We start from the raw sequence: 144,179 nt of genomic DNA on the forward strand, positions 1-144,179 counted from the left end.
CCTAGTTTCTGTAAGTGCCTTATAATAATAATAATAAATATATGCAAATGCCTAATGCTTGCCCCCAAAGCATACAGGCAGGGACAAATAATTGTTTCTTTATGTCTGGTATTGTTAGCCCTATGCGTGGGTATCTACATGCAATTATATATATATATTTTTTGAACCCTTGAAGCTAATAAACAGTATTCTGTGTAATTATATTTGTAGTACAAATGCCACCATTGCTTATATCACAATGATGTAATACCCAAATCAAAGATATGAGGTGATTGCTAATTCTCAGTAATGAGCATGCACCAGTGAGAGCAGTGACAGCAATGAGAGCCTGGTGCCTCTTGCAAATAAACCAACTGATTTGAGAATGCTCTGGGTTAGATTCAAAACATACTAATGACATTGCAGTAAAACGCTCTGAGAACTTATAGCCTTTTTTGTATGTGAATGTTACTGGACAAGGAGGATGTGTATTTCCCTGATGTAAATGTTGTTGTACATTTAAAACCATAATTGCAGCAAGGTTTTTTTTTAAAATTATTATTATTATTTATTTATTTTGCGTAAATTGCGTAAATATAGAGTTAACTGCATCGTGTAGGCACAAAAACAGTGTCCTCTAAAAAAGTTGCGTGTTCCTAGTTTTGAAACTAATATTCATCTTTTCCTTTTTCAAAAGCGAGGCGAAATCTAAGCAAATGTAGTGTGTCCATTACACATTTAACATCATTCACAGTGAAAATGACTACCAGTGGACATTGCTCCAAAAAGCGGATCATGGTACTACAACCATGTACTGTACTTCTAATAAGCAGCTCCTCTCTGGCTAAGTTGCATCAAATTTAGCACCAACATGCAGTTTTGATTTTTCTTCCACCTGTTTCTGTTGTTAGGGGGAGTGACTGAGACGTTGTATGCCCTGCTCTAACTGCCCTATCAGAAGCGCTGTGTGGTGTCACATGTAAAGGGGAGAGGAGTTAGCAGAGAGAGACGGCGTTTCTGAGTTTTCACTGGGAGCCGAGTGGTACGTACTTACTGTGTATAAACGAATACATACACTACGTATGGGATTTTATGTGAAAAATAGACGTTTGTTGTGTTTCATACAGTGCAATGGTACGGGATTATAAACCAGGTGAGTATCATTTCAAGTATATATATATATATATTTGTAATTGAACCTGCTGTGGGTAAATCAGACTGTAGACTATAACTATATGGGCTGCAGTGATCAAGGCATTTTGTCTGGATAATAACTACAGTGCATGAGTGGGAATGTTTTGAAAAAAAACTTTTTTTGTGTTTTTTGGGAAGAAATAGTGTGTTTTTTTTTTTTTTTTAGTTTGAAGGCATCAAAACAATCATGTAAACACATTGATTTATGATCTCAAACGAGATCGATTTCACAAGAATGGATTTAAAGGGTCTTTTTAATTTAAGTACACAACCCACGGAGCCAAATTACAACATTTTGAATGATAATGACTCTGTTATCCCCGTTCCCAATAATCACATGTTGCCTAGTTTAATAGATTTGTGATCATGACATGAACAATTGTGGATTTGTGACTTGATGATCTCTAAGCAAATGTTAGTGGTCGGATTGTTTGTTAATTTCTTATTGTATCACCGTTAAAGCGGTTTTCATATTCTGGTGAAATCTCACTAGGAATTAATAGTAAACTGTCAGTATATTACTTATTTAAAGTTTTTTTTTTAATGGACATCATAACTAGACAAGTGCCATCTCTTAACTGCAGAGAATACACGTGTATGAATAATTTGTTAAAATGAATGAATGCGGTGCATTTTAATACAGTACTAGCGATAAGTCTAAATCTCATTCCCCCAAAACAATTGTGAAATGCCTGCTTGAGTTCTAACATATCTTTAGTGGTTGCACGTGCAAAACGCATCAGCCAAAAAAAAAAAAAAAAAATAGCCATGATGATTAATGAATTTGAATGGAATTTGATCGTATAGCGGGGGGGTCGGGGGTGGGGGGTTGCTGTTCTGCTGTATTTTTTAGTAATAAATGAATCTGATCGAACAAGATCGGTGATATCCATGGGGGTAAAAAATATTTTGACAAACTGATAGTATTGACTATGGTAAGATACAATACAGAACGATACAAAATCTCGTCAACTGTTTTCTGACATAAGGGATGATGTGTTGTGGAAAAAGCATTGTAACTAAACGGGTGTGTATGCATTTTTATTTTTTTGCACTGTGGTAATGACTTGCTGTACAGAAATGTCTCTGCATAATAACATTAGGGACGTTTTTGTCAAACTAAAGATGAATGAATGAAGTGCTAATTTAATGTTCAAAGTATATCTCTTAAGCCCTGTGTCCCAAACACTGTAGACAGTTTGCCAAGGAATTTTAATGTGATTACCCTATTATTAGACTACAAAACACATACACGATCTTCACAATAATAATTTTAGGTCTGCAGGTGAGACATTGTATAGTATTTAAAGAGCACCACTTTCTATAACTTGTTCACCAACTCTATTACCACCATTTGCAGTATGTAGACCTACTGCTAAGTAATAACTGAAAATATAAGCCCAAAAATGAGTGTAAAGAAATTAGACACGTGAATGAATAACTTAATTAAAAAATAAATTCCAAAAGTGAATCTAAGTAGTGGCGGTTGTAAATTCTGACACTGCAATTAAAATCAGATACTCTACAGCAATGGCCAAAAGATGCGCTTCATAAAGTCAAATAAAACCTGCTGAATAATGTTATGTTGACATATTGAATTACATACTGCTTGTTGTGCTTTGTAGTTTTCCATATACTTAACGAAAAACTGAAATTTGAAAAAATGTGACATTTCGAAATTCAACATGAAATACTGTACAACTATTATGGCATCCGGTAGACTTTTGCAATATCATTTTGTAGTTTCGTTGATTATGTGATGTTAAATAGATCTAAATTCGGTTTGCATATATATATATATATATATATATATATATATATATATATATATATATATATATATATAAATAAATACAAATACATTGTAGCTCACCTCGGTTAACGCAGGCAGGCGCATCACACTGTGGCGGAGGGCGGGCGCAAACCCGGGACCTCTCACATTAAAGCATAGCGCCGATACCGCTGTACAAAAGAGCCAGCTCCTTTGCAAGGAGTTTATATCAGGCTTATGTCTTTGTGTGTGATTACATCAACTACCAGCCCCCCTGCTGCCTTAAATTATTTTTATTTTATTTTAATTTTTTTAAATTAAGTTTTGATCATAAAATTGTAGATGATGGAAAACTTTTGGCCAGAGCTTATAGAAACAGATCATATAAATCTGCCTGTAAAAATATGTCAGATTACAGGTTTGTAGTTTAATCATTTAAAATACGGAAGTATTTAGATGAACCCTGTTGTTTATAAAACTCAAATAGACGCCCCACTTGAGCATTAACAAATCTCTTGTCTCTTGGCTTCTGCTGCCGAGCTGTTAATTTATGTTTTGGTCTGAAGGGTCTGGGCAAGTTAATTAGAAGCTGCCACAACATTAAAGCTGTATGTTGCAATAATGAATATAGAGGATAGCCCTTCTGTAACCCTCGTCCTCCTCCCCTGACTTGATGAAATACAGCTGTTGAACTCAAAGTGTAATTCACTTTTACAGTTTTACAGGAAAGTATAAACAGTTTTGTAACTTATCCGATTCTTGGAAGTGTTGACACAAATGTTAGACCATGAATACTGAAGTGGGTTACAAGTACTTGGGCAAATTTAAGTATTTTTATCTTAACATTCTCCAGCTGGAAAATGACTAGAACTTTGAACTTTCTTTCATTTATAAATATTTTTATCAATATGTTTTTGTGTTACAAAAGTGGAAGAATCCAACATGCTGAGGTAGAATGATGCCTAACACCTTGTTAATAGCCATTGTACCACAGCAACATCAGCATCTCGCTGGAAATGTGTGGGTTTCCATTGAGATGCTGATAAAAGCAGAACTAAAACATTTGACAACTGTCGATCAAACCAACCGCCCTGATTCTTATCTGGGATGCATCTACCAGATACTTATTTATGTTTCACTAAGGTTCTATTTGACATCATCAAAAAACATTTCTAGCATCGATCATAAAGGACTACATTCCTAAATAATCTGGTTAGAATAAGTAACATATTGAACAGGTTAATTTCACTAAGCAAAAATACTGAGCGGTAACTAGATATTTCAGCACAAATGTATTTTGTAAACTCTAGCTTCCTGTTGCTTTAAGAAAAAGGCACAATTGCACAGCGTCTCGTATACATTGCCAGTGAATGTTATTGTCATCATTACTGAAAAAGACATCATGGTGGAGATGGCCCTTTGCATTCTGGATTGAGTCATTCCAGGGCGTTCCCTGAGCTGCTGTAGTTAGTCTGGCGACGAGTTATACAGTAAGACAGATCGTGAGTGTAAAAAACAAGTTTTAGACAAAACTACTTGCAGTGGAGGAAGTTTTTTTTTTTTTCTTCGCAGTTCTTGGTTTACTAAATTAATTCTCTAATTCGTTCCAGGAACAGCCTTTCTCAGATGGGAGTCTAGTGCTGTCCGAGGGTAACACGGCCAGGGGTTTCTCCAGCACTGCTGCAGCAGCTGGGATGTTGCGACAGAACAACAACAGCGGCGGCAACAAGCTCACTCTGGGCATTGCACGGCTCTCCAACTCTCACTTTTTCCCTGTGACGGCCACCACCGGTTCCCAGGGCATGAGCCGCAGCACCAAGAGCAACTCCCTGAGCAGCATCAGCTTGAGCTCGGACTGCCAGGACAGCCCCGGTGTGGACCCCGACTACATCATGCAGCTGGTCAGCGACGTCCGCAGGTTTGCAGATGTGCTTCTGCATCTCAAAGAGGCCTTTCATGCTGAAGGTGTGTGAGCAAGCTTTCCACTTTCCCTGGAATTAGTGTGGGCTTGGTAGTTAGGGTTAGGGTTAGGGTTAGGGTTAGGGTTAGGTTACAGCAGCAAATTCCTTTCTTTTTAATGGTTTCAAGACATCCTGATTTTATCTGATTTAACCCTTTAAGGACCAGGATCATGTTAACACGATCATACTGAAGTGGGCTTCTAGGACCGTAAGGACCCTCGGTTCATAGAATAACACATTTTTATACATGTATCTCTAAGCAGAATGCATAATTAAAAAAAAAAAAACTTAACTTGAATTTTTATAGGAAGAGAGTCAACTACAGCCAAAAAAACACCTGGTCCTGAGGGAGCATCCCCGTGAAAAATGCTTAGTCCTGAAAGGGTTAAACCTAAATTCCTGAATTCCTTGTGCCTGTTCTAACAGCAGCACTTTCTAGTACACGTGAATTCAAAGATGACCTGTTGCTTCAGTGTTTTTTTCTGTAAGAACCAGTCAAAATTTACGATAGCGGCTGTAAGCAATAACCCGACTTGTACAGTAGGGCTGCTACGATTAAATCAAAAATATTTTTTTTGATCGATTCCATTCCTCATTATATACGTTGTTGTTTTTTTCTTCTCCTGACGCTACAAGGCGTAATTACCCCTCGCATTCAATTGTTTTGCACAAGCTTTTACTTATAACAGCAATGATATTAAAAATAATCATGTCGGGCGGAGAGGAATGGAGCGAAAATGTATGTGGGCGGTACAATCAATGATATTATTCCTACGATTCGATTTTGTGTGCCCAATTAATCGATTACTATTAATTGACAGCCCTATTGTACAGTACTGGATGTATAAATGGTACAAACTTCTCACTGTACAGTTTTTTTTGTACTTCTGAATGAAATTCAGTCTGTTATTTTGTTTTTCTGTACATCAGTTGACTACTGTAGTCCTACTCATAAGCTTTTACTATTGCTTAGAATCAAACTAAATGACTTGACATGTTTCAAGTCAAGAAATGGTGACAGCTCTGCTAAGCAGAAGCAGATGCCAAAGAGTGTTTGTTTCAAATGGGATCTGGTCTCTTTAAATGGAACAGCTTCTTAAGTGGAAAAGGGTTAAGTGAATTACTTAGTTCAATCACTATCTATCAGAATCTAGAAGGGTTTCAGGTAACCTGAGATTTGAACGTGAGGCTATAATCTGTGTCTGTTGGGAGGGTGTTTATTTAGAAAACAAATGGGCAAATTGTTTAACCCTCCTGGCAGCCCAGGGCAAAAAAATAATAGGTTTTCTACACAATATAACCGTGACAGAATTGATTTGAACCCCAGCAGTTGGCACTAGCCTGGTATGAAGTGGTCTGTTTCTGATCTCTAACTAATGCAAGTCTTTTCTTTATGGATCCATCTTAAAAGTCCAGTAGACATCTGTTTAGTGTCTGGCCGTCTGGATAACCCTGAACATTGAGGGTGAATGGATTAAGAAGGATGGGCTTTGCAAACCCACCTGCCGCTTGAGCTGTCTGTAGAATCTAACCTTCCAGTCTGGCAGTTATTAATAGTGCCGCAGACCTGCACCACACGGCCGATGACTCTGGGATACAGGCCTTATCCCTGTTGTTTACTGGGTCAGAGTTATATATTTTGGCAGGCATTTTAGGAGCAACCTATGGTCTTAACTACATAACTCAGAAGGTGTGTCTATGATGAGATTCCCATAAGGATTCTTGAAGGATCCCAGGGTGTCGGCTTCAACAACATTACTGGGGAGTTGGTTCCAGACCCTCACAATTCTCTGTGTAAAAAAGTGCCACCTATTTTCTGTTCTGAATGCCCCTTTATCTAATCTCCATTTGTGACCCCTGGTCCTTGTTTCTTTTTTCAGGTCAAAGAAGTCCCCTGGGTTGACATTGTCTATACCTTTTAGGATTTTGAATGTTTGAATCAGATCGCCGCGTAGTCTTCTTTGTTCAAGGCTGAATAGATTCAATTCTTTTAGCCTGTCTGCATACGACATGCCTTTTAAACCCGGGATAATTCTGGTTGCTCTTCTTTGCACTCTTTCTAGAGCAGCAATATCCTTTTTGTAACGAGGTGACCAGAACTGAACACAATATTCTAGGTGAGGTCTTACTAATGCATTGTAGAGTTTTAACATTACTTCCCTTGATTTAAATTCAACACTTCTCACAATATATTCGAGTATCTTGTTAGCCTTTTTTATAGCTTCCCCACATTGCCTAGATGAAGACATTTCTGAGTCAACATAAACTCCTAGGTCTTTTTCATAGTTCCCTCCTTCAATTTCACTATCTCCCATATGATATTTATAATGCACATTTTTATTGCCCGCATGCAATATATTAAATTTCATTTGCCATGCGTCTGCCCAATTCTGAATGCTGTCTAGATCATTTTGAATGACCTTTGCTGCTTCAACAGTGTTTACCACTCCTCCTATTTTTGTGTCGTCTGCAAATTTAACGAGTTTGCTTACCATACCAGAATCTACATCATTAATGTAGATTAGGAATAGCAGAGGACCTAATACTGATCCCTGTGCTACACCACTAGTTACCTCACTCCATTTTGAGGTTTCTCCTCTAATCAGTACTTTCTGTTTTCTACCTGTTAACCACTCCCTAATCCAATCTGCATGCATTTCCTTGAATCCCTACTGCGTTCAGTTTGAGAATTAAATCTTTTATGCGGGACTTTGTCAAAAGCTTTCTGGAAATCTAAATAAACCATGTCGTATGCTTTGCAGTTATCCATTTTCAATGTTGCATCCTCAAAAAAGTCAAGTAGGTTAGTTAGACACGATCTCCCTTTCCTAAAACCATGCTGGCTGTCTCCCAGGATATTGTTACCATATAGGTAATTTTCCATTTTGGATCTTATTATAGTTCCCATAAGTTTACATATAATAGAAGTCAGGCTTATTGGTCTGTAGTTACCTGGTTCGGTTTTGTCTCCCTTTTTGTGGATCGGTATTACGTTTGCTATTTTCCAGTCTGTCGGTACAACCCCTGTGTCAAGAGACTGTTGCAAGATCTTGGTTAGCTGTTTGTAAATAACTTCTTTCATTTCTTTGAGTACTATTGGGAGGATCTCATCTGGCCCAGGGGATTTGTTTATTTTAAGAGCTCCTAGTCCCTTTAACACTTCTGCCTCTGTTATGCTAAAGTTATTTAAAATTGGATAGGAACAGGTCGACATGTGGGGCATGTTGTCCGTGTCCTCCTTTGTAAAAACCTGTGAAAAGTAATCATTTAATATATTTAGGATTGTATCATCCCCGATTTAGGATTGCAGACTGGCGTAAGTCTCTCTCCTATATGCTCAAAGGTGGAAATAATCAAATTCAATCAAATTCAGAAGCTGGTATAAAATATTAGTTGCTTTCTGCAAGTTTTCGGGGACAACAGGAATGTAGGTGAAGACACAGTCCATTTAGATGATCTCGGGCCTTTGTGAAACAGAGTTTCAGGATTGTTGAGTGGAGACAGAAACGGGGGGGGGAAAAAAGGCAGGTTTACTTATTTATTATAGTACGCTGGTCTTAAAAGCTGTCTCCCTTCAGAAAAGTTATGTTAATTACATCCCTGCTCTGTGTAATTTGGGTGTCTACAGTACATACAAAGTACTGTATCTTTAGCCGTGCGGTTTGAAAAATGTACAGTATGCCACATGAGTAGACAAATGTGTCCTCTAGACCCGTTCTAATAAAACAGCTGCACATTACAAAAAAAAAAAAACAACTCAAAATCAAAAAGGTGTTTGATCTCCTGTAAGGGTTATTGTCACATTCCTTTTGGTACAGCCCAGCTGGATTAGGCTTATGTTTTTTTTTAAATCACAATATTGCATTACCTTGTTCTCGAAACGCTTTATTAGTAGTTTACAGTTGGTCAGGATGCCAACCAAATGGTACGTTGGTAAGAACAGGCTGTTTTGGATAAGGATTGACTCTGACGAGACAGAAGTCTCTGAAGACAGAAGAGGGTTCCCTTTCAGGGGGGTGGATCCTGTATGCGAGTCTTGTACTGTAAAGTAGATCACATTGAAGATGAAGTGGTGGGAAATAATGGTCCCATAATATACAGTAGCAGTTTGAACCTTGAATATCCTGGTGAGCGATCATACAGCACGAATTGTTACAGGGAATAACAATTGGAACGAACGTTAAGTTGCATGTACTCTGACTGGTTATGTGGTACCATACTGCAGTAGACATTCATTGCAGGTTGTAATACTGGTTGCACACACTACTCCTAATTTGAATAAATAGATTTTGCCAGTCAGGTTTGAAGTGCAAATTCTACTGTATATGGTGTTCTTGTAGACTTATAAGTTGTTTTCTCATTTTGCAGTAGAAATTTAAAGTATTCTAGGGGTAAGAAAACTGACACATTTTATGACAGTTCTTCAAAATCTAGCGTCTCTAACCTAGTTTGACTGATTTATTATTATTATTATTATTATTATTATTATTATTTTTTTTTTTTTTTACCTTTTCAATTTTAACGTCTACAAGACGTAAAAAAAGGTTCAGCCAATTTAATAAATTAAAGGTCAAGGACAAGGTGGTGTACAGTCTCTGCACAGTATAAACCATTTCAAATCTGATCAGGATATTTTTACAGTGTGTTTTAGACACAGTGGCTCAGACGTGCACTTCAGAAAGATAGCAATCTTGTTCAGTGATAGCAGTTTAATGAAGTTATGGGCTGATAACTGTCTTCAAAGTCTAATTTGGGATACTTAGCTGGGTGGGTCCTGGGGATAGGATATTTCACCAAACAAAAGAGTTTCTTGTTGAATTGCCTTGCCAGTTAATAAAGCTCAAGGTAATTCTTCACTATTTATTTCAATGATTATGCTGAAACCGAAACGTTTAAATCTGCTGAATAATTTACTTTTTGGTCTAGCTTTTTAAAATACAAAAATACTGATTTCAGAGGCAGTCTTATAAGAGAGATTGTTCCAGTAGCAGCAATGCCTTTCACATATTCATGATTTAATAATCCCAAGGGTCCGCACTTGAAATGGCTTATGCAGCCGCTTTGGCTGAAACTTCACTTTCCCATCTAAGAATAGCAGATTCCATTATTTCTCATAGAACTCCACGGAGAGTTCCAAGAAGAAACTTTTATTTATTTATTTATTTATTTTTGTGCTAGTCCCATTACCTTAAATGGGGATAATTACTGTAAATATTGATTGGAGATTTAAGTTAGTTTATCTGGGGTCAGTTTGATCACAGGATGGGTTTGTTACCCCTCTACGCATTTGTAGTGTCATTGCTTGTATTTCACAGAGCATCAGAATTAGCAAATGAGCTTTGTGGACCAAAGCCAAAAACTGCTTTTACTGTCAACAACTAGTAACCAGTGCTACACTGTTTGCTCACTGTGTAGTAAAAATGCCAATGACCAGAAATGACCAGTATTGGAGTCCAGTTATTTATTATTATTATTATTATTATTATTATTATTATTATTATTATTATTATTATTAATAATAATAATAATAATAATAATAATAATAATAATAATAATAATAATAATAATAATAATAATAATAATAATAATAATAATCCATGTTCTGTAAAATTCCCTGGTGTTTGGAAGATGGAGCAAATCACTATCACTGGTACAAGGAAGCATGAAGACAAATGTTAATGCTGTTAAAATTCAGAAGAGTACAAGACTCCAGCCGCAGTGTTTTTTTCTTTTTGCTCTAGCGCTGCTCATTCCATTCTTTGCTCTGCCAAGCAGAATGGTGGTTAGCATGTCAGCCATTTTTAAAGGAAAAATAACAAGAACACATAATCATGCTGAAGATTTAAAAACTCAGCAGAAAGAAATCCAACCCCTGACGAAGGAGCAGAGTGTGGACACAGCTTCCTGCAGGCCAGGAGCTTCATTGCTATTTCTCTCCAAAATGGTGCCTTTAAACATTCACACAGCATTTTCCTTTGCAGAGGTCCCAGCAGCTCATGTTCCTATTTATACAAGCTTTTGTGTTTTGCCGGAGGTAAAATTCATATGGTTGAGATTTAGCAGAGAAACCGCTGCAGTGGTGTTTTCTTATAGAAATGTTAAATATGAAATGGATGAGCATTTAAAAAAAAAAAGTTGAGCCCTGTAAGTTTCAAGTTCAGTTTGGGGCCAGTGGACTACATGCTAAGCTCAAGAGGCTGGTCAGGTTTCAGACTTTGACGTATTGCTGGAATGGAAATAAGACTCCCATTGCTTAGCTGTTTGATATATTCCTGGTTTAACTATGAGTTTATTAAGACTCACTTAAACTTGTTCCCTATACACTGTGGCTAATGAAGCACATATTAAAACCTGGAATGGGTGATACTGTTGTGTAATAGGAGTCTCCATCCCTGGTATTGTTTCAGAACATATTTTAATGCAATTATGATGTCACATTGCTTCTCCTATAACCAATATCAATACATGCCCTGTATTTTAGTAATATTATTATTATTATTATTTATTTCTTAGCAGACGCCCTTATCCAGGGCGACTTACAATTGTTTACAAGATATCACATTATTTTTACATACAATTAAATTATTTTTTACACATTTATTTTTACATACAATTACCCATTTATACAGTTGGGTTTTTACTGGAGCAATCTGGGTAAAGTACCTTGCTCAAGGGTACAGCAGCAGGTCTCCCCCACCTGGGATTGAACCCACGACCCTCCGGTCAAGAGTCCAGAGCCCTAACCACTACTCCACATTGCTGCCTATAATACGTGGATTTGTGTTTCTCCGGGATCACAGCTGTCCCTACACTACAGTATATGCTGTGTCCTGAGACCCTCTGCTTAAAGGTCTGTGCTTGAGGGTGATGAGACATGCTTTTTATGGCTGTTTAAAAAAGTGCATCACTCCTGACCCCCTGTGCATCGGCCTAATCCACCCAAGACGCTTTCTTTCGCCATCCCAGCATGGGAGAAAAGGGCAATCTGCATAACGGGTTTGGTGCACTGATTAACAGTTTGGTATTTGCATCTGATTATGGGTGAAACATGTTTTGTAATTCTTAATTTGTACTGCAGTGTCATGCTGGGTTTAGAGCACACATGCATTTTAGAACAAAACCATCTGCTTTTGTGTAAGATTTCAAAAAAGTTTTAAGATAAGCAAAATCTTTTGATTTGTATTGTATGTTCTGCTAGAGGTGGGTGTCAGTGAAAGTATTGGTAATATGTATTACATACAGTAGTTATAACTTCTCATGGAACAGAATGAACTTGCTGTTTTTTTTTTTTCCTTTTGTTGCTAATCTTTCATTGCAGTCTACTTGCATTGCTCTGTTGAGACCCTCTCTCTGCTCTCTGCATATCCGAACAACCTGTGGACTCCCACTTACAGCAATAAGGCTCATCTGTCTTTTTAGAACCCAGCTCTGGTTAGAAATGTATTCTAAAATGCTTTCTTATTCTTCATGTTTTGTGCTTGATTCCAGACTTTAAAAATACCCCAAAAAACAACACTCATCATCCGCTTTTATTTTCTAAATGGATTTACTTTACACTAGTAACTGGTGGTGGCTTATTTTTAGAGGATAGGGTCTATTCATATTGTCAACAATTATTTCTTGTGCTTTTGCTGTGTGTAGAATTTTTGAATACCCTCTCTAAAATGTGTAGGACAACACATACCTAAAATAAATTGCTTTTATTAAAGTGCCGCAGACCAAATTCTGTATAAAGCTTCTGACCTCTGCATATCTCTTTTTTTTTTTTTTTTTACCAGTATGTTTCTCCTCCTGGAATGTAATCAGAAAGGTGTTTTTGAGCACAGTTTGATGCAAATGGCTTGCTGTGTAGCTTCAGCATGTAAAAACTGTGCACATAGGATGAGGGGGAAGCAATAGGGGCCTTTTTCTGTGTCTTGTTTCTACCACGACACAAGCAGAACCTTGAGCAGATGTTTCTGGTGTCTTTCTAACTGTGCATAAACAATATTGACCCTTTAAGAGGATTCTGTTAAAGGCACAGCTAATCATGTTGATCCAAGTAAATAAAAGCCCCTCAGTTTCCAAAGTAGAGTTTTGGTTGCCCCCCCTCCCCCACTCGCATACCCTGCATTCCTTTAGAACAAATGTTCACTTGTTGTTGTAGTCCCTTAGATCCACTGTTGCTAGGTGTGAGAATTCTAAATGCAGAACTGAAAACCTGTACAATTTTCATTGCGCTTATCTGTGCTCATTTGCCGTTAGGGCGCTAATTCACAGTGTGTCTACTGGCCTACAGTTTTGGCATTACATGTTTGTGTGTGTCGAAGTACAGAATAGCTAGAAATACACCTGTAATAATGTAATACTACATTATAAATAATTATGCAGGATTGTTTTAAAGTGCAAGAAATTGAAAATATTATGCTTTCTAAATATCATTACTTTACTTAGAAAGTGCTATTATTTCAAATAGTTTGGCATCACTATAAAAATACCAGATCTTTATAACTTGTCATAATGAAGGATTAAGATAAATTAAGCCAATTAAGGGATATTTAGGGACTCAAGATGGACTTCTGAGGTAATATGTAGTACTCTAGTCGGGCTACTCTAGGTGGAGTATTTTTAGGTACTTGAACTAAACTATTTGTTTACCATATTCTGTTAAGCTAACAGTACAAGGGTAAATACAGGTGTCAAGCAGTAAGCCATGGAGTCTGTTATTTTAGAGCCTTTAGAGTATATATGTAGTTGTGATTTCCTCAAGGGACAATAGGATAGATAGTGTTTATTCACACTTCCAGTGAACAGTGCTGTGGAGGGATGTGAAAAGATCATCCTGTCTAAAGTACACATGTTCTACTTACTGTACCAAGGTAAAGAGTGATGCACTTTGCTTACACAGGAATGAACAGAAGCTTACACATTCAAACTGAACAAACACAAATGTCCGATTTTGTAGGGTGAAGATTAGCCAGGTGCGTACCGCAGATTATAAAATAAAACATCAGGCGCATGAAAAAGAAACACGTGCTGTACTGTAAATATTCACCTCTCATTGCCAGAACTGTTGTAGTTTCACTGGATTATCACTGCGATTTGCACTGCCCCCCCTCCCCACACACACCACTTGTTTTTTGTTCTGGTGTTTGTACAGTATATTATATTTTCCTACTGTTTTTTTTTTAGCTAGCTGAGTAGAGCTCAGTCATCTTTCTAAATCTGTGAGCGTGTGTGTGTGCTGTACACTTTTGTCCATATTTCTAATACTCTTTGACAGAAAAGGTGTTACCTGGAGAGTAGCTGGGCAAAGGGGAACAGTCCATTGTATTGGTGCTCCCAGCAGACTGTAACGTGACTAATCTGGATGGCACAAATCCAGGAATGTGTTGGAACTCACTTCTCTCTCTTAATACTTACCAAGGTGTTTAGAGAATACAAGTGTTATATCAAGCATGACTGAAGCGAAGAAGCCTCTGGGATAAAGAATTAGCCAGCACTGTAATAATAATAATAATAATAATAATAATAATAATAATAATATCTTTATTTGTATATAGCGCCTTTCATAGTGGACCACCATCATAACGTGCTTTACAGAGGTAGGCTGTGAACTGTGCATTATATGCAGTCACTTGCAATAGGACACTGATTTAACATCTCATCTGCAGGATGGAGCACAAGGAGGTAAAGTGACTTGCTCACACAGTGAGTTAGTCAGTGGCAGAGGTGGGATTTGAACCGGTGAACTTCTGATTACAAACGCTGGACTTTAACCACTGGACCACACTGCCTCCTTGTACTTGTAACCTGTAATGGGACAAGGAGGTGCAGGGCTGACCCTGAATGTGTTAGTTAAGACAGAATGCCTCTTGTTTGTTAGCTTTTTTTTGCAATATTTATTTGAAACAAGTGAGACATTCTGTACCAAGTGATATGAGCCATCAAGTAGGGGCCAGTAGTGTCTGTCTCCATCCATCCTAATGATGTAGGTTTGATATCCCAGCAACTATAAAGTAAATTACTGACGTACTGTAGTATAGAATGTTACCCTAACTGACCTTACCTGGTATCTGAGAACCACCCTGCTGTAAAACTGGATACAGTCAGGTTTATCTTTGAAAGTGTTCCTTTTAACCAGCACCAGACTAATGATCTAGCGGGTGGCTCCTTTCAAGGCCTGCAATATATCCTCTTTTAATTATACCATTTAATGACTGCTTTACCACATTCAAGTTTTTACACTGCTTTATTTTTCAACATAATGGACTTCCCTGTGCCCCAGATAGCTGGGTTTATTTCCTAGAGGCTGGATTTATGGTTATGAGCACCGCAGCAGTTCATTGAATTAGTTATGGAGGGAGTGGGAAAGTGTCTTAGCAACCTGACCCAGCATGGTGACAAGCCAGCGTCTGTGTGTGACTGTGCGTGTGGCACATTCATCACTGTGGATAAGCAGTATTTGTCAGCAAATTAAAAAAAGAACAAACATAATGGTTAATGCTATACTACTGCTAATAATAATCTGTAACGGCTGGTTTAGAAGCAAGATTCCCAATGCATTGCATTTCAAGCCATGCAACTACTGTACTGTAACTGAATGTCTTTTACAGGTACTGTATTGGTAGGTATTTATTGATAAGACTGATAATTCCTCATCTGGGATTATTGCAATTATATATTTTTTTTTATTTTTTATTACATTTTGTTTTGTTTTATCCCATTTAGGGAAACGTCTTTTTTACTGTAGCTTAATTTTGTCATTTGTTCTCCTGTGGTATGTTTCCTTCTAGATTAGCAGGGATTTTGGGAAGTTTTCCAACCAGTTCAATACTGGCACGTGAACGGTGCCACCTTTAATACTGTACAGCTAATCTGTATACACCTCAAAACAAAATTGGAGGGTATTCATTAAAATCACATTTGCCTTTTTCTTTTTTTCTCCTATATTATTATTATTATTTATTTCTTAGCAGACGCCCTTATCCAGGGCGACTTACAATTGTTACAAGATATCACATTATACATTATTTCACATTATACAGATATCACATTATTTTTACATACAATTACCCATTTATACAGTTGGGTTTTTAACTGGAGCAATCTAGGTAAAGTACCTTGCTCAAGGGTACAACAGCAGTGTCCCCCACTGGGGATTGAACCCACGACCCTCCGGTCAAGAGTCCAGAGCCCTAACCACTACTCCACACTGCTGCCCTTTTTTATATTGCTTTATGTACTGAAGGTGTTGTTTTCAATCTCCAGAGCTGTATGTCCAGATCAACCAAGAGTGGGCATATAACTTGCCTTGTTTAACTGTGGAATGTTTATTGAACAAACCACCTTGTTTATATTTTTCTGTGACCCTTAAGTACTATAGCTTTGCACGAGTTCAGACCCATACTGACCTGTGATAAAGGCAAGGCAGTATTTACTGTAGTAGGGTCACACATAGCCTCACAAACAGCTGTAAATGTGGATTACAAGCGCCATAAAAGGTTTTTATAAAGAGCACTAGTCTGAACCCCAATATCTTGTGTATACCTTGGTTAAAGTCTCCATAGAATGTTTACAGAAACTGGGGTTCTTATCAGTCAGGAAGAAAGGAGTCATTTACAAGATGCATCTCTTCAACAGCAACATAAACATGCCTGCTACGGATAGATAGATTAAGTAGGATGTGGGCCACCAATAAGATGGTTGTATAAACCACTTCTGCTTCAACCTCTGTCAGTAAACAGAGTCATGTTGGGTGTGTCTGTGAAGTTGTGCTAAAACACAGTTTTTTCATATTATTATAATTTCTTTTTTTAAATATAAAGTACACAGTACCGATCCAGACTTAAGATGTACCAGTAAAGCAGAGGTCTACAGTACATCAATGTGCTATTGACATTACTGTGAAATATAGACAAGAAGAAAACATATTTAGAAAAGCTTTACTTTTCAAATAGTAAAATGATGTTTCTTGTACAAAGGCAAAGTATTTAAAATAGGGGGGTATTTTAAAATCTTGGTTCGGTACAGTAGGTGGACTTGGTAAGTGTACAGTATTATTTTCTAAAATATACCCTTTCCTTCTATATTTAAACTTGGACAAAGGCACAATTTCTGAAACAGAAAACAACACAATAAAACCAGCAAGGAAATGTTAGTTGCTAGCTGCAACTATAGTCCCTTTCCCACTGGCACTCCTACCCGGGTCCGGGCTACTCGTGTCACAATCCTGCATAGTGTGAAACCACGTACCTGGTTCGTACCCGGGTTGACCCGGGTTGAGCGAGACAAAATGCATGACGGAGGTTCGTGAGCTGACGCAATAACAAACAGCCACGCCAGCGTGAAGGTTTCACTGCTGCAAGGAACATTTCTGCTTATTCTGTTTAGCCATATTTTTGCTGATTGAGACAAAGCATGAGCCAGATTGCAGCAGGGATGTAAAAACATTTGCTCTAATCAATATTTGGGCCGACGCTTCAATCCAGAGAAGCTTGGATGGAAGCATCAGTAACAAGCTGCTTCCGGGGCATTGATATGAACATTGTGCACTTGCATCTGTCACCCAGGGTCACCGGGTCCTGTCCTGGGTAGGATCTGACCCAAGCAGAACATGCCATTGTGAAAGGGTTTAACTTGTTTCTTTTTAGCAAGTTGTTCCGCATTGAAATAGTTTTATTCCTTTGTGAACAGGATGGCGTGTGTGGTGACGTCAGACCCGGAAGAACAGACTCCAAAACAAGTAAAGTGACAGTAAATACTGAGGCGCTATGGCTGCGCTTACTGTTTTATTAAATAGTAAACAAAATAAACAGTTGTTAAGTAACAAAAAAACACTTCTACAACCAAAAGGGCACGTTGGCCAAACAAATAGACACAAAACCACGGATACAAGTACCTTCGGGGTTCACAGTAAGTAGCAATCGTTCCTTCTAATTTTAGTCAGACTTGCGTCTCTCCTCTAACACTCTCCTCCTAATGAACCTGGAGAGCGTCTTTTATAGTCTGTGGCTGAAACCTTAATTACCTAAGTTGATACAATAATTACCTTAAAGCTCCAGCCACATTCCCACGAGGGTATTTAGGGAAGGGGTTTTAACCCGATCCCCACCGACTACACAATATAAAAGACCGGCTTTTTCGCCGGTCTCAAAACAGTACATGAAACGGACGGCGCTTCGCCGTCCTAAAACACAATAAATAAACACACAAACAAACAAACACAAAATAACACAGGCGGAGAGGGATCCCGTTCTAAAATAAAACAAACAAATACTGTACAGGGCTGCTCGCCCTGTTACACCTTTTAAAAAATGGGACTTTGCCATTTCGCTCATTGCTAAATACTGTAGAGCCCAGAATGTTTAAGTATTTATTCAGAACATGTTATTGACAGTTTTACATTAGTTCCTGAACTTTAATTTGGATGAACTCAAGTTCCTAAGCTTGTTGAATCTTTTACTAATGAGTCAACCAGAGTAGGTTATATGTTTTAATTATTTTATCCAGCTTTGAAACAAAAGTAAGTTTATTATCTTATCTCTTTAATCAAGCTGAGAGTACAGTGAGTAGAGCTACATAATAGAAATAAGAATATTTAATCATTTCTCAGCAAAACTGCGGTCTGCATGAGTCACACTCCATGCACACTCACACTGTGTAATGGTCCAGGCATCTGAGTTGTATGGTGGTTGAGTGGGGACCTTGAAACCATGGTTTCATTAACCAGGGTGGGTAAGTGTTAATGATTTAGTCTTGGATTGATTAATAATTTTTTTTTTCTTGGTTTTTAGATAAAGGAAACCTAAAGCACACCAGACATATTGTATTGGAAAATGGCATATTTTCTTTATGTAATATCACAAAGAATGTGTGTCTTGTAGGTCAATATCCTACTACTCAGCACAGCTTCTTTGGCAATGTGACCCCACTATTACACCCAATAGCTGAATGGGCTATACATACTAAATAAATATGATCTGTGTTTTGTTTTGCTTATTATCTGGTCCCCACCCTGTCTGATAGCTACACATCTTCCACTCAAGTCAAGACTTCTCCCAGAATAATCACTGGAACTGTTTTGTAGATCTGAGGGTACTGCAGTATGTTACTGTAGGACCAGATACAAAAAAAAATGCTGTAGTGCAAAGTTTTGTTTTCTTTTGTTTTTGTCTAAGCCTTCATTCTCCCAAAACCAGAAATAAAAAGTCTTTTTTTTTTGTTTAGTTTCTGAAGTAATTAGGAAGAGAAGGAGGAGCACTGGAGTAATGGCTTAGTGTTGGACCAAAGAATCAAGCTGCTTGTTTTAATTTCACGATACACACATGGTGCAAGTCTGAGATATCACTTTCCTCCATTGGGCCCCAGTGCCGACCCTTTCATTACACATACAGAGTAGCTTTGTGATCACACACATCTGACTAAAATACCTAATAAAATAACTCCCTCTCTATAATGCACATATAGTGAAGCAAAAATTTAACTTTCTGTGAATTAACCATGCATAAAGCACCATGTAATCAACACTATTTTTTACAAAAAAAAAAAGTAACATTCTCATTCGTGGATCATTTTAATTAGCAGTTTTTAAACTATAAATAGGCTGGCTAAACGGCGGTCGGGAGTTCAGTTCGAAGCGACAGACAAGCAAACCAAGTGCTAGAAGGAGATCGGGTCGGTAGAGGGGAAGAGGGAATGGGCTCACCCCAGGTTCGGCTGCCGGAGCGGGGTTAAAGTGAAGCTAAAACGTCTCGTCTCCCAGAGAAAGCCGCAGCTCCACTCGCAGCAAAAAAGTTTGTAAAATGAAAATTTGTAATATGTATTTGCACACATATCTCATGTCCAAGCTTTCCATTTTCAGTAAGAAGGGTCATAATTTCTGGGGCATGATCTGAGTGTGTGTGGGCGGAGCAGGTGGATGTGAATGTTACAGTAATTGATGGCACTATTTATATTATATTGTTGATATGCATGAGATGGTCTTATTGTTTTCATATTCAAACTGAGAGAATTCTGCATTTATATGATTAGAATCACAGTAACAATGACAATTGATCACAAGCAATGGATTTAATGTAGGCCATACAGTGCATTCCGAGATGACAGGCAGGACCTTGTTGGAAAAATTGTGTGGTGTACTGTACGTGTCTGTGGGATACTTTAACAGTCTTTGCTAATTATGACCCCTACAACAATATTATTCATTCAATTAAATTGTCAGTCCATTCCGTGAGAATTTACAGTAACAGGTGAAACTAGTAATTTAATGGTGTGAAATTAAATAAGTCTTTCGAAAAGCATTGCTGTCTGTTTGACTAAAAAACTGCCACAGTGAGTTTCAAGGCTAGAATAGGGCACTGTATAGATTTTGCCATTATATTTATCAATACAAAAATCGTTTAGGGCTTTTTAAATCACTCAATTTTAACAGCCCATTAGCCACCCTTCCATAAGGGCAAATGCATTTAGAAAATATGTTCTGGTTTGTGTAGAGTTATTTAGAAGGGAATCTGAAAACTCTGTTGAACACTGACTGCTGATTAGACTCACTGATAAAGGGTCTGTACTGCTTTTTATAGCATATTACTGTATATCTTATTTAGAAAAGTACTGTAAAAACCTTTGTATAAGTCTATTTTATAGGTATTCTTAGGGGGTCCTAAAAAGGGGGAGCGACTTATACACCGTTGTGACCTATAGGCTTTTTCCTGAAATTGTTGTCTCAAAAGGGGGGGGACGGGGACGGGACGGACTTATACACCGATGTGACTTATACACTGATGCAACATATACACCAATGCGACTTATACATCGGTTTTTACGGTACCTGTAGTAACCGAGTGGCTTCTTATACAGAAACCGCTTATTTGAAGAAGAATGTGAACAGACTGAGTGTGAAGCGTGGTTGGGGCTATAGGGTGTCTGAGCCTGGGGGTTACGGAAGACCTGGGGTGTCTCATGAAAAAACTAGAAAAAATGCATTTGTGAGCATGAAATGGAGTGCATGTGGGTGCTTGCTTTTCACAATCTGTGTAGGCCTCTTCAGGATTATCCTGGCCCAAAAGATTTCATGTGTGTTCCTTGATCCCATTGTTACATGGGCAGTAATTTATGACCGGATAAAATCTGCATTATTCACATTTTTTTTTTTAAATGAGCCTGACCTTTCTAGTTTCATTTGTTTGAAGGAGTTCAAAGTAGGTTGATACATGTACTGTAATAAAGAGTTACTTCTCTATGGCCAAACAAAACAAACTAATACAAGCATGTGACGTACTATTTTTCTATTCAGGTCTTCACTGCTGGACATGGAAATGCAAATGCAATGCAAATTACTAAATGGTATTTTGATGATGCATCCCCTCCTCATCACCGCTTTCAATATAGCCTTTGGTTTTGTTTGTGCATAGTAGTCTGGGTGGCTTTATAATTCCTCTGTATCTCTTAAAGAAAAAAATGGACATGTTTGTAAGATGTGTGTGTACAAGTGTCCTGTGTTTCCCCTCTGAAGTCAGAAAATGCTGTAAAGCAGCTGTGTTAAGGGTATTCTGTGAAGTTGTACGTATGTTTAAACAACTTTCTGCTGGTGCTGTTTTGGAGTTTTACAGCCTTCTACAGTGAACTTTTTTTGCTTGTTTGTTCTAGGTTTCGGTTCTTGTATAATATTAGATGGAAGCTCCCATCAGCTGTTATTAGTCAGTTTTGTTCCGTAGCTTTCTCATGCGAAGCCGGTGCATAGGGTTTGACCTGGGCCTACACGGAAGGTGGGCTTCATTGGGATAGGGTTTAATTATTGTCTTTTGTTGGTGGTCATGGGAAAGGGCATTTCAAAGGTAAAGCAGCAGGGGTGCTTTTTCAGGGGAAGTCCATGAGGCAAGGTTCACTTCTTTACAAGTGCCGTGTAATCTCCTAAGCCTGGTTGCGGGTCGGCGCTGGTGCCTAGGTGGGCTGCCACAGGGAAGTGGCTTCTTAATTCACTGAGTTGGATCAGGCCTAAGAGGAAGAACCAACTTCAGAGCACCATACAGACGATTACGCCTCAGAAGAATGACATGTGTGAAATGTTAAGCTTTCAATTTCTGCCGTCTTTTAAGGGAGGGCTTTAGAGGTTAATTTTATTTATTTTGAGAGGCTGTGACCGCTATTCATTAGGTCACACTGTCAGGGGAGTGCACAGTGGCTAGTCCTTTAAATCACTTAATAATTGCGGGAGCTGTAAACCGGGTTGGCTGGATGCAAAAACTTTTACTAAGTGTCAGCGTTACAGTGTCGCGTAATGCATTCATGAACAGTGAAGGCAGGAGCTGAAGGCAGATTTCATGAAGAAAAAGAAAAATGAAAACAATCCAGTACAGAATTTCTCTGTGTTAGAAATTACAGATTTCAGTTTTCAAGAAACGTAATGCATAATGTACTGAATCCCTAGATTACACAACTTGTAATCATTTCACAAAAACTGCGTTTTTTTTCTCCAGTAATTTGACTGGGACTATGATTCTCTTTCATTGATAATGTAAAAAAAAAAAAAAAAAAAAAAAAAAAAAGGCGGCAGCTCCTTATTTTTAATTCAAACCGAACACAAAAAGTGAGTTCAGTTAAATTTCTTTTCCCGGATTTAAAATCCTAATGACTCGTTGCAAAAATGTTATAACCTGTTTTGCAAATAATAGTTTGTTCTTAATTATGATTTAATTAAATCAATTTAACTTCACTAAGGCTGGAGCGATGCCTAATTTTTCACTGTTGATATAGCATTCTCCAAAAAAGCAGATGCATCGATTCATCAACGTTGTGAAAGGTTAAGAAAACACAGTAATACATGTGGATTACTGTGTAACATTGTTAGTAACGCTTTAAAAACAATTATGCATATTAAAATGATTACATCAGTGTACGGATATAAAGTAGAAATTAAAAATATTGTTTTTATTTATTTATTTATTTATTTATTTATTTATTTATTTATTTATTTGTGTTAATTTGTATCAGTTTGGGGTCAAAGCAAAATCCCCCAAAAAATCCATAACAAGTCAGAGTAACAACCAATCAAGGGAAAAAAACTAATTAAAAAAAAGTTATCACTGTCCACAGCAGTTGAGTAACAAGAGTGTTGTCCATGGCTTATATTTGAATTGTGTTGAGGAACATGATTGTGTTAACATTTTGTTTTTAATTTAAGCGATGACTGGCACCCGAGCATCTTACCTGTTGACTTTCAGCCAAGAATTTGGACAAGTAAAACACATGCTCAAAAATCATGGTTTTAAGATCATGGATGAGGCCTGCAGGGTTTTTATTGAGAACTATTCCGACATCTTTCCTGCTTTCGCAAAACTTGCAGCAATTGCAATTACAATACCTGTATATTGTGTACCAGCAGAACAGGGTTTTAGCTGTCAGAGCAGTGCAGACCAGCAAACACTCTCGTTTACATGAGGATCATCTAAAACATGACAATTTCAATGGAAGGTCCTGAATTATTAAGACTTTGATTTGGAAAGAGCACCAGTCATTTTGAACTTGGTTGCTAAAAGGACAATTTTAAAGAACCTTTAAACAGCAAAACTGTAAATAGTTGTGACGTTGACAGCTACCCGCAGAGACATTGGTACATGTTCTACAACACTGATTTTTACGTTGTGAACTGGGGATTTTCACAAGAAAACGTTTCATGGTAAGCTTGTCTTTGTCTATTTCTACTACCATTATTTATACTGTGTACTGTTTTGCATGTTAACTTCGTTAATCTGAAATAGTTACACTGGGAAATAATATAACTATGTTGATGTAATATGTAAAAACGCAGATGTTACAGTTGAAAACGCAGATTTTGAGATGGTATGTTTTTTACAAATGCACATTTTATTTATTTTTTCTATAAATTTAGTCGTTGCCAATTATTTTTATTATTTTCTCCCAATTTGGAATGGCCAATTATTTTATTAAGCTCAGCTCACCGCTACCACCCCTGCGCTGACTCGGGAGGGCGAAGACAAACACACACTGTCCTCTGAAGCGTGTGCCGTCAGCCGACCGCTTTTTTTCACACTGCGGACTCACCATGCAGCCTCCCAAGAGCTACAGCGTCGGAGGACAACGCAGCTCTCGGGCAGCTTACAGGCAAGCCCGCAGGCGCCCGGCCAGACTACAGGGGTCGCTGGTGCGCGGTGAGCCGAGGACACCCAGGCCGACCTAACCCTCCCTCCCCACGGGCGACGTTCGGCCTATTGAGCGCCGCCCCCTGGGAGCTCCCGTCCTCAGTCGGCAAAGGAATAGCCTGGACTCAAACTCGCGACGTCCAGACTATAGGGCGCATCCTGCACTCCACACAAGTGCTTTTACTGGATGCGCCACTCGGGAGCCCCCCTCAAATGCACATTTTTAAAGGCTAGCGCGACCTCTACATCTCAATAAATGGTCACGCAAATTAGTTACCAGAGTATCCCAAACATTACTTTCTTTACTTTTCTTTCCGTCTTGCTTTAGAAAATAATTGCCAAACATCAAAAGGCATTGTAGCTGGATCGATACAGTATTTGTAATTCTAGCACAACACTTTTAACTTGCTCTGTTACTTTGAAGACTCCTGCACAGATCCAATCCCACCAGTAAACACTCACAGGGGGCGGGGCAAGAGGGGAGAAGGTGAGCTCAATCACATGCAGATTCAGTGAGTCAGACCTGAGGGGAGCAGAGAAGCTCTGCGCTTAATGCAAAAAATAATTGCAGATTCCAAATTTGCATAAATCGATGCATCGTCTCAGCTTTAAGTTTCACTCTCTGTTTGTGTTCGGCTTGTAAAAATAAGGAGCTGCCGTTTTTTTCACATATCAATGAAACAGAATTATAGTCTAAGTGAAGTTACGGGAGAAAAAACTTAGTGAACTTGTTTCACAATCAACTTTGCCAAGAGTTTAATTGAATGGAGTCAGCTTAAAAAAAGGCACACCACGTGATCAAAACTAAAAACCGAAAACGATGAGCCCTAACTGTAATGTTTGTTGTAAGGATAATCCTTACAAAATCGACATTGCTTTCAGTGTGTATGGTGTCGCATAATTTCTACAGGCATCCCACAGGGAAAGAAAAAGATTCTGAATTTCATCCTGCATTCTTATCCAACTGTGGGTGGGTAGAGAAATGTGCTGGAGAGAATGGGAGGGAATTCTAAAGGAGCAGTGATACTTTGAATTGTGCTTTGCATTTCCTTTGGTTGCATGGTCTGCAGTCGGGAATTCCCAAATCTCAGAGCAGAAGGATAAAATTAGTCACACAATGATTAGCCTACATTTTGCTGGAATGACAAGTTTATTTTATTTGTTGCTGTTATTACTACTTTCTACTGACTGTATTGTTGCATTGCCATACAGACTACCGGAAGAGCACAGTTCAGTACATTTTTATCTGGAGTGAAAAGGGATTTGGGGATGGGGAGAATACAAATTTACGCAATAAACAGAATGGGGATCCTTTGTTATTATGACTTGGTGATTGAATGGCATGGATTTATATTTTCCTGAATGCCTTTTCCATGAAGTTTCTGTTGAGCCATAAAACCTTACAACCAAAATCTTAGTTGGTTAGAAAATAAAATACATGGATGCAGTCATTGTTTTAAAGTTTTGTGTTACTTACTCTAACTGTTATTTTGCTCTTAAAGAAACATATACTGTAGGCTAGTGTACCACTAAAGTACACAGGTGTTTTAAGCTAATTTACTTCTGTTTTATATCTGAAGATTTGACAGGTACAGTAGGCTATATAGTACAATGAGCAATAACATCGTTGTGCTTTTTTTTTTGTAATTAAATTGTCGCAATGTATTTCTTCTTAAGTCAAGAGCAGTACATTTTGCTGTGTAGTATGTACTGTACAGTGCTGTAGAAGATCACTTCAGCCCGACAGTCAAGCTCACAAACTGATGTGTTGTGTTATCACATGTGTTAGAGCCCAGATAATGTATTCCTCCCAAGATTAAAATGCATGATCGAACATAGCTAGGATCACACAGAATGGAATGTAACCAACAGAAGATGAATTTAGCATGTTATTTATTGAGATTACTTTGCTGTAAGGAGATGTCAACTAAATTCATAATCCTAATTTGAAGGGGCAATGTACACTTCAGTAGAAACAAATTAACAATTCCAATCTCGGATTTCTGTGACTGTTTTTATAAATTACTAAACCTTCGGTCTCGTAATTTATGACGTCACAGAAACCCTAGATGAAATTATTTTCCTGTAATTCACTGAAGCCCATCTATTTTATATATATATAGTAAAACATATGGGACAACTGTCATTTTATACCACAATCTGGGTTTTTAAAATATGTAGGTCACAAACATGACCTGGAAGAAAATTTATCTGACTAGCAGGATTCAATAACTAAGAACAGCATGGTAAGTTAAACCCCATACTATACTGTAAATGGTGCATGACCATGGGGACATATTTCATACAGTTAATGTTATCTCCCTGGGGTTTTCTCATCACCATTTTTTCTCCCAAATATTTAAACATTTTCACACTTTACATAGCACAGAATCTTGACTCATTGGTCATGTAATGTACAGTACAGTAGGTCACACATTCTTCAGATGTGTATTGTAGGCTGGCGTGAAGTGGCTGCTGCTGGTCTGGCAATCTAAACAGCAGCAAGTGTGCAGCTTGAAAAAAACACCTCCTTGGGTGCCCAGGAGCCAGGTGAAGAAAGCTGTGCAGGCTTGTAAAGAACTGACAGTGAAGCGACACAGAGTGAAAGTAAATTAAAAAAGTAGTCGGTTGGGAATTCTGTTACACACCAGGTGGAAGCATTGTTGGTACTATTCGGGTTGAACTGTATCAAAATAGAAGAGACCCTTTCTAGATGTACTTTAATACATCATGAAGTATAACATTGCGGGACATCCCTCTCATTTAATTTATGACCTGCAGGGTATTATCTCATGTCCCATGAGCTGACAGGCTTGTTTGTGCATGTATCCCACCCCACCATTTACTGTACAGCAGTCCCTTTACTAAAAGTATTCTAATTAGTAGACTAAGAATCTCTCAAAAGCTGTGGAGATGATTTGAGAGTGTCTTTGTCTGAAGAGAGGATTGATTACAATGGTTGGGGAACGTGAATGGAACTTCAACATGTGGTTCTAAAGATGGACACAGTTTGCAGGAATGCAGGGTTTCCATGACAAAAACTAACTAAAAATGAGGCATTGGGAAAGGCAGTGCTTATGCTTTTTTATCTGCGAGACAGACCCGAGGCACGGTGGCTGTTCAGGACAGCTAATTTTTCACACATGGAAGTGGGTTGTTTTCAGATTTCTAAGGCTTTCCACTGAATGGCAGTGGGAATACAAAAACTAGAGGAGTACACAAAGTAAAAGGCTGGGATTTTACATTGAGCTGCTCGTCAGTGGGATTCAGAATGCCATCCTCCACTCAAAAGCCAGGCAGTTTTTTTTTTATCTCTCCTATTTGAAAGTCTGCACTTTGTGAGAACTCAGTTTATAGTCCTATTAATGCCCAATTTCTCAGGTCGAGGAGATGACAGGCCACTGTTTGCAAATGGCCTTTTTGGACAAAGACAAGGTTTCTTAGTCAAATAGCCATTCTTGTCCCTCGAATGAAGTGTGTTTTACTTAGTAATTCCTGTTGCTTTTTCACATGGAAGTGGGGCCTGGCCTATTGTATGTGCCTATGAAAGGAGCCACGAGGTTAAGTGATGATCTTATAGCTGGCTGATTATGCAGTGTGCCCTGCTGGGATCCAAAAGCAGTTTATAGCTTGCTAATTTGTTTATGAGTCTGCATTCATGATCTCACCATTTTAATTTTTATGAGACAGGTAGGAAGACGCCTGAAGAAATATATTGATCAGTTTTACAGGTAAATTACTTCTCCTTAAATCTACCACTCTAAATCTCCAAGGGTTACATAACCTTTATTGATTCTAAGGCCTTATTGAGGTGCTATGTCTTTTCTTTTAAGTACATTTTAAAGAGCTGCTGCATTTGAAGATTCTTTATTGGCTGGTGCAGTAGGTGTTTCACCCTGCCGTGGTCCACCTCTCTTGTTTTCAAGAACCGTGCAGTTCGGGGGTTAATTAAAGCTGAACAGCTGCACAGCTTGGATACAAAACCCGTGGATGCTTGATGAGCTGCAGTAACACACAGGAAGATGCTATTTCAGACTGGATAAATTGCTTTATTATGTAAAAGCAGCTGCTGATTTAATACTGAGCCATGCAATCCAAGAATCACACAAAATGTAGCCATTTATTCAGTTCACCTTGGCATGCTGTGATTTCATTGAGTTGGCTTTATACATGTTTTATAAATAATCGTTTGACTTATTCACGATGAATTAATTTAAGGTGCCATATTAAAATATGAATCCAGAGATGAAAGAATATACATCTACTGAAGTGTGGAAGATAATTTCTTGGACACATTCTAAAGTAGGTAACGCCTCAGTGGTTGCTATAGTTAGTAAGACAATAACGTTTTGTAAAACATAACCTTGTGGAAATTAATGAGCTTAGGGTGGATTCGCAAAATCAGTTAATGACTTGGAGCAATGTAAGTATTTTCTTGTCTCTGTAAACCCGTACTGTATTTTATTTGTGTCCATCTGTTTGTGATTTTGCTTGTTTTGTCATACTGTCCATGTGCTTGAGTGTTTTTGAGGTCAGGCTTTGGAAAGAGTGGCTCACTGGGGCTGTGCAGCTGTATCCCAGTGAATGAGCTCCTCCATCAGGGACATGTACAGCAGACATTCAGAAAGTGGCTCTCTCAGAGGGTCACACCATTCATGCAGCTGCCAAGAAACCAGCAACCCCTGCTTTACCCAGCCAGTGTTGTAGAAGGCAGTATCAAACTGCCCCCTTTTCATAGTTTCACAGTATATACTATTGTTTCTTACAGTACATATATACTCAATAAACTCCAATAAAACAGATTAAATGCTGACATTTTATACCATCTGCCGAACATGTAGCCTACTGCCTCGATGTACTGTAGCACTGTTTTAGGACTGATAACATGCATTGATGTCAAAACCCGGAGACAAAGGTTCAGTAAGATAACTTACTATAGGTGACAACACTACAGTCTTGAGTATGCCCTCACATATAAACGTATTAGGACTGTCTCGGTATTAGTCTAGTATTTATTAGTATTGATTTAGATTTGTTCTAATTTAGTTAGTCTGCTTAGTAAATTGTAAACAAAATAATAATAAAAAACCCATAAAATCGTGTTTCCTGTTTTATAATAAGAGTATGCTGTAGTATTTGTCTTTATCTCAAACAAAGGGAGACCTGACAAAACAAAGCTTTGTTTTAACAAGCTCAAGTGAAGTGCCTTGACGGGAAGTACTGTAGCCCTACAGCTGTCACAGGCAGGATTATACAGTATCATACAGTATTACTCATTTAGGGTGAATTGCAGATCTTTTAAGCTACTGTATGCTGCTATTTTTTCTAAGAACTCCATAACAAAAGTATTTTTAATGAGAAAACAACAGGTAACTGTGCCGGAAGTGGATTTTGTTAACATTTGACGAAGACAGATGAAGACAGTTGCCATAGTGTGGCGAATGACTCCAGAGTTCCTGTTGTGAGTCTGGCAAAGACTGCTGGGTAGATGTTAATGTGCTGACATCTGCACTCTGGTCCCATTGCAAAGAGGGCACATGAAAAGTGAAAACTGGGCTATGATATCATTCTTACTGATTACAGAAGCCGCATACTTTAAAATTTTAAAGAATGTTTCTGTAAATTAAATTACGATAATATACTGGCAGTTTAGCTTAAATACTGTGTTTTTTTGTGCTCATTTCTGAGTGTCTTATAGAAAGTGTGAATCCTTGCTGTTCCAAAGTCATTTACGTATTCAATAAGCTCTCTGAGTGGTCCAGATTTCACCGTGACTGGATGGCGCAAAAGGCAGATTACTCCATTGACTGGTGAGAATACATCATGCTATTCAAATGATGCAGGTTTCTTTTTTTTTTGGCAAAGCTGTTTAGCACTCTTTGTGTAATTTTGATTGGTAAAAAGAGAGACACAATAATTTTAAGGTAAAAGGAAAATTAAGTGTTTAAGCTTTTTGTTCTATACTGGAAACCTGGGAAACGAGACTAGTTTCTTAAAAATTCTGCATTACCCGTAAGTGTTTTGCCAGCTTTGATGAAGTTTAGTGAGCAATTTCTAAGAGAGTGTATTCCAAACTTGATTCAGATTTTCAAATGTTAATACATTTTTAAGTACATGTTTTTTCCCATTCAAGAATTACATGATACACAGTACATCAAAGTGATTTCTACAGTATACTATATAGGACATTTGAGTTGAAGGCGATCCTGTTACATCTTAGAAATGTGAATACAATAACTTCATTTGTATACCAAACACATCCAGACAGCATTCCTTGTAGTGCATGACTTATCGTCTGGGGTGTACTGGCTGTTTTGTAGCAGAAAACAAACAGTTTTGTATTCTCAGAGCAAAGGACAGAAAGCGTTATATTTTAACAGTATCAAAAAGAACAAACCAATACATAAAACAAGTTTGGGCACTTTGAATAGCAGTGTACATACAAATGTAGTTTGGTTCAGATATATATATATATATATATATATATATATATATATATATATATATATATATATATATATAAAATAATATAGAAAAAACATATATGTGTATAGATAAATAAGGGACTCAAAGTAAACCTGACCAGGTCTGAACATCCTCTGCTAGAATATGTTGCAGTACCTCAAATAAGCGTTGGGTCAGTGGCATTTCTTTGAAGACATATTAAGGTATAGGGGTAGGAATATTAATCGGCAAGGTAAAAAGCATAAAAAATAAATAAATAACATCACCAAGCGCATACAGTGTACCAGATACTGCTGCAGAAACTCTTTCTCAGTTACGTGGTGGACAGCACACTCGTTGATATTTGATTGCAGTGGGGTGAAAGATGTGGATGTTTTCTGGAGACAATGTTTTTGCAGGGTGCTGACAGTGTTGCTTTTACTCAAGGTTTATCGCTCTCTTGCTGCATTACAGCAATTTCCTAACCCCCTAGTATTTCGATTTGCACACAAGTACCGGCATGTAACAAATCTGCACAGAAACGACTGGATTTCCTGAACAAAGTGCAGCTGTCATTGTCATGGTAGCTATTTCCCTAACAGCATTAGTTCCACTACAGGCCATTTTTGTCCTTTAATGAAAAAAGGCCAAAAAACATGAGACTGCTAAAATCTCCCTGATCCCCTTTTCCATGAGCACTATAATCCTGTGCAGACCGTCAGCACAAATGAAGCTTTGAAACCAGTGGGAGCAGGCTTGTGGTGCTCTACCTTGCAACTGCTGTTTTCAATTGCTGAAAAACAGACTAGCAAACAAAGAAGTAAATCATTTTTGTGGACATGGGGGTTGGGAGGTATATGTCTGTGCCAACTTTGTACTGATTAAGTCATCAAGGTACTTCCACCTCCACTATATTTGTGGTGCTATTCCATATGAAATCGTTATTCATTTTTGGCCATTTTTTAAAAGTTATCACTAAAATTTGTTACAAATACTAAACATGAGTTACTCAAACTCCTATAAAATTCTGTTTGGGGAGGTGGGGAGATGACCTTTTATGTGATTTATTATGTGGGAAGATGATTTACTGTACTAGCCTTGGTTTATTGTAATGGAGTCTAGTTTTGATATGCATATTGTACAAATCCACCCGATTATATAGCACAGTACCTAAATAGAATGGCTTGCTTGCATGCATAGATTAAGTTTTTTTTCAGTAGTTGCAGAAAACAAAGAAACCACGGTAGTTCAGAATCCACTGTGCTTCGTCATTTCATTTCTGCTTCTTGTAAAGGAGAACTGTTTCTGCACATGTGACAGAGAAGGGCTCTAAGTGGTTTTGTCATTTTTAGAAAATCAAGACTGTTTACATCAAGTGGTTCATGAGAGGCTCGGTGATCTGCTCCGAGTCCTGAAGGCCGTCATCAGCAAACACCAGACGCTCAACTCGGTAGACATTCTTGGGGCAGCCGGAACCGTCATTGCCAAAGTGAAAGGTGAGAGAATGTACCACAATATTAGCTTTGTGTATTGTTTACTTCTTTATTTCCTTCTCTTGAGTCAAAAGTTACTATACATTTTAGAGCCTGCTTTCTTTTTAAACAACATATGTGTTTTATAGTACTGTATTCTGGTTTCTAGTGTTCATTATCATTTCATGATCACTGTTTTGCTAGAAAGAGCTTATTCTTGAATGAGTGCTGCTCAAAAAAAGTCATACTTAGGACTTTCATACAGGATTTATTGTCAAGGAATTTCTAGCTATTGGCTGGATATACTATCTGGAAAATTACTTGATGCCTACAGTTTTTAAATATGAAAATCAGGGTTAATATGGGTGCTTGGAAACCTGGAAAATTCCTGGATTTTTAACCGGTCATGGCCATTCGTTGTTCAGGGTCAATTTCAGAACATTTGCCAGCATCCTCAGTAGTGAACCCTCAAACCTGATATTTTGCTTACAGTAAATGCAAAAGTATTTTTAACAAAAAACATTTTTTAAATATTGAAATGTTAGGCTGTATTATTCTGTCTGTCAGATAATTTCTTACTGTGCATGTTTTAACTGCTTGAGTGCCAACTGTTGGTTTGGTTACTACTGGTAGGTCTTACAGTTACTGCTACGTACTGTACCATAGATTTGGTTCTGTTTTCCCATAAGCTGTCCAGCAGACTTTTAATTACACCCTCACTGTCAGTTTCCTCCTGATCTCTTCATATCCAATGGCTGCACAGATAGCACTTCTCCTAAATGCCATATATTCCCAGGGCTCATACTGACAGGAGAGGTAACCATTGTAACCATTGTAAACGCTCTCAAAACCTGTCTTTCAACAATCGAGAGGTGTGGAAGAATACGACCCAATAACTCATTTTAATTACTCTTTAAAAAAAAAAGAATAGAATTTTGAATATAAAATAAAATAATTATATTAAAGCCTTACATTTTAGTTGGGGTTGCCCGAGGTAAGTTAGAGAGACTTCAACTCAACATAGCGGACTGGATAACTACTGTACACTAAAAATGCAGTTTTGGGAAAAATATTACTTTCTGGAAAGCTAAATAAACCATGTCATATTGTTATTTATTTCTTAGCAGACACCCTTATCCAGGGCGACGTACAATTGTTACAAGATATCACATTATTTTTACATACAATTACATTATTTTTTTTACACATTATTTTTACATACAGTTGGGTTTTTACTGGAGCAATCTAGGTAAAGTACCTTGCTCAAGGGTACAGCAACAGTGTCCCCCACCTGGGATTGAACCCACGACCCTCCAGTCAAGAGTCCAGAGCCCTAACCACTACTCCACACTGCTGCCCGCTACTTCACATGATAGACTGGAATCAGTATACCCAAATGCCACTAACATTTTATTATACTCTATTTGACTGGTATTGTTTTGACATCACATTGTATCTTTTGGAAAGGTATTGGGTTACTACATTATGGTAAGTATAAAACCTAGACAGGGAACAACAGATGATCTCTCCGTTAATAAAAATGCATTTTTAATGTTTTCCTGTAAATCCGCTCTCTTCAGTTCACAGCTCGTTATCCCACAGATCATAAGACAATACTGATTCGAAAACTACAGCTTCTCTCCTCTGTGTTTTCACAGGATGTTACAGTATAGGTTAAGCAATAACTGCTGATAAAGGAAGGTAAAAACAAATGTTTCCTGTCAGCGTGATAGAGTAAACCACAGAATGAGCCATAGCGAGAGCAGCTTGGCTGGATTTTTCCCAATACAGACTGCTACAGATTCTGCTATTTTCAGTACATTGTTCTATTTGTGCTGCTGCTTCTCCTTTTTTTTAACAATGTTTTTCTACAAATAACTCCCCCAGTTTCTGTGTACAAGACTATATTAAGAGGCTATATTCTTTGCAAAAATATAGAAGTTGCATGTGGGTGATGCAAGTTGTGGCTGGGAAGTCCCTTAAGGAAGGACATTACATTCTCCAAGGGGCTGTTGAAGGTTATGCTAGGTGCACCAATATGTGACATTAGATATGCATTAAGACTTGCAAGTTGTTTTGCCATGTGTTAGAAATCTGATCTCCGGAGCAAGGTAATTTGCTTAGCCTCGGTGCAGGAATTTGAAAGTGTACCTTAACCCAGAGCAGTTTACATTCCAGGCTAGTGGGATTGAGCAATACATTTTGGCAACAGTTATATACCAGTGCCTGGCCTCCTGTTTATTCATTAAATTCACAGACTTTTGCATTCCTCTAACTTCATTATAACTTGTATTGCATTTTACATTAATGTTCATTTATATAAAATTCATTGTACTGTTAATAAAATAGATACGATTGGGGTGTTCTTTTTTAATGGTTTTAATTATAATTGGAACACCCGGGTTCAATCTAAATTACAGTTGGACATACAGTACCTGCAATTAATCAATGATATCCATAACTGGCCTTGAATTGCTGATTATCAAGTCCTAACTAATTAACAGACATTCAAGGCCAGCTACAGATATTATGGTTTTCAGCACTGTGTAGGAGTCCTGTGACTATTTTATTTAAAGTAAACTACTTATGACACTTTTGAAGGCTGAAATATTTTTGCAATACAGGAATCAACTTTAACTAGTCAAATTGAATGTGATATTTGGGATCTCATTGTGTGTTCTGTTTACTAATTGTGCATGTGATTCTTCAGACTGCTCATAAAATGAGTATTAAATGAAGCTGTTTTTTTTTAATATATTGCCAGGGTAGCGGTGAACAGCACCTGTCTACAGACAATGAGATCAAGGCTTGACAGTGTTAATGCAGTAATGCTTGATCCATTTCACAAGGGGTCTAATGCTTGCTCATCTCTTCTACAACGTGCAGTACAGTTCAGTACAGTGCATTGGTGACACATGTCACTTGCTCAAGGATGGGCATTGGTAGGTGCTTTCCTTGAGAAAGCTTGCAGACACTTCACTGTTTATAGATAGAGGTTGGATAATCTTCTTTCAGTATTCCTGGATTTGCAGGGCAGCAAACAAACATCATGCAAAACTAACAACAAAACTTTGAATTTGCAGCATGAAGATATGAGATATATTCTAGAGCAGCTCATGTGCTGAGGAAAGAACACCGTGATCCTGGCTGCAGACTTATTCGAGTTAATGAACTCACCTTAGGAACACATTTTTTAATTGGTCTTGCTAGGAGATGTCAAGGCTGCATATGATCTACTTGTTTTTGGTGGAGTAAAGATCATCTGAACTTAATCTTTCTAATTTAATTGGGTAAAAGCTAGTTTAATTTTCAGAACGCAATAAGATGCATAAATGTAGTGGTTTCTTTTTGCAGCAAGAAAAAAGATTCACGGATAAGCAGCTGTGAGTATGTTAGTTACAGTATTGATAATGCTTTGAAAGGCAACTGGTGCATTACACTGTACACTAGAATAATCCCCTATACAGTAATGGCCTGTAGCCATTTTACATTCATGCACGTAAAGAGATTTGTCTGCTGCAGTAGGCTAGTGGTTCTCAACCCACGAGTTTAAACCACACAGCCAGTTATGTGACTGCAGTTGCATGTTGAGTGCATATTAACAGAACATTGTCAGGGCCATTACAGTTATTGCAAAAGCTGAAATTTGCCGGCATTTGTTTGTGCAATAAAATGCATTCTCCATTAGCCTTTTTTTTTCTTCTTTTCTTCAAATTGACCGTTTTGTGAAATGTGGCACTTGGGTCCTGGGCTACATTATAATATTAATTTTACGGCTGTCAAGCTATTAAAAACAATTATCACAATTAATCTTGAGATTTAAAAAAATGTATCTCAGTTAATCTTGGTTTTAATCGCATATTTAATTGATACAATTACTGCATCAATCTGTCATTCGTTTGTTTTATTACTGATGATATTATTATTATTATTATTATTATTATTATTATTATTATTATTATTATCCAAAAAACAACCCAACATAAAACCCTTGTTTTTTTTTTATTTTCTTTATAGTTTTATATTTATTTACAATCCAGCGTTGTTGTTAAATTGTTTGAACCAACTGCTAAATCACAATGGAGTCAGTTTATTACTCACCTTACTGCATTTACAATTATCAGTTTCCTTTACTCATAAACATGTTTTTCATTACTGTTATTATTATTATTATTATTATTATTATTATTATTATTATTATTATTATTATTATTATAATTCTCTTTTATTAATAACTTGAAATTGCCTTAATAAAACAAAACATTCACTGAGTAACGGTTATATCCTCCATAATTGTAAATAATATTGTTTAAAAATAAATGTGGTTATTGAAATAAAACAAAGCTACAATGTTAACGGGTCTGCAATCGATAGCTTGATTGATTCTTGGGTTTGCAGCGATCTTGAATTTCTAAAAGAGTACTCTGTTAGCTGACGGGTTTCATTTGATGTTATATTGTTGTTTGTAGCAGGAAAACTACTAGAAAGTGTATTTTGAGAAGTGAAAGCATGTTTAGCATGCAGGTGGTACAGCAGACTAGATGCACTTCTATGATACTGGAACTCACTTAGACAGCAGATACAAGTACATTTTTATTTACTTCCCTTTAACAAGTCCTTCAGTTTGAGTGCTTTGCTAAATAATGTGGTTCCGTGTCTAATTTTATATTCAAACGATGACTGCACTGATTCAGTCCTGGCCTGCATTAAAATGGTACTGCATGAATTATGATATGCTAACAAGGAAGGATGGCGAGTTAACATGCATTAAAAAAAGCATCTCCAAAAAAATGTATGTGTTAATTGCAAAAGTTGACTGTGATTAATTGACAGCCCTAATTAATTTATATTTGATTCAGACTTACAATTTTGTTCTTAAACAATTCATGATTTAATCTGCCCGCTGTTTCAACTTTAGGCAACATCACTACTCAATGAGGGGTCTATTTTTATGTTTTTGAGCTCCTTATGATGGCTTGGACTCATCAAGCAGCTGTTGCATTTACAGACATTTTTCCAGTTTGGTGTTTTTTTATTTTCTTTAGGTAATCTGTCATGCTGTTTTTATTTCTTTAAAATACAATGTGATGTATTAAACTGAACACCTACAAGCAGAGATGTAAATTAGTAAGCTGTTTATTTGGGCAGACAAGAGCATTTTTTAAAGCAATTTGTAGTCATTCCTGCTGGGTTATTAAAAAAAAAACCTTATGTAAAAACTGCGATTGTATGTTGATGATGCAGTTGCCATATTTGGACGTGCAGAGTTTGAGCAGAGTATTGTTGTGTGTAGACAAGATGTGAACCTCAGGATGTCCTGGGGAAGACGTCACAGCAGCAGCAGCAGCACTCGGCTGCAGTCATTCAAAAGGAGCGGAGGCCGTCCGATGCAGTACATTCAATAAAAATAAAGGCTTTCTGATTTTAACTTGGAGGATTTTGTAACTTTGAGTTGGAAATGTACAGCAAGCTAAAATCTGCAGGAAACCTATTTTTTTCTGTACATTTTTTTTGAGGACTTCAAAGAGCCTAGCACAAGATGTTTTTAGAGCAAGCCTTCCTGCAACAGGAAAAGTGAAGTCAAGATGAAAAAAACGATCTTGCGAGCGCCATAAACATACATTCAAACACACTAAATCTACTTCAGTTAACAGTATGGCCTGCTTACAAGTGCTTATGGTTAACGGACTTGCGGACCATGTTGCACAGTTGGTAAGTGCGGCAGTTTCTTCTCCCTAGGTGTTAATGTTAGTTTGACTTTTAGACTGCAAGCGGTGAACTAGCGTTTCCTGTGACAGTGTAATACATTGACAGGAAGCAATTGGTTAAGTAGATTTTTATGGCTGTATGATAAGGTATTGTAAAGCTCTTTGGAGAGCTCTATGGGTGTACGTGCCTGTTCAGTAAAGTATTTCCTGAAAAGAAATGTATTTGTGAAATTTGATTATGCAGACTTCTATTTAAAAAAAGGGGTTAACATCATCGCAGCTGCTTGGAATGTGGTTTTGAAGAAAAAAAAACTGGCTTCCTCTGCCTCAGTAAGCGTTGGACTCAAAGGAAATGAATAGCTAAACTGTGTATTTGCTCCTTTTGACTTAAAGGATTCATTCTCAATTTCGGACTTAATCATAATTATTATTATTTCTGTCTCTCCTTTGTGGTTTTTAAAGTGTGTGGTTTTAATTTATCATAAGTTTTCTTTTTTGTTTCCTGAACATTTCCTTTTTCTGTTTTTTTTTAAATAGAAAATAGGACAATACTCACAAATCAAGAAATCTCAGCTATAAAAGCAACATTAATTTACTGTATGAACAACCAAAAGGCGTAACAGCTGCTACTCTATGTATATTTACTGTAGGTATAAAAGTGAAACACAGACTTCAAATGTTTTCTGTATACACATGACTAATCATAAAGTTACCATATTTAGGTAGCTTATTTTACTTTTTATATCCTACATTTTGCTGACAAAGAGAAGCTTTGTTTCACTAGAAAAACTTCACATACGTTTTTTTGGTCTGCACAAAAAAGCACTCCCTTTGTTTTCAGAAAGGAAAAGAATGAGGACACACACTTTAGCACTGAGGTTGTTTCAAGTGTCTTCCTGTCTGATGCTGCTTCTTCTGATTGAAACATTTCAATTGCATGTGTTTTGTTTTCACTCATTAGTTTTTTTTCTTCTAACAAGGATGTTTATCAACGAGCATTTGATTATAGCGGATTTCTTTACGTTACTTTTTTTTACTCAATAGTGTTTAGGCACTCGGCAGGAAATTGACGCTTTACAGGAAATTGACACTTTACAGATTACAGCCGGAGATGAAAAGTGACGCCATTAACAAATCTTTGCTCATTATGGTTTTGCTAACATTTCCACCAGTATGTTAAGTTCTTTGCACACATGTGTTGATATTAATAGTGATCTGTGCTACTCACTGCATTCTTCAGGTTTGTAAAACAGTGGAGTGTTCATATCCTGTAATAAACAGCTGATAGTAGTGATTGTAAAACCTGAAGCAGACTTGTTAATAACATGATTACACCTCTTGACTGGTATTCAATCGAACTGTATTCAGTATATGCTGGTGATGTTTTTGTGTCACGTTAGCTGGTTTTGTTTATAAGAATTTTTACAACCCAAAGTGATGTGGCTATGAGTGTGTTATTTTGTTTGAAAGTAAAACTGTGTTGGTTCTCTCAGTCTCATGTGATTTATCTCTCTGTTACAGGTGTTAATTTCAAGGAAGTGAATGAAGACAACAAACGAGAAATATTTTCATCCATTGACACATTGGCTTTTACCTTTGGCAATGTGTAAGTACAGCTTTAAATATTGGAGGTTACTTCCATTTATTTTTAATACATTTCTCTGTCATTCTCTGTTTGTACAACTCTGAATACTACTACTACTGTATAGGGCACTGGATGTGTGAACTCCATCGTTTTAAAACATCAGTACAGTATAACAGTTAAAACTAGAATACTGCTTTTAATCAATGAGAAATGCTATTGTTTTCTTAAGATACAATACAAAGCAAATAAGCAAGCAAAATATCCTCCTGAAATGAACTTCAATAACCTTGACATTCATGCTCTACCTGAATCTTCATATAGTTTCATAGAGTTTCTGTATACTGCAGCATTCTAAGTACACATCAGTCAATATTCATACTGTAGCTGTGAAATCCTATTACAAAGGTGGTGCAATAACATTGTACAGTATTATAAAGTGAAAACTGCATGAAAGTATTTTTTTCTGAATTGTTAAAACAAAAACAAAACAAACAAAAAAAAACGAATAATAGTTTACATTTCAGGTAAATCTGTATAACGGTAATCATAACTTTTTAAACACTATTTATAAGCTTTGGCAGAAAAGTTTCTCTGCATGTTTAAAGGAATAGATAGTCTAAACCTTTTTAAATGTGTAGTGCCCTGCATTGTACCAGATCCCACCCCTGTCAATGAGTCAATGGAAACATGCCTTCGATATGAACCAGAACAAGTATAACCAAGACTCTTTTATGGTCTTTGTGGGGAATCCAGAACAGTAGATCCAGTGGAGTGATCCATGCTGCAACTGTATGTTTTGAGAATGGGGAAAATGAGGGTGTGCTTTAACATTCATCATAATTACATCATCTCTGCTGATGTTCACACAGGCAGTCTAGCCTGTGCAGTAATGTCAATGTTCACACAGGCAGTCTAGCCTGTGCAGTAATGTCAGTGTTCACACAGGCAGTCTAGCCTCTGCAGTAATGTCAATGTTCACACAGGCAGTCTAGCCTCTGCAGTAATGTCAGTGTTCACACAGGCAGTCTAGCCTGTGCAGTAATGTCAGTGTTCACACAGGCAGTCTAGCCTGTGCAGTAATGTCAGTGTTCACACAGGCAGTCTAGCCTCTGCAGTAATGTCAATGTTCACACAGGCAGTCTAGCCTCTGCAGTAATGTCAGTGTTCACACAGGCAGTCTAGCCTCTGCAGTAATGTCAGTGTTCACACAGGCAGTCTAGCCTGTGCAGTAATGTCAGTGTTCACACAGGCAGTCTAGCCTGTGCAGTAATGTCAGTGTTCACACAGGCAGTCTAGCCTCTGCAGTAATGTCAGTGTTCACACAGGCAGTCTAGCCTGTGCAGTAATGTCAGTGTTCACACAGGCAGTCTAGCCTCTGCAGTAATATCATGCCTCTTGTATTGTGCCTTTCAGAGTGTCTGATTTCCTTATGGGCGATGTAGACAGCGGTTCGGCATTGGGGCTTCCCCAGACTCGGAGAAGTCGGGTAACTTTTTATTTTCAATTATTTTTAATGTTGGTTTGATGCTTTTTAATAAGGGGTTTTCAGGCTTCTGCACAGATAATGATATGTCACCTTTTTACTGCCATAAAGCACACCTTAAAATGATGATGTACTGTACGTGATGTATTGCATTTCTAAGTTACATGGATCCATATTCACAGAACTGTATCTAATCGAAGTGTGGTTTTATTGTGCTATTACTGTACATGATTTATTGCCTTTATTGTCTGTTACATGGGTCCATAGTCACAGAAAGGTATCTAATCTACGTGTGTGTTTATTGTGTATAGTGATTATATACTTTTTTAATTATTAATGATGTTATGATAAATTCCTATAGAGGTAGGATTACCATCAGTAGATAACAGTTCTGTTGTGTTATGCTTTCACTAAGCCTGTCTCTGAATTTCAGATGAACTAATTATTACTTTGCATTTGTTTTAATGATGCTAATTGCTATTGCCAGAATGCTGAACCCTTTGAAGAAAGATTAATTCAGAAATATGGGCTTTGATATGCTGTAACGGTGCCAGACAGTTACAGTAACACATTGTGATCACATTGCCTTCTAAACCTGTTTACATGGTGTCCTTTGCCTAGCCTTATCTGTTTATATATATACACGCAAGATTGTTGTAATCTTCGGCTTCTGTCCAAGAAAAAAAATATTGTTTCTGAAAAACTTCATTGAAAAGTATGTTTTAAGTTGTATTGTGTGTGTGTGTGTGTGTGTGTGTGTGTGTGTGTCTATATATATATATATATATATATATATATATATATGTATGTATGTATACTGTATTTTTTTTTTTTGTTGGTGTGCAAGTCTTTTGAGAACCTCTCGGTGGAGTCGGGAGGATTACTTGCTGAGAAGGATGATCTTCAGGGTAAGTGTTTCAAGTGAAAAACATACATTTATGAAATTGTAAGGCATTGCGTGTCATTTTTGTTTTCAAAAGTGCTTTTTAAGATGCTTTCGTTTTAAAAAAATTAGATCTTTAAAATATTAGTGTTCTATTTCACTTTTTTTTTTTTTTTTTTTTTAGCATTTTTAGTAGTTTTCTTTTATATGTTCTTTAAGTTTTACAATTACAATAAAAGCTAAATAAATTTAGTAAACATTTAACCTATTTTATGTAGAAATGCCTGTTGTGTCATGTATATTTTAGTCAAATCGCTAATACAATATTTTATACAATTGCTAAATTTAAAACTGCAGAGGAATGAAGAAGTAGCTAATTTAATTATCAAAACTAAAACTCCTGGTAGTTGTCCTGCTGTAACAACTTACGCTTGTATTGCCTGCTGTTTGTTTATTTAAGGCCCCATCACTTTTACTTAGCATCAGCTGGCATTAAGATATACCACAAGGTCAGAAGAGCTTTTCTTTGCAGGAGCTAGGCTGATCTGCGCACGTCATTCAGGTCGCCAGAATGTCTAAAGGCCATTTCTTTACCTTTCTCAAATTCTTTTCAGGTCATCTTCGTGCAGAGGAAGTTGACAACGTGCTGCTGAAAAATGACAGTGGGATCGAGTCGGCCCTGCTGTACGCCAAGGCCTGGTCCAAGTATACCAAAGATGTTCTGTCATGGGTGGAGAAGCGGCTCAGCTTGGGTGAGTGATTGTTTTGCTGTCTGATCCAATTTGTCATGAAGGATTTTAAGTTGTTGCTGGGCTTCTGCTGCATAGGCCATCGACAATGCACTTTTTAAACTGGTAATTGTGATGTAGTGCCAATTAACACAGTTGTCGATATAGTCCCCCTTTTTTTTCTTTTTTTGTTTGTTTGTTTGTTTTTTTGTATGTTTTGGCTGTGTTGCCAGTCTGCTGAGCTGTTGATAATATTCTCTGGATGTAACCAGACATTGCATTTCTGTTTGTGCTGCGACACACTGAGTGCTTAGTGTTTTGTTAACCTGTCACCAATGTATTTGCTTACGACAAACTTTGTGTTTACAGATATGGAGTGTGCAAAGAACTTTGTAAAAATGGCTGAATCTGCAAAAGCCCTTGTGGGTCAGCAGGTAATCTTTTTGCACTTTCAGTTCTGAATCAATCAAATTAAGCAATGTGTATACAATCCCTGTACACTTTTAACAATATGTTTTAACTTTGCATCGCATCTGGTTAATATTGACTTGAATTATTTTGAAATGTATGCAGTCCTTATGAAAAAGGTACTTTTGTTATACTAATAAGTCAATGATATCAGACTAAAGGCAAGCCCTAGATTTTAGGGCTGATGGATCTGTCATAGTACACAGAAATTTGATTACCAAAGTCTTGGACTAGCCAGTTGTCTAATATTTATGCAAATGTTCAATGGCCTATTAGATGCATTTAAAAAACATTAATACTTGGCAAGTTTGCTTCTTAATGGTCTTTGAGGGGTTATACTTCTGTATAACTACACAATTTTGGTGGTGACGTCCTGTATAATTGGCTAATTAATGAATTGCCACAAACTGAACGGACACATTGAGGTGTTTAGAACAATACTGCATTTTTTTAATATTCTAAGCAAGTTTACTATACATTTTCATTTTAGGCTATATGAAACGTTTTGGAAAATCCCATCACTACGTAAATTAAATCAGTTTTTGCAACAGGAAATTAATAATTGGTTTTTTTTTTTTAAATATATATAAACAATAGGAACACATGCCATTCCGTGAAATTTACACCTCTGCCTTTCAAAACGACATTGAATACAGCCAGCTCTTACTGCAAACAGCCACTGCTCTCCAAACAAACAAATTCATTCAGGTAAGAATGCCAAGTTAATGGGTTACTCTTCAGTTGCGCTTGTCTCTGTCCTTTACTGATATCACAGAGAAAGCCTTTGGTTTCTTTTTTCTTTTTTCTTTTTTTTTTTTTTGTAAGAACATAAAAACTAAACCACCTTCATTTACTATTTCAGCCTCTTTTGGCCAGAAGGAATGAACTAGATAAACTACGCAAAGAAATCAAAGAACAATGGCAGAGGGAACAAAAGAAAATGGTTGGTTTTGCCCTTTTATTATTATTATTATTATTATTATTATTATTATTATTATTATTATTATTATTGTTCATTGGTTTACAGTACTACTCCTTTTATTTTTGAATTTTTTTCTTTTTTTTAGATTATTAACAGTTAAGTATACTTAAGCAACTGGCTTAGAAACATGTTAGCTGGTGTTTTTTGTTGTTTGTTAATGGTAAGTTAATGTATATTTTTTTAAACTACTGTTGTCTTTATGATGTCTTCAATCAAACCCATTTAACTGATATGATCAGTGATATGAGAATAATTAATTCAATTGTGTGTGTGTGTGTGCGTAGGGTCTTGGTGGTTTTGTCTGCACGCGACCATTAACAAACAATAAGACGCGTTTGTTAGTAAACTAGTCCTCATCGATAACTTCAAAAAACCTCAATCACAGATTATTAGATAAACATACTATGTGACATATACCAATGGTTTCAATTCCAAAGTCCTGTAGATGGGGGGCACATTTACTCTGAATTGCCTGTGTTCTCTCCCAGGCATCATTTCTGCAAGTCAACAGGGACTGACTAGTGGAAGCCTAGAGTATATGAAATACGGAATCAAATATTTTCTTTTTTTTAATAATGTACTGTAGGAGGTAATATGCAGAGTACTGTAAAGAATGCAGTTATTAAATACAGTGCTGGAAACTCATGTATTACACACACACACGAAACTCATGTATTACACACGAGCAACATCCGAAGAATCCGACCCTTCCTCACCAACTATGCTACCCAGCTCCTGGTCCAGGCCCTGGTACTCTCCCGCCTAGACTACTGCAACTCCCTCCTGGCTGGCCTCCCTGCGTCCGCCACCCGTCCGCTCCAGCTCATCCAGAACTCTGCTGCCCGCCTAGTGTTCTCTCTGCCTCGCTTCGCCCACGCTACTCCACTACTCCGCTCGCTCCACTGGCTCCCGATCACCGCTCGCATCCAGTTCAAGACTCTTGTACTAGCCTACAGATGCCTTGACCAGTCTGCACCCAGCTACCTCCAGACCCTCATCTCTCCCTACACCCCCACTCGACCTCTCCGCTCCGCCTGCACTAGAAGACTAGCTCTACCACCGCTACGCTCCCCTGCCTCCAAAGCCCGCTCCTTCTCCACCCTTGCTCCGCAGTGGTGGAATGACCTTCCTACAGATGTCAGGACTGCCCAGTCCCTGACCACATTCCGACGCCTCCTTAAGACTCACCTCTTCAAAGAGCACCTGTAGAACTCCTCTGTTTGTATCCTGGGACACTATCACCCTTCATGTAAATGTGCTTTATTTTGCTCTTATCAGCCCCTATTTTACTGCATTTAATCCTGTACTTCAGAATACTGTAATCTGCCAAGTTTTTAACCTGTAGTACTTTGTATTTAATCACATCCTGATGTAACTATCACTATTTAATCATATCCTGATGTAACTATCACTATTACCTGCTGTATTATTGAATTGTGGTTTGTCAAACTTGTACTTTACTTGTTTTATTGTATTTCTTGCTCTTATTGTATTACTTGTATTGTAACGCTTGAAATGTTTTTGCTTACGATTGTAAGTCGCCCTGGATAAGGGCGTCTGCTAAGAAATAAATAATAATAATAATAATAATACCACGTGGCTAAAAAAAAAAAAAAGAGAGATCTGTAGAGCTAAATCAACCATTTTAGGAGTGATACACCTTTGCTATACCTATCCAACCTCCCCTGCAACTCTACAAGTCAACAGGAGCTGTACGTTGTTGGCCTATATTTATTCAGCACTGTACTGTAGCAGGTAATAAAGAGGCTGCTGCTGAAAATACAGGTATCAAACACAGTGCTGGAAACGAATGCATTATACACACATAAATGCAAAATGTCTACCGGCTAAAAATGTTTCAGCTGTAGGGCTAATTCAGTTCATTTCAGAATCGATACACCTCTTCTGCATCTCTTGCAACAATCTATTCTGTCAGTAAGTAGGAGCTGTGATTGTGGAAAATGTATCACTTCTAGCTTCTTTAACAAAATATCCTATTTCACAGCAAGAAGCAGATTCAGCTTTGAGAAAGGCCAAGCTTTTGAACGACCAGCGTCACGAAGAATACGAAAAGGCCAAATCCGCGACAATTCGGGCAGAGGAGGAGCAGCTGGGATTGAGTGGAGGCCTTACTAAAGATGGCAGCAAAGTGCTGGAGAAGAGGCGGCGCTTGGAGGAAGAGGCTCTTCAGAAAGTAAGATGGTCCAGCAGTGTCTGCTTGTACAGTACTGATCAGGGGGATGTTTGTAGGGGTTTACAGAGATGCTGGTTGGCACTACCACATTCCCTGTGAACTGCACTGAGCATAGATTGCAGTTACGTTTTTATTAGAAGTGTCCAATTACAAACACCTAGTAATACTGTTACAAAATACCTTTGAGATATTTAGATTGTCACATTCATTTTAGGTGGATGTAGGTCTCTTGTGTTTAGAGCTGTGGTGGGTTATGTATGGAAGTAACATGCTTGTGTATTTTTTTTTCTGATTTTAAGGCTGATGAAGCCAGTGAGCAACATAAAAACTGCAAAGCAGATTCCATTGAGAAGAGAATCAATCTGGAAAATGTGAAAAGTGAAATCTTGACACAACTCCGGGAACTGGTCTTCCAGTGTGATCTTACTTTGAAAGCGGTAAGAGTTTACATTCCAATTGCAGTAATCGGGATTCGTGAAATTCTGGTGAAATTCTAACAATTTCAGACACAACATCCATTGCAATCAAGTAAATGACAACCAAATCCAGACAAGTAAATATTAAAAAAACAGTATTTGAAAAAAAATGCATTATTGCATAGAGGCCACATTAAAAATATTCATTCATTCTTTCATGTATGTATTTATTTAAACAGTTTTTACATTTTTAACTTAGTCTGCATATTGCTGATGGTGATCCATAACTGGCTTGTGCCTTCATCCTGTCTTACACTACATACACTTCAAATATTTGTACTTGGTGTAATGAATTACTTTCTTTCACAGGTGACTGTCAATTTGTTCCAGATGCAGCAGGGGCAGGTGGTTTCTCTTCCAGTAAACTACCAGTCGCTGTGTGAAAGTGCCAAGCTGTATGAACCTGGGCAGCGCTACTCTGAGTTTGTCAAGAGCCTGCCAAAGGATGAAAGCCTGTTGGAGTCCTTTACTTTTGAGACACAGATGTCCCAGACTGAAGGGTAAGAATGGCTGCTGGGGTAAAAAAAAAACAGCCATTACCTGGTAAAAGCACGGCTGTGTGTTGTGCAGGGTGAGTTATACAGTGTGGCGTGCAGGTTTGCGTCCTAGCTGTGTGAACGCAACACTCTTTCCTGGGGATTCTGGAGGGAGTGTTGCATTGGCTCTGTTGTGACCAGGGCTGGTCTTTGTCATCCAGAGGCCGGTAACTCGCTGGCTCTCGAAGTCCTGCTTGTAAGAGAGGTCATTGGCTTGGTTGAAGAATAGGAGGACGCCCACTGAACCTTCAGTTCTCCTGAGCTGTGAGGAATTGCTGCGGTGACAGAACATTCTAAATTGGGGAGAACATTGGGGGGAAAATATTTGGGCGCTCAGAATCACTTCAGATCACTTTTGATTTGAAATAGAAGATGCGTGTTTTGTTGGGCAGGGGTCCTGTTCCGATAAAAGGTAAAAATAACAGTTAGATAAACTAGCAGAGAGGAGTCAAGGACAGGCAGTGTTGAAACCACAAAGCCGTGTTAGTAGCTTATCTTGCACATGTTGCCAAGCACCAACATTGCTGAAAGAAAAAGTAATAAGTCATGCGTGAGCCAACAGGCCTTCCTCAGGAAATATCTGTGGTGTGAGGTTTTGTTTTTGCTAGTTGCTGTCTGTGCTGACATTTTGTTTTTTTTTAGCGCTTGTTTAAAGTGTGTGTTCTTTCCTTAAACCACCTTCACGTACCTTTGGGTCTGTATTTTTAAAAGGACATGTTTTAATAATATATTTTGATTTCTGAACACTTTCTACAGGCTGCAGTTTGGTAAAAGAACAATGAACAGTGCACATTCCTCACATGGAAACCTGTCGCAGATGTCGGTCACCTCTGGAGATTTTCAGTCTGTCGATGATGTTGATAGTCCAGTCCACATGCGCACAGGGAAGATGGGAGAAATGAGATCCAACAGCAGCACTGACATCCAAGGTAGAGGCACCACAGAACTGACTAACACAACTTCCCAGCCGTGAACGCTTATTGGCTGCACTGTGATAAGTACTTAATGCTTGTTTTATATGACTTCAGTACACAAAAGCCAAGGTGGACAGTGTCATGTCTGGCTGCTTTAGACCTCCTTGAATTATACAAAACAAACACATTTACAGCTTAATTGACTGGAGGGTGGACTTCGAATAGTTTAGCCACAGGTGAAACCGAAAGCTTTATGGATAAAAACACTGGCTCAGACTACAATAACAAGACATTTGATTCTGGTGAAAATGAAACACCATTTTATAAAAAAAAAAAAAAAAAGGTATACACATGGTATGTTCATATAAGAACTCCTAGATAAATGTTAAGTATTTCTTCCTAGATACATTATCCCAGTTACGTTTAGTTGAGTTCTTTTAATGCTTATCTAATTTTTTAATTGATGGAATTACTCTGTTCTTGACGAATGGCTTTTAAAGTGTTGGTATTTGTTGACATTTAACTTGCTTTTGTTAACACTTTAACACTGGGGCTATTGAGTTTTCTATTGCTCATCATTGCTTACACAAAGCAAATAAAAGTAGATCTCATTGTAAAAAGCACAGACAGTAGTAACAGTCCCATCAGCACATTAAACTATGACTGTTGATGCTGTCTTCAGTATCCAAAATGGATTTAATTAGGGTCTTTTGTGATTGTGATTTTGTGTCAAGCCCTCCAGTACTCTCACATGTGTATTGGGACCGCCAAGTCCTTCAGGAATTAAATAGTTAACGCGCTTGGTTATTTTATAGCCTCTCACTTGAAAAGCAATCCTGTCCTTTGATGTTTCTAATTAGGTAATTACCAAGGACACTGTTTATTAGATTTGGGCCTAAAACGTAACAATTTGTGGATTGCAATCCTGACTAAAAACACTGCATTTTTTAAAACACAAACCTTTTTATTTTAAATGTTGGGTCCACGCTTTTTAAATCTGTACAGTATGTGTTTTCCTTTAAAATAAAAAAATCTTCTGTATCGGATTGAATTTGGATATCTCTTTCCCAAGATTGTTTAATTCCATTAAGTACATAATCCTATTGCTCATTCAAGCTAAATTTATACAATTAGTTTGTTTTCTTCCGCCATTTGTGTAATGATTGATATTGTATAATGAAAATGTTATGTATACCTTGTACTATCTAGGTTTATTAAACATGTGTATTGTTTGTTAATAAAACTGAATGAAGAATATGTTTAAAATGGTGTTTTACTTGGATATATTTTGTTGGCTTTCACTAATACTAATGAATGATGTTCTTCTCCCCCTTTGACAGCACTACGGGGGCAAGGGCCTTTCCGCGCCTGGCCGACTGGCAGTCAGGGAGGAGGGATGTGCAGTGACTCAGAAAGTGCAGGTGGGAGCAGTGAGTCCAGATCCATGGACTCCCCTACCGCCAGCCCAGGTACACAATCTAACTGGGGATTAGAGTGTTTATGATCAACACCAGCTGTAGAGGAATTGCAGTCTGCAGTTAGGCCTGTGTGAAAGAACACTTTGTATTATAGTGACCACAGCAATTAATTCACATTTAAAAAAATTTAAAACCAGAATATAAAGACAATTTCTACAGACCTTTAAGGTGTTTGTAATAAATGGTTTACTCTGAATAACTGACTTATCTGAAATGTGTTTTTATATTGATATTTAAATTCTGTGTTTTTAGGTTTTTTACTTAGTTCTCTGAGTTTTAATAGTAAGGATTACATTCATCACTAAAAATAAGAAAGAAAGGAGTGTCTATTCGAGGTGTGAATCACCTGTGATCATGAGGTGAACATGTCAACCGGTCAACACCCATTTAGGGGCTGGTATAAAATGGACCCCTCTCAAGCTATCCTGTTCATTTTGTTGAAGACCAGTTTACAGTTAACTCTATCTCTTAGCTAAGTGCCGTTTATTTGATTTTAAATAAACTTCATTTAATCTACAGGAGATTTTAAAAGAAGGCTGCCAAGAACCCCATCCACAGGCACCATGTCCTCAGCAGATGACCTTGATGAGAGAGAGCCACCTTCTCCTTCAGACAATGGTGAGATGTTTTGCTTTTTTTTTTTTTTACATAGTTTAGGTGCAAAAATGTTTTGAGGTTTGCATTGCCCTCTTGGGTTTATTGATCTCTAGACTTCCAAGGCAAACAAGCTGCTGGCAAACGCTGTGAATTGTGCATTTATCAGTTTTCTATTGGGCTTCCAACATTAGCAATGCTGTTGCACTGTATTTACTTTATTGTATTGCTTTAGGTATAAATGAAATGACTTCTGAAATGGCAAGCTCCCCAGGACCCTTCAGGAATGCGCTCCTGTCCAAGGCCGCACAAACCCACAAGCTCAGAAAACTGAGAGCTCCTTCAAAATGCAGGGAGTGTGACAGCCTGGTGGTGTTTCAGGGGGCAGAGTGTGAGGAGGTAAGATATTTTTGTCAAGCATATTTAAAATGAAGCCGTTTTCTATGTGATGTTTCTCTGTGCTTATAAAACCATTCAGATGTGCCACATGTGAACTAAGTTACTTAGTTACAGAGACTTTTTAAAGCCATCCAAAACATTTTAAAGACTCTAGACACTAGAGTATTAGTACAAACTATTTTTAAATCCAATAAGAGGTAGGAGAATGAAACTGTGGTTGTAGCAGTGCATTTAAAACATCATTGTTCCTGTTCTTTGTTACAGTGTTCACTTGCTTGTCACAAGAAATGCTTGGAGACCCTAGCTATTCAGTGTGGCCACAAGAAACTGCATGGTCGTCTCCATCTGTTTGGGGTTGATTTTGCTCTTGCTACCAAAAATAACCCAGATGGAATACCTTTTATAATCAAAAAGTGCACCTCTGAAATCGAAAACAGGGCTCTCAACATAAAGGTAAGCTAATTTTAATCAGATTAAACCGACCTCCTCAATTCTGACCTTACAACTTAATATTCCTTTAAATTTAGTAAAACAAAGCAGTTTGGTTGGATGAACTTGCAGTACTGTTTTATGCTGTTTGTGTTGGTGGTGGTCAAGAATGTGTTTGAATGCCTATAACCTGATTTATTTTATTATTTCTACGCAGGGTATTTATCGGGTAAACGGAGCTAAATCAAGGGTTGAAAAGCTTTGCCAGGCATTTGAAAATGGGAAGGACTTGGTGGAGCTTTCTGATCTGTATCCACATGACATCAGCAACGTGCTAAAACTTTACCTGCGACAGGTGTGTACATGAACTTTTTACACCATGTAGATTTTTGGATACACTTGATGACTTCAATTTCAAGTGCAATGCCTTTGTATCTAAGTTAAGAACTTTTTCCCCCCCCCTGCAGCTCCCAGAGCCACTGATTTTGTTTCGTCATTATAATGAATTTATTGGCCTGGCCAAAGAGAGCCAGCAGGTCAACACTGAGGAAGTAGATGGCCCCGGCACAGAGAAGCCTCACCTGAGCATTGAGTTGAACCGAATTATCTTCAAAATTCGAGACGTCTTGAAGCAGCTGCCCCGGGCCCACTACAACACTCTGCAGTTCCTCATAAGACACCTGTGCAGGTAAGAGATCCCATTCACACAGGTCTTAGTCTTTCTAATGCGTCAGCTAAAACTGCCCTGTACTGTGTGTGTGTGTTTACACAACAAAAAGAGACCAATTACCAATCACCAAAAATGTAAGAAGTACATGCATCACAAAGTATCTTAATATAATTATAAATCTGCAGTAGGATGGAGAAAATCTTACTAGAGGGTCCTGTATATACCATAAGAAGGATTGAGGCCCCTAATGCATGTTATTTAAATAAGATTGCATTAGGAATGAAGGTGCTTCTTTTTTTGCAATGTATGAATTTATATCTATAGATAATGTGTGTATGTGTTTTACAGAGTGGCAGAAAAACAGGAAGAAAACAAAATGACAGCCAGCAATCTGGGAATCATTTTTGGGCCCACGTTAATCAAGCCAAGGCAGACGGATGCTGAGGTTTCTCTCTCGTCCCTTGTGGATTACCCCTATCAGGCTCGGATTGTGGAGCTGCTCATTTTGCACAGTGGAAAAATCTTCGATCTCTCTTTAAGCCCTTTGTCAGCCTCGCCTCTGGCTGGAGAGAGCTCACCATTTGAACTGAAAGGCACAAACTTCTCAGCAGAGGACAAAGAACAACATTTAAAGAGGCACTCCAAATCATTAGTGGACATCAAAGAAGTAAGTGTGTGTGCCGCTCCAGTATACTGCTGTGATTTAGAAGTACTCGATTTTCTCTTAAATCAGTGGAGATTAGAATTACATTTTTTGTTCTCCCTGTTTTATTGCAGCAGAGCTCTAAAGTATATAAAAGGCATTCTTCTATAATTCCATCTACTCTTTTGATGGATGAAGTAAAGGATGTGAAACACAAACCAGGTGCAAGAGATTCTTCTGCTGGTTAGTATTGTGACTGTTGTGTAAGGTTATTGCAAAGCAGCATCCACACACCACACTGTGTCATTTTTAAATACAACCTCATTATCAGAAGTGAATTCTCGACTCCACTTATCCATGGAGTTACAATAAAATTGCAAATATTTGATATTTTACTGTCCTCGTGCATCACCTTACCTTTCCTCCTCTAGCATTTTACGTCAAAGCTTCTGGCAGTGATTCAAATGGCACTTCACTAATATTTGCCCTCCGAACCAGTTGATAAAGATGCCAAGTTCCTGCTGTCATTATAAATGGTGCCCCAGCATACATTATGCTGTATGGGAACCCTGTTTTTTCTTGATGGTTGTATCCAGATGTTTTTCAGTTATACAGTTCAGCAAAAAAAAAAAAAAAAGCTTCCATCTCAAAAGACAAATCTTCATAACACTAACTCAAGTGGAAATGGGTTACTTGATGTGGTGAAACATATACATATTTTTAGCAGTACATGACATCTTGAGAAAGCAGCAAAATTTAAATCACACATTTACTGTTCAAATAACACAGGAAACATGTGCTAAGTTCAAATTGGCTCAATGATCAAACTCATTTAATTAGAAGTGTGTGTGTGTGTTTTAAGGCAATGTTTTAGTTGTCTAACATTGTTTTTTTTTTTTTTTTTCTTGCAGCTATGTTTGAGATTTCTGAGAAATTCCCATCAGAGCCCAGTCTTCAAGAGGGGCAGAAATCGGCTTTTAGCAAATCGAATCACAATGTAGCCAATGTTCAAATGAGACCTCCACGATCCAGACTAGCTTCTCGGCCCATTAGCATGCCAGCTGAAAGACTATTAAACCCTTCCCAGCTAAATGAGAAGAATTGCAGAAATGTAAAAGAACGAGACAGGAGCCCCACGATTGAGGAAACTTTAGACAGAACAAAAACATATTCTGCATGCTGCCGGAATTCTTACTATGACACTCAGTCCTTAAGGAGAACATGGGTCAAGCAGTACAAACATTATAATATCACACCCAGGACTGCTATGATTATGGCAAACGTACCCCAGGAAAGTCGGCAAAATGACACCCTCTCTGCCTCTTCACCAGCAAGCTACAATCTTGGGAGCACTTCTGGGAATACTGTGCTCCCCAATAAGCCACACACTGCAGCCGTTAGGCAAGTACAGACAGCAAAAAAAGAGGCTAGTTCTTTTGATGGCTATCCTGCTTCCTCTGGCTTCAGAGCACCGAGAACCTTGCAGCCTCCTCCAGGGACTTTCTACAAACCTCCTTCTATTAACCAAGAAAAACAAGCTGCAGATTTAGTGCCAAAAACATATGCTGCAGCCACAAGTAACTCTGAGACTGGGCAGGGTGATACTGTGAAAAACCCAAGCGACTGTGACGCCACATCCAGTGTTTCATCTGCCCAGCTGCCCTCTCCCAACTCCAGCCCTGAAGATCTGAGCCAAAGCGATGTCAGGCCAGTTTATCAAAGGCTGCGGCCCAGGCGCCTGCAAGAGTTAGAAAATAGGGAAGCACATTTTGTCTAAATACATTTTTATATGAATGCAGTTTTGTGCCATATTGTATATGAAATGGACTACTTTTATTGTCCCTTGGAGAAAGTTTGCAAAAAACTGCTTAAATTTAGCAGTGGAAAGTGTTAAATCTATAATATATTCCTTGATATGGTTTAAGTTCTATTGTGATACAGCAGTTGGTGCTGTTTGGAGCAATAGCAGCTCCTGATTTAAAGCAGGGCGCACTTAGTTTAGAAAATTGTATATTTATTAGTTATTTAACACCTAGCTGTTTTTTTTTGTTTTTTTTTGTTACCTGAAAAAATGTAAAACTGTCAAGTTGTTACGTAATTTCATAACTATTTTCTTCTTTTTCATTGAAAACTGTAAATTGTACATTATAAAAGAACATTGTAAAGGACACATTTAATTTTGTAAAGTTTTATAACCGTTTTTTAAAATGCTTTTAGCAAGCTTGGCAAGTTGAGCTTTTGAGCTTCTTTATTTTAAAGCTGTGCAAATGATTTTTTACTTTAATACATTAAAGATAATACTGGACAAAACTCCACCAGAACAGAATTGTTGTATAAATGTTTTTGTACGTTTTCATGCCAAATGTTTGTTAAATTTGTTATTACTGTGTATGTATTGTCACTTTATCTTCGTAACTAACATGATGCACTTGCAGGGCCCAATGCATAATAAGCAGCCTTAAGGTCTCTACACACCAGACACAACGTGATTTTTCATTGGACGACAAGAAAATTTGCAGCAACATGACCATACACACCCGAAGCAATAGAGACGTGATGCCACAGATTGAAAAACTGCCAGATCTATAAAACTATAAAAAATTGCTATTGACAAATCTATATGATCAAGACTGGTACATATTCATCAACATCAGTGTCTTTTCTGACAGTATTTCAGTATGTATGGCAATAAATCATACAAACCAGGCATCATTTTGGATACTGCTTCACCCTGCTGGACCACGTGCATGCAGCTGTTCTCTGACTGCTTAATTACCTAGTAGTTGTGAGAAGAAATTGCAAAAAATAGGGTTCAATCCTATTTATTTCATGTTGTCCCCACGTCACCTGTCGTGTGAAAATACTTTTACATTTTCGCTTGTCACATTGTGTCTGGTGGGTAGGGGCCTTTAGTCTAGTCTTCAGTTTTAGTCTAGTCATAAGTTACACATTAAGACACCCATATTACATACGCAATTCATTTTCATAACTGCCATGTTCAATGGGTTTAAGAAAGTGTAGCAATAATGTTTATTATAATGTTGATCAATATAAAATTCAGACTACTCCGATGGATACTCTGCTTTTAATGTAAAAGAAATGGGGCTTTTTAATATAATTGTTTACTTCTTAGTTGCCATAAGCATAACTATATATTTATATATACAGTATATATTATTTTAACTAAGCTTTAGTAAGTGCATCACACAGTTTATGTAAACTCTTCATGTATTAAATTAAGGTTTTATTCATAATACCTAAACGAGTTCATGTTGCTGAATTAAATATATTAACTTTTCTGCTTATTTCAAACCATTCTTGAGAAAGTTTCACTTCTTTTGTAGCTTTAGTATAGATGCCAGTTCAAAAACATTAAAAAGTTCAGTATTATTGCATGTTATAGTGGAAAGCGGTTTCCTATGTTATCTTAGGAAGAATTCAAGGGGCAGGGTTTACATGGCCATTACTCCAGTAACTTATTACAGTACAGTATGTGACGGTGATCACATGGAAAAATGAAAAAAACAAATAAAGAAAAAAAAGAGTCTCTGGCAGATCTGAGACTGCATTATTAACCAGAATGGAAGGATCTGTGTCCTTGGTAGTGCATCAAAAAAAGGTATAAGAGAAAAGTACTGTACATTAAAAGTACTGTAGCACTCCCTTTCCCCATCATCAGTGCCAGGTATTGTTCATAGAAAACCACTGGTATTAATGCATGATCATAATTATAAAATAGAGAGATATTAGATAATGTTTTTTTGTAATAATTGTATTTTAAAGCTCATAGCATTGGTTAATATACGCTGAGTCACATATTAGGTTATGACTATTCAGATTCAGACTAGCTGATGCATTCATTGATCAAGATGCACACCAGATGTAAAATGCAGTGCATTCACAAACTGCAGACCAAGACCTGAATCTGTGGATTTGTTTTATTTATGTTTTATGCTAAAAAAAATAAAAAATAAATGCTTTTTTGTTTATGCTCAAAGCCATCACTTTCATGGCCAATTTTATTTTTATTTTCTGTTACATGAGTTTGTTATTTCTGTGTTTTATCTATTATAGCTATTTCTGGCAACTTTTAACATTCCTTTATAGTAATAGAAGACATATTTTCATATTCTCAAAGATATGAGGCCGCTAAAATACTGTACAACTAATAGACATAGGGAGGGTCCAGAATGGGCTAATTTATCATTTTTGATTTTCAAACACAGTGTGAATTTCAGTGCAGGTACATTTTGCCTTACTTTCTGAACACATACTATGTCCAGTTCATTTACATTGACACTATTATTTCTAAACATATCAGATTTGTGAAGTGATTACGAATCTGCAGAGGCAAAGCCTTCACAGCTTCCAACCTTAATTAATTTTGACAGCTTTACACATTACATGCATTATGTAAGGATACACTTCTCGAGATCTGATTTAAGGAAAGGAAAATCTAGCAATATAGATTTTTGTTTTTGTTTTAAATAACAAACATGGCCACGTTTACCATTTTATCATGTCAAGGGTTTCTAAAAGAAGATGGATGAATGTGTTGTTGTTTGAAAGAGGTCGTTCATGTTGTTGAAAGGGATTAAAGCAAGCTGATTACAAGTTTTAGCCGGTGTGGTTGGGGCAGGCAGCTGTGGCACTGATATGCAGCCCTTGGACGACTGTCTCAAATCTCAGGCTAAACTATCTTATCCTAAATGTTGTTCAACTTTGACAGTTCCATTCTGAGGTAAGTTTGTTTTTTCTATTGCATTTATTATCATTTTTTCTTTTACGCAGGAGATGCTGATTCGAAGTTTAGACTGTATTAGGTTTGTAGTCCCATCTTGACTCTTCTTGGATTTCTCTTTCTGGAACTAATTTGCTAGAGAAACCACCAAAACTCTCTACTGTTAGTACACTACATAATGTACTGCTAAAATGTTGTGCTTTTATATGATGCAGGAGAATAATCATTATTTGTATCCTCATGTAGAGGTGTGTGTATGTTGTACATACATACTGTTAGGAAAATGTCAAATATACACGGGCAAGTGTACGTCATTCTATCATGACTTTAGGTCTCTGTATATAACAAATCTTATGTCGGTAATGGTTCAGCTTCCCGGTTTATGGATAATTCTACACTCTTCCACAAGACAAAACTCTTCCCAGGATGTAAACTATATATATATATATAACTGTTGCTAATTCGGAAAAACTTTCAATGAACTATAAGGATCTAGATATTTTAGATATTTGAAGTATATTGCTGTGTCATGTATTTTATATTGTGAAACACATTAATAACATTCTGTCAGTATATAACAGTATATTAAATCCACTAACTCTTAAGACATTTTTTAAACAAATTAAGTATATTTACTATACTATTGTCTTCTGATAGTGTGTTTGTTTGTATATATATATATATATAATATATATATATATATATATATATATAATATACAGTATATGTGTGTTCTGGTATAAGGTGTCGTTTTTATTTGTGCTCATACAGCACTTAAAGACATACTTAAAGGGCTTTACAACATTCTTTTATGGAGACAGTATAAACAGTAAACACACCCAATCCATGCTCAGTCTTACTTCTGGCTATGGAATCAGACTATACAGAATAAATGGTTGACTGGTAACCTAGTTTCTTATACAGGTTGTCTGCATGAAATAAACTTTCTTATTTTGGAGTTTGACTGCTGAGCAGAACCAACCACATGGTTTATTCTTAATAAAACTGTATGCTGTAGTATACAAAGGACTAAGCACTGCTTCAAAGAGTACACAGCACAGGCGGATATATATATGCTACAGGAAAACATTCTATATATTTAAAATAGAACCCGGTAACTCTTCTACAGACATGATTAAGCAGAGAAGGGCTCTGCCTCATACGTGTAAGACAGATAATCCAGTTATAAAGATTCATGTTAAACTGCTATCGCTTGTCCAAATTAACACATGCCTCGTGTGTAGCTGCCAAAGAGTTGCTTCTGGAGTCCTTTTCATTGATGATACCCGTTTTAGCTGTGTGCACAAACATGAATCCTGGATGGTGAACCCTACCGATTTTAGTTTTTTGTAAAAAAAAAAATGTTGGTCCACTGTAAAGTGAACAGGTTATTAATGTCACCTGTTTTGTTCTGTTTTCAGGTTTCTGACCTGCTTGTTACCCTAATTTGGGGGAGAGAGGAGGAGACATGGGGACTGGCAGTCAGATCTGTCTGCTGCTGTGGAAAAACTGGACCCTGCGAAAAAGACAAAAGGTATGTAACTAATGTAAAACAACATAGAGTTTGTCACATTTCACACAGGAGTAGAGGTTTCCGATTATCCATTGCACACCTGGCAGGGTTCTAAAAACATTCTATTCCAGAACTAGAAAACAGAAGGTCGACACGCTTAAGGATCAACACACTTTTTGACAGCACACACAGTGGTGGACATGTTTAAACCCTATAAACTGATTATACAGAGTGCTTCTCACTCGTGGATCCAAATGAGTTTAGACTGGAACAGGCTAAGTGCTGTGGCCCTACAATTCACCCCATTGTTAAAGTTCAGCCACCCATCCAGTTTTAGGTCTAGGGAGCATTACAGGAGGTTCCCTATGAACTTTAGTGCTGGTTAAAGTCAGATAATCAATTACAATTGTAGTCCAATTGGTGGCTACAGCCCAATCCATCCACCAAAAATACAGGACCGTATATTAAGTAACAGTTAAAACTTACATTAAGTGGCAGGAATTCAAAAATTGGTGTTCAAAAAACACACATACACACACACACACACATTTAATATATATATATATATATATATATATATATATATATATATATATATATATATATATATATATATATATATATATATTATTCCACCTACAGCTACAATGAAAAGTTTTGCATCACTCTATAAAATTTAACAAATTTTGCTTCATAAAGTCGAAGTAAAATAATGCTAAAGAATGTTACGTTAACATATTTAATACATACTGCTTTGTAGTTTTCCCATATACTTCACAGAAAACTGATAAAAATAACTGTGTGTTGAGCATTCCACGGTGTGCAATTTAAAGATTGTATCTGATCACATAAACAAACAGCACATTGGTCTTAATATCCTGTGTTGCTTTTCTCTCAATAATATTTCTTTTCTTGGCAGCTTCGGTTTATTGTAGAGCTTTTATGGCCACTGGCCCTGTTTATTGTCTTGGTTTGGCTGAGAAAGGCAAACCCGCTATATCAGCAACATGAATGTAAGTATGATCATATTGGAAAAGAAAAGGTTTTTAACACTTAAATGGGATTTATTACTAGTTTTTTTTTTGTATCTGCACCTCTTCCCAAAATGTGTAATGGCATGCAACTAAATATGTACTATGTACATGTGTCAATAATATAACTTACAGGGGTTCCATTGCTGATGCATAGTCTAGTTCAGTTGGAACAGGTTATTTTAAGTTCCACTTTGAAAGTGAGTTCCCTACAAGTATAAAAAGCATAAATCGTTCATTATAATATGCATGTTATTAGTTTACCGAAACTCTGTGTTTTGTTATTTCTTTCCCTCCATTTATCTTATAGGTCATTTTCCCAACAAGGCCATGCCATCTGCAGGAACCTTGCCCTGGTTACAGGGAATGTTCTGCAATGCCAACAACCCCTGCTTCCAACACACAACGCGTGGAGAATCCGCTGGTGTAGTCTCGAACTACAACAACTCCATGTGAGGACATTGTTCCAGTGTCTTTAAGAGAGAGAGAGACCACTAAGGTTTAAGTGAAGACATGAATAAAAACTTTATTCAATTTCCTTTGTGTAGTACTGAAGACATTGCAGCACATAGTTGTGATCTGTAAAGCTAACAATGTAGTGGAGATGGCTGCAATATCCAAGTTCTACCAGCAGTCAACCTTTTTCCATGCTTGCTCTGCAGCTGGTTTTCTACAGACGTGCACATTGCCCATTTTTGATCTTTTGTCAGTAAACCCCAGTGTATTTCCTGGTAGTTGTTTAGCAATGTTTGGATCCCAGTGTGATACCGGCACCATCCCTACAGTAATCAGCCTCCACAAACTGCCCTCTCTCTGGGTTCTGTGTGACCTTAAGGACATCTGCATATCTTATGCTATATGATCCTGCTTAAATTCAAATCCAATACATTTTACATCCCTGTCAAGTTAGGTGGACCTGTGTTCTAATAGGTATGTCTACTGTTCTTTTTCAGTTTGGCCAGGTTCTATGCCGATTCACAAGAACTGCTGTTCTCAAAGCCAGAATTCCAACAGCTAGAAAGGGTCTGGGAAGAACTGCGTGTCATGTCTGATTTCATGGACACAATCAGAACTAACCCTGCTAGAATTTCAGGTAAGATTTAAAATCTAACAAGCATACAATTAATGTTTGTTTACCACCTCACTGACAGGGAGCAACACCTCGAGTTCTCTTTTTTAGGTTAAACTTGAAATTCTGATACTTTGACCATTTCTAAGAATATTATAGTGTTGTTTTGAGTTATATTGCTAGATTATAAATGGGCAACAAAGACAATGCAATCAGTTACACATCGGACCTTATGACAAGGTCTGGGTTTAAAGGTCACGTCATCTTCTTGGGTAAATAAAGTTTTAATTGCAAAGGTCAGTGACCTACTCTTCAGCCCACTGGGACCAGATATCATTAGTGAAGCCTGGAACAGCAGAGTACCCTACTAACTGAAGGGCTGTTAAAGAGTTGGAGAACAGTCCTACATACAGCAGATATATGTCCAGAACTACGCAACACACATACAGTATAATCATGTTGTAAAGCCTATAGTATCTTACTACCAAGTTGTGTACAAATATGTGACAATATGCATTAATTACAGTAGCTTTAAAGGCAACTGTGTAATATCAGAAACAGATCATTCCTAGGGGAACACTGTACACTGGAGTTATCAAAAGACATGTTTCTAAAGGCAAATTCCAAATCCAGATGTAAAAATCTCATTCTCTTTTTACATGCCCAGGTCGAGGGGTCAAAATTGAAGACATTCTGAAGGACGATGAAACTCTCACTGGGTTTTTGTTAAGGGACTGTAGATTCTCTGACTCTGTTGTTACTCAGCTGATGAAGGCCCAAGTGCGCATGGAACAGGTGGGTGCTACTGTATACTTTTTCGTTGCTCATTTTGTCATTTCAGTGAAGTTCATGGGTGTATTACATGAAGCATTTCAATATATGCTGGACATGATTGTCTACTTGACTTAAGAGTTGATTTGATCAATGTACCCCACTGTTCATATCCTCCTTTCCAAAAACGACAGCGAAGTACAAGACCATGTTTTTCAATCTTGGACCTATCTGTCTCTATCAGACCATTCGTGATTTATATATCTTGTTTGATCTGAATTGCGGCAATGCTAACAGGAAACACTCCTGGCTATATTATTATTTTAGTAGTAATTTCAGCGCTGAGACTTGTTCATTCAGGACAGTAACCTGGACAGCAAATTCAAAGAAGCTTCTGAATCAGATGTTGTGGTTTCCTTGATCTAAAAGTGTGTGTTTCACCAGTGTGTGAGACTGCTTGTGTGGGAAGTAAAGGCATTCAGGCTGTCTCCAGAAAAAGTCATGAGATTACATCAGTTTGTGAATGGTTGATCAACATGTTTTCATATGTAAATTGATTAAAAAGGGTGCAAACCTTTCACTGATTTGGCCTTTCTTAGACTTAATTGTTACATTAAAATGCCTTTGGAAGATATATGCTATCTTGATAAATCCTTTGAAACTAATCAGAGGCTTCTGGCAGTTTGTGACCCAGTCAGACCAGAAACACAAAACCACAACATGGAAATGGCAGGGCAAACTGTGATGCTACGGCGCTCAGCGTTTTATTAAACAATAAACAATTAAAAGATTTAAACAAAACACAGCTACACAAAAGAAAAGGGCACGTTGGCCATAAAAAAAAAAGAATCGTGCTGGTGTAGACCCAGCACACTTTAGCAATTGTTTTATGATTCAGGTTACCTCCTCTCTCTACTCCAGTTCACCACTCTCTGAACACTCTCAACCCGTTGCAGCCAAAGCTGCAGGTTTTTATTGTGGTGACCAAAGGGTTAACTAGCTGTTAATTATCTTGTTAACCTCTCGGTCACATTCTGCACAGGTTTACTACGGATGCGTGAATGTCAGCTAATTATATTATGTATATAGGGGCTGGTACACTCCGCCACACAGTGATTCACAGCTATTGGTACACCTTGCTTTCTTGGTGGTAATGATGACACATTGCTAAGAGCTCACCAGCTCTTTAAAGGTAGACAGTTAAAAGACGGTTTAGTAATAAGCCTTCAATACTAAGAAGCGTGTTCAGCATGATTTTAAGATGTGCTGTGCTGTGCTATTATAGATAGTATGCTGCTCACATTGGGTGTGATTGCTGGAATGTGTGTGGTTTCAGCACAGCCATGGAGCAACAGGCCTCGTAACCCCATTTCCCGTTCTATTTTTAAACATGTTTGTTGTGGTGTGGAATGGTGCCAGGTTTTAGACTGAATCACTCTCAACCAGTTTGTTTTTCCTGTATTCATAACCATTCTAGAGGGAGGAGGTTAGGAATTTGGAAATACTTTATCCAGCCACAATTGTAAAAGCTGCTTTTATTGTTTAAAAACAACAACAAAAAAAGACTCTTTCAATCTTTCTGTAAAGTACTGAAAAAATAAATTACAGGAGGCAGTCACTACATTCTGTAAAAATCCAGAGCTATAAGTATATTGCAGATTATTTGTGATACTTGTGGAAGTAACAATTCAATTTGTTTTTATACTGAGAACTCTGTGTGAGGTTAAAAGCAGTGAGTTAACCTTGTACATGTTCATTCTACAGAAAGGGTTACATTATATATTTAAAGATAACTCAGCTACATGCACCCGACTGCTACAGCTACTCGCGTAGTGTAGATAAAGGAAATGCTGCATCCCTATGATACCAGAATATTATACCATACATTCTATTCTCCTCATACAGGAAGTGAGTAAGCATGAGAATGATGGTGATTGGCACAAAACAATCCCATCCTGTTGACTTGTAGAATTCTCTCCATAAGTGTTATAGAACAGCTAGTGGCTTTTCACACTAGCCATTTCGACCCAGGATGAAACTGTTTTACCGGGGTGAACTCACCCCTGACAGAAAGTAGGGTTGAGAATTTTCAACCCAGGACGAAGAGCTCACCTCGGATTGAAAAATTAAATGTGAATGCAACAGGGTTACGTTCACCTCGGGTTGAAAACACGCATGACAGTAGCCACAAACAAACATCAAGGGGCAAGGTCCGCGCGTTGTAAATAAAAGAAAAAAATGGCAAGAGTGTTATGGAGCGATGATGAGGTCCAGGAGTTGCTCAGTCTTTGTTCAAACAAGTCAGATATGTTGTCTAGTGATTTTAGTTTCAATGTTGTCAACAGCTTCTGTGAGACACGATGCATGAGGTTTATCCAAGATTATAATGGACTGTTGCTCTTTACAAATGATTTGTGTTTAAGAACTAAGCAACACAGGTCTTGCCGCACCATTTAAGTTTATCAATTTTACACAGATGAAGGCAGTGGCTGGCTAAGTTTTACCTTAATAATTGGTTTTAACATTAGAAAGTATCATCTGTCAACATCTGACACAGATAGTCTCAAAAGCTGTTTAAAAGATCTATCTATCTATCTATCTATCTATCTATCTATCTATCTATCTATCTATCTTTCTGTCTCTATCTATCTACTGTATGTGTGTGTCCAATAAAGAATTTTATAATGCACGCCAATGCTCATTCAAGAACCAAAATGTAAATCATTTATCAGACACACAAGTCACTCACATGTTAATATGCTACACAACACAAAAGTGTGACCAACTACCTAAACTAGATTTCATACTGTACAAACTGTTACATACTGTTACATTTTTATATGCAGTCATCAGAAGCAAACATGTTTTGCAGCACTTATCTATAGTTACCCATGTGATTTAAAAGAAGCTTCACCTACACAGTTTCCACGCTTCCAGTCTTTTTGAGCGACTCCTACTCTTAATTGCACTCTATTGTCGAAACACCCAATATTTGAAAATAAACAGAAGCAGCAGTGTTGTTAATCTTCCTGTTCTTGATCTTGGGATCTTGACCGCTTCTTAATAAAAAGGGCGGCTTTAGGAGTAATTGTTGTGTGGGATACTGGTTGGCAAAGGTTCAGTGGGCTGTATTTAAGTATTACCAGTAAATACAAGAGATTGCTGTTCACTTACTGGCAATCAAATACTTTATGAATGTGGTCTTGATTGGGATGTGGGCTTGAATAGACTGCAAAGTAGTCAAAACTCTCTAAAGTACGGTAAGTGAACTAAAAACCAAGTCATGAACATGTGACCTTTTTCTCCGTATTCCTAATTTCGACTCCATAGTTTAGTACATGAGGCCATTGATCTGATTTGCACAACCTAGTGCAGGGTATGTGGATTCCACAAGCATAGTATTTTATTTCAAGTCACAACAGATTCCAGTGTTCGGAAAGTACTAAAACAAGCCCCCCTTTTCTTTTCAATCTTTAGTTTGCATTCGGGGTCCCTGACTTGACCCTGAAAGACATTGCCTGCAGCCAAACCCTGCTGGAGCGCTTCATCATCTTCACCAGCCGGCATGGTCTGCATGCAGTGCGCAACGCCATGTGCGTCCTGAGTCAGCAGAGACTGCAGAAGATTGAGGATGTTCTCTATGCAAACATTGACTTCTTCAAGCTCTTTCACATTGTGAGTACGAAGCTTTCAGTATTTCCAGCTTCCTTGTTTGTGGTGAATTGGTTATATTTTATCAGTTATTTTTTGTATTCATAAATGTATTGTGTACCTATATGTATATGTTTTTAAAGCTGGCACTTAAATTGTCTACTTTTGTTAAATGTTTACACTCGGCTGCTCATATGAGTACCTGCACATTTTTGTTGAGAATTTCATCCCTGATTGTAACCTATGGTTCTAAAAGGACCCTTTCTAATCCAAATGCTAACTATACTAATTAATAATTTTCTATTGAGATTAATACCACCATTATGGCTTAATGTCCTAGTTTACTCTGGGTAGCTGGAACTCAACGCTAAGCAACACTATTCTTAGTTAACTGGTTTCCTTCCGGTCAGTGAATGTACAGTATAGTAGCTTAGTGTGCAATAGGTAATTCTGCACACGCGAGCAAAGTAGTACAATAGCATGGGAGTCATTGTTTCTTTGCTCTTTGAGCTGCCAAAACTTCTGCCCTTTCAGCACACTTGGAAAGTTTCCTCAGCCCCTCTGAACTATCCCAATGAAGTCAACTCTGGAGTAACAGGAGTAGGCTGGTTCTTCCCTGCCATTCTGGGACAAGGAAAGCTTGGCCTATTTCTTTAATAAGATTAGTGAAGACACACCTCTTGGATGAAGCTTTACATAAAGACAATCGACTAGCAGTCATGTCGGTCTGAATTAGAGGTTCACACAATTACACAAATTCCTGTTTCTGATTTTTTTTAAATCTCGGCCTGGGGGTTCCAGTCTTCGGGAGACTATGGGTCCACGCTGGCATATCAGCAGCATGTTTAAAGTTTTAAACAAGTCTGATCTGTTGAGATACCATGGAATGTCACAGGAAGGATGTCTTATTTTCGAGTTTGTTACCACACAGTGTTTCCTGAACCTCTGCCCGGTGTATTATGAGCTCGCTAGCTTGAATGCGGGTTGCAAAGTGCGTGCTTGAGGGGAAAGAAATTACTGGGTGGAATAAAAGCATCAAAATATCAATTCATCCTGAATAAAATGATGCTGACTTTCTTTCTCAGCTACATAATGGGTAGTTTCCAGGCTGTTGTATTACTTTGCAATTTGTTTAAAGATTGGAATGTGTAACAGCATATCTATATGCAATGCGAATATCCTGACACTCCAAACCAACATTAGTTAAATAAGAATACAGAATTACATATAATAAAATCAGTGATCTGTATTTCAATCTTATCTGCACCATTGGTGTATTGTACCATTAGCATATGAAATGTCTTATATTTTCAGCTTCCTTCAGTGTTGGATAATCACTCCTCTGGTGTGGACCTACGATTCTGGGGCCAAGTATTGTCAAATGTTTTTGATTTATTACAAGAGGTAAGACATTAGTGGAACCGATGTTGTGCAACAATAATTTAATTAAGGAATATCCCAGTTACTCATGCAACATGTTGCTGAATTATTTTGAGCCAAAATACTCCAGCAGCATCCACACTTCCAAGAGCATCTACTCATAAACCTAACCCTAAATCACAAGTTTACCCCAGACCTTTAACTTAATAATAACTATAAAGTCCCTGTCAAATTGCAAAATTTCTATTCATTCCCCCAGTGGGTTAATTTAAATGATACTAATCGTGTGGATGTTCTGGTGGCATTTAGGACTAGTATCTGTGGTACCATGGCTAGCATGACGCCTTTGCATTGCAACTCTTTATAGAAGTTACCTGCTCAGTCAGAAGCTCATACACACACCCTTCCACACCAACAGTAAAACCATTCCCGTAATTAAAACTACAAACACTATCATAAAATGTTACTGATCCATTGACATGCTCTATCCCAATCACATTTAAAATGCCTGCAGCCATACTACCATCGAAATCTAAGGAACTCCTGGCAATGCTGTGTTTGAAGTGGTGTTGGTGGCTCAGTTGGAGGCAATCTACCCTGTGGTCCTAAACAACCAAAGCCCCATAATGGTTGTAGGGGGTACTTAGCTTCTGGGGAGTTGCTATTCTTCAGATGAGATGTTAAATGTGCATCCTGTCTACTCTCCCAAGAGCCCAAGGCAAGCTTTAGAAGAACACATTGGTGGTTAATTGCAGTGTCCTACCATATTTCAAAACACAGACCTAAAAGTCTGACCTGGCTAAAGTGTGTGTATTCTTATGGGTCAAACACTATTATTTTTCCCTTAGCCTTTGATTATATTTGCATTGATCTTGAAAATATCCAACAGCTCTGTCTAATCCATACTTGATCTTTCTAGTGAAATAGACTGTAGTGAGAGCTAGCTTGGAGGCCAGTGTATACACAACACGTCTGCCACTCTCAATCAGCGGCCTGTTGCTCTGATGAGCACCGTCATTGAATCAGAATTGAAATGTACATGCCATTGTAATCCATGTGTGCCGGAAACTAATAAAGAAGGGCAAACGAGCACAAGAAAAAGCAGGAAAAAACCCCTACTGCCCTAGTTGTGATTGGGTCAACGAGTTCAGTCTTTGTTACCATACAGTACTTGTATGTTTTGCATGCATGGACTGCTGTACTATATTTGATACATTATTTGGAATACAAATTATTATTATTATTATTATTATTATTATTATTATTATTATTATTATTATTATTATTATTATAGAATCCAGGAAACAAAGTACAAAGTCCACATCGCCCTTTCCAGACATAACATCCAACTATTGTAGTTCAATCTTTGTTAAACTGATTATATCACAAATTCAACCACACTACTGATTTTAAACATCGAGCATAAAAAAGCAGCTATTATTTTGCTTCTGTTGTGCTGATGGTGTGTAATTGTGAGGATTGTTTTTTGTTTTATTGTGTTTCCACAGCTAATCAAGAGAAACAGTTTTAACAATCTGCTCCAGGTCCTGTACCCACTTTTCCAAGATGGCGGCCCATCTTCCTTCACCCAGCTGATGAACTCGGTGTCTAACCTGTTTTGTGGGTACCCCGAGGGAGAGGGCTCCAGAGTGTTCTCATTCAACTGGTACAAGGACAATAATTACAAGGCTTTTCTTGGAATCGACGGCTCCAAGAAGCAGCACGATTACATCTATGACAAAACGACCAGTAAGTGTTTGATATTTTACATTCCTGTGAAAATGGACTGTTGCTTTATATTATTTTTCTCAAGCAGAACCAATCAAAGCAGACATTATCCTGTATGTTCCATTAAAGGTAAATAAATCAGTATCTTTCTGCAGTCTTTGCTCTTTGAAGATCTTTAAAGCACTTTGACAAACTGTTTTGTATGCAGTGCTACAATTTATAGGTGTAATCAAAAAGCATCTAGCTATTAATGAGGGAAATGCATATAAAGCTTTTCAGTATAAATTGTCTGAATATTACCAGCATGATAAAGAGAAAACTGTTAATTTAAATGAATACCCTGAATCTAAAAAAATGTAGAAAATGGTGTTATGTACTAGCTTTTAAAGATGTACAATTGACTTGTAAACTACAGCAGGTAGAATACCTATATAAAAGCTAAAGTTATTTTTCTAAGTTTTAATGAGTGAAACTTCTGCCAGAGCAGTGGTTGAAAGAGCACTGTATGTGATTGCGAACGCAGAGCATTACAATTTTGCAATTGATTTTATAATTCATCTGTAATTATATATATACTGTATATATTTTTTGGCAGAAGAACAATAGTTTTAACAAGTTTTTTTTAAACTTCCTGCAGGCCCATTCTGCAATTCACTCATCCAGAACCTAGAGTCTAACCCCATTACCAAAATAGCCTGGAATTCCATGAAGCCCCTGCTGATGGGAAAGATCCTGTATGCTCCTGACTCTCCTGCTGTGCGGCAGATATTAAAAAATGTAAGGAAACACACTTGTCAGTGTTTGGTACAGTCATGAGAATAATGCCAAGTAGAGATGGGTGAGTTTTGAGAAGTTTTAACTGTGGCAAGGAGTCTCAAAACCTCTCACCTGTTAGTCGCATGTTAACTAACATGTTAACACCGCTAAATATATATTTAGTTAACCAGTCACCAATTCTAAACTAATCCCGGCCTCATGGAACTGACTGGTAGATGTATTTCAGCACTAAGTAAACACAAAGACAATCCTAAAATAACCAATTAAAATGCCTTGTACTGAAAAAAATGTGAATACACTTGGATAGTTTACAGCTGTGCTGTTCTGAGATGTTATCTTTCCTATACAGCTATAGTGGTTAACAGTTTTGAATATCATTATCTTTCTCTCATGTCTGTAGTGTTGCCAGAGTGTTTAAGACTACAGTGAGAAAAGAACTATAAAGAACCTGAACATTAATCACAAATACCTTACAGTTTGATTTATTGGGCAGTTGAAAACCCCTCTTCAAAAACCTCTGTTCCTGATAACCATCCCTGTGTGTGTGTGTGTGTGTGTGTGAGTGTGTTTTCTGCATTTAATAGACAGTTCAACTACAGAACACATATAACACAGTTATGGAAATAACTTTGGGAGTTTTCAACACCTTTTGTTTTGCATTTCCCTTCTATTTTAATCTATACAGCACATTTGTCTCAAGGAAAGACTTCATACTCATGTCTGTTTCGATATATCAGTTCGAAGGACAGTTGCTTGTACCAGTGCAGGTCATGTCAAAATAGATGTTTATTATACATATTTAAAAATGTCAAAGTTTATGTTTGACATATCTTTTGTCTGGAGTTGCAACAGTAGTTCAAATGAAACTCTGCCCTGAAACATAATTGAGCTTGAAAAAGAAACACTTATTTTGAAATGGAACTAATTTATCTTATCAGTTTTATTTTTTTTATTTTTTTTTATTTTTCAAGGAGGTGTAGTTCACTCCTCCCTGAATCAGGAGGTCAGTGCTTTATGGTGTAAGAGGGCACTAATGTATTGAAGGCGTCTCACTGTAAAACCAATAATCTGCTTATTTTAAGATGGGAAAAGGTATTGGTTTCAGCATTGCTGTCCTTGACAAAGGTTGCCATTTGCAAAGAACACAGAGATCTTTTAAAATGGTCTGAAATGGAAATATCTGTCATTTGAATCCTTCCACACAGTAAAGTTTAAACCAAACTATAACCAAAATCATATTCTTCTTAACTTCATACTTCCACTCTATATTATGTATGATTAAGATAACAGACAATGTAAGAATAAGCCTTGGTGTTGTTTAATATCTTCCACACAGGCTAACACCACCTTTGAGGAGCTGGAGAGACTGAGGATCATGGGGCTAGCCTGGGAAGAAGTGGGTCCTCAAGTGTGGAACTTCTTTCAGAGCAGTGTTCAAATGAATATGATCCGAGTAAGTCTTTATTTAAAATAAGCCTCCTTCCTGCTGTTCTGATAGTAAGGCATTGTGATATAACTGAACACAAACTATGCTATCAAAATCTCAATTTTCCCATTTGAAATATAGTTCTAGAGTTAGTTCATTTCTGTTGTATTTTCAGCGTGATGGGAAATTGCACACTGTTGGTAATTGAAAGGAACCATATTATTGTCTTCAGCCTAACCTTGAAAAAAATAATAAAAACTACATTGGACAAATATTTCAAAATGTAGAGGTGTTTTTTTTTTTTTAAATCTGCTGTAACAAATGCCTTTTATTTTGGCTCTTCTATTCCCAGGATACAATTAAAAACCCTACAGTGAGCGGTTTCATTGACAGACATCTTGAAGATACAGAATTTTCATCCAAATATATTCTTAACTTTCTCTACAATGGACCCCCGAGCAGTCGACCAGAAGACATGATGGACTTTGATTGGAGAAACATCTTTGATGTGACTGACCAGGTCATCCGCCTCTTTAACCAATACGGAGAGGTAAGGGGGTCCAGGGTAGATTCACTCCAGCTCTTGGTTCAAGGTCTGGAAATTGATTCCAATAAAACTCCTTAAAAGTGTACATTTTAAGAAATTATTTTCTTGTGGAATTCAATTAGTCTTGCCCTTGTCATGCCTGGTTCATTTAGCACCTGCTTTCAATGTAACCTTCTAAATTCTAAATCTCCCTAAGGGGAGCACCCCCACCCCTATTATACGTGATCATTGTCAGAAACAGAAAATAAATAAATACATAAATGTTATTTTGTCTGGCTGCTTCAAAGTTTGTACTTATTGTTTTAGTAGAAAAACACAGGAAATTCCTGCTAGTGAGATACAAGTGTCTATACTTTGGTGCTGTGATCTGTAGTGTTTACACACGCCCCATCAAAGGTCAGCAATCTGGAAACTGGAAATCCACATCCTAAATAAATTCTCCCGTAAGGCTGTTACGAATTGCATTTTAATTTGTTAAAATTTCAACAACTGGTTTAGGTACAATTTGGTCCTGTATAAAGTATCAATCAATGTGACCACTCTGGTAAATCTATATGCTCACATGCTGTCAAGTCTGTTTTAGTCAATCATCATTTGAATGTATCAATATTCCCAATTTGGCTAACCTGGGCAAATTATTAGAATCATAAATAGCAACTTTCCCATAAAGAAGACAAAACATTTTTTCAGATAGATATTTTCACAGCACTAACAGTTTAGTTAAAAGGGTTTGATATTTAGACTAATTCAAAGGTGGACAACTAGAAGTTGAAAATATACCAACCTAGTGTTTAAATGTAGAATACCTATGTGGTGTAAACTTGGAAAGTTTTATTTAACTTGTTTTATTTAATTGAGTAATGTGGATAACCTTTTATTACAGTTTGAATAATCGTGTATTTCACTACTTTAGCTAGGAACAATCCACACCTCCAAAGCGTAACCTTTTTTCGTTGCCTCCAGTGTCTGAATCTGGATAAGTTTGTAGGCCATTCTGATGAAGTCCAGCTGACCCACCAAGCTGTGTATCTCCTACAAGAAAACAAGTTTTGGGCTGGAATTGTCTTTCTTGACATGTTCCCTTGGACCAACAAGCTGCCAATGCATGTGAAGTTCAAGATCCGCATGGACATTGATGTTGTGGAGCGAACCAATAAAATCAAAGACAGGTAAACATTGGCTTGCTTTTATCCATTCAGATTCAAGCACACAAAGACAATGACCAGACCCAGAACACTCAAGTAATCCAGAAAAAAAAATGTTTGGGTATTCTTGAGTGCTACTGTACGTAATTTCAAGTGCTGACACAAGTATGAAGGTTTAGTTAGTGTTGCAAATTAAAAAAATTAATCACGTACAAATAACATGAGGAATACAAGTGAACCCCACCCCCAACAACCCCTTTTTAAAGAATATGGCCCTAATTGGCTTTAATATAGTTTATTATAAAGACATGTTCTAAATATTGTAACTCTTTTCACACACCCCTAATATTAGGAAAGCAGATGTGTTTTAGCATTTTAACAGGCAGGCACTCATCCAGGCTTCCGCCCACTCCATCTGCTTGTGCTGCCGAGTCCAGCCTGTGTGGAATCCCCCTCTGCTGTAGTGAGATGATAACAACTTTTCCATTGTCTCAGTTCCTATTGCTGTTTCCTCACCAGATACTGGGACCCTGGTCCAAGGGCTGACCCCCTGGATGACCTGCGTTACATCTGGGGAGGGTTTGCATATCTCCAGGACATGATTGAACACGGCATTATCAAGAGTCACACAAATAAGGACGTGCCCATGGGGCTCTATGTACAGCAAATGCCATATCCCTGCTATGTAGATGACCTGTAAGTGAAAAGGGAGACCTTTATTGATTTGTGTTTGCATTTTTTATAAGGTCATTCATACACTTCTATTATACTCCAGTGTCAACCCTTCCACCAGTATGTCTAGGCCTAAATAAAACAGTGAGAGAAAGTACCAGGGAGTTCCAGCTACTTACTGTACTGTAGCAGGGCTGAGGCCTTGGCAGTATGATAATGTGTACAAGTTAATTTTGCAAACTGTTATTCATTCCTTAATTCAAATCAGAACGGTCTGATAAATAACATTATTTTACTTTAAAACATTCCTTTTGTACCCACTTAATTGTGTTCTTACAACATCAACATATCTATAAATATGATACTACTACTACTACTACTACTACTACTACTAATTTATTTTTCTCAAATAACCTTCTCTCGTAGCTTCATGCTGACTCTCAACCACTGCTTCCCCATGTTTATGGTGCTGGCCTGGATCTACTCTGTCTCCATGATCGTCAAGAGCATTGTGTTGGAGAAGGAGCTACGGCTCAAGGAAACACTAAAGGTCATGGGCGTCTCTAATGGTGTGATCTGGTACACCTGGTTCATCGACAGCTTCCTAATGATGGCCACCAGCACAGGCATCCTGACCTTTGTCATCATGGTAGGAGCGTGTGATTAATGTCTGTGTGTACACAGAATAGCAAGTACTGGTTCACTCTAGCAAAACAAGGAGTAGAACTGCTGTGTAGATCTGGCCATAAACTTGTGAACCTTCTAAGCACCTGTAATAACAATCAGTGCGAGTTAAGAGTTTGCCTGCAGTTATTATGTTAATAGTGACATCTAGTGGAGGTATATAAATTATATCATTTTTTTTTAAATAACTGAAATGTTCTGTTGTTATTATTATTATAATAATTTGAAATATGACTTTTAAAGTTCATCTCAAACTGTTTACTAATTGTAGTTAAATAATGCAATACATTATCTTGTCGTCTTGTTCTCATTTCTATTACAAATCCTGACTAACAGAAAAAAATACTTTATTCAGACCCTTTCCTCAGCTGGGAAGAATGTTTTGTGTCCTTGTCATCTATTAACATTGCTCTGTCTGCTTTAGGAAGGAAATGTGCTGCACTACAGCAATCCTGTCATCGTTTTCCTGTTCTTGTTGACGTTTACCGTGGCAACCATAATGCAGTGTTTCCTGATGAGTGTCTTCTTCAATAAGGCCAACCTGGCAGCGGCCTGCAGCGGCATCATCTACTTCACCCTCTACCTGCCACACATCCTCTGCTTCGCCTGGCAGGACCGCATCACCAAGAACATGAAGATACTGGTGGTACACACCCCTTACCTGCTTATCTTTTTTATTTGATAAATGCAGACAAAAACTATCGAGGGGGAAACTATAAAGCTATAAAAAACAACAACATCCCTAACAGTGCATATGCATGTTTTTGATATTATGAATTTTGCTATCGTCATTGTTTTTCAGAGTTTGCTGTCTCCAGTGGCATTTGGCTTTGGTACAGAATATTTATCCCGCTATGAAGAGCAGGGCCTTGGGCTGCAGTGGGATAATATCTGCACCAGTCCATTAGAGGGCGACGACTTCAGTTTCTTATGCTCCATCAGGATGATGGTTTTTGATGCTTTTCTTTATGGCGCCCTGGCATGGTACCTTGATAATGTGTTCCCAGGTATGGTCAGTGCATTACATGTCATGTAATATTTGTACATGCTAATTCCTGCTGTGTGAATACATTTGTCTGAAGCAAAGTTGTCCAATTATTTGCCCTCAATTAAGTTGTAAGTAAAGTGTAAAGTTAAACCAAATAGACTTGTTGGTCTGGATTGTGGAAGACCTTCTCAGCTCCTTCACTTTATTTTTTCTCAGGTCAGTATGGTATAGCACGGCCTTGGTATTTTCCACTCCAGCATTCATACTGGTCAGGACCCGAGCCCTCTCTGCCTGAGAAACCAGTCCCCACAGAAGGTAAGTTGATAGGTTGATCTCTTTCCTGTAATAGTAGTTTTTTCAACTTTATTTTTCTCATAGCCTTTTCCAATCATTTTAAATTTCATATGTTTCTTTGAAAGATAAAGGAGAGATAAAGGAGATCAAGGATGGAAAAGAGGAAGAGAAGAGCCAGAAGTCATCAGAGAAGTCGGTGACTGAGAACAAAACCGAGAGCAAAGAACCGGCGAAGAAACCCTGCAAGCACAAAGAGAAGCAGGAAAAGGAAGAAAATGAGAAGGAAGAGAAGCTAAAGAAAGAAGCTGAGGCAGAGAAAAAGGATGCTGAAACTATTCCAGGTAACCTGGTTAAAAACCAATAGACAGCATAAACGGGTTGGCAAAGTCAGTGAATGCATGGTAAATTATTGTTCATATTTTTAATCAAGGCACTTTGGATGTTAGTCCAAATTGCCTTGCTGTAGTAAAGATTGGAGCCAAAACACTCCTGTTTTTTTGTGCTCCTGTTCCCATTCCACGTTTTAGCAATGAAAGAAAATGTCCTTGGCTTTGTTTGCTCTGCTACACTTGCTTCGCTCAGGCCTGGAACATAAACATGGAAATTGGTTAATATTTAATGTACACGCCAGTTACAATAAAATGCATTCCTTTCCTCTGATTCAATTTGTCTTTCCGCTTATTACAACCTCTTTCTCTCCCATGCTGTTCCAAGTATCCCTAGTCACTGTTTCATACTTGCCAACATTTGGAAACTGTTCAGCAGGATGCCTGGGGGGACACATACACGCAAGCACTCATTATCACAAAAGTAATAGACTTACTACGCCCATGCCCCTGAATAAATACATAGATTTTAATACAGTCACTGTTAAACAAGCATTGCTTTGATAGATGCCATTTTCATTTGCTGAACCAGACTTTATTTAATATATATCTCAAAACCTTTAGCATTGCGCTTCCCGCGATCAACGAATGCTGTACAAAAATGAAGCTAACCTCAGTCCTTCACGTTCCATTGGCTCCCACATTTGACTCAAAATGATACACATCAAATCATATTGCAGCAGCAGTGAGGAAACAATACGCTTCAGCAATATGACTGGATATGACATATGTCAATAAACTGAGATCCGGTCATGTCAACACACTACCCTGCCAGGCAGTGCTGTGAAGAATTTCCAGGGACATTTGCTAGGAAATCGGGATTGTCTCGTCCATATAGGGACTGTTGGAATGTATGCTGTTTTTTTTTTTTTTTTTTTTTAACCCACACCCACAAAAGTGATTTTATGCAATAAGGGTGAACAAGGAATCCACCTTAGCAACTGGATTAGCACCACACATTTGGTGGATAATGAAAAAACCATTCAGACACATAACAGGCCAGACTGTCTTGGTCTCTATCGGATCTCTTGTGTGCTTCACAGGTAACCCTTTCTTCGAGGCTGAGTCGGCAGGCCTGGTGGTCGGGGTGGCGGTTCAGGACCTGGTGAAGACTTTCGATGGCTGCAGCAGGCCAGCGTTGGACGGGCTGAACATAACCTTCTATGAAGGGCAGATCACTTCTTTCCTGGGACACAATGGAACTGGAAAAACAACAACCATGTCAGTTCTCATTTTTATATTTTGACTGCATATGAAGTTGCATCATCATTTTTAGAAGTATTCAAATATGGGTCTTTTTAATTTTTTAATTTGTATATTGTTTGGAGTGAGATTTTGACTGCCAACCCCCCCCCCCCCAAAAAAAAAAACATTACCATTTACATTGTTTCTGCTTCTTATTGCAATATGGGTTGTCTAATGTGGTTTACTATTGCTCAACAGATGGACTTGCATGGCTATGTTACTGATAGATTGTTAAGCAGTGATAAACATTTACTCTTTGCTTCATGATAGATGGAGCATTTACATACTCGAAGACTCGTGCAGTCAAAGTAAACAAATACATTGTGTTGCTTGCAGACAGGTTTAAAGGCTTGGTTCTGTTTGGGTGGTTTATCACTTTTATTTGTGAATTAATGATTACAACACAAACACACAGAGTCAGCACCCTGTGATAATGCACAAAACAGATGTGATAAACCGCTCCCTCCTTACATCTCTGATAAAACCACAGAAATACTTAATGATGGGGACCAGTGAAAAGTTTGTTCATATGCTACGCTCCATGTGTTAAACGTGTATGTTTCCCTGAATTTGCTTTGACAATAAAATAGAAGAATAATGTAGTTGAATGTTTTGTGTTTAAATACATTGCTGTTGTTTTAGGTCAGTCCTCACTGGTTTGTACCCCCCAACCTCTGGCACTGCTATCATCAAAGGGAAGGACATCCGGACGGACATTGACACCATTCGACAGTCCCTGGGCATGTGCCCACAGCACAACATCCTCTTCCACCAGTATGTGCTGGTTAAGGGTTAATGGACGGTGTTCTCGATTATGTGTACTGATGTGACGTAGTGATGTTTCAATAAGACATTGATAGCTGAAACAGGGAAAAAATAAACACTACAGTTCTGTTTATGGCACTGAAAATTGTCTGTAGTGTCCACTGGCATTCTGAAAACTTTTATAATATTAAATATTATTAAATACAAGACACCTAATGTAGTACTAGCATTCCTACGCTGGAATAATACAAGCTATTAATACAGCTTACTGTAATACACAACCCTACATTATAGTGAAACTACTGAGTGGCCGGTTGCATAACGTATTACATATAGGCCTGTCACACATTGCCCCCTTTCTAAGTTGGTAACCTGAATGTATCAACAACACCCTTAAATTTAATAAACACTTAAGGGGAAAAATAATATTAGCTTTAGGTGTTTTAAGCAAGTGTCCACAGGTTATTCTTCTAAATTGCCATAGCAATTGAAAATAGATTTAGTGTTAGGTGCACTTTGTTTTATATAACAAATGTAGCTGCTAAATAAAGTTTGCTGTTTTACTATTTTTCCACAGCCTAACAGTAGCTGAACACATTCTATTTTACGCCCAACTGAAAGGGAAGCCGAAGGCAGAAGCTGAGAAGGAGGTGGAGGAAATGTTAGAAGACATTGGCCTCCCTCACAAGAAGAATGAAGAGGCACAGAACCTGTCAGGTACAGTACTCAGCTCGCCTTTAAACTGATTATCACTTAGCTTTCCTCTCAGTCAAAGATGAGCCCCATAAATGCAGTTCATATAGGTTTAATATCATTCAGTGCTTCAAAGAACCCTAAAAGCTCTTAAGTTTGGGGAATTACATTGATTTTAGTAACACAGTAAAACCTCTTACTATTTTTTTTATGTGAAATCATTCACTTTTTGTAAAATTGGTTCAGTAATTCTGTTTAGTGTTTAATTGTCATTTAATTGTTTGTGTTCACTTTTTTTTTGCATTTAACAGTTTTAATGTACTGTCATATTTCAGGTGGCATGCAGAGGAAGTTATCTATAGCCATGGCCTTTGTTGGGGGAGGAAAGGTGGTCATTTTGGATGAACCCACTTCTGGAGTAGATCCTTATTCAAGGAGATCCATCTGGGATCTGCTGCTCAAGTACCGCTCAGGTAAAATGCATAGCTCAGCAGCTACCTCTAGTGGCAAATGAATTAAAAATATTGCGTACATAAATAGTGGTGGTATTTGGCAAGTACAGGGCCCTATTCTCAAAATGTTTTGTGGATTTTGTTGTTGTTTTTAAAGCCCATGTTGATTCATTTAATGAAGCTTGCAGTTCATTAAACTTTGTTCAAACTGTGTAGAGAAGGTCTATTCATTTTTCAAAGCACTGATAAACATAACAAAATGTTTATGAAAACCCTTCAAAAAAGTCCTTAAAAAACAGTCCTAAAGATTTGTGAATTGGACCTACAATGTAGTATCAGTTTCCCATTGCTCTCATTCTTGAATTAGGAAAGTATACATGAATAAAGGTTAATAATGTAGTTGGCCTTAGCATTCCCCCTACAAATGTTGCAAACGACAAGTATCATTAAAAAGGTTTTCACAGTGCAATACTTCCAGTCAGCTGTGTATTTGTCATGTGGAGGTTACCGCATGGCCTTGGTAATGGTCTCCAAACCCAAACCCTGTCCCCAGGCAGGACCATCATCCTGTCCACACACCACATGGACGAGGCGGACCTCCTTGGAGACCGGGTGGCCATCATCTCCAAGGGGAAGCTGCTCTGCTGCGGCTCCCCCCTGTTCCTGAAGAACTGCTTCGGCATCGGCTTCTACCTTACCCTGGTGCGCAGGATGAGATGCGTCAAACAAGACAAGAAAAAGGAGGTCTTTACAGTGATTTATTTACAGTTTCCTCATCCGCATGTTATACCATACATAGCTTCGGATGGCATACAGTAGCGATACTAAAAGGAAATGCATTTAGACAAAATGTTTCAACGAGACATTATCACTGTCCCTTTGTGTTACTTTATTCCGCTTTTGCATCATTATCATTTTCTTTTTCTCATTTCTCTCAACTAACTTAGAGTGAATGTGGCTGTAAACCGGATTGCTCATGCTCGTGCTCTACTTGTACCAAATTCAAGAAAGATTGTCATACCCAGACCCAGACCCAAACCCACACCTTCGAACAGGAGATGGATGGTAATATGCTGTCTAATCAATGAACCATTACTGTATATGTATATGGAAATATGACCCTAAACCCTAAGCTCTAAACTTAAGCCTAACTTAAACTGATAAGCTGACTTCAAAGATGCCTCGTAATAAACTTTCCTGCGAAATGTTCAACAATTGTGACAAAGGGAGAAGTTTGGATTCCATGAACATTATAATGATAAAACAGTAGGATGGTAACCCTCATCCGTATGTTTGTGTCCTGTCCTAATCTTGCTCACTTTTGGACCCTTTCGATACCCTCTCTGAAATCATTCAGCACCCTATTGATCCTAACCGTCTAATTGCATTATTTGGTATAACACCATCTGACATTTCTTTTTTTTTTTTTTTTTTTTTATAAATTTAGTCGTCGCCAATTATTTTTACCCCGGTTTTCACCCCAATTTAGCATGCCCAATTATTATCTGTATCCCCGGCTCACCGCTCGCAACCCCCCCGCCGACTCAGGAAACGGAGGCTGAAACACGCGTCCTCCGAAACGTGCTCCTTCCAAGCCGTCATTTTTCGCACTGCAGATCCACAGCAATGCTACCAGACCTATAGTGCCGGAGGACAACACAGATCTGGCGGCTCCGCTGCAGAGCCACAGGCGCCCTATCGGCCACAGGGGTCGCTGATGCGCGGTGAGCCGTGGATTCCCCTGCCGACCTAAGCCCTCCCTACCCGGGCAGTGCTCAGCCAATTATGCGCCGCCCCCTAGGAACTCTCGGTCACGGTCAGCTGTGACATAGCCTGGATTCGAACCAGCGATCTCCAGGCTATAGGGCACATCCTGCGAGGAGCGCCTTTACTGGATACGCCACTCGGGAGCCTATATCATCTGACATTTCTTTAACGAAACTTCAGTCTGACTCTTTGTCCTTCTCTACCCTACTGGCTAGACGCCTGATTCTGTTTGCATGGAAACAGGCTGCCCCGCCCACACATGCTCAGTGGCTGAGGAACCTTTTGCAGCATCTAAAGCTGGACAAAATCAAATATACACTTCGTGGATCTACTGACAATTTTTAATTAACTTGGCATGCCCTTCTATCACATACTAACTTCGGTTTCCACGGCTCCCCATGATCTATACCTATCTATCTACCCTTTTTCTCTCTTCTGAATGCAAACTGGCTGCTTGCAATCTCCCTCTCTCCCCCTCCCTCTCTCCCCCTTCTGTTTTTATCTTTTTTGTCTCCTAAATAAAATTTCAAAAACAATCCTGGCAAATTGAGAATGATAAATGATTTAATGATGCTTATGTATTATATTATTATTTGAAATGTGTCTATTACCTTTGTTATTTTGTAATTCATTGTGTGTAATTTCTTTACTAAACAAAATCAATAAACAGAATTAAAAAAAAAAAAAAAAAGTTGGAATTTATGCGAGCCTGTCTGCCCCACTCTTTTGTTGTAGGTGACATAGAGAGTATAACCAGCCTGATTCACCACCACGTTCCGGAGGGGAAGCTGATCGAGATGACTGGTCAGGAGGTGACGTATTTGCTGCCCAACAAAGACTTCAAGCACCGGGCCTATGCTAGCTTGTTCCGGGAGCTGGAGGAGACACTGGGTGACATGGGACTCAGCAGCTTCGGGATCTCTGATACCTCACTCGAAGAGGTAGGGGAAAAACATAATAATAATAATAATAATAATAATAATAATAATAATAATAATAATAATAATATATATTTTTTTAATTATAGTTATATACATGTTTTTTTTTTGTTCTTCAGATTTTTCTTAAGGTTACTGCTGATGCTGAAACAGCCACAGGTGTGGGGAACCCAGGTAACCATACAACTGTGTTTAATGGATTGTGACTCCAGGCCTATAAAAACATTATTTCCAATTGCAAACCACATCAGATGCTGTATCTTTGAATCCAGCTTTGTGTGATATTATTCAAAGTGGCAATTCAACAGTCCGGTAATAAATTCACGTTGAAGGGAAAGGGAACTCTCAGTGTGACAAAACTAGTATAAACAATTTACGTGCTGTCTAGAGGTTTAATGAAATAGTTCAGTTGCTGCTGGTGCTCTACTAATCATTTTGGAATGAGTTAGGATGTCTAATAGTGTGATGATCAAGTGTTTTATTTAGCATGTGTGTGTTTGATTTGTGCAGTGTCTGTATGTCTTGTTAACCCAAACTGTAGAAGAGTGGATGTTGCAGCACAGGAAGTCTCGAACAAGTGTTGCTGGAGAGAACAAGGTCACTGTAAACGTTGAAGCTGCAGAAGGTGAAATAAAGCAATGCAAAGCTCTGCTGCAGAGCACTGCTACTGCTAGAGCTGAGACTGGAGCAACCTAGAGGATCACTGATCCACACCAGGATTACAATAAACATTACAAAAAAGAGACTCCTCTGAGGCCAGATTAGGAGACACTGGGGTTAAGTGCATTTACCACCCAGGATTTCCTTAAAATGACTGAGGACCTTCAGGTTAGCCATCTCTGGAGTTCCACCACATACCAGGATAACATGTTGGCTCCTCTTGTCTGTGCAAAGTCATCTTTAGCATAAGTCCATGGATTTGTTTTGTTGATCTGGCAGCCATTTTTTCTAGGGATCATTGACGTGATGTCACTGTCATTGCCACTGTAAAAATGTTTTTAGGTTTAGTGTAATATCCACTGGTAGTGAAAATGGCCACTTGAACAATACATTTTTACTTCTGGATAATCCACTTCACATGGGCAAGGGGATGATCCCTCTGGTAATGGTGGCCAGGAAAATGTGAATTGCACTCGACATCATTGCCTGCTGATTTTCTGTTTATTCTTTCATGGTAGACAGAAAGATAAATAATGGGCGAACTTTATCTTCCACTCATAAATACAACTGCAATTTTGTGAGCCCCAAATAATTGCACTTAAAAATGCCATTTCTGTAGAGCAACTGGCTTCAGAGACGTCACCTTAACCTGTGATGTTCATGGTAAACTTGGCTGCACGCTCAAATAGCTTGTTAGTGCGAAAGCGGTAGTACTGCAGCACTTTTTAAGCTTGCTTTGCGGAATCATCTACAGACTATAGTCTTTCTAGGTTTTGTTGCTCCTCATTTCTGACTATGCAATCACAGTTTTTGTTGAAGACCATATCAGAAATTTGTTTAAAATATCACAGATACTAAATAAGCATGTTGCCTCTACAAGCGTTTGAGATTATATTGTGTTGAGGAAACAGTGTTAATTGAAAAGGATAGCAGTTCAACATACATGCAGAAGTACAGTGTTTACATAGAAACTTCCAAGTAATACAACACTTTGTTGGCGGTCATATATTAACTGACATTAAATTCAGGTGCAGAGAATGCTGGGGTGAAGCAGTCAGCTTCAGCCAATGGGCAGAGGGCCCCTGAGAACTCTCCTAATGACGCGAGTGATGGGAAAGGCTCCCACCAGATCAAAGGTGTAGGGCTGGTCTTTCAAGCCCTTCTGATAAAGAGGTTGTACCATGCCACCCGCAGCCAGAAGGACTTCCTCGCACAGGTAGAGCCTCGGACTGCTATTTAAATAGGCAAAATCAGGAATAAAAATCACTTGGAAAAATGTTAAAGAGTACACTAAGAGACACATCATTCACTCTGTTTCAGATTGTCCTGCCTGCAAATTTTGTTCTCTTGGCTCTGATTTTTACCCTCATCATCCCTCCTTTTGGGGAATATCCCAGCCTATCTGTGCACCCATGGATGTATGGCAAGCAGTTCACCTTCTTTAGGTAAGAACCCCTGTTCACTTTACTATAATATTAGTATAGAGGATTACAACGACCACCAAGGGACTGATGAAAATGTTTGGATATAAGGAGATTTTTAGATTGTAATTGTACGATTAAAAAGTCCTGCAAAAACAATACATTTATTTATTTATTTATTTATTTATTTATTTATTTATTTATTTTCATTTCCCGCTTAACTAGTCAGTCCTTTTCAGCCAAGCTTTTGTTTGGTTTATAATCTAAGATAATGAACGCCAAGCTTTCTAGTTTGCTATATAATACATTATTAAAGCTTTAAGACCCTCCAAAGTTGACTCAATGGAAAACAAGAAGCAGTTTTTGCTTACATACACAGAGATTGTTGTCTCCTTTTAATAAGATGCAAGACTCGTGTCCCATCTGCTTTCCCATGGTCCGCATTGAAGAAGAACAAGTGTATTGACCCCCGTTCACGTCCCCAGAATGGAGCAAGGCCTTTTGCAGATTGACGATGCACTTGGTTCAGGAAGATACGCATGTCTTTGTAAACTGTGACTAACGTGTATGAAAACCTGTCTTAACAGCAACGAGCAGCCTGAAAGTGAGCCAATGAAGCATTTTGGTGATGTGTTGTTAAACAAACCTGGTTTTGGGACACGCTGCATGAAGAGTGAACCGTTAGCGTAAGTATTCATTGTTAATAATATAGAAATACAGTATGCTTAATGATAATATTAATAGTACTAGTCCAGTTTCAGCATACAGCCACCAGGGGGTAGATAATTCCTATATATATAGTATAGTATTGGTGCCTCTTGACAAGCAATATTGTATCTGTTCAATAACTGGTGAAGCCTTTGTGTTTTTTTTTCTTCTCTAGGAAATACCCTTGTAGTAATTCCACCGCTGACTGGGAGATGGAATTTATCCCTGTAAATGTTACGAACCTTCTGATGAAACAAAACTGGACTGAGACCAACCCTTCACCAGTCTGTCAGTGCAGCACCCAGGAGAAGTTGACCATGCTCCCACAATGCCCTGCAGGAGCTGGAGGGCTGTCCCCACCACAGAGACTTCAACCAACCACAGACATTGTACTAGACCTCACCAATAGGAACATATTTGATTACCTCGTAAAAACATACCCAACACTGATCAGAACAAGGTATTTTTGAGGCATGACTCTTATTGTATGTATGACATGCACACATAGATATTTTATATATGACTTAGTTATTATTTTTAATCAAAGTTTCACATTTTGTAATATTTATATATTTTTTTCTCTTACAGTTTAAAGAGCAAATATTGGGTCAATGAGCAAAGGTATTGTTTCGCTTTCAACTATTTAAGATTTGCATGAACTGTGATGTTGTATGGAAAGCTGTTTTTTTTTAATGTTTAGATTCAATAATTGTGATTTCAGCTTTTAAGAATCTTTTTATTGTTAGATTGAATACAGCAATTTGTCGTTTAGGTGCCTCTGTGGTCCAACTTTTGTTTAATGGATGGGCTTGCCTCTTCAGGTATGGAGGGATCTCTTTTGGTGGACAGCTTCCAGTCCTCGACCTCAACACGGAGTATGTAGCCGAGGTCTTCATGCAGCTGGGATGCATGCTTAATGTTACTGGGGTGAGTAGATCTCAAATACCTTGAGCAGATGTATATACAAACAAGCAAGTTACAATCCCTCCCTGTCTGGTTGTTTATTGTCCTCCCATCTGCAGCATTGCATTACTTTTAACAATATACACATTTTAATAACTGCTTATAAATGTGTTCTGTTGTACACCATAGTAAAGGCACTGTAGACACAGTACAAATGCAAAAAGGTGTGCTAAAGTTTAAACTTGCAAATCCAAGGGGAAATTGTCACTTTTCATGAAACCTTTACAATGAAAGGTTAGGTTGGTGTAAAAACTGATTGTATACATTTGTATAAAAATGCTTTTCTTAATCATCTTCTTACAGGGTAACTACTCCAAGGCAGTCTTAAGGGAATTACAGCCTTTCCTTAAATATATGGAAACTGAATATAATGTGAAGGTAAGGATTGTTATTCTACCACATCTCCACATTCATCAAGCTGACTTGCATGGCTTCATTTTAAAGTCTGCTATTTCGCCATTGTTCCAGTTACTGATCTCTGGGGTGACCCCCTCCCCAGCCAGTGTGTGATCTAAAAAGAACTCTCATTTTTGTGCTGCAGGTGTGGTACAGCAATAAGGGCTGGCATGCGATGGTTTCTTTCTTGAACATAGCCAACAACGCGATTCTCAGAGCGAACTTACCGAGTGGAGCAGATCCAGCCGAGTACGGAATCACCACCATCAACCATCCTCTGAACCTGACCAAAGAGCAGCTCTCTGAGGTCACTGTGTGAGTGTCAGACTGTGCTCTGTAGCATACAGTATAAATTAACAACATATTCCAATCTGGTTTACCAATGGATATAACCCATACCGTACAGCAAAAGCGAAATAATCCAAACTTGGTTCTATTACATTTTAATAATTTTGGGAAAATGAAAATGACAGGATGGAGACTAGTTGGCCTGTGAGGAATGCTGAGTCAATGTCGCTATTTAAAGAGGGCTTTAAGTCCTACAGCAGCATTCATTATGGTGTGATTTTCTTTTGGACACTGGACTTATGTAAAGATTTTCATCTGCATATTGATTATTTGCAAAATACATTTGTATTCATTTCCTGTTGGCTGGATGTAATCTTCCTTTCATTATTCTGTTCAGGCTCTCTACCTCAGTAGATGCCGTGGTGGCGATCTGTGTGATCTTCGCCATGTCTTTTATCCCAGCGAGTTTTGTCCTTTACCTGATTCAAGAGAGGGTCACCAAAGCCAAACACCTGCAGTTTGTGAGCGGTGTGAGCCCAACTGTTTATTGGATATCCAGCTTCTTCTGGGATATGGTATGTGTCAATTAAATACTTTATGTTCTAAAGCTATATTGAACTATTGCTTGTTTTTTGTACATATTCTGTTACCTGAGAAAAGATGTGTTAGAACATTAGGTTTTACATAAAGTGGTATTTATATTCTGTTTTTTGTTTTGTTTTGTTTTGTTTGACCAGTTGAATTATTCAGTGAGTACTGCTATGGTTGTTGGGATATTCATTGTCTTTGACAAGAAAGCATACACTTCACCAACTAATCTTCCAGCCCTTGTGGCACTACTGCTCCTGTATGGGTAAGTCACCAAAGGCTTTTCTGTGCTTACTTGAATCTTATAAATGACCACTGCATAATTAAAGCCCCAAATGCTTGACTGAATATTCAGTTTAAGCTGAAACAAATTTATTTTAAAGTGGTATTTTATTAAATGTGTGCTAAATGGAATTATTAGTTTGTTAAAAGCTGAACAGTATTATCATTTGCAATAAATCATGACATATTAACTCATCATTTTAAAGCCTGTTTTGAGTACTTGAACCAGGTTTGGCGTCCTTAAATAAACTGCCTTAAAATATTTTAAATGGAGGATGAGTAAAGCTGGCATAGATGACAACACATTATGGTAATTCCAAAGAACTAACTGCAGTTCTTTGTGTGATCTGCTGTACTGTTTTGTAGATGGTCTGTCACTCCGTTGATGTATCCTGCTTCCTTTCTCTTCAATGTGCCCAGCACTGCCTATGTGTCCCTGTCCAGCATCAACTTATTCATTGGCATCAACAGCAGTGCTGCCACTTTAATTCTGGAACTCTTTGAAAATGACCGGGTAGGTAATGAAAAGTAAGGATGCATCTTTATAGCTTTCATGTCAGTAAGGCTTTGAACCAAGCGGTGACTGATGTGTATGCCAGGTTTGGTAAGTGTGGGTTTCCAGTTTTAGAAGCAGTTGTGTACAATAATCTTGTGAATAATAGGGAAGGGAATGTTGATCCAACTTTTAGGATAGTGTTTATTTTTTTTATTTATTTTTTTAATACACACAGAACCTCTTTTAATAGCCATAATGGGCATAATCCTTTTATAATATTCAATTAACTGGGACATAGCAGCTGAAAAAACAGATGCTATTGTACATTAACCTGCTGCTGCCACACATTTCACAACGGGTATCTCAGAAACTATTCTAGTTACAGACTTCATATTAGCAGGGTTATAAAACATCTAAACCTCAAGCTAAATGTAGTGATTACATTTCTGGTATGTATCGTACACCTGCAGTAGACGTATAACACTGACAAAAACAGTCATCTAATATTGTGCTTCTCTTCTTTGCTGTTGACCAAAAGGTGAAGGCTATGTCGTTGACCCTTTTAACTGGAATTTTATTGGAAAGAATATTTTTGCCATGGCAGTTGAAGGCATTGTATATTTTGCCCTGAATATCTTGATCCAACATCGCTTCTTTCTTACTCATTGGTATGTTTGGTAGATTTGTAATTTTATGTTATACTGCAACACCTGAGTTTATTTATTTTAAATAAATTATCAAACTTGGAGAAAATACATTAAATGAAGATGAAACTATTTGTTTTGCCTCTAGGCTATCTCAGGGAAATACCTCTCCTATCATTGATGAAGACCAGAATGTTGCAGAAGAGAGGGAGAGAATGAACAAAGGAGGAAGCAAGAATGACATTCTGAAAATTAAAGACTTGTCAAAGGTGAGACGCATGAGCCAGGCAGTATTGAAAAGATGTTTTGTTCCATGCCACACATTCCTGTTTAATTTCATATGGCCAAATGCAAGTTTACAAACTCAAACAGTGAAGAATATTCTAAAACCAAGCACTGTACTTAAAATGCTTTTATATAATCACCAAAAACTTTGTCTTTCTAGACCTATGTAGGCAGAAGCAGACCAGCTGTAGATAGAATTTGTGTTGGGGTCCCTCCAGGAGAGGTACGTCGCTGTAACACCCATTTGAACAGTTTGATATGTGGGATTTAGAATACTTCATTGACTTGTTTTGTATGCTTCAACAGTGTTTTTTTTTTTTTCTTGTCCAGTGCTTTGGCCTGCTGGGAGTAAATGGTGCTGGAAAGACAACCACTTTCAAAATGCTTACTGGAGACACTGATGTTACTTCTGGAGAGGCCTCTGTAGTTGGGTACAGGTAAACAAAAGGATTTCAAAAGCTTTCAGAAGCTGAAAGGCAGATTTCATTAGCCCCCATTCTCACTCCTCCTTTTATTTGTTTATTTTTTACTAACTCTTTAACAAGGCTCACAGTTAAGATGCAATTTTCATAGCCAGACAAGTTAAATCATTTCAATGTATTCATTCATATAGAAGATGAGATTGAGAAAGACTTCTAATGCTTCAAAGTATAACTACTCATTCTACCTTTTATTGTTTTTATAATTATGGATGATGGATGATATTAATTTATTAATAAAATCAAGTAACCGTATTAATTCATTTCCATTCGGCCCACACCCCCCTACTGGGGGGATCTAATTTAAAAGCACTGAATTTAGTGGTTTTTTTTAAAATATTCCCAGTGTTGTAGATCTCCCTAATTCACCTGGTAGGCTATTCCATGCATGTATAAGTGTTTCCCACCTTTGGTTCTAAACTTACCTTTACTTGGCTTCCATGCAAACATCCAAAAGCATCCACAGATTCTTTTACAGTTAGGAGCCTCTTAATACTGTAGAAGTCTGTTTTGGTTTAAATGTGGGTATTTCCTTGTTTTTGTTGTTGTGTAGCATCCTGACCGACATCCTTGACATACATCAGAATATGGGATACTGCCCTCAGTTTGATGCCATTGATGATCTGCTGACAGGACGTGAACACCTCCAGCTGTATGCTCGTCTTCGTGGGGTCCCGGGGAATGAAATCAACAGGGTGAGCCCGGCATACACTGAGAGTCACTCTCTTTACTGCTGTGACACTGTCGTTGGACAGTCACATACTCGTGGGCCACACAACACAAAGTTAGGGCTGTCACAAGGATTCATTTTCTTTTTGTGAATTTAAGGTGTAAAATAACTTGTATTTAATTTTGCTGCCATTTATCTTTAAAGTTTTTTTTCTGACTTTGTTCATTTGTTCAGACTACGATATTGTAAATAGTTTATATTCTGTATTTTAATTGGGACAGGCTATTTCCATCAGACAATGTTTCGCTAATGAGGAAAGAATGATAACTCATTAGTCATGAGTGAAAAATAGCTTTTTTCCCCTGAGCGAATTTTTTTTTTTAGTTGTCTCATAATTGATGACCTAATTAATGAGCCTTAAAAAATGAAATTATTCTGACAAAAATAGCCATAGAGCCATTAAGGCACAGTACTGAGAAAAAATATTTAATGCAGAGCAATAAAACCTGACAGATCACAAAATCCCAGAGCCACTTTGGGTCATCGCTGAGCTGCAGGTGTTTTTAGCCTGTATAGGTTGCTTACAGTTGCCTTGTAACCCATGGTGTGGACATCCTACATTTTCCATCTACTATACTTTACTTTCTACAGACCCTTCACTAATTCACTGCTGGAAGTCAGATAGTCCACTTTAATCACAACTATAAATAAAGAACAGGACTTTTAGTCTGTTTTTACATGCAGCATTTGATCTCAATAGAACTGGGTAAAGCTGATAATACAAAATGTTACAGACGGTCCACAATATGCGAAATGTAAAGAACTTGAACATTCCTAATAAATGTTAAGAACCTCCTGATCCAATCCCCCAATGCATTTCAGGTGGCAGAGTGGGGCATCCAGAAGCTGGGTCTCGTTGACTATGCTGAACGCTGTGCTGGGACGTACAGTGGTGGAAACAAACGCAAACTCTCCACTGCTATTGCACTGATAGGTTGTCCTCCCCTAGTTCTCCTGGTAGGTGGGGCAATTGTATAACCATGTCATATATTAGTGTTTTCAAGTGCTGTATGTGTGAATAAAGAAATGTGTTTTAATTGTATTTCTGTATTCATTAGTAACTTACTATGAGGGACGGGTTCATACCTTTGATACTGTACTATAAATTATACTTGGTGTCCCGTGGAACTGCACATTAGGATGAGCCCACAACTGGAATGGACCCACACTCCCGACGCTTCTTGTGGAATTCCATTATGAGTGTCATTCGAGATGGGAGAGCTGTGGTGCTTACATCACACAGGTAAGGCTGACCAGTCTTCAGAGATGTATTAATTTGAAGAGATATTCTACCCTGCAGGGTGGCTTATCACTATAGTCATATGTTGCATGTCTTTTTTCCTTTTTTTTTTTTTTCTTTTTTACTGTCAGTAACTTAAGGACTTTTCCTCGAACTCTGATGGGCATTCGTAACCACTAAGTTAAGGTCTTGGTGTTCTTCTTATGCCCTTAAATTCTGGCTTCTGATTACCGGATTAATTATTTTTTTTCCAGAAGTTATTACTCATGCACTCATTGGACAATTTCTTCACACTAGTGACTCTGCATGTGCATTAAAATGTCATTTTAAAAGAATAATAATGAAGCAGACAAACATTACTGGACTTGTTTCCTACCCATTTCTTCACATGCTTTATGGAAACAGGTTACCATCTTGTCTCTGTTCACAGTATGGAGGAATGTGAAGCCCTTTGCACCCGTCTGGCTATAATGGTGAATGGAACATTTAAGTGTCTAGGGACTATCCAGCATCTCAAATACAAGTAGGTCATATTTTATTATAATTTTAAATTGCAGACCAGTATAAAGGTCTAAGAAAAATCACACTGAATTTAATCAATCGTCTTGCTTTTATTTCAGATTTGGGGACGGTTACGTTGTTACCATGAAAATAAAGGCAGCTAAGCCTGGAACTCCTCCAGACCTGAACTCAGCTGAAAGCTTTATAGAGGCAAACTTTCCTGGCTGCCTTCAGAGAGAGAAACACTACAACACATTACAGTACCAGATCCCTTCCTCGTCCCTGGCCAAGATCTTCCAGCTTATTGTGTCCAACAAGGAGAAACTCAAGATTGAGGATTACTCTGTCTCACAGACCACTCTCGACCAGGTACGCAGATACATTTAGGGCATGGATTGTGAAAGGTTGGAAAGAATGAGGTAATCAAATCTTTTAATACAGACTGAAATAGACATGAGTATCTGTTATATTGAATAAAAGTAAGGGGGCTCCCAAGTGGCGCATCTAGTAAAGATGATCCGCGTGGAGTGCAGGATGCGCCCTATAGCCTGGAGATCGCAGGTTCGAATCCAGGTTATGTCATTGCCGACTGTGACTGGGGGTTCAGGGGGCGGCGTAAAATTGGCCGCGCTCCACCTGGGTAGGGAGGGGATTAGGTCAGCAGGGCAATCCACGGTTCACCGTGCACCAGCGACCCCTGTGGCTGATAGGTCACCTGCAGATCTGCAGTGGAGCCATTCAGATCTATGTTGTCCTCCGGCACTATAGGTCTGGTGGCTTCGCTGTGGATCCACAGTGCGAAAAATGACAGATTGGCAGGAACACGTTTTGGAGGACGCGTGTTTCAGCCTCCGTTTCCCCGAGTCGCCGGGAAAATAGAAGTGGCTGTCGCCGCCCGGCTGAAAAAACCCGACCCGTCCGTCTTGCAGATGATACTGTGCCTTTAACAATAAGGATTGATTGTGCTTCTAGCAGACTAGATCAGTTGCGTGTTGCTGGTTGAAAAAAAAAATCTTGGAACCACATGACAGCTGTGTTACATCTTGACACAACATTTAACCAATCAGAGAGTTGAAGGGGCGGGTTTTCTGTGTTAAGCACTTCGAGAGGCTAAAACGGTAGACTGCTAAAAAAAAAAAAACGATTATTTTCACAGCAAAAATAGTGACAATGAATGCAGGGTTTTCAAAATAAGCCGGTGATCGGCGCAATCCACCGCCTAATACTATATTTTTTGTCGCATTATTGTACTGTAAGGTGATATATAGTGCATAACAGCTATACATATGCATATACCCAGGTGCTTGTAAGAAATATTGGGGGTTCATGTGTAGATGCTGTACGCCTTTAAGAAGAAAGGCATGATGGGATATTAGCGGAATACTTGTCAGCTGATATACAATTACAAATGCTTAAGTGCAGAGGTACTAGATTATTACAGTCCAATTTCATGCAAAGGTTACCGGTTTTTGTTGTTGTTTTTTTTTGTTTTTTTGTGTGAACTCCAATAAATCTACGTTATCTTTCCCCAGTCAAATAAGCACGGTAATTTACCATAATAAAAAACAGTAATGAAAAAGAATTTAAAACATAAGAGCAACCAGATATAGTCAACGAAAGACAACACGTTATTCAAATTCTTTGTCGTATTATATATTTTAGGTATTTTAGGTAAGTTTATTTTTCCGTTAAAAGTGCTCCCGGCTCTAATGTTCTGCCGCCCAGCTGTACAGAATTCCTGGGGAGAACCCTGTAATAATTGGGCATTCCAGATTGGGGAGAAAACCGGGGTAAAAACCATTGGTGACGACTAAATTATAATTATAATAATAATAATGATTATTATTATTATTATTATTATTATTATTATTATAAAAGTAGATTCAGGACACTACTAAATGCATTTGAAAAAGAACTATAAAACCTTGGCTTACCTCATTTGAAATGTCTCTAGCAGCCAGCCAGGATGTTTAGTAAGTTAGATAGGAATGTACAAACCGTATCCTACAGCTGTTGTGAGCAGCTGACTTCCTAAAATACATTGTTATTGAGATAATTGTCTTTTAAGGCGGCCATGTGAGAGACTAGGCTCATAAGAGCTAAAATGGCCTATATCTTGTGAACATGTGGACTGTCTGTAGCAGGGCAGCAGGAGAGAACCCTGCACTGTTAGAGGGTCACTAATATAAAAAGCCTGCAGCTCTCCCTGTTCCGTGTGGGTGTTTGAGGGGAGGAACGGGAGCGAGAGAGGAGAAAACAACTTTTTTGCCCTGTGAGCAGTGTTTTTGTGTTTAAATATTTATTTTAAATTTGTTGGAAAATAAACATAGCGCCGCAGTGCACGTTTGCACCCGAGCCTACCTGTGTGTGCATCAGTTCCTGCTTCTGGTCTGATGTCACCACCTCAGCCATCCCTGTCATACTATCAAATACAAGTAATACATTTGGGTGTGCCTTGGGAATCTTATCTTTGCAACACTATGCTTTCTGTAGGAGCCACTGCTCCCTTTATCCCTGAGCAGTTGAACTTTTCAACTGTAAGAGCTAAATTACAACCAGCCTTGATTATTGCTCTGCTCATCACAGGCTCCTCTCTGTTTTCTCAGGTGTTTGTGAACTTTGCCAAGCAGCAGACAGGTGAGGATGAGTATCTTACTTTGCACCCCAGAGCTGCTGGGGCAAGGAGGGACATGAAGGTATCTCCAGTCAACACCACTGCAAAATCATCATGAGGATGTGCCAATCGCACATGCAAATGGACAGTATTCAGTTTGTCTGATTTGGTAACAAGTGGCATTATACATCACATTTAAGAAAATTACAATACAGCTTATCCTGTGTCGTCCCTTGTCATAGAACACTTGCATAAAAAAACACAACCTTTTTTTTTTATGTTCAGTCGCAATTCCTGAGTTGATACGTTGTGTGATTTAATGGTACTTAAAATAAAGTATTTGATTCAACAGCCTTCATCAAAGAAAACTGAAAAAACAAATTATGGCTAATAACCTACATACAATAACCGAGTGTTTGTTGAAATTGGGGGTGCTGTTTTTAGCAACAGCACACTCATACAGTGCAGTATTTACTTATTTTAACAAATTCATTTCTCATTGCTTTTTACAGATTTGTTTGATTAAAATGGTCAAACGATACTACTACAGTATATAATATAAATACATATAGTATACAATAGGAATGGCACCTGAACAGTGAAAGAACTAGTCACTTCACTGGAAAACTAAAGAAAACATTTCATCTTTTAACTTTATGCAAAGCACCTTTATTTTATTTTATTTTTTATTTTGCTTTAAATGTGTGTTTAATGCTAAGAATATTTTTCACATTACAGTGCTAACAGGTAGGACTTTGCAAATAATCATACACAGGTAATGTAAATGTGCAGATATTTGCTGGACTTCACTAACAAGATTTTTTTTATAGCAAATAGTAACTTATCTATGAATTTGTGACCAAAATCATTAAGCATGTACAGATTTCTTTAATTTTAGTTAGAAGAAAACACACACTGTACATAAAAAGTAATAAATAAAGCTATAATTTTAAAAAGTAGTGTGTTTTGTAGTGCACATCAACATTATTCTTTGCACTTTTGTTGAAATGTTTGTTGATTTTGTTTGTCATTGACATTAACGCTATATATTAAACAGATTCCAAAGCACGTTGTTTTCATAATTATAATTTAAATAGTTTATTCAAAATGTACACTTTGGATACAAAAATCAGACTAATAGCACCTGAAATGTATGGCTACATTCGCCTGAAACAGAGAACTACATAAAGAGGCTCTTCAGTATATTCTTGGTTTGATTAGCAATGCTGTTATGGCACACATTCCATTACAAAGATTGTGAGTGGTAATGATAAACATTGACCACTTATGAGCAGATAATGCTCTGTTTTTAGCCCTACTCCAAGGGGAGTACATAGAGGAGTAAACCTTTCATTAGGACCCTCAATTAATTCTTGATGAGTATGTTATGAATTGCTAATTTTAATTGTGTTTCATCACTCTCACATGTAATAGACTACAGCTGCATTTTAAAAGAGACAAAATATCTGAATAAACGGATTTAAGTCACCAAATAACTGCATTTGTATATTATAAGCAAGGCCTTTTATTTTAATTTCTGTATTGGATGTCCAGGAAATGTATCCGTGTTTAAAAAATGTGCATATTATTAATTTCTCGTTTTGTGGGTAAATCATCAGGAGGAATATTGGGAGGGATGGATGGAAAAACAGCATTTGCATGCTGGGCCAAATTTGGAGTCTTGCTTATAACAGTGGTAACAGATCAATTTCATTTTTCGTGGTCAAAATCAGGTTTTACAAAAATTTTGTTTTTCACCCTGGTAACCATGCTACAGTTCTTGCTTTTTAAAGTCTAGCCATGGCAAGTCTTTCTCTTTACAGAACACAAGACACACACACACCTGATTGACATATCCATTGTTTTAGAAGTAGAGGTTAGGAAAGAAAAAGTTGATAGACTAAGTCAAAACTGGAAAGGGAATCTCTGGCAGCACAATAACGTTAGGTTACGGATGTAACCCTGGTTCCCTGAAAGAGAAGACAACCAACAACCATACTTTTGGGATATGCCTGCCACAGGTCAGGTATTCACTGAGCATTTTATATCAAAGCTGCCGATAGGCCCCTCCGTGGAGTGACGTCCTCGGTCCCGCCTCACTGATGTAATAAATAGTTACTGCACGGAGAGCTCACCCTATTTTGCATAGAACCCACGAATGCAAATGATGCGACTTCCCAGCATAGGCGAGACATGGTCAGCCGACGGTGTCTGTCACGCTTGGGGTGTAGCCGAAAGGCATTGAGCCATGCTTGGAGCATGTGCATGTGGAGTAACCCCAGTTGGATGGCTGCTGAAGCCGTGGCCATCAGACCCCGTAATTTTTGGCACAACACCAGTTGTACTGTGGACCCTTGTGGAAACAGGGCCAGACAGTTGCGAATGGCAGCTACTCTGTTGTCCGACAGGTAGGCTCGCAACATAAGAGAATCCAGCCGGACACCCAAGTAGACCATACTTTGCATCGTTATCAATTGCCTCTTTGCATCGTTGAGGGACCCAGCCTTTACAAATGCTGTGTCACAATCACTATGTGGGCCACTTCTCAACCAGTCGTCCAGGTAATTCATCACCCCGATTCCTTGCAGCCGCAAGGGAGCTAGGATGGCATCCATGCACTTTGAAAATGTGCAGGGGGCTAAGGAGAGGCTGAATGGCAGCATGGAAAACTGAAAGACGCTCTCCCGAAAGGCGAAGTGGAGATATTTCCTGTGCGCTAGACGGATAAGAACATGAAAATACGCGTCCTTCAGGTCCACTGTGGTAAACCAGTCGCCCGGCCTGACAGACTGGAGGGTGTGGCGATGTGTGACCATCTGGAACCTCCTCTCCCTCAAGAACCTGTTGAGTTGCCTTAGGTCTAGGATGGGGAGAAGGCCACCGTCCTTTTTTGGCACCAAGAAGTATCTCAAATAGAACCCCTCTCTTTGAGAGGTGTGTTATACGAGACAGATTGTTTGACAAGCAGTGTTTCTACTTCTTGTCTGAGAGCCAAGACCTGGAGAGGGTCGTTCATGGATGTGACCGTGACCTCTCGAAAGGAATCGGGTCCCGTGCAGAACTGCAGTGCGTAACTGGTGTGTACGGTGATGAGCACCCAGGAGTCTGAGGTGCAGTTGCGCCAGTATTGCAGCTGGTGTTGTGCGAACGGGTGGGTCTGAGGCCGCAAGCCTTCAGGGCCCCTGCTGGGGCGTCTTTTTCTTATACCTACGCACCGCTTTTATGGGTGAGTGGTTCAAATGTGCGTGGGGTCTACTCAACAGTAGGACCAGGTAATACCAGGCCTAATGGAGGAAGCACACAGTTGTTTTTTTAAACTGCAATGCAGTAACACACGCAGACACTCAACAGCAAGCTGGAGAGTAAGGGTTTATTTTTAATTTTTTTTGGAACGCAGTATTTCAATAGTAATCAGCAACCTCTAAGGGCAGACTAGGCTGAGCACAGTGAGTGTGCACGCCGAGGTAGCCCAGAGTCCTCGACTCCATAGCGGATGCAGCAGAGCTGGGACTCGCTGGAGGATAGCGTCTCTCTGATTCTATGTTATTTTTAGCTTTTTTTTTTAAAGCTGCTCGAGGCAGAGAAAAAAAAAAACACAGGCAGCTAGCTGCAAGGTTAGTGAAAGCAGACTACAATCGTCAGGCAATGTAGGCTGTTGGTAATATATTTTTTTTATATTTTTAAAATGGAGCGCCGTTGCGCAGAGTTAGCTCAGGCCTCAGGGGAAGTAGCAAGCCGACTTCCTGCAATAATTTGCCAGGGAACTACTGAAAACTTGAAGAAAGAGCTCTTTTTAAAAAGAGTCAATCACACAACTGGAAGAGGTTAGTTATACCTACCTTACTTACCTGGTTGTGAGAAGCAAAAGAGGGTGAGATCTCCAGCAGTGACTATTTATTACCTCGCTGAGGCGGGACCGAGGACGTCACTCCACAGAGGGGCCTATCGTCAGCTTTGATATAAAGTGCTCAGTGGATACCTGACCTGTGGCAGGCATATCCCAAAAGTATGGTTGCTGGTCATCTTCGAATTGAAAGGGAACAGTGAATTAAGGAATGATGAATGGGAAAGACAAACACATAAAACTGCACGGCTGCTTGGCTAATTCAGTGCAGATGCTACACTGAGCCACTGCTTCCATAAGTCATACATTTGTGGTCTCTCAAATGTGACCAATATAATGTCTTTTTTAAAATACATATATTTATGTATATATATATATATGTTTTGGATAAACTGAATTGAGCTGCACCATGCTTTCCTAAAAGCAATTATAGCTCTCCCATGTTAACTAAATCAAAAACACATAAAGTGCATACACCTGGATCAAATCAAAATTATAGCTCCAGAACAGTCCTGTTATTGCACATAAAGACATTTTTAATGGTACTACATAATTGCTATAATATTGGATTCAATTTAGGCCATATGCAGCTTTATGTTGCATCTCTCATTCCATTTAACAGCTTGTAATTCCCTTACAATAAGAAAGGAATAATCGGCATCCTGAGGTCGGGGTACTCTTTGAACTCCCTTATGTAGGTGTAGTGCTTGCCCTTCGCCCAGATGGTCATCTGAATGAAGCTGATGAGTGTAAACAGACCCACTAAATAAGAAAAAAGAAAGTATGTAATACAAGCTTCCATGTTGTATGTTGTGATAAAGCTGTTTCGTTCATAAGAGATACAGTATTTAAAATTAATTATAGTGAGTAAATTATGGACCTTACCTGGCACACATTGTGTCATGATTGTAAAGCTGAACCAGGCTCCAGCCTATGAAAACAAAAACATGCATTACAGACTGAGGCTCTATACACATGACCGCCAACAACTCTTGCATTTGTTCGACTGGCAATTTCTTGATATAAAGCTGTTTTCTAATCCTAATAACACACCCTGTGCTGCTGTTATTACTTTTTTTTCATTTCACAAATGACTAATTGAACAAGATACTATTTTAAGTCAACGAACAGCTGACAAAAATACTGGGCTTTACTGTTAAAGGGATCTGTAGCTCAGTGAGTATGTAAACTTACCTCATAGGTATAATTGGGGCATGACACAAAGAAGAATAGCCACGTGAAGGGGTTTTTGGTTGGATAGGGAATTTTTCTAGCCTTGGATCCTATTGGTGAGACAAAAACAAAGGACGTGCACGTAACTGACGCTTTGATCACAGAATGTTTCAGACGTATCCAACAAACAGCTTAGAGTCTGTTTTGTATTATTTCCTGTGGATTGTACGTACGGTCCACAACCAAAGCAAGTAGTGAGATACAAAATCATTTTATCAGACTTACCATCACTTCTCAAATTATTGAGAGCTAAGTGGATAGAAAAGTTGCCAGCCTGACATATCTGAAAGAGAGACAATAAGACATTCATCGTAAGTTAGTAATACGTGTGCCATTATTTCAGTGTTAAAATATGTATTATTCCTTTTTAATAAATCTCATAGTGGAAACCTCCAAGTGAAATAAATATGCTTGCAATGTGGAACATGTTCTTGATGTTCGACAAACACATATTTAATAAGGTGTAAGGTAGTGTAGTTAAAAAAAAAAAAAAATAATCTGATTTTTTTCTTGATTGATTTTCTGTAGCCGTGCAAAATACATACCACAAACATTGCTAGTGCGTAGTTGACTTGCTTATTTCCGTAATCTGAAAAATCAAAGCACACAGATAACATTATTTTAATTCATTTTGAACAGTGGAAAGAGAGTCAAACAAATGTCACAGTTTCACCACTGTACAGTGGACAGTCGTGTGTTAAACAAGTCTTTCAGCTTAGCGAGGACTGTATGTTTTCAGGTAATACCTACAAGGTGGAGTATAAAGAGGGTGGTTGATGTAATAGGCGAGCCATGCTGAAAATCCCCAGTAATATAAACAGTTCTGTTGAAAAAAATAATGAAATTATTATATGTTATTAATGTGTGACTTTTATAAACTAAAACTTCAACTAGATTACAATGGCAATGCTTTATTATTGAAACCGCTTTGAGATTTGCCAATACTAGGCCCCACTGTACATAAGTAGAAAATTCAAGGACAGTGTTCCTCTGTAACTAATAGTAGTCATGACAGATTTAGGGCACGATTTGGATGCTGACAGGCTGCATGATCAGAGGATCTTAAAGTGTGTTGTGAAGTATTCTCTTCAGAGTGATTTTAAATAGCAGGGCCCCTGCTGACCAGGGGTATTGAGGTTTGGTGCCAAGTAAGTGCTAGGAAAGATACTATTATATGTCACAATATCATTGTATAGCCACAGGAAAAATGGCTCTGCATATGTACAATATGTCAAGTTTTTGGAGATGTACATACAATTGCTATTTCTCTTGTCTGCTTTGACCCACATTTATTGTGTACATTAGCAATGCCTACTAAGAGTGTCTACATGATGACAAATATCTACATCTAACAATATTAAAAACACAATTTAAGAATGTCATAATTATATACAACATTTTATCCCATAAGTTATGCAATGAATAAATAATCTGAAATATTTTGCCCAACACAAGCCTATAACAGTTTCAGGACAATCATACATGTTCAAATAAGTTTTTGAATAGGGACAGTATCGCATGCAGTTTAGGAAGGATTAAGGAATGTTTTGTATGAATTCAGGCCAGGCAAATTTATTTGATAATGTAATATGGAATGACAGAATAATGTGCAATCTATTGTTTAAATGAACATAGAACCTCAGATATATTTTGAACTTTATAAGGAGAAACAAACAAACCAAAAAAAACTTACCCTCACAATATTTCTGAGTGGCATTGTACCATGGGAGAAACGATGCACGAATATCGTTTCAATCAAGCGTTTGATGTAATGGATTGAGTGACATACACAGGCCAGGCTGGAGGGAGAGAAGAGCAGTAGAGCAGTACAGTTTAGAGTTGTGGGTGAAGATGAAGCTAATGGAGGTACTAGAAAGGGTATCAGGCCAGTACAACACTTACGTCACGGCAGGGTATGGGCTGGACGTGAACGCGTGCTTATGGTGATAGATATATGGAAGTCGGAAATAGAACAGTAGATATATAAAGAGTGGACCTGCATATTCAGAGAGAAACACCTATGAAAGATGGAAACAAACAGAAAAGAAAAGGAAAGATTGAAGGCCTTTCTCATGTCTTGTATGGTAAAATTGTGGGAACTAAAAAACCCTGGTTGTAAAGCGCACTAGTCCAAATGTTACAATAGTTCTGTCGTAAGGCATAAGACTAGTACTCTTTATTTGGATTCACTGCTTGTCGCTGCTGGTTAACTTTCCATGAGCTCAACTTGAAATCATACCGAACCATCCTCAGATTGAACTTCCTGGCCTTGGTTCTGGCCTTGGTACTTATAATTCCTTCATCTAGTACTGATGTAGACACAGTGCAATTACAGTGTAATTAGTGCTTGACTTAAAAAAAAATAACATTGAAAAGATAGACATTAATACTAAAACAGAACATCATTTTTCAATAGGACCACCTGTGGTGATACTCACCATTGTCCAGCCAACTTGGGGACCTAAGTCTTTGAAATAGAGAGTAGCTGTTGTGCCTACAGGGAGATTCTGCAAGATCTCATCATCCTTTAATGCTTTCCCCTCTGGAAGCAAAGAATGTATTGTAAGACACAGTTAATAACATCTAAATAATGTGCAATGAGTCATTTAAGTGATATACACCAGGGTGACACATGAGTATAAATGGAGTAAGTAATGAGTATGAATATTAGATTTAGGTTAAATCACAGTAAAATTACATTAAAGCCGAAAGTGTATATACTGTATATATATATATATATATATATATATATATATATATATATATATATATATATATATATATATATATATATATATATATATATAATTACATGCATAAAGGCTATATTTGCATCCTGAGCCATTCAGAACAAAAGGCATAATACCACAGTAGTGACATCAAGAAGTGATAATTCCTCTAGAGGAAAATATACTTGAACTTTGACCCATTCGACTCCTTGAGACCATCACTTTCAATTAAAAAAAACAAAGTGTCTTGTTTTCAGTCACTTGACAACACCCACAGTACAGAAATGTTCATTAATGATCAACAAATGAGAATATGTTAAAAAAAAACAAAACAAAAAAAAAAACCTGATGTAAAGCTGGTACATTCGGATCTCTGAGAAACTGGAGAGGAACGGGAAATTAAAACAAGGTAAAGGCAATCATCCAAATAAAGCTGAAGCATCCCTACGGATAACGACATAGAACATCTGTACAGCACTGAAACACTACGTTTAAAAAAAAAAACTGTACAGCTGAACCTCGTCTTCTTTAATATTAGCATCACAAGTGTATCCATGTATTAAAAAATAATAGATGGGCCTCTTCAGTGAGTTACAGGAAAACAATTGCTTCTCTCGTTTCTGTGACGTTTCTCATCCTTCAGTCTTGTAATTTATGACAGAAACCCTAGATGGAATTATTTTCCTGTAACTCACTGAAGCCCATCTATTATATATGTATATATATATATATATATATATAATATATATATATATATATATATAATATATATATACACACACATATATCTCATTCATGTCTAACAAGTTAAACAACAGCAGGCTCTATTTAAATTCTCGAGTATGCAGACTGACATGTATACCAGAGGCATGTGCTGATGCTACAGGGATTAAAACTAACTTGATAAATGTTTTCAGGTTACACATACCAGATTAAAGATTCTATGTGTTATCATACACTGATCAGTGTTAAATGTTATCTATAAGGTACTAACATAGTTTACCTTTGCTACTTACCATTATCTTTCATCACTACTAACTGAAAAATGTTTGCTAATGCTTAGAACATAGAACTAACTGTGTCTGGCAGGCCGACAACCTATACAGTTTCAGCTGTTCAGTGATTCGTTACACTGTTTATAGCATCACTGACAGTAGGGGATCAAAACGATCTGGTTCAAATCACCCAGTCAATATTTTCAAATACTTTTTTTTTTTTCTTCGAACAAACCAGTTATATTTAATTATTAGTTAACAAGAATGCTGCCTTCTCATCTTGTTTAAGAAAAACTATAGATTTTGAGATCCCTTTGTCCATTAGTAACTTTATAAATAAGTCTCTCCTTAATAGTGACCTCTGTCTAAAATGAGCTCTGGTCTGGTCCTGCACGAACCAGCAATAGAAGTTGGAGTTACAGGCCACCCACACATAAAAATGGCCGATAGATTATTATATTTTTTTGGTGGGGGTGTCCAAATAATAGTAATATTTTACATAAATTGTTGATTTTCAAAATGTAAGATTACAACATGCTACATGTTTTATAAGCTTTTTACATAAAATAATCGGGTACTGTTTTAAATCATTCATAATCATCTGTTACACCTAGAAGATTAATGGGGTTGGGTGCATCCATTTCCAATGTTGCATCAATTGAACCTTGGGCAGCAGCTAAGGAAATGTTAGTGCTTTAATGAACCACTGTACATTCTCTAGAATATATAAAAATATAATGTGCAAGTGGCATTCTGTGGCAGCTTCTGGTAGATGCTTACTTGGATCAAGCTTAAGGGCCTGTCTTGATGGGTACCACTGAGGATCTGCAAAACAAGATTTATAGTCAACAGTAAGACAACATGTTGTTTAAGATCACAGTACTATTTCTGATAAATTGTCTGCTGAAATATAGGCAAACACTATTAAGTAACAGCTATAATTTTTGAATGACTTTTTATCATCTTTATTTCTAATTGTGCTCACTGTATTCTGACTGTGAAAGTACAGTAGGTGTTGTGCAGATATTTAAACGTGTTCAGAAATGGAACGTCAAGCAGAAACGGCACTTGACCAGATAATGCATGGATATTCAGAGATGTGAGTACTAAGAATTTGTATACAGGTACTCAGCGATCAAATATCAGGCCTGTACTAATGTCCATGGCGATCACACCATTATACAGTATTTTTTTATTTTGACATCAACCCTTAAGTTTGACAATAACACATAATGAAAACACTAAAGATGTTATTCTGCACTTACACGCTTTATGAAACAAGCACTTGATTTCTCCAATAGTGGCATGGGGTTCCACCTGTCAAAGACAAATGGAATATTTTAGTATGTGGGATAGGGCTGCTACGATTAAATAGAAAATCGATTTCTCGATCGATTCCATTCCTCATTATATACATCGATATAAATACTGGATAATCGATTCAATAATTACATTTTTGTAACGCGCATAGTTAATAACATTATTTAAGTTTATCAACAAAACTGCACCGAACCCTTGCTATTTACAGTATCTTTGCCCCTGACAAGCAGTGGGCGTGCTCTTCTTTACATGCGCGTGTAACTAGCATCTGATTTGCTGGTCCCATCCTACCAGCGAATCAGTTTTGAAAATGCTTTGTAAGTATGCCCCTCTGTGTATTGACTGTATAAACAAAACAAAAACAAAAAAGTGTGCCACCTTGTGTCCAGAGCAGGAAGACAGGCTTGTATTCCTGGCAAACAGCCTGTAAATAAACTGTGCACATTGAAGAATACTGACTGTATATAGGTTTGCACTTTGGAGTTTCAAAATGACCTGTTATATGATGAATATTTAACAATATTCAATAACGTTAAAAATAAATAAATAAACGACAGTAATGTTAAACACAATTTTGGAGTAAGGATCAGCTAGCAGGTATACATGTTGTGGTAAGTAAATCAATGTGTCATTATTATTATTATTATAGCAATGATATTAAAATAATCACGTCGGGGGAAGAGGAATGCACCGAAAATGTATTGTACAATCATCGTTATTTACTCGAACGATTATATTTTGTGTGCCCAATTAATCGGTTGCTATTTTGAGGCTTAACTGACAGCCCTAATGTGGGAGATAAGATTTGAGACTGGGATGTGTTCTGTCCGGTTCATGTGTTCTATCAGGGGCTATGCATACAGTACCTTAGTAGCATCATTAAAGTTTACATTCAGTGTTAATAATAATGTTAAAATCATTCACCAAGTTTATTTTAGAAAACATTTTTTGATGTTTTGCAATGGAAACTATGGCAGTGCAAACTTGATTTTAGACTAAACCTAAACTTAAAACTACGGCTATTGTATGTGATGTATTACACACAACAGCTGTCACTATCTAATAGCAACATAAAACCAGCACCCAGCATTCACAATGATCCACCATTTGCCAGGGTTATAGTCATGTTTCACAGGTATTATATTGAGACATAAAAGGGTGCCAAAACACAAGTCAATTTGTAAAGTATTGCTCAAGGAATTTAGTATTAATTACTGACATACATGTTTCAATATTTTGATCAGGGAGAAAGTGTTGGCGCAAGTAAAGCAAGTTAAGACTTTTTTTTAAAATTTACAACCCCCCACACTCACAGATCTGCAAACTAAAATGACAGATCTCATAAACAGCTGGGAAGATTGATATAACATAGCAACATGATATAAGTGAGCTTCTAGCCAGGGTACCTTGGCTAAGTCACATTGCTTGTCCAGCCCACAACTGTAATAACATCAACCATACAAACACTTACATGAAGTTTGCAATAAAATGTTCTTACAGAAAGGTAACAGAAACCCAGCACTTTGCATTGGATGTAATAATGACATGTAAATAAATCCTAAAACATAGATATACTAAAATGTCACCACTGTGATCCTGCTAAATTTAATTTATAGTTAAGATCATGGTTACAGCTGTGACTTATTGCACTCAGAATGGACAGTGTGTCACATTCTATACAGTATGTGAGAGTTATGTCAGTTGCATGTGTCCTTATCTTTTATTAATAAAAGCTGCTCAATTATTATCCACCCAATGTTTTTTTTAAACTGGATACACACTTCTTGATCTTTGGTCACTCACTTTAAATCAAGTTAACTCGTGCAACATATAAATCAAGGTACAGTAAAGTCATAGCTTGATCTCATAAAGTATTGCTCTGAGTTCTTACCTTGTCCAGAAAACATAGCTGCCCCTTTGTCTTGGGATCAAGGATCTCCACCTCAAAGAAAACATAATTTTTAATTTTAGCAGGCTCGCCCAACTCTGCTATGCTCTGTGTACATGCCTTCTTTATAAAATGGGCAACACAGAATAAATCCCTTAACTCCACAGACTGTTGAGGGGCCATATTCCCTTTTAACGACTAAGAAACAGTCACCTCTGCAAAGGTGCAGTTTTGTAGATGCTAATAAGAAAATGCTGTGTTGTTGGTCGTCTCAAGTTAGCAGTCAGCCAGGGATATGGGATCGGAATGTCGATAGTGACCTCACTGATATATAAGCTTTTGCAACTGGAGAACCAAACGCAACAGAATCACTAGTTTCCAAACTCTGCCAGAAATAAAACCAAAGCAGAGATGCATCTTAAAAAACCAGGCACTTGTATTCTTAACAGCACTACATTGCTTAGGAAACCACACAATGCAGGTTTCTTTTTGTGCGATTGTAAAATAGCATTTTAATTTCAACAAAATGAATCTGAGGCCTCTCGGGTTTCAAAGTTGTCTGGATTAACACAGGGTCAAGTTGATGCTAACCTTATGTTCTGGGCATATGTGTGCCAAACACCATCTCCGTAGCAAAATAACAGACTCTCTACCAGAAGAAACTAGAACACTGCTTTAAATTAATCAGACACAAAACAGAAGGCAGTTGGAAACTTAATATTAATTATGTATTTAATAATTACAACGTACTGGAATATACTCATAACATATATAAAGCTTTTGCTTTGCTTTTAAAAGGTTGTAGTTATTCATGGGAATGATTTCAGATGGACCTTAGCCTCATTTCAAATACAAATTATATAAACCCACTAAATATCCAGGTTTGCAGAGAAATTAAGCTAAAGCAAACCTGATAATGTAACACCCTCAATCTGCAAACCCTCCTGCATCTAGAATTGTAAGTTCTCTGCATATTAGGATGGTTTTACAAGCTACTGCACTAACAAGTAACTACGATGTGATAGGTGTTACAGAAACTTGGTTGTCTGAGAGTGATGGAGACGAATATAATATTAGTGGGTACACACTGTATAGGAAAGACAGGCAGGACAGAAGAGGCGGAGGGGTAGCGCTATACATAAGAAATAGCCTTGAAGCCCAGGTGTTAAATCAGGACAAAGAAAACAATGCAGAATCAATATGGGTCAGAATAATGGACACAAATTCAAAGGGCATAATAATAGGAGCATGCTATAGATCGCCAAATTCAGACGCTGAGCAAAATAATCTGTTGTACAATGACATTCGAAATGCATGTAGAAAAGGAGAAGCCATACTAATGGGGGATTTCAACTTCCCCTCTATAAAATGGGAAAACCCAATGGGGGGCACGACGGACGTAATTGCAATGGTGGAAATGACAAATGACTGCTTCCTAACGCAATTTGTCAAGGCACCGACTAGAGGGGAGGCATGCCTTGACTTAGTCTTTTCAAATAATGAAGACAGAATAACTAAAACAGAGGTCAGAGAGCCATTGGCAAACTCAGACCACAACATGGTCTCATTTGAAATATTTTTTAAAACCCCAAAAGTAATGACTAAAGCTAAGGTTTACAATTTTAGAAAAGCAAACTACGAAGGTATGAAACAGAGATTAATAGAAGTAGATTGGAGTAAAATAGAGAAAACATCCACAGAAAAAGGGTGGCTGTTTTTTAAAAATGTAGTACTAGAGGCACAAAACAATTACATCCCAAAAGTAGACAAATCTAAATGTAAAACAAAATGGCCAAAATGGTTTAATAGAAAAAAGGCACTTTACAGAGCGTTTAAAAGGGACCAAAAACAAAGCACACAGAAAGAGTACTTGGAACTGCAAACACAAGTCAAAAAGGAAGTTAGAAAGGCCAAGAGAGAGATAGAAATCAATATTGCTAAGGAGGCTAAAACCAATTCCAAAATGTTTTTCTAATATTATAACAGCAAGAGAACATTCAAAGAGGAGGTTAAATGTCTAAGAGACACAAATGGCAAAATTATAGATGAAGGAAAAAAAATAGCAAATATATTAAATGATTACTTTTCACAGGTTTTTACAAAGGAGGACATGGACAACATGCCCCACATGTCGACCTGTTCTTATCCAATTTTAAATAACTTTAGCATAACAGAGGCAGAAGTGTTAAAGGGACTAGGAGCTCTTAAAATAAACAAATCCCCTGGGCCAGATGAGATCCTCCCAATAGTACTCAAAGAAATGAAAGAAGTTATTTACAAACCGCTAACCAAGATCATGCAACAGTCTCTTGACACAGGGGTTGTACCGACGGACTGGAAAATAGCAAACGTAATACCGATCCACAAAAAGGGAGACAAAACCGAACCAGGTAACTACAGACCAGTAAGCCTGACATCTATTATATGTAAACTTATGGAAACTATAATAAGATCTAAAATGGAAAATTACCTCTATGGTAACAATATCCTGGGAGACAGGAAAGGGAGATCGTGTCTAACTAACCTACTTGACTTTTTTGAGGATGCAACATTGAGAATGGATAACTGCAAAGCATACGACATGGTTTATTTAGATTTCCAGAAAGCTTTTGACAAAGTCCCGCATAAAAGATTCATTCTCAAACTGAACGCAGTAGGGATTCAAGGAAATGCATGCACATGGATTAGGGAGTGGTTAACATGTAGAAAACAGAAAGTACTGGTTAGAGGAGAAACCTCAAAATGGAGCGAGGTAACCAGTGGTGTACCACTGGGATCAGTATTTGGTCCTCTGCTATTCCTAATCTACATTAATGATTTAGATTCTGGTATAGTAAGCAAACTTGTTAAATTTGCAGACGACAGAAAAATAGGAGGAGTGGCAAACACTTGCAGCAGCAAAGGTCATTCAAAATGATCTAGACAGCATTCAGAACTGGGCAGACACATGGCAAATGAAATTTAATAGAGAAAAGTATAAAGAATTGCATGCAGGCAATAAAAATGTGCACTATAAATAACATATGGGAGATACTGAAATTTAAGAAGGGAACTATGAAAAAGACCTAGGAGTTTATGTTGACTCAGAAATGTCTTCATCTAGACAATGTGGGGAAGCTATAAAAAAAGGCTAACAAGATGCTCGGATATATTGTGAGAAGTGTTGAATTTAAATCAAGGGAAGTAATGTTAAAACTCTACAATGCATTAGTAAGACCTCACCTAGAATATTGTGTTCAGTTCTGGTCACCTCGTTACAAAAAGGATATTGCTGCTCTAGAAAGAGTGCAAAGAAGAGCAACCAGAATTATCCCGGGTTTAAAAGGCATGTCGTATGCAGACAGGCTAAAATAATTGAATCTATTCAGACTTGAACAAAGAAGACTACGCGGGGATCTGATTCAAACATTCAAAATCCTAAAAGGTATAGACAATGTCAACCCGGGGGATTTCTTTGACTTGAAAAAAGAAAAAAGGACCAGGGGTCATAAATGGAGATTAGATAAAGGGGCATTCAGAACAGAAAATAGGTGGCACTTTTTTACACAAAAGAATTGTGAGGGTCTGGAACCAACTCCCCAGTAATGTTGTTGAAGCTGACACCCTGGGATCCTTCAAGAAGCTGCTTGATGAGATTCTGGGATCATTAAGCTACTAACAACCAAACGAGCAAGATGGGCTGAATGGCCTCCTCTCGTTTGTAAACTTTCTTATGTTCTTATGTTCTTATTAGGTGCTTTAAAAGGACCGATGTAGTGCAGTACTGAATACACCCGATTTGTGTGTCTTAGAGGTTTTTTTTATGTCAAGGCTGACTTGCTGTTGGTGTAATTCTTGGAAAGTTCCTCAGTTTGTTTAGTTGCAGGGATATAAATATTTCTCTCGCCCACCCCTCCCCCCCACCCCACCCCCTGTATAATCTTACCTACATGGCACTATGATGGGCTCCCCCTAGCGGTGAATGAATGTATGAATGGTTGAAAGTGGTAATTTTTATTTATTTATTTATTTATTTATTTATTTATTTATTAATTAGCAGACACCCTTATCCAGGGCGACTTACAATTGTTACAAAGTATCACAGTACAAAGTACCACATTCTAAAATATCACATCACAGAATATCATAATACAGGTAAGATCAGTTATGAAAATACAATAAGATCAAATTCAAGTAAGAGCAAAATAAAGAATACAGTAAATTATAAGTAAGAGCGAATTTAAAACTTATAATAAATATTTGCTTATATGAGTAAAGTCCAGTAAGAACATCTAGTAAGTATCATAAATGGATGAGAATGATTTTAAGTAAGAGCAATTACAAAAAACATGAGTACGGTTAGCTATAAGAGTAAAATCAGAGGAAAGACAGAAGGTGAAGGAGTGATGAAGGGGAAGAAATCCAGCAGAATGGAGAATGTTGGAGAGGTGGATGTTGAAGTCACCGAGTAGAACAACAGGGTGGAGGGAGAGGAGAGGAGAGGGGAGGGAGGAGAGGAGGAAGTCAAGCTCATCAAGAAAGTGACTTAGGGGTCCAGGAGGGCAGTAGAGAACAATGAGGAGGAGGCAACAAGGGGAGGTGATTTCAACAGCGTGAAACTCAAAGGTGCTAACAGAGTGAGAGGAGCGAGCAGGGGGGACAGAAAAGAGCAGGGAGGGAGAGAGCTGAAGTCCTGTTCCCCCACCACGTCCAGAGGGGCGAGACGAGTGGGAGAAGACATAGAGAGAGGAAAGGGCAGCGTTAGAGTGGTAGTGTTATCAGGGGAGATCCTGGTTTCAGTGAGAGCTGGTCTGAAGTTGGATTTTGTAAGACTAGCAACAATATTATAAGACTGGCAACAACTCAAACAAGAATTGTTTTTACTGCATCAAAATGTGCCTTTATAGAAATAACATACCAAAAAAGTTTCATGAATAAGGTTGAATAGAGCTAACTTTGCACTGAAGCAGCATGCTGGTAATTCTTACCAGCAAAATTAAACTAATGCATTAAACATGGAGCCCCCTAGTGGTTTAACTATGTAATACTAACAGAGACAATATTTGATATGAAACATCTATTGCCTGCCCAGTAATGACTTTTTATAGATTAGCCGAGCTATAGAAAGTCTAACATTTAATCAGTAACAATATTGTCACACTTTCACGCTATGAACGTTTTGGTGAGCGATCCTTGATCTCATGACACAAATATTTTGTCACTGTTCTAAAAGGAATCACAGATACAGATTTAGCCAGCATTTTCTACTGGGCCATGTGGCGCATTGCTTGCTGGTGATGGCAGGAATGGTTTGCAGGCTGCTTGTACAATTTACAAAAATCATTTATCTTGTCTTGCAATTTGCAGAAAAGGTTACATCATGGTTTTGTTCAGTGATGAAGGACGCTGGTGGTAGATTGTGGGGTGCTGGTGGCTACTGTTGTCAGCACCCTACACAAATTTTTACGAGAATGCATTCTCAGCAGAAGAACAGTTGAAAGGATAGTAGCATTCATTATGACTATCTGATTGATATGGGTCCAGTATCTGACAACATCAGAAGCACTTTTATATATCTATATCATATCATATCATATCATATCATATCATATCTATATATATATATATATATATATATATATATATATATATATATATATATATATATATATATGGAAATTTAGGGTCATGTAAACCCACACTTGGGATTCATAACATTTTATAGGATACCATACTCGATGTCTCTAAAAGCTTACCAGAACCCAGGTCTACAGTGTCTCTGCAATCAATGTAACAGCACCAATGCAAGACATGTATCTTGCTTAATCACAACAAACAACAATTCAAAAATGATTAATATTTTTTTTTATCCTTGAACTTTGTTATAAACAGCTATACTAGTATACAGTATCGTGCCTTTTATACATAAGCTATGAATTTCAGGCAAAGTCAAATCTAAATCGGGATAGGACACTGACATTGAAAATCATGGGATTTTTAAAGGAAAATCTACAAAATCTGCACACCTCTTAAAAGATATCCTCCAAGGATTAGTAAAAGCATGTCAAGCTCTTGAAAATGTTATCACATTTATTTTTGGTCTTTGTCTGTATAACCTCTAGGTTTTCTTTCATCACCTCACCGCTAGGCACGAGACAGCAGCACAGCGATGGCATCAGCCTTTTTAACAGCTGGGATATTTATTACATTTGGTTCTTCCCCTTCCGGCTGTCCTAGTTCCAACATATTGACCACATGATGCCATTACCATAATCAGCTTCACTAGAAACATCTTTATATAAGGTACTGAATCCCAAAGAATCAGTCATTTACATACACTGCAGCTTTCAATCCAAAGTCATCATTGTCAGCCCAGTACCAATCATGTTATATCTTGTGACTAAATAAATAAATTAAAATGCTATAAGTGTTTATTTTTGACCAGCCAAATTTAACTTACAGGTAAAAGTGGCAATACTATATTTATTATATTCCCCTTCAACAATGCTCTCTAATTCCATACTAATTATCATAGTGTATCCTCAGGCAGCTTGAATGACCACACAGTGCTCACAACAGGAAAATATATTATAGTCGATTTTAAAATACAGTGCTACACATAATTACCAATTCTCAGCACAGGTCTCTAAATAATAAGTCTTCATCTTTCATTACAGGCTCACATGCATTATATGAGCAGGCATCTGAGCATGGCAGCATTAGCAGCTGAACTGTTGCTATAATGAGCCACCAGCATCACTTCCTGCAACACCTGATATTCACTGCAAATCTGAACAGGCTTAACACGGCCTAGTTTCTGAGATCTGATGGAATCACAATCCTAATGCGAAAGGCTGTAGGCCAGTAATCCTCACCAGCTATCATAAGCTGAAGCCAGAGGTCAAGCCTGTGGAAATCAGGATGTCGGGTCGCCATACATTTATTTTAAACGCATTGGGACACATGACATTTTAGAAACTCCTGATGAAGGTCAACAATTTGGGCTTAGCAACACTACTGGTAGCCTGCCTGTACTGCACATTTACAAACATAAACTAGATTTAAATCACTTGATGATACATGATTTGAATCCATGTCGACATAGTGTTTTTTGTTTCGTTGCTGCTCTTTTAATCTTAATTACACTTTGTCAGCTTTGATCTACAGCACATGCCCAGCAGTTGTGAGCTGTAATTTGCTCTGAAAGCACTTTTACCAATAAAGCTCAGCAGAGCTGCCACTTTTAAATTGCTCTTTTACTGGATAGTGTAATAACCTTGTGATGGATGCCTAAAGGTTTGCCGAATACTCAGCAAAAACAACATTTATCCGATTACCTCTATTTTTACAAAAACACTTCCGATTTAATATGTGCATTTAAACACTGACACTGTATTTTGAAACCCTTTGCTTTGGCGTACAATAGATGCCATTTACTGCTGACTTTCTGTCTGTCTGGCTGCTTATTCTTATTTTATAAATCCTCAGACCAATGAATAAGGATAGGAAGAAGGTTTAGTGGTGTAGTCAAATCCTACAAGCTCCAATTCAAACAAACCAATCCCATAATGTAAAAAATAAAGAATATTTAATTGAATCTTTCTGATATTTAGACATTTCAAAAACAGAACCAATTTAATAGACTGACACAAACTTTATTATCTATTATACTAAAATAAAATAAAAAGTAGCAAGTAGATCTGATTATCATCTTATTTTTTGACTGGCTCGCATTATTAATATTATAATATTTTAATATTTGGTGCTTAGTGGGGATCAAGTGATGAAAGATAGTAAATGGCCACACTATTGTTAGATGATACTGTGTTTGGTTGACACTTAGGTGTTTAATGCAGCGGAACATTAGAAAGGTTTGGCTGGAGTTCAGACAGCTGATTTTAACAAGATGATGATACATTCTCATGGTGGAATACTCCTATGGGAGTATATGGATTAGGGAATTTGTTACCTATTGTACCTCGCTTAGGTCCGTTGCTGACTAAATCATGGTATTACTGATTATTCCATTGTCTTCTCTTTAGATATATGTGTAGCCAGACTACACCACTGAAGGTATTGCACCTTCAGAATTTAGTTTTAATTTACTAAATCACCTCAAATATGCACAGGTTCATTATATCGGTCAAAATACTATACTGGGCAAGAACAAAGAGATATCACCAAGAAGTAAAAGTGTAAAAATGTATATATAATAAAATTTCTTTACCAATCAGTTACTGGTTATAGTCTATGCATCAAATGTAAAAAACTTGCAAATAGCAGGCAGATCTATTCCATAGACAAGAAGGTAGATTCTAATACAGTACAAAGAAAGATCAAAGGGAAACGTTTACAGCTACGTTCAGTTAAATGGGGGCAAGTTATTGACAGAGTTATTCAGAACAGAGACCATTAATAACCAAATAAATGATTCAGCCAATAAACTAGAATTTTTATATAAAGTGCAATTACTCAATCAAATATTATATTAGCAGCAATAAGGTAATTGAAGATAGAATTCAATTAGTAGCAATGGTGTAACAATTAACAGCAATGAAGTAGTTAAATATAGAGTTTAGTATAGGGGAGTAACAATTAGTAGCAATGGGGCAGTTAAATATAGGATATAATACAGGGTTATAACAATTAGCAGCAATCAGGCAGTTAAATATAGGATATAATACAGGGTTATAACAATTAGCAGCAATCAGGCAGTTAAATATAGAATTCAACACTGATAAGTTCTAATTGGGCACAACTCATGGAATCAGAATAGTGGTGAAACAAGTATTACCATTATATATTAAACTACAAACCAATTAGTGCACTCTGAACCAAGTAAATATCACACTACAAACACACACATGTAATAATAAAAAATAAATTCAAACCAAATCAAGTGTTTCACAAAAAAACCAAAAGGAAAGAAAAACACAGCAAAAGCAAACCACTCTTCAATAAACTTGTCACCAGTATTATCATTCAACGATTATTTTTTATTTAAACCTCATACAGTATTATAGTAAGCACTGGGTTATTCAGGTTCACTTTAACACAACAATTTAGTCATAATCAATCCCCTTATTATCTAAACCAAACGTGCACATTTTCTCCCTAAAAGCAGCGCACAAGGCTTCAGGAATCCAGACACACGCACCCAACTCCCAACTAAAGTTTAGTTTGTTTACAAACGCCCATAGGGAGTGTTAGATACCACGTTATTTCAAGCTCTTCACACAGCATGTGTGGATTGGTTACAACCCCAGACTGTTTAACAGCGTATACAATGCTTTAAGTTAACTACTCAAAATAGTTTGGGCAGAAACAAAAGCTCAAAAAACAATTATACTACCTCCATCAACAGGGCATAACAAGCGGGCGTGTGTCCGGAATTCCTGTAGCCTCAGTTGTCTGTCTGTCTGCACTGCTCGCTCAGCGGTTGTCTCCATTCCCATTTTAACAGTGCCTTTTATAATAGGTGTCTATATCTACAACTTTTTGGGAAGTAGGGCATTTATAGAGTGGCAGGAAAAAGCATTACTTATACTCTCATGGCTATTTGACTCTTGCTTGTCAGTCAACAAGTAGGCTCAGCAGTGTGGCCTTGAGATCGCAAGACTCCCTGTCCCTGTGTGCCCTGTTCATTGCACTTTCTGTTTTCAGCCTTCACATGCACAAGTTGGAACTCTTTGCTACCTGTTCTAAAGTCTGGTAATCAACTAGACAGATGTTTTAGCTAGTGCCTTGATCAGTGCAGACCTTCTTAAGCTTAAGGGCCTAAGGCACAACAACTGTGTGATTAACAGTATGTAATCTAAGTAAGTATAGCATGTTTTCAGAATGTATTTATCAAAGTAGTTACAAATAAGAAGTGTACATCAAATGTAAGGTTTACAATAATAGGAGAGCAGCCTAAATAGCATTTTCATAATGTGTGTACGACAGAATAACTTAAAATATAAAAGAAAAACAAAATACAGGTTAAAAAGAGGAAATAAGAAAACTCTCTGTAACTATGACAACAGCTGGTACCCTAAATTGTTTAGACAAGGCTCATGCTTACAATATCGGACTCCATACAATGGGGACAGCCTTTAAACCACTAACAAAATTGAATAACAATATTTTATATGTTGTACTGTACATACAGTATGCTGTACATTGAATATGCGACTATGGCAATTCAAATCCCTTCATAGGTTGTATGTTTAGTTACTTTATGATGAATTGGGAAAACATTTTTATACCTTAAAACCATATTTTAAAGTGACACATCAAAACAAGCAATTATCTGTGTAAACAATAAAGTTCAACAAATAACCAAAGGACTCTTTAGTTTAGAGAAATAACTTTGCCCTTGGCCACTAACTTAAACTAGCCAAGTTGACACCATTCATCAATACTATAGAGTATTATAACTGGAATACTAAACACTGACTGAAGTGAACGTGTGCATTTGTAATCATTGTCCAGGTTTGTGATGGCCTTACCTCAAAGAAGGTTACTCTGCTCATTCTTTTCTGGTGTTTTTCCCCCCACAGTAAAGTGAATCGCAGTAGCTCTCTCCCTTTCCTGACAATCACTGTGTCAGAGATTTCTTTCAGCTTACATTCTCCCTCCACGCACCAGCAATCAGGAAACCTGACACTCTCAATCATGTCTCCACTGGGGAGAGGGGAAGCCCTCCACTGGCTGAGGCTGTTAAAATAGAAATGCAAAGTAAGTTATGGTAAGGAATGTGCTCGGAACAGCACCAGCTCCCAGTGTAGTGATAAGTAGTGACGCTGAAAAGAGACTGCTTCACGATAAGCACACGCACAGCACAGTCAGTGTCGAGACTAATACTCCTGTGACTATATTGTTTGTGGAGATTAATTGAGTCAGCCTCCCCCTTCTTTGATTTCAGCAGGGAAAGTGACCCCTTTACCACTTTCGGTAGCTGTGTCGGCAAAAAACGACTTCCATTAAGGGAAGCAGCCACAGAAGAATCTTTGCAGGCCTGGCAGAAGTTAAATTGCTCCCTGATCCAAGTAGGTGTGAAAGGTTTTACTGGTTGTACACTTGCAAACACTCAGTCTATGTTATACAGTACAGGGACAAAATTAGGCAGAATCCTCCAGAATGAATTTCTACTACCAACCTGAAAAGAAGAGGTGTTTTGTTTTTTGGTTTTTATTTTTTGGGTTATAAGGCACCCTAAAGCTTTGATTCCTATAAAAATTGATTTGGTAACAAAGGGGGTTAGAATTTAAGAGTCCTGCTTGAGTAGGTAATTTATTATAAATGAATGCAGTATGTACACTTTTGGTATAAGTATTCTCAAAGATCCCAGCAAAACTACAGGTAGGGTTCCTTGAACCTTTCCTTTGAGACCATCAAGCCTGACATCGCAGGCAAACAAACACAAAACCCAATTTCCTGATTGTGTTTTTTTCACACAATATATGAAATACTTAGTCCTTATATTATTTCCTTTATTTCTTTAAAAGGCCATCGTATGGGGGCTAGCTTTCAATAGCATGTGGTTTAGTACATCAACTGACCTGATTTAAACAGCCTTCTTACACTAAAGTAATTGTGCCTGTGTCTGAGACACAAAGCAATTAATGAACACAATACCTACCAAGTCTTCACTGCCTTGTCTTTTCAACAAAGGACCCAGCATTTGAAGAAATGACATTAACATTAAACAATACAATCCTATGAAAACGTACAGTAGATGATATAAAATGATCCCTTTATTGTTAAGTCAAGGATCCAATTAAATGTTGGTTCAGCTTGAAGAATGGGGTAAGAGTCTGACCTGGATAACCTGGCTGGATCATTGCTATTGAAAAACTACCCTGGCAAGGTCGTGGGCCATAAATCTCACTGTTGGGTTGACCTAGCCTGTGGAGAATGTTGTCAATGTTGCATTAATCATTATTGACTTTTCAGGTACAATTATCCAAGTGGCATTTAGATGTCACAAGGTTTCCATTCAAAGGTCTTGACCTCCCCTTTTGAATCTAAACATAACTACATTTAAGTGGGAAGCAATTATATTTTTGATAAAACCTCTCCACCCATCCCCCAGGATATGCAAGCAAGTGTGAACAGATATATAACATGTGTGTCTGCAGGGATTCTATTGTTAGAAGTTCTTGGACACTGTCAATAGACTGACATCAAAGCTCTTAATGTGTTGAAGTACTAAACACAAGCATAGCTCCAAGAACATTAACACTTTGTGCATGACAAACTCCCTTTTTATTATGACGTGAAATCAGTTTTTTGTTGTGACTCGTGTTTTCGCCAGTTACATTTTGTGCTGCTAAATGTAGCACTGGCACAACCCAAAGGACAAAGGTCTATAATGTTTTAATTTGACCTACAAGTGACTTTTTACTATTGAAGTTGTTTCACCATTAATGGCACTAACATATATTATATTTGAGATTCTTATTTTTTGCATGTGTGTTGAATCCAACGTAGGTCCTTATTTTAAGGTAATTTTTCCGACTTCGCATTTTTAATGCCAACATCGACTTCATGTTGTTTAGGATTATGAGATGTGATAACTATTTTAAATGTATATTTTTTAAAAATGGTGCTAAAATAAAAAATGGATGCAAAGTAGGACAAATATAGCTACATTTTAATTGACCAACATATAATTCGATACACATGGACAAAATAAGGATGTGGCAATATAGCCTATGGTAGTTCCATTAAAGGTCAAACAACTTCCCTGGTAAATGTTCAAGTTTTGGCTACCACTTGTTGGACAAATTCCCATCTTTACCCTTGTCCCATGTCCTTTTAATATGCTGCCCTTGTTGTAATTTGTTTACCAAACCAAATAAAGTAAAATGCTGTACGTTAATGCAAAGAACAATTGTTTGAAATTATATATATATACAGTATATATATATAATTTTTTTTTTTTTTTAACCCAAATCAGCAATTTAATTACATCAAGTGGACAAACAAATAAAGCTAGATTACCGTTTTGATCTGTTGATCTACACAAACCTTTTTATTTTGGAAAATACATTTTCACCCCTGTAAAACACATAATAGTTAGACCAAAGGAAGAATCGTCTATCTAATTATTTTCTGACAATGTTCCCAATACAATCTATTATGTATCTTTTCTATCTACATTTCTATTCTGGTTTTGTTATTTACCAGTGGGCACACTTTTGCTCTAGATATGTTTGTATCATTACAGTGCTGTTTATTTGTTTTGCTATCTTTGAGGGTGGTATAAGAACATACAGAACACCACAGTGCCACAGTAACAGAACTGCATTACATTTTGTCACACGTGGTGTAACTTGCCAATGATGTCATTAAAAATTCAAATAGCCTGCGGTGAACAGAAACTGAATGCACAGGATTATTTTTCATACTCCATGCCTTCGTGAATGATAATCATTTCACATATGTAGGCAATGAACTTGTAATGTTAAGGTGATACATGCTACTAAATAACCAACATGTGCAAAACCTTTTGGATCCAAAACATAGCCAAAATTTTGGATCCAAACATAGCCCTCGACCTTCCCCTGGATGACAGAGGAGGCCATGCAAAGTGTGGTTGCACTGGCTCCTGCGGGGTCCGAATGCATTGCTAAAATTGGGTTTTCTACTTGCATCTCGGTGCCTACATATGGTACACCTTATGGCTTCCCTTTACTTCCATTCTTGTGTAGTTTACATATTTGTATGTACAACAATTTATTATTTTAGGTGACCCATATAATTATATTGTAGTGCCAAAACCAAAACATCACATGCTAAATTATCTTTTTAAATCTAAATCGTCATCGCAATTGAGAAAAAAAAAAAACAGAGGTAAACTGATATATTTAATTAGGAGACTTAGTAACTGTCTCAAATTGTTGCTGTAATAGTTTTAGAACTGGTGTTGTATCCTTTAAAAAAATGTTTTAACATGGGTAAAAAACACAAATATGCATCTAACCATATATTGTTTTCTTAGCGATAATTAAATAAATTATGGAAAAACTGATTGATCTCCAGTTCTATGGATATCCACCATTCTGTTTTTTCTCAAAAACACTTCAGTGTTCACATCCCAATGCCCCTTGAGCAGCTCAGAGCCACAGTCCATTCTCACCTCTCTTGAAACACAGAAAGGGTTAATACATGAATAATTAAAAGTTGTTGTAGTGCTTTCCTCTGTAATAACAAAACTCCTTCATGCCTCATGCAACAGCAGTGACGTTAACCCTAATATAAAATCCTAATATAAAGTCATGAAGTAAAGGAGTAATACATTTGAATTCACCAAGCAGTACTTTAAAAAGTTACTTGCACAAACTGCTCAATTCATTTTTAACTCATGCGGCGTGCTGTTCAGCTCTCAGTTTGGTAGAGGCATGAACTGTCATGAAGGCATGCACGTGGAATTTAAAACCTGTGGGTTGGAACGACAGCTTCCTTTTGGTATTTACAGTCCACCAGTTAAATGAGAGTCCAAAAACATGTGATGCATGGGCCTTGCTGAAGTGATCTCTACACATTAATGGAGATTTTAACTTGTATTATTTGTTTACTGTAGGGAGATATTACAATTATTTTACTAAGCTTTTATTTATTTATTTTTTTAAGCTCTGGCAGCATTTGAAATACCCACCTTGAACCTTAGCAAGAATTACTGTCAGAGTTTATGAGTTTTGAATTTAGGTCAATAAAACATCAACTCTGTAAAAAATATTATAGTTTTTTGGTTGTGGCTGTGTGAAGGAGACTGTAGAGTCAATACGCACTGGTATTAAGATGGTCTGAGCTGGTATTTGGGGGTTCAGGTAGTCAAGAGGGTTCATTTTTCTATTTTCCATATTTAGTTGCTGTAAATCTGTACTCCATTGAACAACAAGTTTAGGTCACGAGCAAATCCCTCTCTCAAACAAAGCTATATTCTCCTCGTGAGGTACTGCAAAGCCACAAAACTATTTTTAACCTGGACACAAGTGCCCTCTTGTGGCTTAACATTTGCTTCTGAAAAATGTCAGTTTTTTTTTTCAACCCACTTTACCACTGTAGTGATTTACAGTTTGCTCATGCTAACAGGGGCGCTGGAACTAGGGGTGCCGGGGGTGCAGTAGCACCCCTGGCTTTGCATGGCTTCCATCATATACAGGAGTTACAGTTTTGTTCAATGGCTTTCAGCACCCCCACTATAACATTTTTCCAGCGCCTCTACATACTAATTGCTTTTCATGCTGTTTTCACATTGGCAAAGGTAATCGTGACAGCCAGCACTTTAGTAAATCATGCCTATTTTCAATGAGTAATTGAGGTTGCTGTTGTTGGTCTCTCCCCCTTCCTTGAAAATACCAGATGCTTTCAATTTTCCAAATGTGTACTTAAACATAGTTTGTTGATGTGCAGAATAATCAATCTCTATATGGTTGCAGAACAGATTTTCTTCAATGTAACCATATATACTTTGACTACAATATGGGGCCTATTCCCTGATGTCTACCAGGCTTGGTTTGGTTTCATAGCAGTATGGTGAATGTTTCCCCTGTATATAATTTATTTTTATTTTTATATACAGTTAATATACATTATTTTAAAAAATATATAATATACTGAGCAGTCAAGTGTAAAACTAATTTCTAATTCAAATCCTTGAATGAAGGTAGCAGCCATTTATAAAGTCCCAGAGGGCAGGGGGTTAGACATTCAGAACAGTGCAAGGGGAAATCAGACATAAAGACGAAGGGTTAATCCCTCACTATCCTGCCAATAATCTATAAATGAGGGCTTTCCATTTCGGCTGCATATGCAGTCAATTATCAAACTTCAGTTCCTGGTATCTCTGCGTTCTCACTAGATCAAGTAAAGCTTCAGTTAATGGATATTTTGATTACAGTTGTAACACCCTACAGATTACTATCACTCAGTGACTGTCGTAAAAGGCCAATGGATTTACAATTCCAAAAAGCAAACACTGTGCAACTCAATTATCACATACTACTACGACTACTACTAATAATAATACTTTTGCTCAAGTTCTATTTTTCAAATTTAAGTTAATAAATAAATTGTGATAGATTATAAACATATACATTAATTAATAAATATATACATTGAATTGCACACTGGCATACTTTGTTAGGAGAGAAAGATATTGAAGATATTCCGTATTCAAAATGCATTGTGAGTTCCACAGCATTTCCTCACACAATGTAGCACAACTAGGAGTAAAGGAACTGCATTCAACTATAATCTATTATTAAATCATCTTATCAATTCCACTTCTAATAATTAGACACTGGTTATAACATCCACAGGTTGATTCATAACACCAAGGCGTCTCACACGCAAAATTAATTATATCCCAAACACTGGTAATGAAGGCATTAGCTGAAGCATTTAGACATTTTTCTACTTTAAATATTGACAGTTTATAGTTGTTGTTGTTGTTTACTAATTGTATTTTCAAAATGATAACCCCCAATATACATTATGGTTAATTAGGTATAAAACTATTTGTCAGGTTATACCTGGGCGATAGCCTGAATTAAGAGGTATTATTTTCACCACCAGGGGGAGTTGAATGCAAGGTTTTTTGTCCAGCAGATGGAGTTTTGTTGGCTTTTATCCAAGGTGCCTTCCTTATACATTTTACCTGTGTTGTTTCTGCAATTATTTTCAGTGAAAGCTCAGCTGGAGTATTGATTTCACTCTATATTTATACACAGCAGACTTAGAAGGAACTAGCAGGTAGTATTTTCTAGTGGAGCCAGATTATCTCAGTAGTAAAACAAAACCACAGAGCAGTTTATGAGTTCAGGCAATTTACTGCATATTCTGACATTGCTTCTGTGTTTATTTATTTATGTATTTAATTGTTGTTAGCAAGACATGTTTTTACATAACTATATTAAGTAAAATCTACATAATTAAAAATCCTACTGATTTTGTAAAACAATGTAAGACTAGGAAATATACAAAGCCATATTCATTATTTATTATTATTATTTTTTTTCTTAGCAGACGCCCTTATCCAGGGTGACTTACAATTGTTACAAGATATCACATTATTTTTACATACAATTACCCATTGATACAGTTGGGGTTTTACTGGAGCAATCTAGGTAAAGTACCTTGCTCAAGGGTACAGCAGCAGTGTCCCCCACCGGGGATTGAACCCACGACCCTCTGGTCAAGAGCCCAGAGCCCTAACCACTACTCCACACTGCTGCAAATGATTAGTTACTTTAACAAGAGTTTTAAAATCTATAGTGAATGACAAACTTTATTAATTCATCATAATAAACTTAGGAAAAAGTATTTCGATAACTCATGAGTTAACATATTGGTATTAGGGCACATAGCTCTGAACATTACTCCAGAGAAAATATAGCTGGCCCAAGCCCATTCCGCATGCCTTGCTCCTAGCTATGCGCAGCCATTTTGATCCTATATGCTGATGTGATCCAGTTTCCTTAGAGCACAGTCAATCGTCTGTCGATATTTGCTTTCATGGGTTGGAATGAGGTCCCATGAACCTTCTGATAAGCATTTAGTCCATGTTTGATTTAATAGCGGCGGTATTCTGAACAAGCTGCAAGTGGGATACTACATGTTTTGGGATACCAGAAAACGTGCATTAAAATAATCAATTCTGGATGAAACAATGGCATGCATTAGTCTGTCGGCATCAGATACGGAAACAATTGGTGTAAGTTTGGCTATGTTTCTCAAATGGTAAACATACTTTAGTAACTTCCTTAATATGAGTCTCAAATGATTGATCAGGATCAAAGATGATCCCCAAACTGTTCATTTCTAGTTTAAGATGAGAGACTGTGAGCGCACTAGCATAACCTCTGCTTTATCTGAATTCAATATTAGGACATTCTGTGCAGCAGGTAGCTAATAACACCCAGGCAGAAGAAATTCCTGGCTTTAGGGACAAAGATAGCTGGGTATCATCGGCATAGCAATGGAATTTCACTCCGTATCTGCGGATAACGCCATCTAACAATAGCATATATAATGAAAACAACAAGGGACCTTGAATGGAGCCCTGTAGAACACTGCAGACAACTTTCGATAATGCAGATTTTACAATTCATCTTTTCTTACTGAAAGCGATTCATCTTCTTTTACTGAAAGTTCCTCTAACTAATGAGCCTATGATTCATGGTGTCTTTTCAGAAGACCTGATCAGTTGAACTGCTGTAAAGTTTTTAAAAGTAGCTGCATTTTGCCCATTGTCTGGTAATCTATTCCTGGCTCTAGACTCGCTTCTTGTGAAATTGATCAATTGTTGGCTCTTGGCTTTAACATTCATTTTACATTTGTAGAAAAAAAGAAAGGTTTAAATTACCCTGAAGCTGTCCTTTGCATCACCATTTATCCGAATTCACAGAAGTATATTTTGTCTATGATTATGTAACTGTACACAGATACGACATATGCTGGAATAATATTAGAGGGTAGTGTACATGATAAAAGCTTGTCTTGGCTCTCGGTCCCTGACTAAAGTTTTATGGGTTACTGTGACAGGCTGGCTCGCAGTGGTGAGGTGTGATGACGTCACAGACCAGGAAGTAACTGAATCACAACAGTGGATGGGCGGGTGAAGCTGAATGCAACTGCATTCAGCGTAGATTTATTAATAAACAAAACAAATGATTTTAACAAAACAACAAAACACAAAACAAAAAGGCGCGACGGCCAAACAAATAGAAACAAGTATATTTTTAAATATAGCAATTGTTAATTTTATATGCTCTCGCGCTCTCTCTCTCCGCTCTCCTGTACTCTCCTCTCTACACTCCAACACCGCAGCACGGGCAGCTGCCGGTTCTTATACTCTGGCCGAGGGGTTAACTAGTTGTTAATTATCTTATTACCCCTCGGCCAGAGTCTGCACGCGTTTGGTAAGGATACATGACTGTCAGCTAGTTAAATAATCAGTAGCTGATCAGTCATGCATCCTCACAAGGTTTTTAAATATAATAAAAGACGCAGCGCTTTTATCTGCGCCGCAAACAAAAATACAAATAATAATACATAGGGGCGGGACACTCCGCCACAGTTACTCTTTAAAGTAAGTGTCAGTATTTAAATATAATTACAGTCAAACCCATTTACAACGTACCTGGGATATAACGTGCACACTGATATAAAGAACCAGTATCATGGAACCAAATAAAATCGTATTAAATCCTGTTTAAATTCTCCTTTTAGTACACACTATGATAGTGCATACTTCCTGTTATTACGCACACACTGCGATGGCAGGCAGTGGTCTGTGCTGCGCATATTGCATACTCGTAGGCCTACTTCTTGCTGTTTGAACTTAACCTTATTCTCGATTACTGTCATTTATGCAGTATTATCATGGCCAGCGCTAAATGCTCATCAATTTCACTTAAGGACAAACTGTAAATTATTGGAAAAATCTTAACGGGACGAAAGCAGTCAGAATAATGTTGTCAAAGAGCTCAAGTTTAAAAAGCAGCAGTCGCTGAGGCAGTCGTCTAAGGCTTTGTTCACATTAGAGCAAAAAAATCGACAACTGAGTTCAAAACTGATTTACCTGAACCCCAGCCCAACAGTGTTAGAGTCCAGATTGCCGTAATGAAACTGGGTTAGTTTAACCCAGCTGTTGTTGAAAAAAACACTTGCTGGATGACTGTATCCCAGAAACCACTGTAATGTATACACGTTCTTCTTTCTTTTTTTCTCCCTCGTAAATGTTGTTGTTTATTTTCATTGAACATGGAAGCAAAATCTTTATATTACATACATTGTATATGTACATTAATCAATTTGTACTGTACTAGGTTTAGATTTTTGTGCTGATTTGGCAGGTATGTGCATGTATCTGGTTATTACATACCTCGGTTATAACATACTGTTTTTATTCTCCCACGGCAGTACATTGTATCAGAGTTTCACTGTATGTATGAACTAACATATTTCCAAATGAATACACTGTTTAATAATAATAATACACTGTTAAAATATGTTTAATGTATATCTGTTATTGGAAATGACCTCAAAACCTTCCGAAAACACCATCGCAATAGTACAAAGGATGCAAAACATATTAGGGGGAACCTAGAGAAGCGAGCAAAAACAGAGATAAAAAGCCTGTCTGAATATCTGAATGTTCAATAATGAATGTTAAGCAAAGATACATTCTCTAGCAGTTTTCTGAGGTTTTGGATTGCTTTTGCAACTATGTGGAAATGCATTTTACTGGGTGAGTTATCAAGACCATTTACATGAAGACTGTATGGAAATATCACAGTTTTCCAGCTGAATGCATTGAATCTAGTGAAGTGTCAGAGGGATTTGTTTGGATCCTCTCCAAGCCACAGACCTGTAGGCTCTGAGCATCAGTGACAGACATTTCTTTTTTGTCGGAACAGAGTTGAGAGTTTTTTTTTCTGTATGCTTGTGTGGAAGCCCCAAGGCATGAGCTTCCTGCCACCATAGAAACCATGTTTTCAGTGCAAGTGGAACAGACTGCTTAAAAATATTAGAAAATATCTTATAACAATCGGGACATTGTTATCACTGTATGCTATCTTCACTATAGGTGCAGTAATATGATAGAAAGCACAATCCTGTAAGCCTGTACTGTTTCCATGAGTAGTCCATGTAAACCACAGTAACACTATAGTCCGATTAAATAACAGGTCTCTATTGCAGGATGTTAACTCCATTTTGATGTGGCGACACCGCTACCAAACCTATAAGTGTCACTGTGATCCCATTATGACTAGTCATTTCCTACAGTAGATGTCCTTGGAGTTGTAAAATCTTGAAACACTCGTTCTATATATCTGTGTATAGCTGTGATAGATGTGCTAATTTTGTGATGTGATTGAAGTAGAGGAAAATGGCCGAAGGCACAGCTGTCATTGTCCATCCATCAGCAGTCCAAAGCACCTTTGACCATTGTTCCATAGCCCAATTGATTTGTTATTGTGCATATTTTAGCCTTTTAGTCTTGTTCCCCTTCTTAACAGAGGTATTCTTACTGCAACACATCCTTTAAGTCCTGATTTCAAGAGTGACCTTCGTACTGTTGATTTGATGGACAACGACACCTGTGCCTTCTGCCAGTTCTGTTGTCAATTCAATGCTTGTCTTCTTTCTATTCCTTAAGGATATTATTCTATTCCTTAAGGATATTATTTATTATTCCTTAAGGATATAATTGCTCATCCTTGTTAGACAGCTTTTTGGGTCTTCCAGTCATGTCGTCAATTACAGATGATGTTTCTCTGTACTTGTGGATTATGCTTTGGATACCACACATTGAAAATTGAGTGATGCGAGCTATTTCACTCATGTTTTTCCTTCTTTATGCAAGTCAAGGTTGTTATAACAGTAAAAAACACTAGTGGAGGCTTTGGGTAAATTGTTGATGCTCATAATGCATCAGAGTAGAAAAATGCAACATGTCTAAAACTTTTGCACATCAATGTATATTTATATACATACATACATACATACATACATACATACATACATACATACATACATACATACATACATACATACACACATACGCCTAATTGGAACTCTGAGTTGCTGAGCATCTGACCGCAACTGTGGAATGAATTGTACTGCCCTGTCATTTTCTCAAATTGTTTAGCTGCATTTTTATCTTCTATTAATATAACTTCGGATTTGCCAGTAAATACCTCATCATTTGTTGACACCATTGATTGGTTATTGACTTGAACTATTCTAAAATGCTGAGTAATAGATGTGTTTGTTCCATTGAAATCTCTTCTTGGTCCAACAATTGTATAGCATACCGATAGTCACAGATACAGTAGGTTGGCATTCTATTAGAAATATAACATTGTTAATTAAACATTAATTAGATAATTGACTGTGGTGACAGTTAGGCATCCCAAGCCGATAGTCAGTTACATACAGAGGATATTAAGCTACTATAAACCAAATACATTTTTTTGGACTGGATTGTATAGGCTAATTGAAATGCATATTGCAGTTCAAAGTGAATTTTAAGATTGTAAAGTCCTGTTAGCTGCTCTACTAAGAACCTGATTGTCTGAGATGGTCTGTGCGGTTTATAATACTTGGTGATGTAGCATTTCCAGGTTGTGATTTCAGTCAGAATAATAAACTACTACGAGTGTTGTACCACAATTCAAAGAGGAGGAGGCATTGAAGCTTTTGCTTTGAAATTGCTCCAGGCCTGCTTTGTCACCAACTCTTTGATGTCTCTCTTTGCTTAGCTTGAAAAAGGATAGCACTGTTCGATTAGAGTGTAAATGAATACCTTTTAGGACAGGCCTGGTTAGGCTATATTTTAAAAATAAGTATCAGAAAACAGGGATAAAAGAAATAAAATAAATAAATAATCAATTTCTCAAATGTAAGTCAGTCCCATTACCTGTACATTGGAAATGTCAGCAATAGGCCTTCAGCATCAGGTATGTAGGGTTTTGGTAAACTAAAATGTATAAAATAAAAGCTCATTAGAAAAGATAAAGGGACTTCTTAGGGTTCTTTATTTTAATTTTTTGCTTTTGTAAAACAAAAAAAGGCTTTTCTTCTTCAGTATACCATTGTCCTTAATAGTTAATTCCCATTCTAAGATTCTCTGCTCCACAGAAACAGACAGACAGACGTTTTACAAGACTGGGGTCAGAAACAGCTTTCCTTAGTTTTGGTCCTCAATACCATGTATATAATTGCAATTCGAGTTAGATAAAGGAGGCTTTAAATCCTTTTAAAAAAAACCCTTAAGAGGTCAAAGCAAAGCACATAAGAATGTAGACAGATTCAGAATCACTAATGCAATAAGGGACCTGGAGGCTACTGGGATATCAGGACACACTGTCCTAGATATCTAGAAACAGCACCTGGCAAAGGGCACTTTTTCATGATAAATACAAAGCGGCAACAGGGACTCATGTCAAAAATCCATACTCCTTCTGAGAAATGTCACCGTGGTTGGCATGGTTGCATTTATCAAGTACATTAGAAGCCAGCAGTGTAAGATACGTAGAGGAGTGATGCGTGTTCTAAATGGTGTGGCAAGACTGAGTGTCCCCATGAGAGTGTTGTGAATTCTGAAGGGCTGTGTAAAAGGGCGAGGTCTGTGCTGGCTGGCTGATGCATGCATGGTATTGCAGGAAGAGGGCAGTTGTCCCGTAGGATCCGCCCATCAATCATGGCAGTGACACAAAGAGGTTGGGTGAGGGTGTGCTGTCTCTCCCTCTCTCTGAGTGGTTGGGAGGCGGGTCTTGGGGGGTTGCTGGGCCTATAAAAATGATGCTTTGTTGTTCCCTCAGCCCAGCCTATCTAGGAGGACAGACAATGGGAGCTCTATTCAAGAACGGAGAAAGCCGGAAAGAAAACAAAACAAGAGATCAGTATTTACGTACCCGAGGGGCACGTGTTATGAGAGAGCTGGGGAACCCTGGGCAACCCCACAAAGTATATATAAAATAGGGAACAACAAAGTGTAGGCTGGAGACCCGGGCCGTACGACTAGGGACGGTTGGGGATGCTGCAGAGTGGAGCAACTTTATTTTGTAGTTTTGTTAACAGTGTTTTATTTTCTCTTTTCCTTTGTTTTGGATTATTATTTTTAGGCACCTGCGAGTGCTTGAACCGTAACCCTCTTTACCATTGTTGGTATAGGGGAACAGCGGACCCACAGTGCCACCTGCTGGTAAGAATAAAACAGTGCACCTGAGTGGTGTTTTCAACTCCAACCTTCTGTCTCCCGTGGCAGTGAATTCCCACACCCTTCCACAGGCTGGAATCTGCTTTAACTTCCAGGACAGGCCCCTCCTCTGGCATTTACCTTAGTCTCTGTTAAATTATATTTACAAACTGAAGCCCAGCAGGTGATCTTTGCATAGTGCATCAACATGCAATAATTGAAAATCACCAGTAAGGCAAAGAAGGAGGCTTTAGTTATTCTTGAGATATTAGTAATAATACTTCCAACAATAGCTCCATGGTATTTATTCATATTCAGGAAATGCCAATCCTGGTGCAATATACACAGGTTTTACATAGATTAGATAATAGATTGTTCTTTTGGCACATTATTGTCTTGATACTTTTCATGGAAAATGTATTGACTAATATGTAAATGACAAACTTAGCTTGATGAACTAATATTTTTTTTTTAGTTGACCTTGGATAGGATGTAGCCGTTTCCTTTTGTCTGTGAACTGTGAACTGTTGTTCTCCAGACCTGGCCTATATCCTTACAACATTATTTTTCCTATGTACAAAAATGTTCTTTCTGAGGCAAAGACCAGAGGAAACAACTTAAAAAAGGATCCAGAATATTAAAACTGAGTAAGGTGAAAAGCAATTATTGGACATCAAAGAGTTTTTAAATAGAGGCTGCCACCTCCATACTTTTCAGATGAGTGTTAACAATAGAATGAACACATTTAAAAGAAATAGAAGCTGGCAGATTGTAGATTGTAATCAATTAAAAAAGGTGATTTATGTGAATACTTAACAGAAGCAGGACGGGAAGCCTAGCAGATTATTGTGACAGCCTTATCCTATTTGGTAAATATCATACACCAAGAATACATTTGATTTGTTGTGGTTGCTTCCTGGAAAATACAATTTCACTGACCCTGCATCATGATCAAATATTCAAAACAGGTATTGCATCACCATTAATATATATATATATATATATATATATATATATATATATATATAATCAGTAAGCAAAGTGACAGAATGATTAAGTGTTAGAATAATTATTTTTTCAGGGAATGATAAGATAGGTGTGTCTCGCCTGTCGGCCTGAAAGGAGCCACCCTCCTATGAGCTGTCAGTTGTCAAAGGTCAACCAAGGCTGGATGATGGGACCCATCGTCCCCCAAAAGGGAGACTAGCTGCAAAGGAGGCAGGGGAAGAGGAGGAAAGAAACTTCATGGTTCAAACCAATGAGGTAGAAAAGGGGCTGTTGTCTCAACAGTAGAATAATGGCCTGTGGAAGGGTGAGGGTATTCACTGACACAGGAGACAGAAGATTTTATTTGGAAACACCGCACAGGTGCCCAGATTTATTTATTCTTCTTATTGCTTGTTTTGTTTACTTTAGCCCGCAGAGGGCGCTGTTGTCCGTGGTCTGGATACTGCCGACAGTAAACCAGGACCACGGGGTTACCAACACAGGTATCCCAGTCCGTGCACCTTCAAGTGCTCAAAAATAATAATGAAAACAGAAGGCGAAAGGAAAAGGGAAAATAAAACACAGTAATAAAACTACAAACAAAAGTGCTGCTTATGCAGTGCCCCCACTGCCGCTAAGCCGGTCAGCACGGGTCTCCGTCCTACACTGTGCTTATACACTGGGGTTGGCCAGGGTTCCCCGTATATCTATACACGTCCCCTCGGGTACGTAATTATTTCTTTTATTTCTTTTTTTTTAAATTATTTTTACAGAAGGCTGTCCCCTCAGTCGGGCTCGCCTGCTCCTTATTTCACGCTGGCCTCTTCCGCCAGCGACACTGTACTTTCCCCAACCCGGCCACCCGAGTGCATCACCAAGCCAGTTCTTATGGGCCGAGCAGTCTCCCAAGGCCCGCCCCTCAGCCACTCAGAGAGAGGGAAAGCACACACACACTCTTCCCCACCTCTCCGTGTCATCGCCATGACCGACAGGCGGATCCCACGAGACTGCTGCCCTCTACCTGCAGTAATACGGATGTGCCAGACAGTCAGTCCAGATCTCCCCTGTTACACATCCTCCCCCCCAGAATGGCACCACCGGTCCATTCGAAAATCCTACAACCCAATGCCTTCCCGAGAGAAAAAGTCTGCGTTTTGATGCAGTTTCCCTGCTCGGTGGACTACCCTGAAGGCATAGGGCTGCAGGGCCAAGTACCACCGCGTGATTCTGGCATTGTTATCCTTCATCCGGTGAAGCCATGCTAAGGGGGCATGATCTGTAATCAGGGTGAAGTGTCGCCCCAGGAGGTAGTACCGGAGTGACTCGACTGCCCATTTTACTGCGAGACACTCCTTCTCGATGGTACTATAGTTCTTTTCACGTGGGAAGGAGCTTCCTGCTGATGTACAGGACCGGGTGCTCGCTTCCCCGCACCTCCTGAGACAACACTGCCCCGAGACCTGTCTCTGACGCATCCGTCTGCAGGGTGAACCTCCTACTAAAATCAGGACTGCATAGCACTGGCTTGCTACACAGCCTTCGCTTCAAAGCGAGAAAGGCTCTCTGGCACGGCTCCGTCCACTGAACCGTATTTGGGGCAGCCTTCCTGGTGAGGTCTGTCAAAGGAGCAGCGAGCGTGGCGAAGCTCGGGATGAACTTCCTGTAATAGCCCGCTAGTCCCAAGAAAGAGCGCACCTGGGTTTTGGTTGTAGGGACCGGCCAGTCAGCCAAGGCTTTCACCTTAGCAATCAGCGGTCTGATCTGGCCGCTCCCTACTCGATACCCCAAATACTCCGACTCGCTCTTCCCAATGGCACATTTCTTTGGGTTAGCAGTGAGCCCAGCCTCCCGCAAGGATTGCAATACCGCCGCTACCTTACACAGATGACTCGGCCAATCCTCACTGTGGATAACCACGTCATCTATGTAAGCAGCGGCGTACTGCTGATGGGGCCGCAAAATGCGATCCATCATCCGCTGGAAAGTGGCTGGTGCTCCGTGCAACACAAAGGGCATGGTCCTAAATTGGTACAACCCGAAGGGAGTCGAAAACGCTGTCCTCTCTCTGGACTCTGGGGTCAGGGGTATCTGCCAGTACCCCTTTGTTAAATCCAGTGTCGTCATAAAATGAGCCGTGCCCAGACGCTCCAGCAATTCATCTACCCGGGGCATGGGATAAGCGTCAAACTTCGATTTTTCATTAACTCGCCTGAAGTCAATGCAAAATCGAGTTGACCCGTCCGGCTTATCCACTAAAACAATCGGACTGTTCCAGTCACTTTGGGACTCCTCTATTACCCCCAGTCTGAGCATCTCGTCAATCTCCGCCTTTACTACCTGCCTTTTGCGCTCAGGTATGCGGTACGGCCTCTGGCGAACTAGCGCCCCCGGCTCAGTCTCAATGTGATGATGGGCTACTCGAGTCTGCCCCGGGACGGGAGAAAACACATCAGGAAATTCCGCCACCAACGCCCGCGCCTGACATTTCTGTGTTGGTGTCAGATTATCTGCAATCTGTACCGACCCTTGTTTCGCCAACACAGAAAGATCAGGTCCCAGGTCGGTGACGTCATCTGCTGGCGCCGCTAACAAAGCCTCCTGCTGTAACCAAGGCTTCAGCAGGTTTACATGGTAAATGTGCTTTTCTCTCCGTCGCTCCGGCTGGCAGATCTCATAATCCACCGTCCCAACCCGGCGTGTAACCTCAAACGGTCCTTGCCACTTCGCCAGAAGTTTGGACTCAGAGCTGGGTAATAATAGAAGCACCTTATCCCCCGGCTGAAACGTGCGCAACCGGGCCCCCCTGTTATATTGGGTCTCCTGTCTGTGCTGAGCCTGCTGCAAATTGTCATGCGCCCATTTTCCCACAGACTCAAGACGTTTGCGCAGGTCCAACACATACCGGACAGTATTGGTCGAATTGTCCTGCTGTTCCTCCCACATCTCTCTGACCAGATCGAGCACACCCCGGGGTCTCCGACCATACAGCAACTCGAATGGCGAAAAACCCGTGGAAGCCTGGGGTACCTCTCTGATAGCAAAGAGAAGGGGCGGAATCAGCTGGTCCCAGTAACGCACGTCACTACTAATAAATCTGCGCAACATGTTTTTGAGGGTTTTATTAAAACGCTCCACAAGACCATCGGTCTGAGGGTGAAAAACCGAGGTCCTAATGGTCTTAATCCCCAAAAGTTTACATGTTCCGCGGACTAGCCGGGACATAAAGTTGGTGCCTTGGTCGGTCAGTATTTCCTTGGGGATCCCCACCCGGGAGAAAACTTTCACAAGCTCGTTGGCCACAGATTTAGCAGACGCAGATCGGAGGGGAATGGCCTCTGGATAACGCGTAGCATAATCCAAAATGACCAATAGGTGTGTGTATCCCGCCGCACTCCTTTCTAGCGGTCCCACTATATCTACTCCAATACGCTCAAACGGAGCTTCCACTAGGGGCAATGGCACCAGTGGGGCTCGCGGGACGGCTCTAGGGCTAGCTTTCTGACACTCCCCACAGCGTTCGCAAAAACGTCTGACGTCACCATCCAGCCCCAGCCAATAGAACCGTGTCACGAGCCTAGCTTTAGTCTTGTCCCGTCCCAAATGACCAGACAGGGGAATAGCGTGAGCAAGCTGCAACAAATCCTCCTTAAAGGGCTGAGGAATGAGCAACTGGTGACGCACTTCCCCCGTCTGGGGTAATTTTTCAACACGGTACAAAAGATCTCGATTAATTTCAAAGTGAGGGTACGTGGCGGCGCGTCTGGGCTCGACCACACGACCATTAACCACCGCTGCTTGATCAAAGAGCCTGCTCAGCACGTCGTCACGCCCTTGCTCGAGTCGGAAGTCACGGGAACGAGCTAAAAAATCAGCTCCCATGGCTTCCAACTCGGGATCAGGTCGGTCCTGAGTGGAGGCAGCAGAGCCAGTCCCCTGCGCTGACTCCGCGGCCTCCCTCCCAGTCTCTTCACCAATCGCCCCCACCTGAAACTTCTCGGACTCCCTCCATTGCCAGCCCTCATTCTTAGCGGCCCGGCGTTCCCGTTTAGTTTTGCGGGGTCTAAATCTGTGGCAATAGCAATCCGGGTCACGAAAGGGAAAGATCTCGCCAATTACTTCCTCTTTCTTAGCCAATAAGGAGGACGGGGCCGTCACAGCAGCCAACCAATTTTTAAACTGCTCGCAGTCCCGTCCCAGAACTACCGGTACCGGCAATCGAGGACACAACCCCAATTGCACTCGCGTCACCTGCTGGCCAATTTTCAGATTGACATACATTTTGGGATAAGTGCGCACATCCCCATGAATACATTTTATATGCACCTGTCCCGTTATTTGCTTATGCCCCGGTGAGATTAAGCTCTCTTGTATCAGGGACTGACTACACCCTGAATCTAAGAGAGCCTGGGTTTGTGTATCATCCACTGACACAGGAATCACAAAACCCGTCTGCTGGAGTGACTGATGGAATGGAACAGTCTTACCTGGTCGGATGAGGTCACATCCCATAGCAGGGCAATCCCGGTCGATGTGGCTCACCTCCCAGCTTGTTCCACACATCAGTGAACTGGTTTCTCGACAGGAAGCTTCAGCAGGAGGTCGAAACACAGGACCCATCAAAGGGGATCGACGGTAGGGTGGCCGCGCGAGACCCCGGTCCAACACCGCAGCAGCCCGTGGGTGACCCCACTCTGCCCCAGTTCTCGGGCCGGGATCTCCCACCGCCACACTCCGTCCAAAGACCTTGCTACCCCTCCCCCCCAGTCCCTTCGCCCTCCCTGGGGCCAGTAGAGGGGGTGATGCCGGTGTAGCGCGGTTTCCAGGCAGCTTAGCGGGCGTTGGTTCCGCTGCCTGGTACTGCTCGGCCAGTTGGATCGCCAACTCTAGGGTGGCGGGTGCCTGCCGTTGCACCCACACCCGCTGTTCCGGGGCCAAGCACTGCAGGAACCGCTCGACCACCACTACCTCCACCAGCCTGGCAGTGGTGGTGGCTCCCGGGTTCAACCATCCCCGGGCGTAATCCTGCAACCGGTGCGCAATGGCCCTGGGGTGTTCCCCCGCAGAAAAGCTCTCCTCCCGGAACCTGCGGCGGTAGCCCTCTGGAGTAGCACCCACGCGGTTGAGGATGGCAGTTTTTAGCGTGGGGTACTCCATCCTTGCCACCGGATCCAGGGTGCTCGCCGCCGCCTGCGCCTCCCCCGTCAACTGGGGCAGGAGGTAGCTAGCCCAATGCTCTCGGGCCCATCCGGCAGAAATCGCCAACCCCTCGAACACCTCCAGGTAAGCGTCCGGCCGATCCTCTGCCGTCATTTTTGTTGGCCGCTGTAGCATTGGGTCGGGCGCAGCAGCTCGTACACTCCCCTGCCCTATCTCCGTCAGGGTTTGGCGCAGGAGGTCCATTATTGCGGCGAATTGCTGCGGGTCCATTCTGACTCCCTTTGCTATTGCACTGCTTGAATTGGGCAGTGCCAGTGAATCCCACTTCTGACACCACGTGTGGAAGGGTGAGGGTATTCACTGACACAGGAGACAGAAGATTTTATTTGGAAACACCGCACAGGTGCCCAGATTTATTTATTCTTCTTATTGCTTGTTTTGTTTACTTTAGCCCGCAGAGGGCGCTGTTGTCCGTGGTCTGGATACTGCCGACAGTAAACCAGGACCACGGGGTTACCAACACAGGTATCCCAGTCCGTGCACCTTCAAGTGCTCAAAAATAATAATGAAAACAGAAGGCGAAAGGAAAAGGGAAAATAAAACACAGTAATAAAACTACAAACAAAAGTGCTGCTTATGCAGTGCCCCCACTGCCGCTAAGCCGGTCAGCACGGGTCTCCGTCCTACACTGTGCTTATACACTGGGGTTGGCCAGGGTTCCCCGTATATCTATACACGTCCCCTCGGGTACGTAATTATTTCTTTTATTTCTTTTTTTTTAAAATTATTTTTACAGAAGGCTGTCCCCTCAGTCGGGCTCGCCTGCTCCTTATTTCACGCTGGCCTCTTCCGCCAGCGACACTGTACTTTCCCCAACCCGGCCACCCGAGTGCATCACCAAGCCAGTTCTTATGGGCCGAGCAGTCTCCCAAGGCCCGCCCCTCAGCCACTCAGAGAGAGGGAAAGCACACACACACTCTTCCCCACCTCTCCGTGTCATCGCCATGACCGACAGGCGGATCCCACGAGACTGCTGCCCTCTACCTGCAGTAATACGGATGTGCCAGACAGTCAGTCCAGATCTCCCCTGTTACATGGCCTTTAATACATTAAACCTGTTTCCTATTTAAAAATGCTCAAGGGTCAATAAAATATCTAAAATGACTGTATCAGCACCAGAATCATAACCCACATTCACTGTGTCTCCAGGCTTCTCTAATACTTTGAAAGGCAAAATAATCTCAAAAGTACTCCCTTACATTGCCTAATGGAATTTCAATTTTTATAAACTGCCACCTTTTACAAATGGATTATTGTCACTTCAGTATTAAAACGTATTTATCCTCCCTTGGGTTAAAGGCTAACAAAGACAAAAGCCACACTGGCCAGGTGCCTAGTCATTGAAGTGTGTCTTTCTATAGCAACAGCAACATGAAAACTTCTCTTCATGTTAAAGTGCAGCTCTTGCTGGCGTGCTCTGGTTCTTGAATTCTGTTTCTTAGATTTACCTTAATTATGTTTTCTATTAATAACATGGCCAGAGCACAGCAGCAACTATTCAGGTAAAACAAAGTGCTGGAAAAAATATATTCCTGGCCTGCAGAGATGAAGCCTCTTTGTATTTTTCAGTATCTAAACTAAACTTCTAATCTGACTTGTCATCAAAATGGTTGATGATTTCAAAAGGGGCTCTTGTCATGCTCAATACTGGTAATTAAACACCATAAGGTTAGCTGACTTTGCCCTCTGTCTTTATTGGCAGCCCCACAGGTTTTTGCGTGAATCTTTCTTGTAGATTTCTACATTAGACGAGAGCTAGCGCAGAGCATTTATAATATTTGTAATGTCATTGTCCTCATCTGGATGTATTTGCACACCATGAGGATTTGCATTTCAGTGCAAAATTGTGTGTGGATTGCCTCGCCCTATGTGATGCGCCTGCCTGCGTTAACCAAGATCGCTACAATATGTTTTTCTTTAGCTATGAGCTTGCAAATCCAGTTAAATGATGCTGTAAACATTCATTATTGTGCAGTTTATTGCTTGTTTTAAGTATTTCTTTTTTGTGCAAATGTTGTAAACTACTGCTGTAAGCATATGTGGAAATGAAAAAAATAGACCTAAAAAAATGATAGCAATGCAGAGCTGTTTTTTGAGCTCTTGTGATTTATACAATTCCAGAGGATAAATTAATCTGAACCAACATATAGCTTTTTCTTTCAAATCAGTGTGTTGGGTCATGTTTTGGAAGGGAAAAGAACCCGGGCGTGCCTGTGTGGTGAGCGTCTTGGTTACAATATACATGTTTAGCTACCGTTTTCCTCTACTTCCATCGCATCACAAAATTAGCACATCTATACACAAATATATCTTAATTGGTAAGGCCAATACATCCCCTGCTAATCAACACAGAAAGAGAAGATTTCATAGACATCCACATAAAAACTCTGACAGAAATCCTTTTGTCCAGAGGACTAAACTTCTGTCTTGTCCCCAAAGCCCACAATATAGCATAAATGATATCAAAGGTTGCTGTTCTAGTTCTACGTTTCTTAAATGCAACTGTTCATTTCAAGCTATTTTTTTTTACACAACAGTACTCACACGTTTGGTCACCATCATCACAACTGTTGCAGAAACTGGGGTTCCGTATTCTGTTATATACCTCTCTGCACTTAGAAGCATTTTTATTTGATCAAATTGTTACCGTCCTTATCGCACTTAAGTTTATTAAAACATGTGATATGCGTTTATATATATATATATATATATATATATATATATATATATATATATATATATATATATATATATATATATATCGGGCTTATGTCTCTGTGTGTGATTACGTCACCTACCAGCCCTGCTGCTGCCTTCCCCCGTGCACGCTACACTCTCCCCTGCCAGCCTCAAGTCCGCCCCGGACTTGCTAACCAGGCTACAGTCCGACGAGTGCGTGTGCCGGGGCACCTGCACCCCACTCTAACACCAATGTAGCGATCTCAGTTCCCGCAGGCAGGCGCATCACACAGGGCGAGGCAATCCACACACAGGTGGAGGGCGGGCGCGAACCCAGGACCTCTCGCACTGTAGCATAGCGCCGATACCGCTGTACAAAAGAGCCGGCTCTTTTGCAAGGAGCGTATATCAGGCTTATGTCTCTATGTGTGATTACATCACCTACCAGCCCTACTGCTGCCTTACCCTGTGCATGCTACAATATATACAGACCGACGTCATGTCGCATTCGTAAATATTGACACTTGGTTTTAAAGGGAGATGCAGCATTTTTGTGCCTACGACCCCTAAAAAACAGTTGTCAAAATGTCTTTTTTTGATGTTGCATTTGTAACCATTTTAGTCGCTGTCTGGAGCCCTGCATCATAATTATTTCTCTGTGATTCAGTGGTACAAACAGATTGATACATTACGATGGTGCGATTGCACCCGATCCTCGCGGTTGTACATGCATTGAAGTGAGGATCGGGTGGCGATTGAGGGAGCATTGTGTTTTGAGGAATCGGATCGTCATAAAAGAACTGTCGGTACGTACCAGTAATGGTACGCATACCACAGGTTGAAAACCACTACATTAGAACATTTAATTAATTTTCAATGCTTTAGTATTCTTAGAAACGAAGACAATTGTGTAGTTAATTAGACAAACGATCTAATGCAAGAAACAGTTGAATAAATAAAAAAATATATCTTAATTTTACCAAATTGAATAGTAAATGAAGCCCAAAGGGAAGCTGCATAAGCCTAAACTGTAAAATGTTGAGTGAAGAAGTGTGCTTAAAAAAGGCTAGGCCTGGAAGGCTTTGCCATTTTATATTAATGCCAATGGACATATTTTGTGTGCATCTCATGTAATTCCAGCCTGCATGCTGCCTGCCTTGGTAAATCATTTTACAGAGTGCTTTGATATGGAACTTCAGATACTACATTAACATGTTTGCCTTACTGTGGCTGTTTATCAGGAGCTATATGCTAACATGTACCTATGTACTGTTTATCTGTATGAACATTATTTATTCATATATTTAATAAATTAATGATCATGCTACATGTCATTAAGATTAACTGATGGTTATAATGTATAACTTGATTGCACCTGTGTAATGTTGAGCCAAACATTGATGTTAAAATAGATCTTTCAAGCGGAATAAAGAGATTGATAATGTTCCTGCATTGACACACTAATGGGGCTGTCCTGTATAAAGCATTGTCATGTACTACTTTTAAGCAATTCTGAGCTGAACAACAATAATTCTAGTCAAAGAAAGGGAATTTCATTAAAAGATTTATTTCAGCCATGTTGTTATTTATATTGCTTCTTTTTTGGGAGCAAGACTGATATTTGAGGATTCTGGATTTTATTTACAACGTTTCTTCCTTGTTTGTCCATGAGCTTTTGTGGGCAACTATGTCGAGAAGGTCTTGCAAGTGTCCAGTGATTCATGAACCGTGTTTTGCCTGGAGGGCTGCTTTTGGTAGGCATCTTGAGAAGGTCTTCTGTATCAACTTGGGTTAGAAGTTTTGAACAAGTCATAACTTTGGATAATAGTATATAGAATAGAATAATATATAGTATATAGAAAATCATAGGATATGAACTACAACTTTTTTATGTTGGCACCTTGAAATTAAACTTAAAAGTGAACACTGTATGAGCCCCTGGGACACTTAAAAAATTGATCTTAATGTTGCACGGTAACTGTTTTAAAAATACCTCAGGGGTCAGTGGGGAATTTATAACTGTATTGTCAGGCAACCAGTGTGTTGATTTGTTATGCAAGAATTGTTTGTGCATCTCTACAGTTTTAATATTTATACCTCTTCTGCTGTTTATTGATTATCAACCACATGTTATTACGGATTCATGGTATACAAATGGAGATTCAGAGGCAGGTACCTATAACTAAGGTTTAAGCTTGGCTCAAGGCTCATTAATTGTTAACAGATTAGAGGTGGTTCCATAGGTTTAGTGATGTGTCATACGGTGAAAGGATTTAGTCAAATGTACCCAACAAACCCGGGTAGCCAGGGCTTGCTTTCATCCCACGTGGCAGCTTTGTTACTCATGAAAATATATTTATTGTATTTATTGGAGAGACAAGAGTAATGGTTAGATGCTGGTGTACCAGCTGCAGTTTGAGTGTACAGGTATAGAGCTAGGATACTTTCAACACCTGAGTTTTTAAGTCACCAGAATGTGATTACTGAAAGAAAATGATGTACAAAGGGATTCTAAACAACAAGACAAATACTTGTCACTCGTGAATGACACAACAACTAAAGGCATTAGGAAGGGACTTATTTGTGTACCCCTAGGAAATGCAGGATTGCCTTCATAGATTATTTTATCCCTATAATCAATACTTGACTACTATTTGCCAAATAAACTAGGGACAATGCTATGACCCATATTATCTGCTTTATTATTCAATAATTATAGCTGAAGAAATCACCACAGATTATGACACTTCACATCTACTTTGGATGAAAGCAAAATCATTCCTGTCCTTGTGGAATTTGTTTTTTCTTTGGTCAATTGGACAAGGCACAGTGGTAATGGCAATAATGGATTCTTCAAAATTTAGGTTTGTGATGAATACTGTAATTGAAAAAGATTGAAAAGACTCTGCTTGACTGGTTCCCCAGTAACTCAGATATATAGATGAGTCTTAGTGTGAGCATATCCATTTCACTATTTATACAGTATATAGTTCTACTTAGGAAATAATGACATGGTATGGTTGTGTAATGAGATGTTTGTTTAAGGGGCTTTATAGGGTTGTTCTTTGTTGGTTTAACAGAATTACAAAATACTGTGTATCAAAATATTACACAGTAATAGCATATTCATTCTACTTGAGTACATACAAGTGCTGCAATTCCAAAGAAAGATCATGCACATCTTCATCCATATCTTACATTACAGTAGCTTGCTTTTAATTTGCATTGATAGTGCTTCTCTTCTCTTAGTGGTCATTTAGATATTCTTGATTTTCAGCATCATCAATAAACCTATTTACAGCGATGGCCAACGGTTTTGTATCACCTAGAATTTTAAGATTGAAACATGATAAAAATAAAAAATAAAGTATGTCAACACCCTTTAGATCTTTCATTTGACATCATGTAATCAAAGAAACTTCAAAATGATATCGCAAAAGTCTGCCCGGAAACCATAATAATAGTACACTCTTTTATGTAAGAAATTTAAAATGTCACATTTTGAAATTTTTGTCACTTTTTCGTTATGTATATGGAAAACTACAAAGTGGTATGTAATTCAATATGTTAATGTAACATTATTCAACAGGTTTCACTTGACCCACATAAAGCAAAATTAGTTAATTCTATAGGGGGATGCAAAACTTTTGGCCATAGGTGTTCACTTTTTAACTATTAATCAATGTATTCTGCACCTAGAATAAAGTGCCATTGCCATTGCATATTATTTACTATATATATATATGTATATATATATATATATATATATATGTATATATATATATATATATATATATATATATATATATATATATATATATATATATATATATATATATATATGCTGCTTTTCATTCAACAGCTAACATTTGCATGATCAAAGGCAGGTGGTAATCAGAAGTTTTATCAGTGATTAAGAAGTGTTGTCTTAGCAAATATTTTCAATATCCATTTATCAAAGCAGGCAAGACCATTCAGGATGTAATCCTATTTTTATTATTATTTTTTTTTTTTTTATAAAATATGATTTTTAGTTTGAGAAATCGAAGGTGGTGTTGCTAAGATAAATAACACTGTTGTGAGATTGCGAACATACATTTAAAAGCTAGATCATGTGAGAAAATCCAGGATACTAACCTTACATCATTCAGAAACTAAATCTCAAAACCAAGACACATTCATTTAATTGTTTGTGTTGTATTGAATTCCTAAATTCCTAAATGATGAAAAGTTGGCAATTTGGTAACTGTCAGTGTTTCTTACTTCAATTATACAGCAAGTGGGTGTCTTCTAAACTGCTGAAGCTCCATCACAAAGAGCAGAAGCTAATAGCTCTTTACTTTCCACTATATTCTTTAATTCTTTTAGCAATGTAACCTTCCTCTTCTCAGCAGGATTTTCACAACAATGTGGGGATTAAATCTTATTCTTTGGGGTTAGATACACTCTGCGATAAGACTAATTTACCATTAAAGGGCTATGCAGACCAAATTATACAGCAGAGATGAGTGGATTGTTTTGGATTTTGTCTCTTTTAAAGACAGACTGCATTTGAAGGCATACATGGATTGTGAGTTAGTACCCAGCTGCACACTTATTCCCTTTGTTTTGTTACCTATGTAGTTCTCAGTTGGCAACTGAAAGGTAGTGAAATTAGACCTGTTCTCTGTCCTCAGTTCTGTACTCATTTGTACTGTCTGATCTAGAGCTAAGGCATGCTTCCTAAGAAACCTTTTCTATTCAAACATACAGCAATTGGGGGAAGCTTATAAATATGTATGCACCATCTCCATATTGACTGCTTTGTAATAGCAACGCTTAAATGCATACATTTCAATACATTTAAAACAGGGGCATACCTTGTGAATCCACTTTACTTGAATGTGTCTTCTTTGGAATCAATTACTGTTAATACTTAACATTGACATCACCACTACATTTATGATATACAGGTAGTGGACAAAAAATGAAAACATCAATGTAAAGTCACGTAATAAGGTGTTGGGCCACTATGGTATCCCGCTCTGTGGAGTTCTCGGCAGACCGTTTTTGATGAAACTGGCTGCTCGCGCCCCAGGTTGAAATTTGCAGTCAATTGATCTACAGTTGCTCGCCTGTTTTGCCTTGCACTTCGAATTAATGCACGGATATCACGATCCTGGAGTATGCGCTTCCGCCCACTGTTGCCCTTTACTGATGATGTCTTTCCTTCGGAGTTCCATGCCGACATCACTTTAGACACCATTGCTCGTGAAACATCAACAAGTTGAGCTGTCTTGGTCACTGAAGCTCCTGCCAAATGTGCCCCAACAATCACCTCTCATTCAAAGTCCCTCATTTACCCAGGTGTTTCATTTTTTTGTCCACTACCTGTACTAATACAGTCCCAGGCTTCAGTTCTAGAAATATTGAAACAGGACACCCGGGTTAATACAGGGTCCGAACATTTACGGAAAGGGTTAACTGGGAAATTATTCTTGTAACTCTGCAAAAGGCAATGAAGTACATTTGGTGGAAATGAACAACTAGAGTGAAGCCTCTTCCAGTGCCTTTAGGTATAGAACATATTTTGACATGTAGCACAATCCCTAAGGCGCTGTGGGGGGCAGGGTAGGTAAAATCCATTTGAGAGGAAATTAATAGGACAAAAGAAGATGCCGCTCAAACCTCTTCCTCAACTTTTTTCAGTTGCCTTAGTGCGGAATCGGTTATAACACGGTAGGGTCGTAGCTCCCATTTGCTCCATAATGCCATTACAGTAGCCCTTTAATACTCGTTATAAGTAAGGCCCTATGAAAATCGCGGAAATTTTCTTTAAAATTCACGGCATTGTCACAGGTAAAGTAACGTATTTCGCGGAATGTGCACGGAAATATAAAATAAATTACGTGTACAGATTATTAAAAACAGCAAATATACAGATACATGCACTGACAACAAAATTAACATCAAAGGTACTCAAGCACTTTACAATAGCTTGTGAAACAGTGTTGTAATTAAGCCTGTAGGTAAAGTGTATCTGCAAGGACAGCTTTCAGTTCTAGTATGTCAGGTGCATGTTCACCATTTAGGTCTTGCACAGCAAATAAAATGTGTGACCCATACTGATCTTGTGCATCTGTTGACTCGTCAGTTTGACCACTGACAAGCAACCAGACTGCTTTATCAATTCTATAATCTCCTGCTTGTGATACTCTGCAACTTTAGGTAAGTATTCACGTCTCAGCTGGGCTGATGAAGGAATCGCTCCACCATTTGCTATACTATGTCTGAAGAATTTCCGTAACTTTTGGTTGTCCAGTTTTTCAAAAGGGATATTTGTGCAAACAAACGCCTCTGTCAGGTCAAAATTTAAGAAGTGGACTTTTGGAATATGGAAGTCACCGTTTTTTGTTTCTTTGCAAGTAAAGCAGTCGCAATACTGCTCTGGATTTCTGCCTTTCTCTTTTCAGTGAATCTAAATGTCTGTCAACAGATGAATTTTGGTAGTGATCTACAGTAACGTTAAAGGACATACAGAAC

The 144,179-nt window shown here is 38.3% G+C and overlaps 4 protein-coding genes across 9 annotated transcripts; 3 read left to right on the top strand and 1 right to left on the bottom strand.

Moving 5' to 3' along the window:
* The first annotated feature begins 916 nt into the window (after positions 1–916).
* On the top strand, positions 917–54,996 carry LOC117417083 (rho GTPase-activating protein 29-like). 4 transcript variants are annotated; one of them, XM_034028818.3, is made up of 23 exons: positions 917–1,132; positions 4,561–4,909; positions 31,841–31,984; positions 39,190–39,274; positions 40,667–40,739; positions 41,584–41,644; positions 42,234–42,371; positions 42,717–42,781; positions 43,413–43,523; positions 43,678–43,758; positions 45,803–45,991; positions 46,291–46,428; positions 46,777–46,967; positions 47,760–47,932; positions 49,258–49,386; positions 49,915–50,013; positions 50,225–50,388; positions 50,653–50,841; positions 51,035–51,172; positions 51,285–51,505; positions 51,836–52,154; positions 52,265–52,373; positions 53,042–54,996. In XM_034028818.3, exons 2-23 carry the CDS (start codon positions 4,639–4,641, stop codon positions 53,905–53,907), a joined length of 3,954 nt encoding a protein of 1,317 aa, XP_033884709.1. In that variant the 5' UTR covers positions 917–1,132; positions 4,561–4,638; the 3' UTR covers positions 53,908–54,996. The 4 variants fall into 4 exon arrangements, with proteins under 4 accessions (XP_033884709.1, XP_058890852.1, XP_033884708.1 ...); XM_059034869.1 differs by having other exon boundaries at positions 917–1,021; positions 4,555–4,909; XM_034028817.3 differs by having other exon boundaries at positions 918–1,132; positions 4,555–4,909.
* A 1,578-nt stretch (positions 54,997–56,574) lies between these two features.
* Positions 56,575–87,508, top strand: LOC117417235 (retinal-specific phospholipid-transporting ATPase ABCA4). Of its 3 annotated transcripts, XM_059034870.1 has the most exons (41): positions 56,604–56,871; positions 58,293–58,405; positions 59,304–59,397; positions 59,726–59,867; positions 60,369–60,508; positions 61,152–61,279; positions 64,733–64,930; positions 66,221–66,310; positions 67,795–68,035; positions 68,652–68,791; positions 70,128–70,244; positions 70,570–70,767; positions 71,728–71,933; positions 72,429–72,605; positions 73,008–73,230; positions 73,690–73,911; positions 74,068–74,272; positions 74,470–74,568; positions 74,673–74,888; positions 75,977–76,154; positions 76,821–76,952; positions 77,521–77,660; positions 77,972–78,109; positions 78,642–78,832; positions 79,036–79,153; positions 80,591–80,796; positions 80,913–80,967; positions 81,335–81,418; positions 82,482–82,669; positions 82,774–82,898; positions 83,462–83,560; positions 83,758–84,042; positions 84,171–84,203; positions 84,404–84,509; positions 84,849–84,923; positions 85,087–85,256; positions 85,627–85,804; positions 85,967–86,082; positions 86,466–86,613; positions 87,134–87,263; positions 87,388–87,508. In XM_059034870.1, exons 2-40 carry the CDS (start codon positions 58,340–58,342, stop codon positions 87,224–87,226), a joined length of 5,760 nt encoding a protein of 1,919 aa, XP_058890853.1. In that variant the 5' UTR covers positions 56,604–56,871; positions 58,293–58,339; the 3' UTR covers positions 87,227–87,263; positions 87,388–87,508. The 3 variants fall into 3 exon arrangements, with proteins under 3 accessions (XP_058890855.1, XP_058890854.1, XP_058890853.1); XM_059034871.1 differs by lacking the exon at positions 87,388–87,508 and having other exon boundaries at positions 56,599–56,871; positions 86,466–86,627; positions 87,134–87,246; XM_059034872.1 differs by lacking the exons at positions 84,849–84,923; positions 85,087–85,256; positions 85,627–85,804; ... (2 more) ...; positions 87,134–87,263; positions 87,388–87,508 and having other exon boundaries at positions 56,575–56,871; positions 84,355–84,484.
* Positions 87,509–88,747: 1,239 nt separating this feature from the next.
* On the top strand, positions 88,748–94,156 carry si:cabz01083442.1 (retinal-specific phospholipid-transporting ATPase ABCA4). The gene is made up of 6 exons (XM_059034873.1): positions 88,748–88,787; positions 89,556–89,690; positions 89,873–89,976; positions 90,404–90,496; positions 90,594–90,843; positions 93,081–94,156. The coding sequence occupies exons 3-6, from the start codon at positions 89,891–89,893 to the stop codon at positions 93,204–93,206; spliced, it is 555 nt and encodes a 184-aa protein (XP_058890856.1). The 5' UTR covers positions 88,748–88,787; positions 89,556–89,690; positions 89,873–89,890; the 3' UTR covers positions 93,207–94,156.
* A 2,885-nt stretch (positions 94,157–97,041) lies between these two features.
* Positions 97,042–115,857, bottom strand: LOC117417360 (very-long-chain enoyl-CoA reductase-like). Its single transcript, XM_034029471.3, has 13 exons — positions 115,567–115,857; positions 105,101–105,151; positions 103,155–103,206; positions 102,670–102,714; positions 100,604–100,707; positions 100,068–100,183; positions 99,859–99,964; positions 98,916–98,988; positions 98,711–98,754; positions 98,391–98,448; positions 98,127–98,215; positions 97,818–97,863; positions 97,042–97,694 (listed from the first exon to the last, which is right to left on the bottom strand). The coding sequence occupies exons 1-13, from the start codon at positions 115,732–115,734 to the stop codon at positions 97,567–97,569; spliced, it is 1,080 nt and encodes a 359-aa protein (XP_033885362.2). The 5' UTR covers positions 115,735–115,857; the 3' UTR covers positions 97,042–97,566.
* Between the last annotated feature and the right edge of the window lie 28,322 nt (positions 115,858–144,179).

The sequence above is a fragment of the Acipenser ruthenus genome, chromosome 12 (genome assembly GCF_902713425.1).
Source record: "Acipenser ruthenus chromosome 12, fAciRut3.2 maternal haplotype, whole genome shotgun sequence".
Lineage (NCBI taxonomy): Eukaryota > Metazoa > Chordata > Actinopteri > Acipenseriformes > Acipenseridae > Acipenser > Acipenser ruthenus.

What these genes read in the sequence shown, in the direction of transcription:
- si:cabz01083442.1 (XM_059034873.1), top strand. Translation starts at nt 89,891, where the DNA reads ATGGACCCACACTCCCGACGCTTCTTGTGGAATTCCATTATGAGTGTC. An exon ending in GTGGTGCTTACATCACACAG is followed by an intron (nt 89,977 to 90,403) that starts GTAAGGCTGACC and finishes CTCTGTTCACAG; the next exon opens with TATGGAGGAATGTGAAGCCC. An exon ending in CACAGACCACTCTCGACCAG is followed by an intron (nt 90,844 to 93,080) that starts GTACGCAGATAC and finishes CTGTTTTCTCAG; the next exon opens with GTGTTTGTGAACTTTGCCAA.
- LOC117417083 (XM_034028818.3), top strand. Translation starts at nt 4,639, where the DNA reads ATGTTGCGACAGAACAACAACAGCGGCGGCAACAAGCTCACTCTGGGC. An exon ending in AAGCCCTTGTGGGTCAGCAG is followed by an intron (nt 42,782 to 43,412) that starts GTAATCTTTTTG and finishes TATAAACAATAG; the next exon opens with GAACACATGCCATTCCGTGA. An exon ending in CAGCAGCACTGACATCCAAG is followed by an intron (nt 47,933 to 49,257) that starts GTAGAGGCACCA and finishes CCCCTTTGACAG; the next exon opens with CACTACGGGGGCAAGGGCCT.
- LOC117417235 (XM_059034870.1), top strand. Translation starts at nt 58,340, where the DNA reads ATGGGGACTGGCAGTCAGATCTGTCTGCTGCTGTGGAAAAACTGGACC. An exon ending in GCTATATCAGCAACATGAAT is followed by an intron (nt 59,398 to 59,725) that starts GTAAGTATGATC and finishes TTTATCTTATAG; the next exon opens with GTCATTTTCCCAACAAGGCC. An exon ending in TTTTTGATTTATTACAAGAG is followed by an intron (nt 66,311 to 67,794) that starts GTAAGACATTAG and finishes GTGTTTCCACAG; the next exon opens with CTAATCAAGAGAAACAGTTT.
- LOC117417360 (XM_034029471.3), bottom strand. Translation starts at nt 115,734, where the DNA reads ATGATTGAGAGTGTCAGGTTTCCTGATTGCTGGTGCGTGGAGGGAGAA. An exon ending in CCCAAGTTGGCTGGACAATG is followed by an intron (nt 100,184 to 100,603) that starts GTGAGTATCACC and finishes CATCTTTCATAG; the next exon opens with GTGTTTCTCTCTGAATATGC. An exon ending in CACTCAGAAATATTGTGAGG is followed by an intron (nt 98,989 to 99,858) that starts GTAAGTTTTTTT and finishes TTTTTTCAACAG; the next exon opens with AACTGTTTATATTACTGGGG.